Source organism: Macaca thibetana, chromosome Y (assembly GCF_024542745.1).
Source record: "Macaca thibetana thibetana isolate TM-01 chromosome Y, ASM2454274v1, whole genome shotgun sequence".
Classification (NCBI taxonomy): Eukaryota; Metazoa; Chordata; class Mammalia; order Primates; family Cercopithecidae; genus Macaca; species Macaca thibetana.
In genome coordinates this window covers 2,105,878-2,250,056 of record NC_065599.1, presented here as the reverse complement: position 1 = coordinate 2,250,056, position 144,179 = coordinate 2,105,878, and the positions used below count along the sequence as shown (strand labels likewise).

At 36.7% G+C, this 144,179-nt stretch overlaps 1 protein-coding gene and 2 pseudogenes across 1 annotated transcript; 2 read left to right on the top strand and 1 right to left on the bottom strand.

The window, feature by feature from the left end:
• Nucleotides 1-10,569: 10,569 nt before the first annotated feature.
• LOC126947205 (uncharacterized) lies at nt 10,570-11,630 on the top strand (annotated as a pseudogene).
• Nucleotide 11,631: 1 nt separating this feature from the next.
• LOC126947192 (protein quaking-like) lies at nt 11,632-12,561 on the top strand (annotated as a pseudogene).
• A 43,968-nt stretch (nt 12,562-56,529) lies between these two features.
• On the bottom strand, nt 56,530-115,548 carry LOC126947194 (deleted in azoospermia protein 1-like). Its single transcript, XM_050777921.1, has 27 exons — nt 115,165-115,548; nt 108,385-108,531; nt 108,018-108,109; nt 106,952-107,003; nt 106,445-106,508; nt 106,218-106,357; nt 98,823-98,969; nt 98,460-98,551; nt 97,854-97,905; nt 97,351-97,414; nt 97,124-97,263; nt 86,748-86,894; nt 86,385-86,476; nt 85,774-85,825; nt 85,272-85,335; nt 85,045-85,184; nt 83,599-83,670; nt 81,109-81,180; nt 80,004-80,075; nt 77,580-77,651; nt 75,180-75,251; nt 72,754-72,825; nt 66,030-66,101; nt 63,666-63,722; nt 62,886-62,920; nt 58,188-58,286; nt 56,530-56,636 (listed from the first exon to the last, which is right to left on the bottom strand). The coding sequence occupies exons 1-26, from the start codon at nt 115,165-115,167 to the stop codon at nt 58,223-58,225; spliced, it is 2,148 nt and encodes a 715-aa protein (XP_050633878.1). The 5' UTR covers nt 115,168-115,548; the 3' UTR covers nt 56,530-56,636; nt 58,188-58,222.
• Nucleotides 115,549-144,179: the final 28,631 nt, after the last annotated feature.

Here is a 144,179-nt window from a genome sequence, read left to right as displayed (position 1 = left end):
CCGTACATAGACCAGACAGCAGGGCTGTCAACTCCTCAAGTTTTAGCTGAGCAGAGACTGTTCAGCTTTCAGAGTAACCAGAGCAGGATTGTCATCATTTCCAATGGCAGCTTGGTCCTGTCATAGGATGAGCCAGCTCAGATGGTCTGGTTCTTGGTGGCTGGTCCACTTGTCTTGGGCTGCCAGTTTTAGCTGACTGTGGTAGATCCATTGCAGAATTTCTGTAACTTTAACAATATTGGGAGTGGACAAGGTTACAGTATGGGGCCCATCCCAACTGGGTCCTAGAGTGGGTGGATTTTATTTCTGACCTACACAGCGTCCCTGGGTCTAAAGTGGTGTGCTGGGTTTGTTTGACTTATGGACAATCTTTCTAATACCCAGCCATGGACCATTTGTATAGCTTTCTTTATTGCCTACATTTGCCTTCTTAAAGTTTATTCCCCTAGTTTGCAAAGGTCTCCCCTAATTTGACCTATGATTGTGGGGAGCCAGTGCAAGATTTCATTGGACAAATATCCAGTTTGTTTGTTGGGATGGGGGATGTACCTGACTCAGAGGAGGACCAGAAGCATGACTTGGTTCCATCTCAGACGGGTTTCTTGACAATATTATTATTATTATTATTATTATTATTATTATACTTTAAGTTCTAGGGTACATGTGCATAACGTGCAGGTTTGTTACATATGTATACTTGTGCCATGTTGCTGTGCTGCACCCATCAACTCGTCAGCACCCATCAACTCGTCATTTACATCAGGTATAACTCCCAATGCAATCCATGCCCCCTGCCCCCTCCCCATGATAGGCCCCAGTGTGTGGTGTTCTCCTTCCCGAGTCCAAGTGATCTCATTGTTCAGTTCCCACCTATGAGTGAGAACATGCGGTGTTTGGTTTTCTGTTCTTGTGATAGTTTGCTAAGAATGATGGTTTCCAGCTGCATCCATGTCCCTACAAAGGACACAAACTCATCCTATTTGATGGCTGCATAGTATTCCATGGTGTATATGTGCCACATTTTCTTAATCCACTTTGTCACTGATGGACATTTGGGTTGATTCCAAGTCTTTGCTATTGTGAATAGTGCCGCAATAAACATACGTGTGCATGTGTCTTTATAGCAGTATGATTTATAATCCTTTGGGTATATCCCCAGTAATGGGATGGCTGGGTCATATGGTACATCTAGTTCAAGATCCTTGAGGAATCGCCATACTGTTTTCCATAATGGTTGAACTAGTTTACAATCCCACCAACAGTGTAAAAGTGATCCTATTTCTCCACATCCTCTCCAGCACCTGTTGTTTCCTGACTTTTGAATGATCGCCATTCTAACTGGTGTGAGATGGTATCTCATTGTGGTTTTGATTTGCATTTCTCTGATGGTCAGTGATGATGAGCATTTTTTCATGTGTCTGTTGGCTGTATGAATGTCTTCTTTTGAGAAATGTCTGTTCATATCCTTTGCCCACTTTTTGATGGGGTTGTTTGTTTTTTTCTTGTAAATTTGTTTGAGTTCTTTGTAGGTTCTGGATATTAGCCCTTTGTCAGATGAGTAGATTGCAAAAATTTTCTCCCATTCTGTAGGTTGCCTGTTCACTCTGATGGTGATTGCTTTTGCTGTGTAGAAACTCTTTAGTTTAATTAGATCCCATTTGTCAATTCTGGCTTTTGCTGCCGTTGCTTTTGGTGTTTTAGACATGAAGTCTTTGCCCATGCCTATGTCCTGAATGGTACTACCTAGGTTTTCCTCTAGGGTTTTTATGGTATTAGGTGTAACATTTAAGTCTCTAATGCATCTTGAATTAATTTTCATACAAGGAGTAAGGAAAGGATCCAGTTTCAGCTTTCTACTTATGGCTAGCCAATTTTCCCAGCACCATTTATTAAATAGGGAATCCTTTCCCCATTTCTTGTTTCTCTCAGGTTTGTCAAAGATCAGATGGCTGTAGATGTGTGGTATTATTTCTGAGGACTCTGTTCTGTCCCATTGGTCTATATCTCTGTTTTGGTACCAGTACCATGCTATTTTGGTTACGGTAGCCTTGTAGTATAGTTTGAAGTCAGGTAGTGTGATGCCTCCAGCTTTGTTCTTTTGACTTAGGATTGTCTTGGAGATGCGGGCTCTTTTTTGGTTCCATATGAACTTTAAAGCAGTTTTTTCCAATTATGTGAAGAAACTCATTGGTAGCTTGATGGGGATGGCATTGAATCTATAAATTATCTTGGGCAGTAGGGCCATTTTCACGATATTGATTCTTCCTATCCATGAGCATGGTATGTTCTTCCATTTGTTTGTGTCCTCTTTTAATTCACTGAGCAGTGGTTTGTAGTTCTCCAACCCAAATGTCCATCAGTGACAGATTGGATTAAGAAAATGTGGCACATATACACCATGGAATACTATGCAGCCATCAAAAAGGATGAGTTTGTGTCCTTTGTAGGGACATGGATGCAGCTGGAAACCATCATTCTTAGCAAACTATCACAAGAATAGAAAACCAAACACCGTATGTTCTCACTCATAGGTGGGAACTGAACAATGAGATCACTTGGACTCAGGAAGGGGAACATCACACACCGGGGCCTATCATGGGGAGGGGGGAGGGGGGGAGGGATTGCATTGGGAGTTATACCTGATGTAAATGACGAGTTGATGGGTGCAACACACCAACATGGCACAAGTATACATATGTAACACACCTGCACGTTATGCACATGTACCCTACAACTTACAGTATAATAATAATAAATAAATTTAAAAAAAAAAAAAAAAAAAGAAAGCTGACACAAGACAGGCATGCCCTGTCTCACCACTCCTATTCAACATAGTGTTGGAAGTTCTGGTTAATGCAACCAGACAAGAGAAAGAAATAAAGGGTATTCAATTAGGAAAAGAAGAAGTCAAATTTTCCCTATTTGCAGATGACATGTTTGTATATTTAGAAAACCCCATCGTCTCACCTCAAAATCTCCTTAAGCTGATAAGCAACTTCAGCAAAGTCTCAGGATAGAAAATCAATGTGCAAAAATCACAAGCATTCTTATAAACCAACAACAGACAGAGAGCAAAATCATGAATGAACTCCCATTCACAATTGCTTCAAAGAGAGTAAAATACCTAGGAATCCAACTTAGAAGAGATGTGAAGGACCTCTTCAAGGAGAATCACAAACCACTGCTCAGTGAAATAAAAGAGGACACAAACAAATAGAAGAACATACCATGCTCATGGATAGGAAGAATCAATATTGTAAAAATGGCCATACTGCTCACGGTAATTTATAGATTCAATGCCATCCCCATTAAGTTATCAACGACTTTCTTCACAGAATTGGAAAAAAAAAAAAAAACTGCTTTAAAGTTCATATGGAACCAAAAAAGAGACCAGATTGCCAAGAGAATCCTAAGCCAAAAGAACAAAGCTGAAGGCATCACGCTTTCGACTTCAAACTATACTACAAGGCTACAGTAACCAAAACATCATGGTACTGGTACCAAAACAGAGATATAGACCAATGAAATGGAACAGAGCCTTCAAGAATAACATCACATATCTACAGCCATCTGATCTTTGACAAACCTGACAAAAACAAGAAATTGAAAAAGGATTCCCTAATTAATTGTTGGTGCTGGGAAAACTGTCCAGCCATAAGTAGAAAACTAAAACTGGATCCTTTCCTTACTCCTTATATGAAAATTAATTCAAGATGGATTAGAGACATAAATGTTAGACCTAATACCATAAAAACCCTAGAAGAAAGCCTAGGGAATACCATTCAGGACATAGGCATGAGCAAGGACTTCATGTCTAAAACACCAAAAACAATGGCAACAAAAGCCAAAATTGACAAATGGGATCTCATTAAACTAAAGAGCTTCTGCACAGCAAAAGAAACTACCATCAGAGTGAACAGGCAACCTAAAGAAGGGGAGAAAATTTTTGCAATCTACTCATCTGACAAAGGGCTAATATCCATCATCTACAAAGAACTCTAACAAATTTACAAGAAAAAACAAACATTCCCATCAAGAAGTGGAAAAAGGATATGAACAGACACTTCTCAAAAGAAGACATTCATACAGCCAACAGACACATGAAAAAATGCTCATCATCACTCGTCATCAGAGAAATGCAAATCAAAACCACAATGAGATACCATCTCACATCAATTAGAATGGCAATTATTAAAAAGTCATGAAACAACAGGTTCCGGGGAGGATGTGGAGAAATAGGAACACTTTTACACTGTTGGTGGGATTGTAAACTAGTTCAACTATTGTGGAAAACAGTGTGGCGATTCCTCAAGGATATAGAACTAGAAATAGCATTTGACCCGGCCTCCTATTACTGGGTATATACCCAAAGGATTATAAATCATGCTGTTATAAAGACACATGCACTCATATGTTTATTGCGGCACTATTCACAATAGCAAAGACTTGGAATCAACCCAAATGTCCATCAGTGACAGAGTGGATTAAGAAAATGTGGCACATATACACCATGGAATACTATGCAGCCATAAAAAAGGATGAGTTTGTGTCTTTTGTAGGGATATGGATGCAGCTGGAAACCATCATTCTCAGCAAACTATCACAAGAACAGAAAACCAAACACTGCATGTTCTCACTCATAGGTGGGAATTGAACAATGAGGTCACTTGGACACAGGAAGGGAATATCACACATCGGGGACTATTGTGGGGAAGGGGGACGGGGCAGGGATAGCATTAGGAGATATACCTAATGTAAATGACAAGTTAAGGGGTGCAGCACACCAATGTGGCACACTTATACATATGTAACAAATCTGCTTGTTGTGCACACGTACCCTAGAATAATAATAATAATAATAATAATAAAAGAAAACACTTTTAAGCACTTCACCTGGGAAGCCTAAATGAGAAGTCCTTCATGTAATGTGTCCTTTCCTCAGCAGGGTCTTTACATGTTATCACAGAAATTACTTCAGAAATGTCATTAACAACAAAATGACACTGTAACTCCCAAACCAATGCTTTGACTAATTTATACCTACAAAAAGACCTTCAGTGATACATGAAATAATTCACAGAGTACACAAACTGCTATTCAGTAGGTGAACCTGCTGCAGTCAAAATACAGAACTCACTTGAGTGCTGATACGAGATGGGCACAGCACCTACAGCAGCACCCACATGAGGCATATCTCCAGAAGAGAACTAATTCATTTAAAGATGCCTGGGCACATTTCCTGCATCTGCATGAAGCATAAATGGTTTTCCCATGAGTCTTTCCTTAACAATAATAGCAAGACCAAAAAGAGTGGTGCCGTGTGGGGGCAATGGGCTGGAGCATGGGAACTTCAGTCAAAATAACTAGGTGCACTTTTTCTCAAGAGAATGTTGTGAAATTCCAAACATAACCACTTGCCAATGTATTTGCCTGTCAGAGTGTTCTTATATTTAAAATAATTAACTTTGCTTACAAAATTGTATTTCCCAGCAGGAAAATTAACTCAGTGACAGTGAAGAATTCAAATGGCTTGTTGATAATCATTTGAATTCTATTAAATTTCAATGATTTAACACAAATATCTTAACAAATATTCACAAAATTTACTAAGCCCTTCATTTAACTTTTCAAAATACTATACTTCCTGATTTGAAGATGACTTTCATAAGACTAACCAATTGGTTACATACAAATATAAAGATTTCTTAAGCTGGAAAGAATTTTAGAGATGATAGGCTCTACATGCTTATTTTACACTTACAAAGTGACTACAAAGTGAGACAGTCTAAGTCAGGGCCATAGTCAGGGCACCAGTTTCTGGACTCTTAATATTCTTTTATCTCCACCCTTTCACTAAAAGTGAGGTTTTCTAAATTTGAGGAAATCAACAGAATCAGCAAATTTAAAGAAAAATAACATCCTTGTATGCCATATAAAGGAAGAAATACATTTTTAAATCACTTATTTTAAATCTGACAAGTTAATAATGTATTTATGAGCTTAGCTCAAACTCTGAAATTATTAGTCATGATGAAAATTTTAAAAAGTAAAAACACCCAATTATATAAAGCTTCATGATATGAAAATTAGGTGACATAGCTGTACCTGTAGTTTTGTCAAAGAATAAAAATGTTCCAATATGTAACTACTGTTTTTTTGCCTCTTTGGTTTGTTTATTTTTTATACCAATAGATATGTTTCACCAAAACTAAGCTTTCTAGATCCTTAACTTATAAAAACTGGTATTCACATTGGAACTTACATTTAAAAGATTACTTATTATCCTTAAAAGTTAGCTTGTCCACATCTGAAAATTCACTTTTGTCTTGAAGTTCAGTCTGTCTCTGGGAAAGACTACATTGGAAGAATAAAATTCATGAATATGAAGTTTTAATAATGGAAAACCCAAGAGCATCAGCTGACAAAAAGCCTTGTTACTCAATAAAATGTTCTGAAAAATTCCTTTTCTCTTTGTGTTGTAAAGAATAGCTCCGCCTCACCATAACCACGAGGAATTGTTCTCAGCAAGTAGTACCTGCTTACTCAGTTACTCCTTGTAACTATGTTCTGCTGTGAAGTACGTACTGCAGTTGTTAAAAAAAATAATGTTGGAGTCCGAATGCTATTCCTAGGAGTTTAGTTTTTCAATAATGATAAAACATTTCCAAAAATAATTCCACATATTATCAGCATGAACCAGCTCAGGGGGCAATAGTACAAACTTGAGTGAGCAAAGTGCCCTACTCAGCATGTTTATGTGTTATCCTTCCTTTTGGCTTATCACAACTACCAAAAAAAAAAAAAAAAAAAAAAAAGCTGGCCACGTGTGGTGGATCATGCCTGTAATCCTAGCACTTTAGGATGCTGACACTGGCAGATAATGAGGTCAGGAGCTTGAGACCATCCTCGCCAACACGGCGAAAACCTGTCTCTACTACAAATACAAAAATTAGCCTAGCATGGTGGTGCATGTGGTGCATATCTGTAGTTCCAGCTATTCAGGAGTCTAAGGCAGGAGAATTGCTTGAACCCAGGAGGCAGAGGCTGCAGTACGGTGAGACTACTCTCCAGCCTGGGCGACAGAGTGAGACTCTGTCTCAAAGAAAGGAAAAGCTTTGGGAACATAACTGGTGTTGTGGGAAATAGGGGACCATAGAGGCTGACATGGGGAAACAGGAGAATTTATTTAGATGCACCAGATCAGCAAACTTATATCCAGAAAGGCTGAGTATTGAAGAATGACTGAGCAGGGTTTTTGTAAGCAAACTTACAGAAGCAGAACTAAAGCAGCTAATTATACAATGAAAGCTTATGCAACTTACAACATAATTGTTGACTTAGCATAACTTCTTGACTTGCATAGCTGGGTTTTGCAGCTGTGTTGAAAGAAAAACTGGAACCTACAAATTTTAATAAATACAATCATTGGTAAACATAGTCAAAATGAATGCTTCAGAGAAGGAGAGACAGTAAAGCAATTTGCTTTTCTTTCAACTTTCCTCCAGTCAGGGGTATCTGCAACCTCCTCCTTTGGCCTCAACTTTTTAGACAGTGTTGTTTTATAACTGTCCTTGGAGTGAACTAGCTAAGCAGATAAAAGCTTGTTTTTCTTTCCTTTTTAACCCTTGTCTTGCCACATTTTTTCTCTTTTTTGATACCTTTAAAGGAGAAATTTAATAGAAGTCATTAGGATTATTTTATGCTTTATGGGAAAGCATGTTTCTTCTTTGGGCGAAGGTTGATATTTAGTTAGAGCTATTAACTGAGTAGCAGTGTGGCTGGTTATATTGTTTCAGACTATGTATTATGTGTAGAGGGTGGGCACCATTTTATGGGTGCTTTATTTTTATCATGGTTTAGTGGGGAAATAACAGTAAAGCAATGAATAGCATATTTATATTTAGCATGGTTATAAGAGATTCATACCAAGGGAAGGAGGTTGAGCATAGCGACAGAATAGCAATAAAATTATTAGTATTACAGTGCAAGTTATTAGACTTAAGATTTTTAACTATATTTACTTGCTTGGTGAATTTTAAAGTTTTTGCTGTGCATAGACTAGCTATTTTCTGGAGTGTGACTATAGTAGGGCTTGTCGTCTTCTTATTAATCTTTAGTCTTGCATAGACTGGTCAGTTTTTGGAGTGACAACAGCAGGGCCGTTGTTCCCAGTGACAACTCAGTCTTGTTCCATGATTAGCTGGGTTCATGGTTTGGGTCCTGCTGGCTCATTTACTTGTCTTGTACTGCCAGTTTCAACCCACCATAAAGAATCTAAAGCATGACTCCTGCAATTTTAACAGCAGTGGGTGTGGATAACATTACAGTATGGGGTCCACCGCACATGGGTTCTAGAGAAGTTGGGTTTCATTTTTTAACTCAAATAGAGTCTTTAGGTTTAAAGAAGCATGTCTATTCTCTCAGGCATAAAGGCATTTTTTTATGTACATTAAAAAATGTACATACTTTTTAATGTATATTCATACTCATACCTAAGTATGAATATTTTGTATGGCTATTTTTAAAGACTGCATTTGCTTTTTGATGGATAATTTCTTTAGTTTACAGAAATTACTTTTAATTTGACTTTTGATTGAGTGTGGCTGATCGAACAAAATTTTATAGGGTGAATACCTAGTTTATTTAGTGGGGGTGCACCTGACCTGGATGAGCACCATGGGCAGGATTTGATTCTATCATAATTGAGTTTTTTGATAATTTTTCAATTAACTGCTTGAGTGTTTGGTTTATGTGTTTTATTTTCTTTTTTTAAAATTTGTGGTTTGTAGGCTGTGTGTAACTTTTATTTTGTTTTACACAACTTTGCTAGATTTTAAATTATTTCAACTATAATTGCTGAACTATTGTTTGACTTAAAGTTAGAGGCAGTTTAAACCTGAGGAGAATGTTTTTTAAACAGTATTTTAATCACTTGTGTTTGCTTTTTCTGTCCTGGTGGGAAAGCCTTAACTTGTTTTAAAGGTGTAAATAAGTGCTAGTATATAACAATAAACCCTGTCATGAGACAGTTTGGTGAAGTTTACAAGTAAGTTTTTACAAGGCATAGCTTTTATTTTTTGGATTCCTGGGGGCCGGATAGGACTTGCCTTGGGTTGTTTTAAGCATAAGTTACGCATTGTTCACAAACTATTTGAGTGACAGCAGTGAGTCCTGGTACTTAGAAGTAGCATTTCAGGAATTTTTAGTGCCGTTTTTCTTATATGAGTTTTTTTATAAATTAGCTTTACAAATTTAGGGGCTATGATTTCTGGAATGGCTAATTTTCTATTATAGAATTTTTACCATTTTTTCATAATGTATTTTCTAGTTTTGGGGTAAGCCAGGCCCTCTTATTTGGAGTGTAACTTAGGATCTTCTGGAATGGAGGTTCTAGGATGAGAAGCATATTCAAGGTTTTTTAAAAACAAAATGCAGCAAAATTATTTTTTCCTGTTTTGCCTTCTTATTAGCTTTCCTGTTTCTTTTGGCTTTTGATGTCCCTGCCTTTTGGTACAACCAATAACGCATTATTGCTGCTTTTTCTGGAGTCTATAGAGCTGTTAAGGGCTATAGATTTTTTTCTTTGTACTTTATTTATTTGCCTCCAGCTGTTAAGAGATTTTCTTTTTATATACAGTTCTATGAACATGTAGTGTGGTAAAAGTGTATTTAGAGTCTGTATAAATATTGACCTTTTTGTCTTTTGGTAGCAAAAGGGCTCTTGTTAGGGCTATTAATTTTGCCTTTTGTGCTCACACTCCAGTAGGCAGAGATTGAGCTTCTACTAGAGATTTTAATGTTACCACTGCATTTCTGGCTTGTTGGATTCTTTCTAGCACAAAATACTTCCATTTACGAAGTATTTGATATCTGAGTTTTTGAGAGGTTGATTGGTAAGATCTCCCTGTTCAGAAAAATACCTCTCCCACTGTTTAGATACAGCTGTGGAGGGGAGCTTTAGGTTTGACTGGAAGCAGGGTGGTCGGATTTAAGGTGTTTACTGTTTTCTAAGTAATGTAATGGTTTTTGTATCCAAGCCCTTGGTACTGCATTATTCTCAAATTTGAGAAACAGTGGTTCTTTCTTTGGCTCATCAGAGTTTTGACTGAGTGTGGCACCTGGACACTTAACTGTCGTCTCAAAGTCAGTTAGCCTCTTCCATTAGCAAGGCAGTAGTGGCTAATGCCTTAAGGCAAGGAGGCCATCCTAGTGCCACAGAGTCTGTTTAGATACATATGCCACTGGACAATGCTGTAATTTTATAATTTAAGGACCCTATAGCCATTTCTTTTCATTTATGGATATATAGAAAGAAAGGCTTAGTTACATTTGGCAGTTCGAACCCTAGGACTTGAGTGAAGGCTTTATTGATTTGTTTAAATGCTTTTTGCTGTTTAGGTTTCCAGAGGAGGGTTTAATTCTTACCCATTTTGTAATTTTATATAATGGCTTAGGCATCAGTTAAAAATTTGGATTTAGATATGGTGGAATTTTGTTGTTTCTAAGAATATTTCTTGTTTGACAACTAGTGGTTGTGGTTGGCAGTGTACAAACGGCTTGCTTCTGCTTATGGCCAAGCTGGCACTCTACATGACTTACTATGAAACCTACATATTTGAGCAGTTTATGAAAAAAAGGGTCATTTGTAACCTGCTTTTCACAGGAGATGAGGAGGTCTGGGTTTTTGATCAAACAGTCATCCTGGGTTGGGGCTGCTAAAGGAAGGTCATCCACGTACTGCATCAAGGCATATTTATGGTTTGGCAAGTTGTAGGGTTTTTTTTTTTTTTTTTTTTTTTTTTTTTTTTTTGAGACGGAGTCTGGCTCTGTCGCCCAGGCTGGAGTGCAATGTCGGGATCTCGGCTCACTGCAAGCTCCGCCTTCCGGGTTCACGCCATTCTCCTGCCTCCGCCACCCGAGTGGCTGGGACTACAGGCGCCCGCCAACTCGCCTGGCTCGTTTTTTTGTTTTTTGTTTTTTTTTTTTTAGTAGAGACGGGGTTTCACCGTGTTAGCCAGATGGTCTCGTTGTAGGTTTTAAGGTTAGTTAGTGCTTACCTAAAGATTGTGGGACAGGAGGCCAACTCCACCTCCAAGTAAGGGAGGGGGGCGGGGGCAGGGGGAGGCAGTCAGAGCGCGGCTGCAGCAGCAGCTACAGAGGCGCCCTGGCAGCTACCAGCCCAGAGAGACCGTCCAGCCTGCGGCACAGGCGACGGCGGCGCTGAGCGGGCGCTACCAGCCGAGCGAGCCGGGGCCGCGGCTCCTCCTCGTCCGGCGCCAGCGGCCAGCGGCCGGCGCCCCGCGCACGCAGTGGGCCAGCCGAGATCCGCCTTCCGCTCGCTAGCCTGCCTCTTGAGGGAAGCGCCGAGCCAGGCGGCCGAGTGCGGCCGCGGCTGGGAGTGCGTTGGCCCGGACGGAAAGCGCCTGCAGGGGGCGCGCGAGCGCGCGAGAGCGCGGTGCCAGCTGCCCGGGGGCCAGGTGCGGGAGTCAGAGCGTGAGCCGGCGCGGAGGCGGCCTGCGGCCCGGGCTGGTCCCCGCCCCTCTCTCTTCTTCGGCGGGCGGAGTGAGCTGCGGAGAGGGGAATATGGTCGGGGAAGTGGAAACCAAGGAGAAGCGGAAGCCCTAGAAGGTCATAAGCAGCCTGCCTAACTTCGGGGACATATTCAACTACCTCGAGCGGTTGCTGGAGGAAGAAATTAGCAGAGTACGGAAAGACATGTACAATGGCAAATTAAATGCCAGTACAGAGATAAGGAGTGCAGAATTGCCTGATGCTGTGGGACCTGTTGTTCATTTACAAGACAAACTTTATGTGCCTGTAAAAGAATACCCAGATTTTTATTTTGTTGGGAGAATCCTTGGACCTAGAGGACTTATGGCCAAACAACTTGAAGCACAAACCGGATGTAAAATCATGGTCGGAGGCAAACGCTCAATGAGGGATTAAAAAAAGGAGGAGCAAAATAGAGGCAAGCCCAATTGGGAGTATCTAAATGAAGATTTACATGTACTAATCACTGTGGAAGATGCTCAGAACAGAACAGAAATCAAATTGAAGACAGAGTTGAAGAAGTGAAGAAATTATTGGTACCTGCAGCAGAAGGAGAAGACAGCCTGAAGATGATGCAGCTGTGATGGACCTTGTGATTTTGAATGGCACCTACAGAGATGCCAACATTAAATCACGAGCCATTGCGTTTTCTCTTGCAGCAATAGCCCAGGCTGCTCCAAGGATCATTACTGAGCCTGAGTCGGTTCTCCCTCCAGCTGCCCTGCCTACTCCTACTCCAGCTAGCCCTACCATAATCAGACAAATACAGACCGCTGTCATGCCAAACGGAACTCCTCACCCAACTGCTGCGATAGTTCCTCCAGGGCCTGAAGCTGGTTTAATCTATACACCCTATGAGTACCCCTACACATTGGCACCAGCTACATCAATCCTTGAGTGTCCTGTTGAACCTAGTGGTGTATTAGGTGCGGTGGCTATCCAACGCGCAATATGCGTGTCCATCCTTACCACAGGATTGTGACCACAGACCGAGCTGCCACCGGCAACTAACTTATGACCTTCTAACCTCTGAACTTTTAGCCTAATGATGACCTGACCATGCCTGCCTGGGATCAGTTAACTGGTAATTGCCTTTGCTTGCCTGTCATCAGTGCAGCGAGCTGAGGCACTTGTTCATTCGTCTTACCATCTAACCAAACAAAAGACAAAGAAATTGTCCTCCAACTCAGCTTTTTTTTTTTTTTTTTTTCCTGGTTGGATGAAAGTGATTCTAGAACCTGCACTGAATAGTAGTAAAGCAATAAGGCCCAATTTATCCCACAGCACTGATCATCTTTTAATATCCCATCCTAAGAGAACGGTAAGAAGGCCTCTCTTAAGAAGGGGAGACAGGTGGCCCTTAACTACTCAATGACAGAGGTAGTTACTGTAAGAGACTTCTAGGAATCTTTTTCTTCTCATAGTGAAGTCAAAGCTCTCTGAATGTACTGTGTGATGCTGCATCATGCATGAACCTTCGGTCAGGGATATCATTGGTGAAGTGATTTCAAAAGTATTCAAAATTTGATGTGCTGTTTAGTCACTACAGTGCCCTCAGCAGAAGTTGCAGCCTTTTTTATATTGCCTGCCAAAATTTGAAATATTAGAAGAAAGTGTGCCATGAGAGAAAAACGTAAGGAGTTTTGAAAAGTAATGCAAATAACAGAACTGCAACACTGTTTTGAAAAAGATAAACACCTGAGTTAAAATTACTGAATCTTCATTTTACACCTTCTAAAAAAGTGTGAGAACAAGGTACATGCATTATGTGTCACGTTGCTGGGCAAACTGTTCAAGTATTTTTTTTTAAACCTCCCTGTATGGAAAACAATCATTAAGGATGTAGAAACCATGCTTGCCTATTTGCTGTATATATGTAATGAAATTGTAGATACAGTGTAGTGCATTGAAACAAACGTACAAAAAGTAGATACGTTTACTATGCAAGGGTGCTGGTGCAGAAAAAAAATATATATTTTTGGAAATGTAGCATTTTATACTTTCAAGTATTATTAAAAAAAGAACAAGGAAACCCTTTATTTCATTAAATGATTTTTTTCTGGTGGCTGTCAAGAAACAAAAGACCAGAAGAGCCTTTTTGTCTTTTTTTTATTATTATTTTTTAAGTATTGGAATAAGTCTAAAGAAAAGAAAGTGCCTTATTTTCCTTCATGGTCATTTAGTCAAGTGTCTCATAAAGATCAACTCCTCCCTCAGAATACAAGTTAATGCATGTTACTCAATCATCTAGTATGTGAAAAAAGATATGAGGGAGACAAATGAGTTGATGGTTTGAATTATGTGATTTTTGCCACATTACCTTGATGCAAATTTGCCAAATCTAATACTGTGAAAAGATTTGATAACTTTTCTAATGCCTGACTAGTAAGTTTTAAAACATCATTCTTTAAAAAATAATTTAATACTTTTGGTTATTCCAATATTCAATGTTAAGCCAAAGGATTCTGAGATAAAAATGATGTGTCATCCGAACTTCAGTTTACAGACAAAATTAGAGCTTTGTTTTATTTGGATAAGGGGGATGCATTCATTTGGTTTTGATTTTTATTTTATTTTTAAATAATTTGAGATAATAGGATACCTAGCAAATGTTTTCAGAAAAGTGAATCTTTGTGATTTTCATTCTGGAAAACAATGTTTTAAATCACCCAGATTTAATCACATGTCTTTATATCATACCAGATAACTGGTGTAGTGTATCCTTTTACTGTTTTAGTAACTTCTGCCTCCCTCACCCGTTAACTTTAAAAGAATGTTGAAAACTAACATCATAGTGTATATAAATACTCAACCCCATTTCAGCTTAAACTTCTAATTTCTCAAGAAGCTGAAACAGCTAGTTATATAGTTGAAGCAATTTGTATACAAAGCCTACATCTAAACACTTGAGTGAATAATCATTAACTGCTCAGTACCAGATGTGGCAAATCTCAAGTGACAGTGGACTCCCCCCCAGCTTAGCAACTCATCCCCTCTTCCACACCTTCCCAGCATCACAGTCAGAGGTCAGCAGGAAGTTGAGTCATTACCTTCTTGGTGACCTCCCGTACCATCTTGTCTCACTTGGAAACCGTTGTCAGTTTATTTATACTTTGCAATAGACATTCATTGTTTTGTATCCAGCTAGCTTTGGTTTAATATGCCATTGCTTTGTCTTTCTGTTGCAGACACAGTTTTGATTTATTTACAATATATGCTGTGCCATTTTGATTTTTATATTGTTTGATTGCTTTAATAAGTTTGCAACACTCAAACACTTGAGGTGATAATTTTTAAAAACAATACCAGTATTTGATCCAGTTTCATCTCAACTATGTTATACCTGGACATTTTAGATGTTTATAAAAGGTCTTTTATGCGGAAGAAAGTAAATATATGAAATAATAAATGTGTGACGTTTATGGATAATGTTGGCTCTGAACAACCTTTTGAAAACTTGGTTGACAAAATTTTGGATCAACTGAAAAAAGCATGACTTTTGAAATCTCTGAATGCCTTGGTTCTCAGTATTATCATTCTTTCTTGAATTTATTTCTTATTAAAATATGTAGTTTTTAAGGCTTTTTTTCTGACAGTACTATGTAATTTTTTAGCCTGGGTAGATGGGAGTGTCGCTTGTATGTTATCGTACAGCTGACATGTATTTTTGTCTATTCTTTATTATCTTAGTTTCATGCTATGTATGTACCATAACCAACCTATTGCCTGTGAGAAACATGTAAGATAATGTATTTACAGCCATTGTTACAAGTTTATAATATATTTTTCTATCTTGTTTTATATGTATGTTATATAACATTCAAAAAATTTTTTTCTTGATTTCGAAAAGGATACAAAATGCAAAATCCACAATTTCGATAACTGAAAATTGCCAGTTGTTTTGCATACTTTATTATATTGTACTATATATAGTACAGACTATATATAGTCTTTTGAGGGGCTTTTAGTTAGCTAATGAATGAATACATTAGACACTTTTGAGTTTTAGTTGGGGTTTTACATAGCTTGCATTTTAATTATTTGGTTCTTTGCTGTTTCTATTAACCCACAGCATTATTTTACTAAATGTTATAATACCAATCTAAAAAAAAAAAAAAAGATTGTGGGAGAGTCTTTGAACTTGTGGGAGCCTCGTGTAGGTGAGTTGCATAGCTTTTTTGTTTTGTTGAAATGCAAATATAAGTTGACTAACTTGGGCTAAGCAGATATAAAAGAAGACACTGTTTAAGTTACAACTGTAAATCAGGTAGCACTTGCTGGAATGAGATTTATTAAAGTATAAGCATTTTGTACCACTTGTATCGCTGGTGCCTCCCAGTACTTCGCAGGTGCTGATGCTGGCTTGCATTATCTGGGTCCCAGTTGGGTCCTGCTTCTGGGAACTGGCCCTGAGTATACACCTGAGGATTTTCTGTGTTTCCTGGTGAATTGGCTTCTCGACAGTGAAGAGCTCCCTGTGTTATCCTGTGGCACTCCTCTGTGTTAAACAACATTAGGAGAAGTTGCCTGTAATTTTGCCGGTTTGGACTGTGTGTTATAAAGATGGACTGCATTCGACCTATGAAAGCTTGGGGCTTTTCTGTGTAGGAGGGAGTGTGGTAGTTTAAATTTAGTAGCTTAGTGGTTTAAAAGAGCTGATAGATGAAGGTGTGTTGCCCCCTTCCCCACTTGGATGTGGCACTGGTCATTTTAATAGATGAGTCCTCACATTTCCCTGAAAGGCATTTGCATAGCTTGCGCATGACCAGATTTGAGATGGCCTGGTTGACTATCCTGACTCCCTGGCCTCTCAAGGCTCTGATTCTTCCCTCTGGGGTGAAACTTGGGGTGTGCTAGCAATGGAACCTGACTCTTGGGGGACTGTTGGCCTCAGCAAAGTGGGGTAGGCTATGACATATGGAGGAGAATTTTTTTTCCTTTTGCAGTTTTTGTAAAACTAGTTTTACTTGCCATCCTTGGGACTTTCTCTTAACTCAGTGTTTGCTGGTGAAGTTGCTTTTATTTTCACTTTTGTCTCAGCCTGTGCTACAAGTGTTTTGCAGTAAGCTGCTAAACAGGGCTGGATTCATGCTGTTCTTGTTTGTATTATATTTAATTATGAGTTAATTTAAGAAAATTGGTCTGTGTGCCCTGACTCTCCTCAGACCCCTGTCATTACCTCAAACACATGACCAATTGTTTCCCTGTGTATAGTGTTTTTGGTCACCTATTTAACACCAAAAGAGGTCCAGTTTACTTTACAGAGAGGTTTTCACCTTTTAGGGGTTAGCTTAATTTTATAGTCCCCTGCAAAGTTTTTCTTAAAGTTTTGTTTAGCATATATTTGAATGGTGTATGCTTTGATGACTCTTTCCATTTCCTTCCAGTTATGATGCAGTCTTGCTGACATTTTACTTTTGTTTGGGACCAGCTATACCTTCTCCTATTGTGGGGGCTTTTAGATATTACTTAGCTTTGGAGAGTCTCTTAATCCCACCACAACTGCTGCAGTTGTGGGGTAGTTTCTATTAGCCATGTGCAGATTGCCACTTGTCTTGTTTGGCTGCACACTTGGCTTGGAGCACAGTCTTTGCTAAGAGACTTGTGGTTCCTCACTTTGTTGCTGATTAACCTAGTTAGGCCTCTCCATTCACACACTTTCACACACCACCCCACTCCTAGTTCCCATGTTCCCAGTTGGGGAGGTGAGCCACTTTCACTACCTTCAGTTTTCTTCTGAGCTGACTTAGCCAGCCACTCTCACATGCTGTGTTGGTTGGGGTGTAAATTTCTTCTGAATTAGTGAGCCACTCTCACTGCCTGTACCCCCTCTGGGTTGGATTACCGGTTACACCCTAGGAGGTTATTTGGCTCCCCTTTGGTCCTTATGGAATCGGTCCTGCCTTCAATCCCAATATCTTACTGTGATTTCTGAAGCTGGCTGTTCTGGAGTCATCCTGTAACCCCTTATGTACCATTGCAACACTGGGTAGGGGCGCCAGGTCGCAAAAGGCCTGATCTCCCCTCCAGACTAAAGTTCTCTCAATGGTGCTTCTGGGCTCACAGGACTCCTGAGACCCAGGGCTTAAGACCCTAGAGGCAAAGGAGACAGTAAACTTGTCATCTCCACTCCTGGCTGTCTCACCAATAATGTTGCAGGAAGCAGAGGACCAGAGAGACTGATAGGGGGAAAGAGAAGGATTTATTTAGGTACCCTGGCTCAGCACACTTACATCCAAAAAGGTTGAGCATTGAACAAAGACTGAGTGGAGTATTTATAAGCAAAATTACAAAAGCAGAACTAAAGCTGCTAATTATACTATGACAGGTTACATAATTTATAGTGTAACTGTTGACTTAGCATAACTTGTAGCCTTGCATAACTTGTGACCTTGCTGCTGAATTGAAAGAAAAACAGAAACCTTCAAGTCTTACTAAATACAGGCATTGGGAAACATTGTCATAATTAATGGTTCAGAGAAGGAGAGAGTATAGGTATTCATTTTTCTTTTCAACTTTGCTCCAGTGTTGGATGTTTGGAAACCTATCCTTTGGCCTCGACTTTTCAGGCAGTGTTATCTTGTAACCGTCCTTGGAATGAGCTGGTTAAGCAGAGGAAAACATGTTTTTCTTTCCTGTTTAACCCTTGTCTTGCCACACTGGCACTTGTGGAAGAGAACTATATTAAACATGCAGACACTGAAGCTCCAGCCCAGAAATATGGAGTCAGTTTGGTCTGCTTTGGGGACCAGGTATTGGTAGAAGTCTGCTAGTGACTCAAATCACAGCCTGTGTAACCCACTGGTGTGGTTACTTACAACACCCACTCATCACTGTTACAACAATCATGCTCCAGAGCCCACTGCCACATTTGAATTTGCTGCAATCATATGGACGTGAGACCCTTATCCACACAAATCACTGTGGCTTACAGCTGTAATCTCAGCATTTTGAGAGGCAGAGGTGGGCAGATTAACTGAGGTCTGGAGTTTGAGACTGCCTGGCCAACATAGTGAAGTCCATTTCTACTAAATATACAAAAAATTTGCCAGGTGTGGTGACCCATGGCTGTAGTCCAGGCTACTTGGGAGGCTGAGGGAGGAGAAACACTTGAACTTGGGAGGCAGAGGTTGCAGTGAGTGGAGATCATGCCACTACACTCCAGTCTGGGAGACAGAGTAAGACTGCCCTCACTCACCCAAACAAAACAAAACAAAACAAAAAAAACCTGTTTGTATTTCAATACCAAAATATTTTAAAAGATGTGTATGATTTTTCCACCTTTATAAATCATCTCCATTTTTTTGCTTTAACAGATTTTTGTACATTTATTGTTTATCTTAGTAAACGGAATCTATTCACAGAACTATAAAGATGCTTATTAATACCATATTGCGTGGTCTATATGTCAAGTTTAGCAAATATGAATTATCCATTTATTTGCTAAAAGCCATCCTTTTTTCTCCTCATAATTTAGATGATTCTCAAAGATGACACATTATTTTGCAATCTGATTCTAACTTCTATACTCCCACATGGTCTGCAAAATTTATCTTAAAAAGTTTCTAGAGTAAGCCTTTGCAAAGTTGAAACTGCAAAGACTGGCAGAGTAAGTAATATGATTCAGCTGAAGCCAGTCAGTCAGAAAGTTGTACTTACCACAGCTTCTGCTGTGGAGGAATGGAGAGTCTGTGCTTTGTCTCAGTGGGTAACTGATGGGGCATTCTGTCAGAACAAGGACTGGGAGAAGCACCATGTGATCTGCCAAGGCCTAAGGTTCAGAAGGAACCAAGGCAAGAATATTACCAATTGCATGAAGATGCCAAGAGGTTTCTAAAGAGCTCTGTTAGTTTGAAAATAAATTGTTATCATTGAAAATAGCAAATTGTGATGCATAAGATCCACAAAACTAATGATTCAACCACTTAATTGTAGTGGCAATAATAAAATGCTTGAAAGCAACAGGCAGCAAAGGAAAGGGAACTGTTAGTATCTAAACATATCTGTGTGTTGAGGAAACATTAGGCCTTGCCAGTCTTTCCTGCTGACGCTCCCAGGAACCCTGTATCATTGGTAGGGGCAGGAGAGGGTAGCTACCAAACTGCAGAGCAGCACACAATGCTTTTTCCAGATAGCTAACCTTCCAGATACATTTCACTTTTAAGGCTTCTTTTTTTGCTTTTGGAAAGGGTGTGGAGAAGTGTTGTCTGGAGGAACTGTCCCTGTGTAGCTTCAAGGCTGCACTGCCTGTGAGTGCTTCCAAGACGTCATTTCTTTGTTTTTCAAATGTTTTCACCTGAGGCTTCTCAGAGACAACTGTGTCTTCTGCAAATATATATCTTCCTGGAGAACTGGAAGTAATGTTTTTGAAAGCTTTCAGCAAGTGCAGAGATGGTGAACTCTTTGCTGGTAGTGAGCTTTTGGCAGTGATGTTAATGACTATCAGATGGCAATTTCTGAAAGCCTTATCCAGGTGTCTGGCATCTTGCTTAAGCTCTTTGACCGTTGCTTAGTATTAACTACAAACTCAAGGTCAGAAATGGAAGGACTACCCTCCACACCTCCATTTGATAATTTGGGATCCTTGGTGTAACCATATGTGCTAGAATTCTTTTGTGCTTAAAAGGATTATTTAAGAAATCCTGATGTATAGGACCATTGCAGAGCACCATATTGCCACTTATTAATCCACAGACAGAAGATTGATCAAAGACTGTTTGGATTGCAGTACACTTTATTCTCTAGGGCTGCAGAGTATAAAAAGCCAATTTCAGAAGTGAGTGAACAAGGAAAAGAAGAAAATTCATACACTTGAGAGTATTATTTTTTGAAAATTGAAGAGAACAATAATAAGGACAAACTTGCACCTTAAACAGTTTCTGAAGCCATGGTAGTAACAATAAAAAACATTCATTGAAAGTTTATTGTACCAGCAACAGCTTCATATGTATTTTGTAACATGGTATAATTTCAGAATCCATCATGAACAATTTTCATACCCCAAAAGCTCTGAAAACCAAAAATGTATTCATAATTTATTTAGTTTCAAAGCCTAGCCAGACTTGAACTCATTTGGTTAAAAAGTTTGACCTGAAAAGTTGTGAACCCATTTATTATCTGTATTTATACCAGGATGACTATTCATACAGTTGACTGCAAAATAGTTAATGCATTTCACTGCAGCAGGTGCCTCAGAACTCGCATGCTGTGGATTGTGTGTGCTATGAAATCCACAATATACGGCCTGAGTTTCAGGCAAGGAAGTAAGAACCTGCATTCACAACATATCTGTGGTCAAGGAACTCTCACAGCTCCCATTTTATAGATGGGGAACTAAAGCTTACTGAGCCTGGGTCACACAATTAGCAGGTCCAAGAGCTACTGTTCTTTCTTAAGGCAAAGCCAGGGCATGTGTCCCACTCTCCTGCAATGCCTTCCTATGATGTGATGAGAAAGAAGCTTGCCCTCAGCAATGCATGCATGTGCAAAAAGTTCTGTCCCGTTCAACTATTTGTATTAACATGAGACTATGGTTTCAGCCATGAGAAGTTTCACAAACATAACTGAAAAAAAAAGAAGAACAGAAATAAGTAGAAATGAGTAAAGAGATAAAAATAAATCATTGCTGGTAGAAGAGAGCAACAAACTGATGAAGAAAGAGTGCAAATGGGAACAAGCAAGGCTCAGAACAAGTGTGAAAAAGCAGTTGAACTGGTAACACATACACACTTTCTTTGAGCTTGAAAAAAACTGAAAAATACACATCTCAGCTTCAATATCCTTCTTATGAAGTAGGAAGGGGCAAAGATGTATCCACAGTGAAGACACTGTAATAAAATCATACCAATCACCATTTACTGAGTGTTTTTTATGTCCCAGGCACTGGACTGAAACCCACCTCATTTCATCTTTTTCATCATGGCTCAATAGGTGTTATTTTCCCCATTACAAATGAGGAAACTGAGGTCCACGGAAATTAAGGTAACTTGTCCAAGATCAAACAACTAACTTCAAATCTGGGGTCAAAAAGAAGAACAGTTCTCTGATTCTGAGGGCAACGTTCTCTTTACTAAATCACCCTGCTCCTCCTGTGCATGCATAAGGAATCTGTGAAACTACTGAACTGGTGTTAACATTGGGGTAACAAATAGAAAAGAAAATCCCAAGATCAACATGGAAACTTCTATGTCACCATCACATTTAGTCCATTTACATTTAAGGTTAATATTGTTATGTGTGAACTTGATCCTGCCATTATGATATTAACTGGTTATTTTCTCATTAGTTGATGCAGTTTCTTCCTAGCCTCGATGGTCTTTACATTTTGGCATGTTTTTGCAATGGCTGGTACCGGTTGTTCCTTTCCATGTTTAGTGCTTCCTTCAGGGTCTCTTGTAAGGCAGGCCTAGTGGTGACAAAATCTCTAAGCATTTGCTTGTCTGTAAAGGATTTTATTTCTCCTTCACTTATGAAACTTAGTTTGGCTGGATATGAAATTCTAGGTTTAAAATTCTTTGAAGAATGTTGAATATTGCCCCCCACTTTCTTCTGGTTTGTAGAGTTTCTGCTGAGAGATCTACTGTTAGTCTGATGGGCTTCCCTTTGTGTGAAACCCTACCTTTCTCTCTGGCTGCCCTTAACAGTTTTTCCTTCATTTGAACTTTGGTAAACCTGACAATTAAGTGTCTTGGAGTTGCTCTTCTCAAGGAGTATCTTTGTGGCGTTCTCTGTATTTCCTGGATTTGAATGTTGGCCTGCCCTACTAGGTTGGGGAAGTTCTCCTGGATGATATCCTGAAGAGTGTTTTCCAACTTGGTTCCATTTCCCCCCTCACTTTCAGGCACCCCAATCATACGTAGATTTGGTCTTTTCACATAATCCCATACTTCTTAAAGGCTTTGTTCATTTCTCTTTCCTCTTTTTTCTTTAGACTCCTCTTCTTGCTTCATTTCATTCATTTGATCCTCAATCACTGATACTCTTTCTTCCAGTTGATCGAGTTGGTTACTGACGCTTGTGCATTTGTCACGTATTTCTCCTGTCATAGTTTTTATCTCTGTCAGTTCGTTTATGGCCTTCTCTGCATTGATTATTCTAGTTATTCATTCTTCCATTCTTTTTTCAAGACTTTTAGTTTCTTTGTGCTGGGTATGTAATTCCTCCTTTAGCTCTGAGAAGTTTGAGGGACTGAAGCCTTCTCTCAACTCGTCAAAGTCATTCTCCGTCCAGCTTTGATCCATTGCTGGTGATGAGCTGTGTTCCTTTGGAGGGGGAGAGGTGCTCTTATTTTTTAAATTTCCAGCTTTTCTGCCCTGCTTTCCCCCCATCTTTGTGGTTTGATCTGCCTTTGCTCTTTGATGATGGTGACATACTGATGGGGTTTTGGTGTGGGTGTCCTTCCTGTTTGTTAGTTTTCCTTCTAAAAGTCAGGACCCTCAGCTGCAGGTCTGTTGAAGATTGCTTGAGGTCCACTCCAGACGCTCTTTGCCTGGGTATCAGCAGCAGAGGCTGCAGAAGATAGAATATTGCTGAACAGCGAGTGTACCTGTCTGATTCTTGCTTTGGAATCTTCGTCTCAGAGGTGTACCCCGTGATGTGAGGTGTGGGGTGTTGGCCTGCATCTAGTGGGGGATGTCTCCTAGTTAGGCTACTCAGGGGTCAGGGACCCCCTTGAGCAGGCAGTCTGTCCATTCTCAGATCTCAACCTCCATGTTGGGAGTTCCACTGCTCTGTTCAAAGCTGTCAGACAAGGTCGTTTGCGTCTGCAGAGGTTTCTGCTGCCTTTTTTTTTTTTTTTTTTTTTTTCAGTTTTTGCCCTATCCCCAGAGGTAGAGTCTACAGAGTTAGGCAGGCCTCCTTGAGCTGCTGTGAGCTGCACCCAGTTCAAGCTTCCCAGCGGCTTTGTTTACCTACTTAAGCCTCAGTAATGGCGGGTGCCCCTTCCCCAGCCTGGCTGCTGCCTTGCAGTTAGATCACAGACTGCTGTGCTAGCAATGAGGGAGGCTCCGTGGGTGTGGGGCCCTCCTGGCCAGGTGTGGGATATAATTTCCTCACGTGCCATTTGCTAACACCCTTGGTAAAGCACAATATTGGGGTGGGAGTTACTCGATTTTCCAGCTGTTGTGTGCCTCAATTTCCTTCAGCTAAGAAAAGGAATTCCCTTCCCCCTTGCAGTTCCCAGGTGAGGCAATGCCTCGCCCTGCTTCAGCTCTCACTGGTTGGGCTGCAGCAGCTGACCAGCACAGATTATCCGGCACTCCCTAGTGAGATGAACATGGTACCTCTGTTGAAAATGCAGAAATCAACCCTCTTCTGTATCGCTGGCACTGGGAGTTGGAGACTGGAGCTGATCCTATTTGGCCATCTTGCTCTGCCCCCTCTGAGTAGTTAACTTTTTTATGGAACCTGCATAATCTAGTATCTGGGCCTTCAGCCATGCGGAATGCTCAATCTGAAATGATTCAAAATAGGAAAAGAAATTATTGTAAAACAAATCACAGCCTGCCTCTAAAGGAAAAGTTTTTTGTTTTTGTTTTTTTAATCCTGTTTGTACTCTTTTAGTTGAGAAGATTTATGCCAGTAAATGACAGGGTCCTTAGTTTAAAAATTACAAACAGAAGACAAACAAGTTATATTTCACAGATTTCACCATCTTTTTCATTCATATCAAAAAATTCTGGGGCATGTGGGCAGAAGACACAGTGATTGATTGTAATCCTCAAGATAAGAATCAAAAGGTAAGAGTGGATAAAACCGGATACTCCAAAACTTTTACATTTAGGTGTGTTTGTTTTCTTCTCCATGTTATTACTATTATGAATATAATATCATATTATTACTAGAGAATTTTTTCAAATTACAAAGAATACCTTTATTGTATTTGGGGGTATAATGTTGGATGTTGAAATCAATCTGATTTACACAGATGTGACTTGGGTCAAGTTTACATATTAACGAAGTGTACTGGTATGGAAGTGTAACTGGCAAGAAGCAATACTCACTTCATCTTGCAGTTGTTTTGCAGAGCTGGCCTGTGATTTTCGAACTCCTCACACTCAGCTACCATAGCATTTCCTGCTTTCTGCAGTTCTTTCTGAAATACCACAATTTCACAAGCCAGCTAAACTAGACCTAAGAAGATCAAAAGAAATCCTAGTTATTATCAAGCTTAAGTTTTCTTATTCTTTTAACAAAAACATTTAAAGTGGTTTTACATTGTTTCTTTTCTTGGTACTTATGCAATAAATATAATGTTAAATCTAACAAGCTCAGAGTAATTCTGACACTCAAATTTCAGGACATAGTAATTTAGTGCATTTTAGTGCAAACGTTATTACTCTTGGAGTCATATGTCAAGTAAAAGAACTCTTTCAAATCCTCAAATTAACCTAAAAGGCGGTTTCCCTCCTCTACCACTCAAGAATCCCCAAGATCCAAAATAATCTGTACATCTGTCAACAGCAATTGGGATCCAGGTAGAAAGCAGATGGCTCCCACAGCCAAAGTCATCTAGGAGTTCTTTAATAAAGGGTGACTTATGCAGCATGCCCACAAATGATTGTGAAATTCCATGAGGTAGTAACAGGGCCACTCTATTAGCTCTCCTTGTGCCTGGAGAATCAGAGAAGGGAGAAATTCTCAGCAACGGAAAGAGAGAGGGGCATCACAGAGCACTGGCAAGAGGTCATCAAAGGTACTATGACCTCTCTTGGCTGTGAAGTACAATGGTCAGTCTTGGGCCAGTATATGTGGTGACTGGTATTGTCACTAGTCAAACCCAATCAGCAAGCAGAGGTTAAGGGATGCCTTGATACCACCTAGAGGTATCAACCATCAATTTTTATAAATCTTTGAAATACAAAGCATAGTTATATATTACTGCCTTGATATAAATTACTAAAACATGCAAATCAGGAAAAAAGATATATGGTTTAGGAGATGCAAGTTTTCATTTCTACTCTCTTCCAGTTGTCATGTAAGTAATTTATTTTGTGTCAGAATCTCCAGTTTCTCTTCTTTAAGTAGTGAATAATCACTCATCTCTTTACTCTTTTCATTCAACATAAAGTTTCATTTTGTTATTGGCAAGACTGGGCTTTGACACACTCTAACTCAAACTGAAATTTAAAAAGACATATTTACAATTGAATAATGACCTTACAGTGCTGCCAAACTAAAATCTGGTACCCTCCTTTAGGCATAGTGTCACAATTTAATTAAGGTCACTAAAGAGATGTCTGAATCTCTGCAATAGGTCCCTAGCTAGACTAACAAAAATTATCTTCTGCCCTGGACTTGAGGCAGAGAAAGCTTATAAGCCATATCCCATGAAGCAAGTCTTTCTATGATTATCACCACATTTTCCAGAGACAACCAAGAACCCAATAAGAATCACACATTATAGCAATATTTATTTTAAATATGAAAAGGTAAGGTAAAAATAGCCAGGCATGGTAGCCAACACCTGTAATCCCAGTGATTTCAGGGTCTGACATGGGAGAATTGGCTGAGCTCAGGAGTTCGAGATAAGCCTGGACAACATGGCACAGTCCCATCTCTACTAAAAAGGTAGCTGTGCATGGTCTCTCATACCTGTAATTCCTGCTTTTAGGGAGGCTGAGGCAGGCGGATCACTTGAGGTCAGAAATTCAAGAGCATCCTGAACAACATGATGAAATACTATCTGTACTAAAAATACAAAAATTGGTTAGGCATGGTCCTTGGCATCTGTGATCTCAGCTACTTGGGAGGCTGAATCAGGAGAATCACTTAAAACCAAAAGGCAGAGTTTGCAGTGAGCTGAGAGCATATCATTACACTCCAGCCTGGGTGACAAAATGAGACTTCATCTCCGAGGGGTGGGACAGGGGGATACAAAAATTACCCGGTGTGGTGACACAGGATGGTAATCCAAGCTACTTGAGAGAATGAGACACAAGAATTGCTTGAACCCAGGATATGGAGATTGCATTGAGCTGAGATCACACCAACCTGGGTGAAAGAATAACACTCTACCTTGTAAGAGAGAAAAAAAATAAAATCTGAACACCGGAGGTGCCTCCATTTTTCCAATATACTGTATCTCATATTTGAGTTTGAAAGCCTACAAAGTTTTCACACAAGTCAAAGTTCCCAAAATAAGTTTTATATACAATATATGTTGTAAGTACCTAAAGTTCTAGCTTGCAATGAATGAAGAGCACACAACTGAAAAGTAAAGAAGCAATGGCATGTGAAAAAATGTCCCTCATTGTTTTAATCTGTAAGACAAAAATGTGACAACAGAATTTTTACCTGCTGCTGATGGAAAGAGTGAACAGTCTGATGTAGCAAATAATAGTGTTGGCCACCTGCTATGAACTAGGCATGTCAGTTACCTCACTGAATTCCCTCAACAACCCTATAACGTGGAAAATCTCCTAGAATTTTCAGCCCAGGAATATGCAGTTACAGAATCTGCCCAAGGTGCACAAGCAATTAGACACACAGATAGGTTTGAAGCAGGACTTCAGGACCCAGAGCACTGTCTTCATTTTTCTATGTGACATTGATTGAAAATAAATATTACTAAATTAACTTCAGCCGTCATCATCTTAGTCATACAAGCAGAAATCCAAACGTCTCTAGGGGATGACTTAGGATAAATTATTTATCACTAAAATTTCATATATTGCGTAAAATCTATTTTGAAAAACAATAATTATTCTTTCACTTTCAATTAGTCGATTAGTACTAATGATGTAGTCATCCTTCAGTTCAAGTTGTCACCTAAGAATCAGGATGAGTTTCTCAGTTATCTTTCTAGAAAGCCCAGTATCAATGCAGGAGCTTATGTATGGCACAGGTGTACCTGAGGGCACTTAACCCAACATTGTGTAAACTTCAAAGTCCCTCAGTATTACAGCCATGGATAAAAAGTCCAGTAAAAACCTCCCACAATCCTATAAAGCTGAATTACACAAAATGAAGGTTCGTGTTGTCACAAGGTTACTGAACTAATCCAACATTCATTTTTATAGCTGGAGCAAGTCCAATTCCCAAGAATGCTACAAAAAATTGTAGAGGGTGTGCCCTTAGCATTAAACAACTAAATCTCACTGAGAAGCCCGAAGCTAGACATGATGCTAGGGCGAAGCCTTGCCACTTTTAACGTCTGGCAGCAGCAGTTCTTGATGGAGGCCAAAAATACTGCTGTAAATCCAGTGTGATCTAAGACATATCCTTAGAAACAGTATGGTATCTTAAAAAAATAGATTCAATCCTACCTGCCAACATAGACCCCCTGCCACCTTCATCCTGACTTTCTCTTGTCCAGTTACTTCCTGGATGACCAGATCAAATGGCCTCATGAATGACCTTTGCAGCCTTGGTGACTCCTTTACCCCAGAGACTTTGAACTTTGCTCATTTCCATGGCTCCATGTAAAGGCAGCACAGGGCATTTGGTTTCCTATTTCCATCTGAAACTGAATCCTGCAATTCTATACTCTGTGACAATTGTTATAATTCCATCTGCCAGTCTCTCCAAATCTAGTGCCTGATCCCTGAGACTACTACTCAACCTTCTCTTTCACCCTGGGTTAGCAGTCACTTGCCTCTCTTCTGCTTCCCTTCACTATGCAAGATAAGCCCAGAATCTTCAGTTAAATAGGCTACCATTCTCACATCAAATAAGTTAGGCTCCACAAAGCTCCAGTCCTTAAACATCTCCATCTTTCCACCCTCACTGAAAGGTGCAGAAGTGATGGACACTTACAATTCCTCCCCAGTGCTACCAAAAAAATAAAAATAAACTCACCTACAAGTGTGTCGTTTGGTCTCTCTTAATTTCAGACTTCCCCAACTACAACTGGGCCCTTAATACAGGTAATCAGTCATTTATGTCTTAAAGACCAGTTCTTCCATTACTCACTTGAGCTACTCTCCACCTCTGAGATGCTCCTAAAACCCATGAGTTGATCTACCTGAGAAAATGGAGCTTAATTAAGGTGTGTTTCTCATAATCCCAAGTTGATTGCTCATCTCTGACATTCTTCCTTTTCCACTTGTCCCAAAGGAAACAAATCTGTGTACACATTTCAAGGCCCACCCTTCTTTTCCTTTGTACAGTTGACCCCAGTTTCTATTGTTCTTCTGGGGCCTTGTTACCTCACTTGTATCATCTCAGTCCTGGATCTTGAGCCAACCTACTAATAGCTGCAGGAAATAGTTACACAGTAAAATATTTGTACATACCACCTCTTGGTGCTTTGTTCTTTTGAATTCTCTCAAGGATACTCTGTTTTTCAAAAGATTATGGCTTCAGACTCTGAATGACAAGCCTTCTCAAAAATTGTTCCAGAACACAGCTGATTTCTTCTCATATTTTATTTTTGCATTCTTTTCATTTTTTTTTCTATCTCAGCATCTTTACAAAACTTCAACTGCAAATTGATCACAAAAGTTTAAAAATGTTAAGTATTATTCTATAAGAAGAGCAACTAATACTCTCTCCACATCTAGGTTCAACATTAATGTTCTGTTCAAATATATTATTTTATTTCATCTTTAGTTTTATCTCACTCACTATATTTGTAGGACTCACTCAAAAGGCATAAGCAAATGTCAACAGAAATAAAAATAATGTGCACAATGGTACAGTATTCCATTCTTTATGAAAAGTTCTAGATTTTTTTGATATACCTAAGATTAAGACTATAGAAGACAAACAAAAATGTTACTCTTGTTAACAGTAACAAGGTAAAGCTTACCTTTTGATACATTTCTGCCTGAACTTGCTCTTTTATTTCTCTCTCATATTCATTTAGCTTTATTTCTAAAGACTCCTCAGCTATTAAAAAACATAGCATGTCAAATCAGGACACAGAAGCATGGTCAGCTGTGTTAGAGTCCAGGCCTCTTTTTAAAAAGTAAAGAGTATACGTAAGGGAAAGTACGGGTGTCTGCACTTTCCTTTGAAACACACTCAAAAAAGTAAGATGGATGTGTGGATAAACATATAAAAGCAATGAAGCATATATAATGCAACTGCAATAGTGGAATCTAGGTGGAAGGTTTATAAGTGTTAGAATTGATTCAACTTTTCTATATGTTTCAAAAGGTTCATCATAAAATATTGAGGGAATAGAAATCCAAGAGTACAGTTTAAGTCAGAAAATACTGGTGTCTCTTACTACTCTCTAAGTGCTAAGGAAGAGAGCTCTTTATAGGACTTTCGTTAAAGCTGACTTCAGATTCAAAATAATAACTTTAAAAGAATAAAAGATCATGTACTTCAATATCCCCACTTTGCAGATAAAGAACAAATGCCAATATAGCTGAATAAGTGACTATATAACAGCATACCTAGGACTAAAATGAGCCCTACTGCCTCTTTCTTCCATTAGTCAAGTGGGCCTCACACCAACTATGGATCAAAAGGGACCACACAGCAGAGTGCAAATCTGATCCCAGGGTACAATCTCGACCACATGTAATAGCCACCAAAAAAGTACGCCCAAAGGGAAAAAGGATGGTAGAAGTAGACCATAACATTGATAGTGTTTGTCCCTGGTAGGCATGACTTTAGACACGTTCTTCCATCTACTTTTCTGTATTTTTCAAATGCTATCCAATACAGGACTCTCCAGCCCATGGGGGTATTGACACTGGAAAGGTGACCACTGTGAACTGAGATGTGCCTTAAATGTAAAAAACACATGATATTTCAAAACTTAGTGCAAAAGAAGTGAAATATCTCATTCATATTTTTTATATTGAACACGTGTGGAAATAATATTTTGGATATATTGGATTAAATATATTATTAAAGCTAATTTTACCTATTTCTTTATACTGTTTCCAATGTGGCTACTAGAAAACTGAATGTTAATTATGTGGCTCCTCTATTGGACAGCATGTCTTGATAATTATCAAGTAATGTTTCTAATGGAATTAAACCCACACTTAATGAAAGATATATAATACAAATTATGAATTTATCTAACATGTTACTGTTACAACTTAAGAATAAGGGAGGCCAAGACATCCATTAAGCACATCATTTTAAACAGTTGACTCCCATCTCTACTCAGCACAAAACTGAACGGCAGGATGGTATTGCCTACCAGCTGTATAGCACAAAAATCTCTAGATCATGGATGGGAGAATTTGGACTTCACTAACTGCTCTGAGGCAAACTGAATGTTTTCACTTTGCTGTCCTGAAGATCTCGATTTCTTCAACTATAAAATGAGGTGACAGTCAATGACTTCTCTAGTTCTTTGCAAAACAAATAGTCTATAATCTTCTACTTTGGTGGCTGTAAAGTTAAGGCAAGACACAAAGAAGGACCTCCTATTAAGAGAGGTAAAACTCAACAAAGAGGGAAGATTATGGGCTTTTGAATCCCTGCATGCTTTGGCCATTGTAGCCTTGGCATGCAGAGGTCAGAAAATGACACTGAAGAGCACTAACTGGGTAGAATAACTACCTAGAAAATCTCTGATAAATGTCAAAATTCTCTGCGTTTTCATGTTAAAGCTCTTTTTAACTTGATGATATTCTGTCATATCTTTTAATAAATGTATACGAAAACCTAAAAATTACAATGAATACAGTTTTTTTTTTTCAGAGCTTTCAGCCACTGCTCACTGCTTACACAATCTTAGTTTTATGACAATATCATTTTATACATCATGTATTTTTCTTTTTTGTGGAGACAGAGACTTCTTCAGTCACAGATGCTGGAATGCAGCAGTGTTATTATGGCTCACTAATGCCTTGACCTCCTGGGCTTACACAATCCTCTCACTTCAGCCTCCCAAGTAGCTGGGATTAGAGGTACCTACCACCACCCACAACGTGAAGATAATTTTAATTTTTGTAGAGACAGGGTCTTCCTATGTTGTAAGGCTGGTCCCAAACTCATGACGTCAAGTGATCCTACTTCCAGGGCCTAACAAACTGCTGAGATCACAAACATAAGCCATTATGCCCAGTCACAACTTCTAAGAATAAATCTGAGGAAAGGCCTTCCCAAGCATGCTAAAAACTTGACAAGAATAAAGATACTTGTTTATCAAATTAGCTACATAAAAATAGAAAATTTACATATGATATAAAATAAAAAATAATACACTGCAATAATATGGAGTCATAAGTGTTATGGGAGTTATTAAGAAATTACTTTGGGGCAGAGCCAAGATGGCCGAATAGAAAAAATTCCAGCCTCCAGCTCTAAGCATGAGTGACACAGAAAATGAGTGATTTCTGCATTTTAAACTAAGGTACTGGGTTCATCTCACTGGAGCATGTCAGACAGTTGCCACTGGTCTGCACGTGCAGCTCGACCAGAGAGAGCTGAAGCAGGATGAGGCATCACCTCACCTGGGAACTGCAAAGGTGAAGGGAATTCCTTTTCTTAGCTGAAGGAAATTGAGGCACACAACAGCTGGAAAATCGAGTAACTCCCACCCCAATATTGTGCTTTACTAAGGGTGTTAGCAAATGGCACATGAGGAAATTATATCCCACACCTGGCTGGGAGGGTCCCACACCCACGGAGCCTCCCTCATTGCTAGCACAGCAGTCTGCAATCTAACTGCAAGGCAGCAGCTAGGCTGGGGAAGGGGCACCCGCCATTGCTGAGACTTAAGTAGGTAAACAAAGCCGCTGGGAAGCTTGAACTAGATGGAGCTCACAGCAGCTCAAGGAGGCCTGCCTGCCTCTGTAGACTCCATCTCTGGGGACAGGGCATAGCTAAACAAAAAGCAGCAGAAACCTCAGTAGAGGTAAATGTCCCTGTCTGACAGCTTTGAAGAGGGCAGTGGATCTTCCAGCATGGAGGTTGAGCTCTGAGAATGGACAGACTGCCTGTTCAAGTGGGTCCCTGAACCCTGAGTAGCCTAACTGGGACACATACCCCACTAGGTGCAGAACAACACCTCACGTCTCACAAGGCTGGGTACTCCACTGAGACGAAGCTTCCAAAGCAAGAATCAGACAGCCACACTCGCTGTTCAGCAACATTCTATCTTCTGCAGTCTCCACTGCTGATAACCAGGCAAACAGGGTCTGGAGTGGAACTCAAGGAAACTCCAACAGACCTGCAGCTGAGGGTCCTGACTGTTAGAAGGAAAACTGACAAACAGAAAGGACAACCACACCAAGACCTCATCAGTACGTCACCATCATCAAAGACCAAAGGCAGATGTAACCTCAAAGATGGGGAAAAAGTAGTGCAAAAAAATTGGAAATTCAAAAAATCAGAGCACATCTCCCACTTCAAAGGAACACAGCTCATCACCAGCAATGGAACAAAGCTGGATGGAGAATGACTTTAATGAGTTGAGAGAAGACCACTTCAGTCGATCAAACTTCTCAGAGATAAAGGAGGAACTACATAACCAGCGCAAGAAACTGAAAACCTTGAAAAATATTTGATGAATGGCTAACTAGAATAACCAACATAGAGAAGTCCTTAAAAGGACTGATAGAGATGAAAACCATAACATGAGAACTACGTGAAAAATGAACAAACTTCAGTAACTGACTGGATCAACTAGAAGAAAGAGTATCAGTGATCGAAGATTAACGAATGAAATGACGTGAGAGTGTAGAGAAAAAAGAGCAAAAAGACATGAACAAAGCCTCCAAGAAATATGGGATTATGTGAAAAGACCAAATCTACATCTGATTGGTGTGCCTGAAAGTAACGGGGAGAATAGAACCAAGTTGGAAAACACTCTGCAGGATATCATCCAGGAGAACATCCCCAAACTAGTAAGGCAGGCCAACATTCAAGTTCAGGAAATACAGAGAACACCACAAAGATACTCCTCGAGAAGAAGAACTCCAAGACACATAATTGTCAGATTCACCAAAGTTCAAATTGAGGAAAATATGTTAAAGGCAGCCAGACAGAAAGGTCGAGTTATCCACAAAGGGACGTCCATCAGACTAACAGCAGATCTCTCCGCAGAAACTCTGGAAGCCAGAAGAGAGTGGGGCCAATATTCAACACTCTTGAAGAAAAGAATTTTCAACCTGGAATTTCATATCCAGCCAAACTAAGTTTCATAAGTGAAGGAGAAATAAAATCCTTTAAAGACAAGCAAATCCTTAGAGATTTTGTAACCACCAGGCCTGCTCTACAAGACATCCTGAAGGAAGCACTGAACATGAAAAGGAACAACCGGTACCAGCCATTGCATAAACATGCCAAAATGTAAAGTCCATTGATGCTAGGAAGAAACTGCATCAACTAACGAGCAAACTAACCAGCTAATATCATAATGATAGGATCAAGTTCACACATAACAATATTAACCTTAAATGTAAATTGACTAAATGGTCCAATTAAAAGACACAGACTGGCAAATTGGATAGGCTCAAGACCCAACAGTTTCCTGTATTCAGGAGACCACTCTCACATGCAAAGACACACATAGGCTCAAAATTAAAGAATGCAGAATGATCTACCAAGCAAATGGGGAAAAAAAAAAAAAAAAAAAAAGCAGCAGTTGCAATCCTAGTCTCTGATAAAACAGACTTTAAACCGTCAAAGATCAAAAGAGACAAAGAAGGCCAATACATAATAGTAAGGGGATCATTCATCAGGAAGAGCTAACGATCCTAACTATATAGGCACCCAATACAAGAGCACCCAGATTCATAAAACATGTCCTTAGAGACTTACAAAGAGACTTAAACTCCAACACAATAATAGTGGGAGACTTTAACACCCACTGTCAACATTAGACAGATCAATCAGATAGAAAGTTAACAAAGATATCCAGGAATTGAAGTCAACTCGCACCAAGTGGACCTAATACACATCTACTGAACTCTCCACCCCAAATCAACAGAATTTACACACTTCTCAGCAACACATGGCACTTATTCCAAAATCGACCATATGGTTGGAAGTCAAGCACTCCTCAGCAAATGTATAAGAACAGAAATTATAACAAACTATCTCTCAGACCACAGTGCAATCAAACTAGAACTCAGGACTAAGAAACTCAATCAAAACTGATCAACTACATGGAAACTGAACAACCTGCTCCTGAATGACTACTGGGTACATAATGAAATGAAGGCAGAAATAAACATGTTCTTTGAAACCAATGACAACAAAGATACAACATACCAGAATCTCTGGGACACATATAAAGCAGTATGTAGAGGGAAATTTATAGCACTAAATGCCCACAAGAGAGAGCTGGAAAGATCTAAAATTGACACTCTAACATCACAATTAAAAGAACTAGACAAGCAAGAGCAAACACATTCAAAAGCTGGCAGAAGGCAAGAAATAGCTAAGATCAGAGCAGAACTGAAGGAGATAGAGACACAAAAAACCCTCCAAAAAGTCAATGAGTCCAGGAGCTGGGTTTTTGAAAAGATCAACAATATTGATAGACCGCTAGCAAAATCAGTAAAGAAAAAAAGAAAGAAGAATCAAATAGATGCAATAAAAAATGATAAAGGGGATATCACCACCAACCCCACAGAAATACAAACTACCATCAGAGAATACTATAAATGCCTCTATACAAACAAACTAGAAAACCTAGAAGAAATGGATAATTTCCTGGACACTTACACTCTCCTAAGACTAAACCAGGAAGAAGTTGAATCCCTGAATAGACCAATAGCAGGCTCTGAAACTGAGGCAATAATTAATAACCTACCAACCAAAAAAGTCCAGGAACAGATATATTCACAGCCGAATTCTACCAGAAGTACAAGGAGGAGTTGGTACCATTCCTTCTGAAACTATTCCTATCAATAGAAAAAGAGGAATCCTCCTTAACTCATTTTACAAGGCCAACGTCATCCTAATAACAAAGTCTGACAGAGACACACACACACACAAAAGAGAATTTTACACCAATATCCCTGATGACCATTGATGCAAATATCCTCAATAAAATACTGGCAAACCAAATCTAGCAGCACATCAAAAACCTTATCCACATTGATCAAGTTGGCTTCATCCCTGGGATGCAAGTCTGGTTCAACATATGAAAATCAATAAACGCAATCTCGCATATAAACAGAATCAAAGACAAAAACCACATGATTATCTCAATAGATGCAGAAAAGGCCTTGGACAAAATTCAAAAGCTCTTCATGAGAAAAACTCTCAATAAATTCAGTATTGATAGAACATATCTCAAAATAATAAGAGCTATTTATGACAAACCTACAGCCAATATCACACTGAATGGGCAAAAACTGGAAGCATTCCCTCTGAAAATGGACACAAGACAAGGATAGCCTCTCTCACCACTCCTATTCAACATAGTGTTGGAAATTTTGGCTACAGCAATCAGGCTAGGGAAAGAAATCAAGCATATTCAGTTATGAAAAGAAGAAGTCAAACTGTCCCTGTTTGCAGATGATATGATTTTATATTTAGAAAACCCCATCGTCTCACTCCAAAATCTCCTTAAGCTGATAAGCAACTTCAGCAAATTCTCAGGATACAAAATAAATGTGCAAAAATCACAAGCATTCTTGTACACCAGTAACAGATAAACAGAGAGCAAAATCATGAATGAACTCCCATTCACAATTGCTTCAAAGAGAATAAAATACGTAAGAATCCAACTTACAAGGTATGTAAAGGAGCTCTTCAAGGAGAACTACAAACCACTGCTCAGTGAAATAAAAGAGGACACAAACAAATGGAAGAACATACCATGCTCATGGATAGGAAGAATCAATATTGTGAAAATGACCTACTGCTCAAGGTAATTTATAGATTCAATGCCATCCCCATCAAGCTACCAATGACTTTCTTCATAGAATTGGGAAAAATTGCTTTACAGTTCATATGGAACCAAAAAACAGTCTGCATTGCCAAGAGAATTCTAAGCCAAAAGAACAAAGTTGGAGGCATCACGCTACCTGACTTGAATCGATACTACGGCTACAGTAACCAAAACAGCACAGTACTGGTACCAAAACAGAGATATAGGCCAATAGAACAGAACAGAGCCCTCAGAAATAAGACCACACATCTACAGCCATCTGATCTTTGACAAACCTCAGAAAAACAAGAAATGGGGAAAGGATTCCCTATTTAATAATTGGTGCTGGAAAAATTGGCTAGCCATAAGTAGAAAGCTGAAACTGGATCCTTTCTTTACTCCTTATATGAAAATTAATTCAAGATGGATTAAAGACCTAAATGTTAGACCTAAATGTTAGACCAAAGTAACCCTAGAAGAAAACCTAGGTAATACCATTCAGGACATAGGCATGGGCAAGGACTTCATGTCTAAAACACCAAAAACAATGGCAACGAAAGCTAAAATTGATAAATGGGCTCTAATTAAACTAAAGAGCTTCTGCACAGCAAAAGAAACTACCATCAGAGAAAACAGGCAACCTATAGAATGGGAGAAAATTTTTGCAATCTACTCATCTGACAAAGTGCTAATATCCAGAACCTATAAAGAACTCAAACAAATTTACAAGAAAAAAAAAAAACAAAACTACCGCATCAAAAAGTAGGTAAAGGATGTGAACAGACACTTCTCAGAAGAAGACATTCATACAGCCAACAGACACATGAAAAAATGCTCATCATCACTGGCCATCAGAGAAATGCAAATCAAAACCACAATGAGATACTACCTCACACCAGTTAGAGTGGCAATCATTAAAAAATCAGGAAACAACAGGTGCTGGAGAGGATGTGGAGAAATAGGAACACTTTTACACTGTTGGTGGGACTGTAAACTAGTTCAACCACTGTGGAAAACAATGTAGCGATTCCTCAAGGATCTAGAACTAGAAGTACCATTTGACCCAGCCATCCCATTACTGGGGATATACCCAAAGGATTATAAGTCATGCTGCTATAAAGACACATACACACGTATGTTTATTGCTGCACTATTTACAATAGCAAAGACTTAGAATCAACCCAAATGTCCATCAGTGGCAGACTGGATTAAGAAAATGTGGCACATATACACCATGGAATACTATGCAGCCATAAAAAGACGAGTTCTTGTCCTTTGTAGGGACATGGATGCAGCTGGAAACCATCATTCTCAGCAAACTATCGCAAGAACAGAAAACCAAATACAGCATGTTCTCACTCATAGGTGGGAACTGAACATTGAGATCACTTGGACACAAGAAGGGGAACAGCACACACTAGGTCTTATTGTGGGGACAGGGTACAGGGGAGGGATAGCATTAGGAGATATACCTAATATAAATGACGAGTTAATGGGTGCAGCACACCAACATGGCATATGTATACAAACTGTAACAAACCTGCACGTTGTGCATATGTGCCCTAGAACTTAAAGTATAATAATAATAAAGAAAAGAAATGATTTTAAGCAGATAGAGAAAAACCGGGGTCCTTGGAACCTTTTTTGTGTCATTTAAAGCAGTTCCAAAAATGTTTCTTGTGTAGCAAGAAAGCCCTGGCTCTTAAAGTCTGGGAGGCAAACCTTGATATGAAAATTCCTGCCATTAGAAACTGGGTTCACCCAAACATGGCTTCCTGTCCTCTTCTCCTTGACCTTGCCCCTACATGTGCCTGGCCCCATGACCACCCCGACATATCCCCACATGTGCAGAACATCATGGCACCCTGCATCTGCATTAAAAGTCTAGGGTAGTAGGGACAGTTATTTAGGGGCTACATGAGTGACATGCCTTGTCAAACCAATCCCCTGAGCCTAAGTGAATCTGGCACCATCTCCTCCAGCCTCCTCATGTAACTGGCTGATTTCCACCTCAGGGGTTTCCTCTTTTGGTTTTGGAACTTTGCCCCACCCCACCCCCCACCCCTGGCCCCATATTTCCCTCTCTTTTTGTAGAGAAAAGCTTCTTCCTTCTTCTTTCTTTCTTGCCTGTTAAACTCTCTGCTCCTTAAAACCACTCCACATGTGTCTGTGTTATTCCACCCAATTAGCAGGATACAGAAGACCTAGTGTTTTTCCACTCATCAGAGCTGAATATTTTGGTCCATTGACCAGGAATCCAAGGTACAGTCTTCATCAGAGTGGTTAGCATGCTAGCAAGCTTAAAACGTGTTCTATCATTCCGAGTTTCTCTTTGCCTCTATATTAAAATAAATCCAATAAATCACTGGGAATCCATCAGTTTAGTACAGACAATTAGCATTGGCTGCTGTACTAAAAACCTGGGTGTGAGGCTTGCTGGGGAGAACATGGAGAATGCCACATTACACAAGGGTTTGAGGTTTTGGCCAGGGCACACCCTGGCATCATTCAGAGGCCTATGGTCTGCCTCCAGCAGCCCATTCAGGGTGTTTGCAGAAAATCCTGGACTTTCTTCTGCAAAACTCTTCTTCTCCATGTCCAGCATCTTACTCTTTCTCTGCATGAAATGTGCAGGGATTGTAACAGTCTAGGAACAGAGTTTTCCCCTTTCCCTCTGTGGTGAGTTTACTTCTACCATGTCTCTGGTGAGCACATAGCATTTCTAAGCTAAGACCGCCACTACTGGAAATAGAAATCCTCTATGAGGCACACTTTGTTGCTCTTCAGTAAACTCCAAATGTTTCTTTTACACTGTAAGAAATCAGGCTGTAGGCCTCGTCTGTGATGGACAGTTTCTGCCTTTAGCAATTTGGAGTAAGATGTTTTCTGTAAGAAAAATTTTAGTCTCTATACTGTCCTACTGGCAGGAAACTAATCTGCCATTTGGTTCCTACGTTCCTTTAAAGCTTCTATTCTCTCTCCTATTAAGACAGTTCATAATTAATAAGAGGATTTTAAGTCTAGAAGTTAATGGGAACCATTTCACTATGGGTAAATGCTTTAGCAATCTAGCAGACACTTCCCTTAACGGGGTCTTGCCTAATTGCATGATTTTTCCTGAAATCCATTTTGTAAGAAAGGCATACAGGAAACACAAGTCTAATAAATAAAAAGGAAACAAAAGACAGAGGAATAAGACTGCTTGTTGAAGGCATAACTAAGTCTCAAAAGTTTAGTTTCTCTGGTCCCGTGGCTTAAAGTGTCATGATTGTAGTGATGGGTTTCACAATTAATTGGGTGCAGAAATTCAGGAGCAAAGAAAAAAATACAGTTACAGAACAACTCCTTCTGTGCTAGTCTCCATTCGCAGAATGGAGATCACATACTGAAAGAAAGGAGGCTCAAAAGATGCTTTTGCTTTTATTTTTACCTTTTTTTTCTATACATATATTTAGTGTGTGTGAGAGAGAGATGGAGTCTTACTCTGTCGCCCAGGCTGGAGTACATTGGTAAGATCTCGGCTCACTGGAAACTCCACCTCTTGCGGTCAAGTGATTCTTGTGCCTCAGCCTCATGAGAAGATAGAACTACTGGAACATGCCATCACACCTGGCTAGCTTTAGTATTTTTAGTAGCGATGGGGTTTCACCATATTGGTCAGTCTAGACTCAAACTCCTGACCTCAATCTGCGTGCCACAGCCTCCCAAAGTGCTGGGATTATAGAAGTGAACCTCAGCACCCGGCTGAGCGTATTTTAAAGCACTTGGACTCCTTCAACCCTGAAACTTTGATGAAAAAGTTTCTTTTTTACTTTTGCACAATGGCATGGCCTTCTTACTACACCTTTGTAAGTGTTGCAAAATAACCCAGCCCATTTAGCAATCATAAATGGCAGACTGGAAGAAAAAAATTCCCCCAAAATTAGAGAAGCAAGTTTCAGGGAACCATCTGAAGATGACCTTGTTTGGGATCTCTTCAAGTTCTCATCTCACTGGAGAAACTTTGAAAAGTAAAGGGAGGCTTATATCAAGTTTCCGATTATCCTGATAGGCATATAGAAGCTTTCCAAAATTTAACTTAGGTATTTTAGCTCTTACAAAGGAATGCTTTTCTGCTCCTAAGCCAAACCCTAACTTCAGCTGAAACAGGCAGCTCTGCAAGCAAAAGAAAATTGTAGAGATGAGCAATATGTCTTCTATAGTACGCTAAAAGGGAAAAGAGAAAATAGGGTAGTCAAAGAAATAGGGGAAATACCATTCCCAGTAGGAAAGGGGGCAATACCTATTGAAAGCCCTAACTGGAACTCCTTTCATAGTGTTTTTCCTTTTTTCATGATTTAAAATGACTTCTATCATTTTTATAACATTCGTCAAACCTGGGAAACGTCAATTTTCCAAAACTTAAAATGGTTGGCTTAGAGTTGAGCTAGAAGAAAGGAAATTTAGAAGCCTGATATGCTGGAAAAAGGGTAAAAATTTCTTATCAGTTGGGCTCTTGGCTTCTGTCTCCTTGTGCAAACCGGTAGAAAAGAAAATAAGGTATTGTTTATATTCAATGTACATTTATAAATAAGGAAAAAAGAATTTTGAGGTCGGTCTTAAGTTGTAATGTGTGTGCTTTGCATGCCCTTCTGTATGGTTCTGTCAACAAAAGGGTATCTTAAGTCAGGGTGAAGGCCCAGGACCCCATAAGCCTGCTGTTCAAGCCAAACCAACTAAATGGTCAGTAACAAACTGGGCTACAGTCCTACATCTTGTTCCAAGTCCTCAGGTACATATTCTGTAACCACGTGTCAATACTTTTGTTTTAGTCTCTGCCATTTTATAAATATGGCTGTCTTCTTCTGCTAAGTCGGTTCATGGGTGAGGGCCACAAAATCTGATAAACCAGTTTTTCAATCTGCGTGGTCCCAGCTGATCCATCAAAAGCAGGGTTTACAAAATATCTTAAGCACTGACTTTGAGAGCAGTTTAGGGAAGGTCAAAATCTTGTAGCCTCCAGCTACCTGACACCTAATTCGTGGTCCCTAACCTTGTGCCTAGCTTCTTGTTCTGGTTTCCAGGCAAGAGGAAAGTATATTGTGTGAAGCAGCTGTTATCTTCATTTTAGACTGTAAACTGTAAATCAGGCTCCTCCTAAAGTTGGTTCAGCCTAAGCCCAGCAATGGGCAAAGGGGTGGGAAATGAAATAGATTTGTTTAGGTCAATTCTCTTTCACTTTCTCTATCACATTTTTGCAATGAAATATTCAAAACCGGACTATCATTGCTCTGAAAATACCTTGGACACTCAAGGTTAAGTCATAAACTAGGTTGGTTTTATCTGTGAGGTTACATTTTGTAAAGTTCAAAAGCCAAAAGTCTTAACTGCTTGGCATAGCTAAAGTCAAGTAATATGAAATTCTAAAATAATTTTCTTAAAATGTGTTCAGCCTAATTAAAAGTATATATTCAAGTTACTGATATATTTTTAAATGTCGCTCAGGAAAAAAAGGCTCTCTTCTTCTCAGTCGACTGAATTATTTTTGTCCATTTTTTGTCTTACCAATCTTAATGCATACCTGGGAGGTCCTAAGATAACTTTGAATAGCATGGGACTCCTGGGGAAAAACAGAGTAGGTGCCAAAGTCCCTGTATGGGGAAGCATACACACATACACAAAACAAAACACCCGTGTTTTTCTTGTGAAAGCCCCCAACTTGAAAGCAAATAGTTCCCTTTCAAAGCTAAAGACTCTGTACTCTTATGTATTATATACCCTTGTGAGTCTTGGGGATATCAAGTTCCTTCACATTATAAGAGAGCTTTGATGTGTAATAACTAGGTAGAAAATTCACTGTATGAAATGGCTAATAGTAGATACAAATCAGAGAAGCATGCTGTTGTCTACCTAAAACATAGAGAAACATCCTCACCACTCCTGCCACTAGAAACAAGACTCCCCAGGGGGCTAATTGCTTTCAACTGTGTCTGCTTATTAGACCCTAAAAATGAATACTAATAACCTGTTCCTCCAAGGGCTACAACCTGAAGCCAGTAATCCAATGAAAAAGCTGGCAAATAAAAAAACTCTGAATCTTCTGTTTGAGTTGCTATATATGTGATGTGTGTAATATCTATAAAAACAAGCTCTAACTAATTGTCTTAAAGAAAAGAAAGCATTTAAACATTTTTTAGTCCATGTGAGTTTAAGAAATGTAGACTTAAGGATTATTGGTAAAATGTAAGTGTCGTCAAAATGAAAATAGGTCGTCTACATCATACAACTTAAACACTAGGTTTACTAAATGATCCAAGGTTGTTTCCTGCCTTCTTTTCAGGTTGGTAAAACCTGGGATATATGACTATAGATGTTGAAAACTCACACTTTATCTGCACTTCTGTCTGGGCTCTAGAATCCACACCTTGTATATAAGTAAAATCATGTATTAACTAGGGATTTCACCAAAAATGAAAGTTGCTAAACGTCAACAGTGAACATTAACTAAACTCAATGTTATTGTATGGTCTTTTTATAACTTAAGAATTGAAATAAAAGCACTCCAATGAATTCTTAAGAAACTAATCTGCCCTGTAGTAAAAGAGTGTTAAAAGGTTTGTAAATATTTCACTCCATGGTCAAATTGGTTGAGATTAAGTGAAATGACCTATAAGGTTTCATTTAAACAAATTGGGGTTAACATTAACAAACTAATACAAGGGTTAAATTTGGCTTTGAAGAGACTGGCGTAGCCAAATGACATGTCATGTCATGTCATGTCATGTCATAATAAAAACTAATGAATGGTTTTTGCCTTTTGAGCCATCATTTTGGCAAAACAAGTAATTTATGGCAATCTGGATTTCTATTTCATAAAATCCAGCGTTCTAAACCTCTAACATTTAACAGCCATCCTAAAAGCATAACTCAAGTTTCAAAATTGTCCTTCCTAATGCCTGGCTTTCTGGGTGGTTTAGAGGGCTTCTGAAACATTCAGAAAAAAACACATATACAGGACATATTTAGTAATAAGAGATAGGTAAAATGATGTCCAATTTTCCTTAAGTTATATTTTGGTGAATAATACTTATAGATGTTCCAAAATCGTAGAGGATTTCTAAAACTCTAATGTCTAAGTATATGCTATCAATCATAATTAAGGGTAAAGTTATTGTAAACCACAGAGAAAAATAAACTTACTTGTCAGTCATGTTTTTAGCTGTAACTATCCTGGAAATTTTGTCATTTGCAGACAATTGTCTTGCTTTTTTTCTTCTGAAAAGATGGTTTGTAATCATGCTATATTAAGGACTTTAATGGGTGTTCTCAAATGCAGGTTTTTTAAAGCTTTGACGATTGTAACGTTGGGATAAAGGACGTACTGAACTGATAAAGAACTGACATGTTCACAGATTTCAAGCAAAAGAATGTCTTGTGTTAATATTTGAATTTGTATACTCAAAACTATAACTCAAATTCTAAAATAATGTTGGAGTCCGAATGCTATTCCTAGGAGTTTAGTTTTTCAATAATGATAAAACATTTCCAAAAATAATTCCACATATCAGCAGCATGAACCAGCTCAGGGGGCAATAGTACAACTTTTCCCTCAGACCTTTTGCAATGGCCGTCCCCACTATCTGCAATGCTCTTCCCCAAGATATCAGTACGATTTCCTACTTGACCTCTTTCAAGTCTTTGCTTATTTATAACTTTCTGAGTAAGGCCTGCTGTGACCATTCTATTTAAAATGGAAATCCCACTCTGCTGAAGCCATCTGGATCTCCCTTGCCACCTTGCTCTGGTACTACTTCCTAACCTTCCATATGTGTCACTCCTTATTCTCCTTATCGTCTTTTTCCTTGACTAGAACACAAGCACTACAAGGGCAAACATTTTTGTATGCTTTGTTTCCTGATGCTTCTGTCTTAAACAATGTCTAGTGTAGTAGATGCCAAACAAATGCTTGTTGAATTAATTGGACAGAGTTGAACAGAGAATGGAAGGTGGGAAGACTCCCTCGTCACACAACTCTGGTGGCACCCTTCACATAGTAGTTCATGTGATGGCATCTCCTGGAATTGTGTAACTGCACAGGCTTCACAGCTGTGTGGCAACCCCAACAGCAACTATGGAAGTACTTTGTCAAAGAGTATGAATTATTAAATAAAAATATTTTTTCTAGTAATGAAAAATATATAAAAAAAGGAAAACAATCATCTCAAATTCTCCAACCTAGTAATAATACCTTCATTAATATTTGCTGAACATCCTTTTAGACACTTCTGTACTGATATGTACACATACCAATTTTCATTTTTCATGTGACATCATACCATAAATACCATATTAATATCTGCTTTTGTTTTTACCCAATAGTATATTACAATTGGCTCTCTGTGTCAGTAAATACAAATCTGTATCATCTCTGTATAACAGGGGTCTGCAAATTAAGGCTCATATGCTAAATTCACCTGGGTTTGTATTTTTTTGTAAATAAAAAATTTTGTAAACAATAAGATTTTTTTGTAAATAAAATTTTATTGGAAGACTACCATGCTGATTCCTTTATGTACTATGTATGGCCATTTCTGTGCTACAATAGCAGAATTGATTATTTCTTACAGAAACCATATGGCCCACAAATCTACAATACTTACTATTCTTTTCCAGAAAAGTCTGCCAGCCCTGCTTCATAGCTGAGTATTAAATGGTATCAAAATACTCTATTTGAATTATTCCTCTATTAGAAAATATTTAGCTTGTTCCAATTTTTGTAGATGAATGCGTGGTATGCACATCTTTCTACTCATGTCCAGTATATCACCTTAAGATAACTTCCTAGGAGTGGATTGGCAGGGCCAGACATGAACTCTATAAAGATTATTGATACACGTGATTAAAACGCCCACAACATGGAACCTTCATCTATCTCTGTGCTTTTGTGTTTTCTTTGTGTATTTCAGTTTTGTTTAGTTGGCTCGAGTAAAATTACTTCCTTTTGGAAAAGTTCAGCTTGTATGAACTCAACTAAGGGTATCAGGAATTTCCACCCACAATCCAGCTAGGAGTTTGCTAGAGGCCAGGAGAGCTCCTCTCCGGGCAGCTCCAAAGAGGCCAGGGGTCTGGTGAGGAATGGAGAAGAGCAAGGTTGAAAACTTACAAGAGAGCAGCCAGGGACTGATGCAGGATCCTTTGACCCTGCCAAAATAACTGAACTCTGGCCCACTTCTGTCCTTTTGACCCCCATCAAGTTACTGAGAGTTTAGCCATCCATGCTCCACACAACTGTAGTTTTTCTTCTTCTGTGCACCTGCAGCTCTGTCTCATTAGATTGCTCTGAATTTTGTTATTTATTATCTAGGAAAGAAACACAACCAACTTTTTGCCTATTTCCCAATTGTTATGGCTGGTAGAAATAATCAGCATAAAATAAAACTGACAACAGATGCATACCACATATGGCAACATTGCTATTAATTAAAAATGGAAAGAAGGCTTGCATCCTTTTAATAAAATTTGTTCAAATTTTATTTTTTGTTTTTATTTTTTATTTTATTATTTGTATTTTATTTTTTATTTCAATAGCTTTAGGGGTATACATGGTTTTCTGTTATATGGATGAATTGTATAGTGGTGAAGTCTGAAGTTTTAGTGCACCCATCACCTGAGTGGTGTATATTGTGCACAATATGTAGATTTTTAGCTCTCATGCCTCATGCACCTTCTCCTCGTCTTGATTCTCTGATGTCCATTGTATAACTCTGAATGCCTTTGTGTTCCTATAGGTTAGCTCTCACTTATAACTGAGAACACATGGTTTTTGGATCTCCATTCTTAAGTTACTTCATTTAGAATAATGGCATCCAGTTCTATCCAAGTTGCTGCAAAAGACATTTTCTTGGCAACATTTAGACTTGCAAAATTTGATGTCACGGAGTTTTGGATTTGGAAAACAAAAGTAAAAATTGCAGTGGCTGAAACTAAATAGAGAAAATTTAATGTGACAAAAAAAACTGATCTATGAATATAATTTGTGTAAAAATAATGAAAATAAGGACAGAATGGCAGTGAAAAGAAATTTCAACGAAATAAAAATAATAATAGTAAACATGGAAACTGGCTTTGCTGCATGGCACAGAATACAATTAAGGGGATTAAATCCGCTTGATACTGTGCTGTGACCTTACCAATTCTTAGGATATTAAAAAAATTCTGCACAGAAATTAAGTATTATGTACTTATTTCTAACAATTCCAAGGAGGTAAACATTATTGTACAATTTCAAAGTCTTTTTATAGTGTATGTTTAATAGCAAATAAGAGAATATTTTACAATTTGATTACATAATTTTACATACGAGTTTTGTTGGATTTGTAGGCAATATTATTTTTTACTCATCTACTATACTTCTTTAATAGGCTTCTGGTGAGGATTTTATAATGTTACACTGGTTTGTCTTATTTTTATTAGAATATGCTTTTTATTGAAGATTTCCTATATCAAAGAAACAAAGGAGAAAAATAAAATACAAAAATTAGAAATCAGCCTCAGCCTCTATCGAGTGCAGTCACCAATGTGCCAATTCCAGAGGCAAAGTTTTTTTATTTTTATTTTTATGACTTATGTGGTGACTTCATTTAAAGACACTGTTCCCAAAGCTGAATTACATATGAAAGCAAATACAGGAGACAGGAAGCAGGGAAGGAAAAGAGTAAAATCAAGCAAGCAACATCTCAAATACCATGAATGATCCTGTTATTTTTTCCCCCTCATCAGGACTGACTCAAGGCCAGGGCTGCAAAATACAGAGAAAGACCAATTAAAAACTAAACTATCTGAAATGACTGTGGTCACACAGGAGAAACTTTGTTTTCTTAAGAGCAAAAAGAAACTTGTCAGCTTCTTGAGGGCAGAAATATTGTTATAGCATCTCTATATTGCCAACACTTATTCCCACTCATATATGGGAGCCAAAATAGTTGACCTCATGGAGGTAAAGTGTAGAACAGTAGTTAACAGAGGCTATAGAGAGTAAATGTTGGGGTTGGGGAATGGGAATTAAGGGAGGTTGTTTACTGGATACAAAAATATAGTTAGAAGGCATAAGTTCTAGTGTTTGACAGCACAGAAGGGTGACTATAGTTAACAATAATTTATTGTGTCATTCCAAATAGGTAGAAAATTAGGAATGCTCCTGCCACAAACAAATGGTAAGTGTTTGAGGTAATGGATGTCCCAATTACCCTGTTTTGATCACTACACATTGTATGGAAGTATCAAATTGTCACACATATCCCATAAATATGTATAATTATTATGTATTAGTAAAAATAATTCTGTATTTTGATTTGGAAAGTCTGCTATCTATGAGATAATATAAAAAGCAATAGCCCAGATGTAAAGTCTCAGTTTCTTATTTATCTGAATCCCAGGGTGTGTAAATTTAACAAAACCACACCTAAAACCTAGACATGTCTAGCACTTCAAAGGAGTTGATGAAGACCAAATGAAATTATCTATGTGAAGTAGCTCTGAAAACCCTAAAATCCTATACAAATATTAGGGAGTATGCATGTGATGAGAAGAATGGGATGTGAAATCCTGCCTTGCCACTTCCAGCATTTTAAGAACGAAAAACAGATATTGTGCTTAGGGAATGCTGGCCTATGTACAATTATTTCACTCATTTATTGTTCTACTCATTCAAAGTTCAAAAAAACGCAACTATTCTAGAAAATATCCCAAAGAGCCTAGCATAATGGGCTGCTTCCTACTACCAAAGAAGGCATGTAAAAGACTGCATTTCAGGATGCAGTCATTCACCAAACCATGGCTGCTCTGTAAACAGACAACATATGAAGTTCTATTTACTGAAATGTAAAGGCTAGAGAAAACTTTGGTGGGTTTGAGTGGGAGGCAGGTGGGTAGATTGGTGGATGGGAAGCTAACTGTATTGACGTGATGCCCAATTTAATGTCATACTAACATTGTAAAGTAGATATTAGTATCATTGTTTTACAAAGGAGGAAACTGAGGCTCAGTGAGAAGCTCATCTAGGCTTACTCAGGAAGAATTTGGGGCTGGAATTTAAGGTTCACTCTTTTTTATGACATTCTAGTACCAAAGTGTTCGGAGGCATTTAAGAATGTTCATAGTAGCATAGTTTGTAACAGCAATTAACCAACCAACACAATTTAAACAATTAAAATTTAAAAAAAAAATCCAGTTGTCCCCCAGCAAGGGAAATAATAAACCACAAAATATTCAACTGATACAACTAAATAGTAGTGAAAATAAACGCAATCTCCCAGTCAACACAGATGAGTCTAGCAATGTGCCAAAAAAAAAAAAAAAAAAGTTTCAGTGTCATGTTCTCTTAAAGTTCAAAATCATGTGAAAAGAAATCTTTTAAACAGCAGATAATTAAACCAAAATTCAATTTAGTGGTTTCTTCTTGGGGAGGAAGAGGTTGTGATCAGGGAGCGAACATTTTTTAATTAGTGAAACGTCCTATTTCTCAAGCTAACGGGTATTTATTATTCTTTAAATAATTATTTTTATACTTTTGAGTGAATTAAATGTGAAATTTTAAAACGCAAACACACATACAAAAAAGAATATGGATATCAAACGCCTAAGGCTGTCTCTGTAACTTGATCTCAACATGTTTTTTGATATTGATTTGTTATTATCATTCTTGCTTAACGATGTAAGAGGTATTAGTTAATTCCACAGCAGGGAAAGGAACAATGACAGACCAAACTTTTCTAAAAACCATGGATAATACTATTTGTAAAGTTTGTCAAGTGGGTCAAAGACAGTTCTTCACTACAGGAGGCAAGCACAACGTCTCTGTCTCCACCATATCCACTCTGCCCCTTCCCGCTCGAGCCTAGTCCCTCACCCTTGCCTTCCCTGCTCTTGGCCCTGGAATCCAGCTTTGCCTCTGTAGTCACTCCCTCCTGTCACTGATTTCTGGCCACAAGTCTTGGTTTTCAAACCTTTTATGCAACCTTTTTCAGCCCATTCATGAGTCACCCTTGCCCGTGGAAAGCTGACATTCCCAGGCACAGGCTTGACAGGGAAAGATGAATTTGGTGAATTAAGCCAATGAAATCCTTTATGAAAGTCGTAATGGACCTGACAGGGCTGTTTCTACCCTAAATCCAGGGGTATCTTGAGATGATATAATGAGAGCTCCCCAACTGAGGCCATATTTCTCAGAGTATGTGTTACAATCATCAGAATCACCTGGGGCACATGTTAAAAATACAGATTACTGGATCCATCCAGGGCATTAGAATAGGAGCATCTGCGAATGGGGCCTAGGATTTGGTCTCTCTGTAACACACTCCTGATGATAGTTCTGATGCTCTTTGATTTCCCTGTAAAATTGGTATCAGTGAAGTAACCTGCCCTATCAAGTATTGGGTTGATCTAATCATGGACACAACATTGGATGGTGAGCATATGGGTTTGTCAATGGAAGACGTATCACCAACAAGAATGATGAGCAGCAACCCAGTCATGTTGGTGGGGGGGTGGGAAGTGCAGGTCATGCTTTTCTCGTATAGCAGGTTTACTGCTTAAACACTGTTGAGATTTTACTCACACAGTGATGCTGTTCCAACAGTAGGTAGGGTATCAGCATAGAGAGGCCAAAACAAAGAGAAAATGTCCTCTGCCTTTTAAATTACCTCTCTCCATTCTTATTGGCCCAGTCAGATTTATGGAGTGTGTGGAGGAGGTGGGAAGACTCATAACAAAATTTTTAAACAAATGTAGAAGGGCAGAGGGGACATGTCCACTTCAACACCGGGCCTGGCTGTATCAGTATCAACTACCTTTCTTCTATAGTAAAGTTTCATTTAAGATTGAGCCAGAATGGAGTGTCTCTATCCATTTTATTTTGGGCAAAGATAATAGATGTGATTAGAACCTTATTTTTGCTAGCTCTCTGTATAGAAAGCTAATTAAGGATTATAAAACCTCCAACTTTCCAAAGTGCTTAAAATGTTACTATTGCTTCAAATTTATAAAGAGCATTCATGACCTCAATATCCCAGTCATGCAAGCATTTGTTCTATTGTTAAAGACCCAGTGAACTGGTATCTGGAAATTTTATGTGGATAAATGCACATTCCTGGCGTGCAGCATTAACAAAGGTGCACATAAGAAAAAAAGCCTTGTCTTGGGAAAATGAACTGCAGACTTAACTAGAAAAAGTTTCAGACCAGTTAAAAATGTAAAATATAGCTACCGTAGAGTTTAATTGTACAGCGGTAGTTTCAATTTCTGTATCGAGACATTTTTTTTTTTTTTTTTGCATTTTCTTGGGATTGGACCACAGCTACAGCCATATTGGACAGATGTTTTTAACTATAAATGCAATGTTGAATTACCTATTATTTCTTTGCTATGCAGATTGGATATTTTGCATGAGCATTTAAACACACCTGTTTATAGTTTCAACTACTTATGTCTATAGTTTTCCACTACAAAATGTACTGCCTACAGATGAAAAATTCTGTCTTTGATGACTGGTAAGGAACTGCTCACAACAATCAGTTACATACAGAGACATACTACACATATTGGGAAGGAACAGATTAGTTATCAAAACAAGTACAGGAACAATCCTCATCTAGTGATTCCAAATGATCATACTCAACAGCTGGCCCATTCGCAAGACTTGGTCAATGGAAAATACTGCTCCTTTTCTCTCCCGTATGTTTCCCCACATTCTGTATTGCCATCTTTGTGAAAGCAGAATGGTATGCTGCCTTATCGTTGCTGCTCCTTTATAACCTCAACTGACAGCAATGAAAGCAGGCAAGGCGATTAAGCAATGTGGCAGCCCATTTTTATCAGTTTACTTTTAAAGCCAAGAACATTTTAGTGAAGGATTAGAGGTGCTTTATAACGAGAGGGAAGTGCTGTGGAGTACTTAAGAGTCAATTACTTCCTTACAAGACAGGTACTATCAATTTTGAAGTTGTTTCCAATTAAAGGTAATCTGATTTTAGAAAAACATAAAAACAATATGCAGAATACACTTACGGAGGTGACCAACATTTTTAGAGTTCTTTGATTTTGCCATAACTTGAGCTTTTTATAAAAAAGTGCAGAACTGTATATTTCAATTCCAAAGATTTGATTTTGTGTTGATAATACAAAACTACAAACATGCTTGAAGTAACAAGCTGGTATACAAAGCAACTATCTATATGTAGTTTAGTTTTGGGATCTGAAAATGCTATATGCAGCTTGATCAGCTAGAACCAAATATTCTGGATAATGGTTAGTATACATGTACCCACAGATATATGCATATGCAGACACACATATGTATACACATATTCACATAAAAGAATTACTAATTTTTAGCCTACTATTGGACACTAAACATCACAATTTAATCTTTGGTGACGCAGAAAGCACTGTTTGGTATCCTGTAGATCCTTGGAGTCAACTTTATAGTTATGAATCAGTAAGCTTACTAACTAATGAAATACAAGAATGTCAGGAATTTCCTCTCCACTGGACTCAAGCTTATACAACTGAGTACTAGAGCTAGTACTAGAGCTGAGTACTAGAGCTAGAAGAGGTGGTATTGATTTTTTTGATTGTGTCCACAGGAAGTACATGCAATATAAAAAATTTAAGCTCTATTAGGCAACTACAATACCCCAAAATAAATGATCTAGAGACTAGGCCCAAAGTGTACAATAGACAAAATGTTTCATAGCGTCCAAAATGTGAGGGACCTTAGCCGTGAGATAGCAGAGTCAGATGTGTTCACCAGCATTGACTCCACACTGCTGTTGATGCTCCTCTTAAATTTCTTTGTACCTACATTTTCTTGTATGGGTTAACTCTTGCCACATTAGTAAAATGAACTTTATACTTCTGCATTTTAAGAATCTAAACCTTGTTACACGAATCTAAACCCTGTTACACAGTTCCCACCCAACTCCCAACCATTTTAGATTACATCAGAAAGCCAAACACACTTTTGAAGAAAAAAAGTTTTTATTCATTTATGTAAAGATAATATCAGCAAAAGGTAGTAGAAACAGATTTCTAAGTTTAGAATTAATTTTCCATTTTGAAAGGTTCAGGACTGTATCTCTTTTACGTTACTATTTTAAATACTTCAACAAAGACAAAAATTTATTCTCTTACTTCTTAAGGACATATCGGAATAATTAGAATTAGTTCTTTATAATACAGGTATCATTTATAGAAATCTGGAGATTTAATCACAGAATGATGTGTCAGAATCTTAAAGCACTAAAATAACTACAGATAATTTTTTAACAGACAAATTCCTGGTGCTTTCAGTTTCTGAGGTGTAATAAAGCCCTCTTGGGAATTCTAAAGTTAAAAGACTTTTTCCTTCAGATTCAGAACAAAAATTCTGAGAAATCATAGACCCCAGTGGGCATTAGTAATGTCGCCCATAGTAATTACATTAAGTTAAGAGTCTCCACATTTTAGGGAAGAAGCCACTGAAAGAAGGGCCAGAAAGCCACTTTAAATTCATGTTCATGGCAGATCAAATTATACTGATTCAAATGTTTTCCTTAGAAAGGCATTATATATAACATTGCTACCATTCCAGGGCTTGGCCCTTGAACTGCTCTTATACCTACTTCCATTCTTTACATCATCAATTCTAAGAGCAAACCTCCTGAAAGACTAGTAAAAGAGGCTAGGAAAGACTGTGCATATAGCAAAAGAACTCTGGTGCTCTAGTTGTGTGTCACAATGTACAATGAGGACACCAGCTAATCTAGAAACAACGTTAACTTTAACTCTAGCAGATTCTTAAGATAAACTTACTAAACAACTTTAGTGGATTAGAAATATCAGAACTACCTATTTTGACTCTTCTGGACGTGTTTTATTTTACAAAAGGAAATATAACCGGCTAAAAAACAAAAATAAAGATCTACTTATAGTAAGTTAACTAATACTTCAATGTTTTTATATAAACAATTCCTTTCAGACACTCTGATTAACCTTTGAGTGACATAAAAAACGCTGCAGCATTAATACCAGTATTTTGCACAATTTGACACACAGCCATTAAGTTTGGCATTTTAAGAAAAATGAATAGTATTACAAAAAAGAATGGTAACTCATTGAGAAGGTTATATACCTAGTAAATAGTAAAGTTTAGTCTGTCTTCTATTCTTTAAAAAATTAGGCCCAGAATTTTAGTTACCCTAATTACCATCCCAATCAAATTTGATATGTATGTGTGGACTCTAGATAAAAGATAAAATATTTTGAATAAACATATGACTCACTGGATTGGACTGTTTGCTTAAAATCTGCTTTACTGGGTTTAGATAAGAAGACTGTAATAAAGCTAACTATATATTGAGTTCCACTGATTAAAAATGTAGTTTTATAATTCTGCTTTTGTGGTAAATTTCTAGATAAATTATAAATGCAAAGCTCAATATTGTAAACACTGTACTGTTCACAGGTACTTTTGGAGAAGTGAAATGCTTGTGTTCAGACTACCAAAATTCTTACCCTTCAAATTAGGTTTTAAAAACTTTTTTTGAAAATCAGTACTTGCTTTTAAAAACTCTTAAAATGCAAGTTTCAATTTTTAAAAAATACTTGCAGATACATCTTAATGTTCTTTCAATCTCAATTATTTTTTACTTTCAATCATATTAAACACAGAACCAGGTTCTGAATAAACATCTAATGAAGAATAGTTTCAATGTAAAATAAAACTAGAGAGTCTACAACTTATGCAGAAAGTTTCAGTGTGATTTACCAAAATTCCGAATTTCGGTAACTGTGGAAAACTTTTAGCTTAATATTCAAAACCAGCAACTTCGCATGAAACTAGATAGCTGGGAGGATCAAAAAGATTTAAATACTGCCCAACTTCTTCTGAAGTGATGCACTCTTTTATCCTGGAAAAGACGGAAATAGTCCTTTTATTTTACCGAAAATTTCTGATGACTACTATGGATCTGAAAGTTGTCAAAATTTAAACTACTTGTTTAAGATTTGTTTAGGATTTAAACGTTATAAATAATCAGAAAAAAAGATGATTCTTTTCAAGGAGCATATTTGAACACTAGGATAACAAATGTACCAAGATGGCTAGTTTTATTACATAGTTTAGTTGAAAAAGAAATCGATAATAAAAAAATAATCCCAGTAAACTCATAAATAACAGGACTTAAACTCAGTATCATTTCATGTACTTCTTAGTTAATAATTTTGCAGGAATGTCCCAAAGACAGCTGGTAGAAAATGTAATTGTAAAAAATACTGTTTACACTAACTGAACTGCACTTAATAGGAACCACAGCTTGTGAACAGCTCTCCAAACTGAAATGTCATGCTTTTAGGTTAAAATATGTAAGGTTTGGCATTTAAAGACATACCATTAACCTGTGAAGATATATCATTCTTGAGAAAGGAAGGTAAAAATGTAAAATACATGCAAAACTTTCTTTTCACTCTTATCTTGCCTACAGATGTGCAGAGAGAAGTGAGAGGCCTTAGAAGGAGGAATGGGAAAGAGTGAATGAGTAATAACATAATAGTATTTCCTTTTCTACAAAGCTAACTATGCCCTTTTTTAAGAACTTCAGTTTCATTTTCATATAAATAAAAGTGGCTTCTGAAAGTTAACTCATCTGTCAAAAGAGTGATATCCTATTTAGGTTAAAATCTAGAAAACTGGTCACTGACATGTATCTTCACAGGTCATGTAGGAAACAAGACTGTGAAGGGGCTAGAGAATTAAGACAATGAAGAATGAAATTAGCTATGGAAATTGTAAATACATTCAAAAATACCTCAGGCATTCTAATTCAATGTAACAACATACAGTCAACCAGAATAGGTCTAGATGTCAGATAACTGCAGGATGCCAACTTTTGATTCCTCTCCCAAATGAGCAGAAAACTCTCTAAGTTTTAAAGGGAGTCTTTTGTCTAACACCAGGTTAGAACTCAAGTTTAAAAAAATATTTTCTGGGCTGCACACGGTGGCTCACGCCTGTAATCCTAGCACTTAGGGAGGTTGAGGCAGGGAGATCACTTGAGTCCAGGAGTTCAAGACAAGCCAGAATAATATAGTAAGATTCTTAAAAAAAACAAAAATTCTTTTGACTGGGCACAGTGGCTCATGCCTGTAATCCCAGCACTTTGGGAGGCCAAGGAGGGCAGATCACAAGGTCAGAAGATCGAGACCATCTGGCTAACACAATGAAATCCTGTCTTTACTAAAAATACAAAAAGTTAACCAAAAAGCATGGTGGCGGGTGCCTGTAGTCCCAGCTACTTGGGAGGATGAGGCAGAGGAATGGCATGAACCTGAGAAGTGGAGCTGGCACTAAGCGGAGATCACCTCACCACACTCCAGCCTGGGTGACAGAGCAAGACTGTGTCTCAAAAAAAAAAAAAAAAAAAAAAAAAAAAAATCTTTTTAACTAGTCAAGTGTGGTAGTGCATGTCTATAGTCCTAACTATTTGGGAGGCTGATGTAGAAGGATCCCTTGAATGCAGGAGTTTTAGGTTGTAGTAAGCTGTGATTGTGACACTGCACTTCAGGCTAGATGACCAAATGAGGTCACCTCAAAAAAAAAACAAAAAACAAACACACACACACACACGACTATCTTCTGCTTTGAAAATCATTTAAGTACTACTGCAGACACCAATGTAATCATCAGGACTTTGGGTAAGATAAGCTGATGTACAATTCCAGTTCTTTCTTTTCTAAATTACACTATGTAGAACGAATCGACAAGAGAACAAATGTCAATTTTAAATATGTTTACTCTCTGTTGCAAAGATGTTAAGAACTTAATTCTGCTATTTGGCTCTACTCTTCTATATTATACAGGAGATCCATAATATAACCCTGTAAAAAGGCTTAGGCTTCATCTTATATACATTCACAGATGAAAAAACAAAGCTAGTTCTAAGACACAAAGTGATGGTTAAACATTTCCTTTTGAAAGTAAAGTGTGTAGCCAGTTTTTACAAATCTGGCAGTTCCACTAAAAGTTAAATATGACTTAGCAATTCCATTCCCAAGTATATACACTAGAGAAATAAGAACATGTCCACACAATAACTTGTACATGAACGTTCACAGCATTATTTAAACAGCTAAAAAAAGGAAATAATCCAAATGTCTTTAGCAGATGAATGGATAAACAGAATGAGGTAATATCTATAAATAAAAAGAAATGAAGTTCTGATACATGCTAGAAAATTGATGAACCTTAAAAGCATTATGCTGAGTGAAAAAATCCAGTCACTAAAGGCCACATTATATGATTCCATATACATGAAATGTCCAGGACAGGAAAATCCTTAGAAAAAGAAAGTAAATTACTGGTTGCCTAGGGATACACAAGTTCCAAGAAAACAGCAGGTGACTGCTAAGGTAGGGGAGTGATTTAAATATTCTAAAATTGTGGACATGGTTGCAAAACTGAATATATGAAAAGTTGCAAAACTGAATATATGAAAAACCGGTGAAGTGCACACTTTAAATACATAAATTGTATTACTAGTATTATTTCAATAAAACTATCATTTAAATAACGCCTTCCCTTTATTAACCATACTATTTCTCTCCCATTGGACTGTTAGTTCTTTTTCATATTTATAGACAAGTTCTTTTTCATATTTATAGACTTAGAACCACAGGGACCCAGAAACCTTTAGTCCTGTACCTCCTCATTTTACACTTGTAAAAACCGAAGCCTTAAGATTTATCTATCCAACATGGATAGAAAGTGGGATAAGAAATCAGATCTTTCTGGAATTCAACTAGTCACATTCTCTTCCACTTCACCAACTCTGAATCAACCTTTCTTTCTACTCAACTTTTTACTGCTTCACTTTACCCCTTTTCTCCCTTCACACTGTTCAGGTGTATCATCTGAATAAACCATTTCTTTTCTTCTCTTTAGTCCAATATGCATGTATTAGGTTCTGCTTTTTTTTCTCTTTTTTTTCAGACAAGGTCTCCCACTGTTGCCCAGGCTGGCGTACAATAGCACGATCGTGGCTCAGTGCAGTCTAACTTCCTAGGCTCAAGTGATCCTCCTACTTTAGCCTCCTCTGGAGTAGCTGGGACTACAAACAGAAATGATCACAACTGGCTGATTTTTGTAGAGAGATGGTTTTGCCACGTTACCCAGGGTGGTCTTGAACTCCTGAGCTGAAGCAATCCACCCACCTCAGCCCCCAAGTGTTGGAATTACAGGCATGAGCCACAGCACCTGGCCAAGATCTGCTTTCTATATCTAAAATTTTCTTTTACTATTTGGTCAAGGTAGTCAACTAACTCTCTTCTCTGGTAAACCCTTTCACAAATTTCTGCTGCAGGATCCTTCCCTAAATGTAACTACATTTATATATCAAGGTTCGGCAGCAGAAAATATACTGCCAGGTAAAACCTATTCTGGTTTACTGGGTTACAATCATATGCCAACCATTCAATTAAATGCTCTAGACTGGGCGCAGTGGCTCATGCCTGTAATCTCAGCACTTTGGGAGGCAGAGGCGGGTGGATCACGAGGTCACGAGATCGAGACCATCCTGGCTAACACAGTGAAACCCCATCTCTACTAAAAATACAAAAAAATTAGCTGGGCATGGTGTCAGGCACCTGTAGTCCCAGCTACTCAGGTGGCTGAGGTAGGAGAATGGCATTAAGTAAACATAGGAGGTGGAGCTTGCAGTAAGCCTAGATGGCACCACTGCACTCCAGCCTGGGCAACAGAGTGAGACTCTGTGTCTCAAAAAAATAAAAAATGCTCTAAGAAATCTCAAAATACATATACCACAAGGAAAACACCTAACTTGAAAACTAAGAAGTGTGCTTTTTAATTATGATAGTGTTCCTTTCATACCTTGAAGTAGTCATGTTGAGTAACAACAGAACTTCTCAGTCTGTTTTCTGGGTTAAACAGACAAGATACCACTGTTTGCATGCTTCGGTCCACAGATTTCTGAAACATAGAAGTGTTCAGTAATGTAAAGAGAATTCTTTCACTCACGTTTAATATGGGGTTTTTTTTTTTTTTTTTTTTTTTTTTGTTTAGTGAACATATTAGTTTACTTCTAAAGAAATGCAAAAGAGCCTGGGAGCGGTGGCTCACACCTGTAATCCCAGCACTTTGGGAGGCCGAGGTGGGCGGATCACCTGAGATCAGCAGTTCAAGCCCATCCTGGCCAACATGATGAAATTCCTTCTCTACTAAAAAATACAAAAATTAGCTGGGTGTGGTGGCGGGAGCCTGTAATCCCAGGAGCCTACTCAGGAGGCTGAGGCAGGGAGAACTGCCTGAACCTAGGAGACGGAAGCTGTAGTGAGCCGAGATCACACCACTGCACTTCCAACCTAGGTGACACCGTTAAGACCCCGACTCAAAAAAAAAAAAAAAAATCATAAAAATGCGATTCGTAATTCTTACCATGTATCACTAAGTTTTCTGACAAATCAAATTATTTTAGAACCTTAGTGACAGAATACTGGTTTAAAAAGCTGAATTTGTTAAATCCCTAAGTGAACTCCAATATTTCAAGAAAAAATACTCAGACAAAACCTGACAGTTATATTGTAAGATTATGTTTTAATATCTGCATTTTAAAATCGGGTATCAAATCAAGGAATTTACACTCCAATGGGACCTCTTTGGTATTATACATATTACCAGCACATCAACTACTTCCACACACCCACCTATTTAACAGAACATATGTGACATAAAAATGACAATATTATTATAGAAATTTGCATTAACGATAAAAAGAAACAACCCTATCTGTTTCAGTATCTGAATAATTACTACTGACTTCACCACTGTTGGGAACTTCTGCCACATACAATGTTATGGAGAAGGCCATAAACAATATTTTTCACTGCTTAAGACTGAAGCTGTTGTAAAAGAAAAGAGACATATAATTCATACTAATTCTTCTTTTGAGGAGGATTCTAGAGGAAACCCTCCCATAGCATTCTGCCAAATCATATTAATACAGTATTTATTAAAGAATGTTTTTTTAAAATTAGTGGAACAGAAATATAGAAAAGGATGGCTGAATTAGAAACTTTATGTATATATTGAAAATTGGGGGTATCTGAAATTTCAACAACGGTTACATTGAGTATCAGTTCATTATTTAAGCTCTGTGATTTATGGCTAACATTTAAATTTGGGCAAAAATATTTGCTTCTCAAAAAATCATTATTAAAACTAGAAAAAAATATGAAATACATATTAAGAAAAAAGGAAAAAAAACTAGACGTTTGCCTTTTGTGGGCAATTTCCAGAGGGTGGGGCAACTCCATGAACTGAGCATTCATTTGGCACATCACCTCCTGTATCAACTTCACTACAGTGGTAGTTAAGAGCTGAATAAGCCTATGTTTAAAATAATGAAAGTGTAATTAAACAGATACATATGTTTAAAAGCCACTTATTTATTCCTCAAAAAAGGTGGTATTGAAAGTTTCAACATAGGTTGTACTGAAATTCAATTGTATTACTTCAGAAAGTTTGTTTTAAACGAAAAGTTGAAATACATTAAGGCAGTCTTTTGTTTTAAAATGTCTTCCAGGCATCAATATAACCAGAAGTAGAAGGACTTTAAGAAACGAACGTAGTAAGGGAGTGTTTGAGAATTTTAACACTTACATCTTTCAAAAATCCAGTGTGATGCAAGACAGCAGCTCTGGTGTATCAGACGCAATACTCTTGTTTTATTCCTATTCTTATTTAAGAGTAACAGTAAAACATTTCTGTTTCTCTTCAATAAATGTTTTTATGGCTGGTAAAGCCAGAGGTATTCTAGGAAGATACATTCTAATTCTAAAATCACGTTAATACTACCCCATTCCTGGATTAGATCATTTATCAACAAGTAACTGAACACTTATCATTATGTGGACCAGCCACTGTTTCAGCACACAAAAACCTGAGAGACAAAAAGGCACTGCGGCTTCCATGGGAGTTTGTAACTGAGTTAAAAATAAAGTAACAAAATGTAAAACATTAATATAAAGACCATTTAAAAATATCTACAGACATATATGGCATAGAAAAAAGTCAAGAAAAATGAAAGTATATGTAAAGCTAATTCACTTTATCCCATAACCCCTTTTGCTCCCCAACAGGCCACTGTGGTGGCATCTTAAAAAAAAAAAAAAAAAAAAAGAAAACCAAAACTATTAAAATATTCCCACACATTTTCAAAAACACATGAGATATACAATATTGAAGCACTTATCATGCTGGCTCCTTTGTTATTAAAATGAAAGCAGAAGAGTAGAAAAAAGAAGCACTTTATGTTTCTAACCCCTGACGTTCTTGTTACTTCTATATATAAAAACCTCATCGTTTCCCCAATTTTCTGGAGTTGGAATTGCGGAAATCTCAAAGATACTAGTGACGTTTTTGTTACTTCTATATATAAAACCTCACCATTTTCCCAATTTTCTAGAGTTGGCATTGTGGAAATCTCAAAGATAATAGTAATTATAATTTATTATTTATTATCAAAGATATGATTATGGGTTATAGATACACTCATATTTATGAAAAGAGGCTGAGAAAACTACTATCATGAAGCAGCAAACTAAAATAAAAATATAATTGGAATTCTGTGTTCGAAGAATGGGATACTTTTATTTCACTCTATCTCCCTTAAAAAAAGATGAAAGTCAGTCTGGATGTTTCAGCTATTTGACAGCACAGATGAAAAAAATACATGCTGAAATATAAAAGGGGACAACAAACCTCAGAAAATGGTTCTACAGAAAAGTTATTGCTAAGTATATTCCTGTCAAAATGTTAATCCATTACTTCTAAATAATACAGAGGGCTTCATTCTAGACCAACTGTGTTTTCTTTAATTTCAGGTACATTTCATTAGTTTAAAATGACTATTCAGGCTATTTGTATAAACAAGTTAAAGGCCTCAATAATATCTGAAAATAAATCATTTTACTCCCCCTTCAATTACCTGGTAATTATATACAGGCAACTGATACCCAGTGGTGACCTGACCTGGTGAATTTGGATAAGTAGGATATGTCTGAAAGTAAGTTTACAGAAAGAATGAATGAATACGGTAAAACATTTTCTTAAATTAGAAAGAAACATTATTCCCAATATAAAAATATGAAAATCTTTAAAATATTTATTACTTTTCTATATACAATAAATGCAGAGTTCTAAATGAATGAAGGAAGGAAGAAAGAAATATTATCTGCCAAGTGCTAAGCCCCTTTGGGGAGGGTGGGGAAATAGACGAATGACAAAGTAGTGACTATTTCACCAAAGTTTCCCTTACTTAAACTGTGTACTTATTCCCACCCAGAAGTTATTTCTTACACTGCTGATAAGGCTCCATTAAGACTGATTTCAATGTAAGTTAATACATTTTCTATTTCTTTGTTGATATTATTTCCAGACAGTTTTGTGTTTGAAAATAATAGGGCAATATGTAGTTCTTCTACAGATGTTAAGATTTTTTCTGTATTTTATTTCAATAAACTAAGGGCAGTATATAATCCAATACTGGAGGACAGTACATGTCTTGTATGTTTCAATAAATCCTTCTGTTTGAAACATATAGGAAGCAGCATACATGAATACACCCAGATTCAGTAACAGCTTACAGCAAATGTTAGAAACACGTAGGACTTTTTTTCTAGCCATTGTCCAGAGGAGGAAAAATAAGAAGAGGTATACTCTACACATTTCAAGTACATGGAAAATGTCAATAAATGAGAGACACTGAAAAACGATTTCACTACTATTTTGTTACTTTATTTTCCATCGAATAAAATGTCTTTTAAACTAAGACATTAAATAAAATGGACTATCACCAGTAAGTGACACAGTATGTCAAATCCTGCTTTAAATACCAAAGTAACCAAGATCAGAGAAATTAGATGCCAGAAATTCATAGGATTTTTAGGTATAGTAAAACACATCAGAAATCTACCCATTCCAGAAACAGAATATATCCAGAAGTCAGCAGTTTATATGAGGAGTCATCTGGAAATCATTGCAAGTAAAGAAGAGCAAGATTAATTGCTAACCTTAGAGAAGAAAAAACTAGGCAGAAACATAAGAACAGTTGTTTTCAAATATTTTCAGAACTAGTTGTAAGGGAGGGAAAGAAGCTCAGGTGTTTTAGAGGTAATACACCTTTTTATTCTTATTTTTATTTAAGAGTTATTAACAGCAATACATTTCTGTTTCTCTTCAAAAAAAATTTTGTGGCTGGTAAAGCCAGAGGCAGACTCTAGGCAGATACATGCTAATTCTAAATTAACATTAATACTACCTTCCTTAGATTACACAGTCTATCAACAAGGAACTGAACACTTATTATGTGGACCAGCCACTAAGAGAGAAAAAGGCACTGTTGTGCCCATGGGAGATTATAATTGGGTTAAAAATAAAGTAACAAAATGTAACACATTAATATAAAAAACCATTTAAAAATATTTACAGGCATATATGATATGGAAAATAACCCAGAAAGAACAGAGAGGACATGGTAGGTTAATTCACTTTACCCGAGGTACAACCTACCTCCTTTGCTCCCCAACAGGCCACTGCAGTGGCATCTTAAAAAAAAAAAAACAAAAAGGAAACCAAAATTATTCAAATATTTCTAAACATTTTTAAAAATACATAAGATATATAATATTGAAGTACTTATGCTGACTCCTTTGTTATAATAATAAAACAATGGATAAAACTACTTCATAGTTCCAATCCCTGACATTCTTATGGTTACTTCCACAGATAAAACCTCACGTTTTCCCCAATTTTTTGGATTTGACATTGTGGAAATCTCAAAGATGTTACTTCTTTGAATTTATTATGATAGATATGATTATTGGTCATAGATACAGTCATATCTATGAAGAGAGAACCAGAGAACAACTCTTGTGAAGCAGCTTGCTATAATGAAAATTTAAATTCTGTGCTCTAAGAATTGGGTAATTATTTTACTCACACTATATCCCTAAACAATTCATGAAAGTCACTCTGGATGTTTCATTTAGCTATTTGACAGCAAAGATGAAAACTACATCCTGAAATATAGAAGGGCCAAATCTCAGAAAACTGTTCTACAGAAAAGTTATTGCCAAGTATATTCCTATCAAATTATTATTCCATTACTTCTAAGTAATACAGACGTCTTCATTCTAGACTAATCCTAAGTGTTTTCTTAAATTGTAGGTAGAATTCACTAGTTTAAAATGACCAACTGTTCACACAATTTGTATACAAAAGTTAAAGGCCTCGATAATATGTGAAAGCAAATCATTTTACTCCTTTTTACGTTACCAGATAATTACATACAGGCAACTGATAGCCAGTAGTGACCTGAACTGGTGAATTTGGATAAACAGGAAATGCCTGAAAATAAAGGATACAGAAAAAAAGAAAATGGTAAACCATTTTTTAAAATTAGAAAGAAGTATCATTCCCAACTAACAAAAATATACAAAACTTTTAAATACTGTTTTTCTATATAAAACAATGCAGAATTCTAAATGAATGACTGACTATGAAGAAAGAAATATTCTCTGTCAAGTGCTACATTTTGGGTGTGGGGGGGGAACAAATGACAAAATAATTGACTATTTCACCAAAGTTTACCTTCCTTATACTGTGTACTTATTCACACTCAGAAGTTATTTCTTACATAACTTTCTTACATAAGGTTCCATTAACACAGATTTCACTGTAAGTTAAATTAATACATTTGCTATCTCTCTGTGAAAATACTTCTAGACTGTTTTTTATTAGACAATATTATAGGGTAATATGTAGTTGTACAGATGTTATGGCTTCTTCTGTGATGTTATGGCTTTTTCTGTACTTCATTCTGAAAAACTAAGTGCAGTATATAATCCAATATTGGAGAAGAGAAAGTATAATGTCTTATATGTTTCAATAAATACCTACCGTCTGAAAACATACAGGTAGCAGCATACACGAATACCTCCAGATTCAGTAATGGCTCACATTACTGAATCAGTAAATGACTCACAGTAATGTCAGAAACAAGTGGGCTTTTTTTCCTAGCCATTGTACAGAGAAGGAAAAAGAAGAGGTATACCCTTCATGTTTCAAGTACATAGAAAACGTCAACAAATGAGACACACTGAAGAACTATATCATTACTATTTTGTTACTTTATTTTCCATCAAAGAAAATGTCTTTTAAACTGAGACATAAATAAAATGAACTAAGAAGAATATAGACGTTTTTTATCACCAATAAGTGATAGAGTATGTCAAATCCTAATTTAAATATCAATGTAACCGGGATCAGAGATGTTAGATGCAAGTTAAATGAGGAGGCATCTGGAAATCACTGCAAATAAAGAATAGCTAGATGAACTGCTAAACTTAGAGAATAATAAAGTAGACAGATACATAGAGCTGCTTTCATTCTCTTTAGCAAGTTGCTATATGGTGAGGGGGGCGGAAAGCAGCTTGGGTGTTTTAGAGGCAATACCCTTTCTTCTTCCTGTTCTTATTTAAGAGTAATTAACAGCAAAACATTTCTGTTTCTCTTCAACAAATTTTCTATTGCTGGTAAAGCCAGATGCAGATTCTAGGCAGATACATGCTAATTCTAAAGCCACACTAACTACCTTTCTTTAATTATATAGTCTATCATTATGTGGACCGGCCATTGCTTAAGCACACAAATACCTGAGAAAAAAAGGCACTGTTGCTCCCATTGGAGTTTATTATTGGGTTAACAAGAAAGTAAAAAAAAAAAAAAAAAAAAAAAAAAAACTATAAAGAACCATTTAAAAAACATTTATAGGCATAATAACTTGGGGGAAAAAAAAAACGAACAGGAAGTATATGTTAGGCTAATTTACTTAACCTCAAGTACGGCATAACCCCTTTGTTCCCCAATGGTCCACTATGGTGGCATCTTCAAAAAAAAAAAAAAACAAAAACAAAAAGAAAAAACGAAACCAAAACTATTAAAATATTCCTCCACATTTTCAAAAACACACGAGAAACACAATATTGAGGTACTTATCCTGCTGTGTCCTTTTTTACTATATTAAAAGTAACAGAATCGAAAACGTAACTACTTTATGTTTCTAGTCTCAGATGTTATCGTAAATTTTATATATAAAACTTCACCTTTTTCCACATTTTCTGGATTTGGCATTGTGCAAATCTCAAAGTTACTATCTCTTTCAGTTTATTACCATAGATATAATTATGGGTCACAGATGTCATATATATGAAAAGGGATCCAGAGAACTACTATCATGAAACAGCCAGCTAAAATAAAAATATAATTGGAATTCTGTGCTCTAAAAAGTGGGTAATAATTTGATTTCACTCTACCTCCCTAAAAAAATTATGAAAATCAGTGTGGATGTTTCTTTCAGCTATTTGACAGCAAAGATAAAAACTACATCCTGAAATACAGAAGGGAACACTAAATCTCAGAAAACTGTTCTACAGAAATGTTATTGCCAAGTATATTGCTGTCAAAATATTACTCCATTACTTCTAAATAATACAGAGGTCTTCATTCTAGACTAATTCTAAATGTTTTCCTAAATTTTAGGTACACTTCACTAGTTTAAAATGATCAACTATTCGGGCAATTTGTATAAACACGTTAAAGGTCTCGATAATATGTGAAAGCAAAAGTAAATCATTTTACTCCTTCTTACATTACCTGATAATTACATACAGGCAACTGATATCCAGTAGAAACCTGAACTGGTGAATTTGGATAAACAGGAAATGCCTGAAAATAAAGCGTAGAGAGAAAAAGAAAATGGTAAACCATTTTTTTTAAATTAGAAAGAAATATCATTCTCAATATAACAAAAATGTAAAAACCTTTTAAATATTGTTTTTCTATATAAAACAATGCAGAATTCTAAATGAATGACTTTAAGAAGAAAGAAATATTCTCTGTCAAGTGCTACATTTTGGGTGTGAATGGGGAACAAATGACAAAAGAATTGACTATTTCACCAGGAAAAGCTTACCTTACTTTCACTGTGTACTTACTCACACCCAAAAGTTATTTCCTACACTGCTGATAAGGCTCCATTAACACAGATTTCACTGTAAGTTAAATTAACACATTTGCTATTTCTTCGTAAAAATCCTTCTAGACCATTTTGTATTAGACAATATTATAGGGTAATATGTAGTTGCACAGATGTTATGGCTTCTTCTGTACTTCATTCTGAAAATCTAAGTGCAGTATATAATCCAATACTGGCGAAGAGAAAATACAATGTCTTATATGTTCCAATAACTACTTATTGTTTGAAAACATATAGGTAGCCGCATTCATGCATACACCCAGATTCAGTAATGGCTCACAGTAATTGTTAGAACCAAGTAGGACTTTTTTCTAGCCATTGTTCAGAAAGGAAAAAGAAGAGGTATACCTACACGTTTCAAGTACATGGAAAAATGTCAACAAAGGAGAGCCACTGAAGAAATATTTCATCACTATTTTGTTACTTTATTTTCCATCAAAGAAAATATCTTTTAAACTAAGACATAAATTGAACTAAGAAGAATATAGACGTTATTTATCACCAATAAGTGATAGTGTGTGTCAAATCCTACTTTAAATATCAAAGTAACCGGGATGAGACATTAGATGTCAGAAACTCACAGGATTTATATATATATAGTGAAACACACCAGAAATCTACCCATTCCAGAACCAGAATACATCCAGAAGTCAGCAAGTTATATGAGGAGGCATCTGGAAATCATTGCAAATAAAGAACAGCTAGATGAATTGCTAAACTTAGAGAAGAATAAAGTAGACAGACACATAAGGAGAGCTGCTTTCATTCTCTTTAGCAACTGGTTATATGGGGAAGGGGGTAGAAAGCAGCTTGGGTTTTTTACAGGCAATACTCTTTCTTCTTCCTATTCTTATTTAAGAGTAATTAACAGCAAAACATTTCTGTTTCTCTTCAACAAATTTTCTATTGCTGGTAAAGCCAGATGCAGATTGTAGGCAGATACATGCTAATTCTAAAGCCACACTAACACTATCTTTCTTTGATTATATAGTCTATCATTAGGTGGACCAGCCATTGCTTAACTACACAAAAAACTGAGAGAAAAAAAGGTACTATTGCTCCCATTGGAGTTTATAATTGGGTTAACAAGAAAGTAAAAAAAAAAAATTAAATAAAATATTAATATTAAGAACCATTTAAAAATATTTATAGGGATATATGACTTGGAAAAATATCAAGAATGAACAGGAAGTATATGTATGGCTATTTCACTTAACCTGAAGGACAACATAATCCTTTTGTTCCCCAACAGGCCACTATGGTGGCATCTTCGGGGGAAAAAAAAAAAAAAAAAAAAAAAAAAAAAACTCATGAATATTCCTACATATTTTCAAAAACACATGAGAAACACAAAATTAAAGTACTTACTCTGCTGTGTCCTTTTTTATTATAATAAAAGTAACAGAATCAAAAATGTAACTACTTTATGTTTCTAGTCTCAGATGTTGTCGTAACTTTTATATACAAAACTTCATCTTTTACCTAATTTTCTGGAGTTGGCATTGTGCAAATCTCAAAGTTACTATCTCTTTCAGTTTATTACCATAGATATAATTATGGGTCACAGATATAGTCATATATATGAAAAGGGATCCAGAGAACTACTATCGTGAAACAGCCAGCTAAAATAAAAATATAATTGGAATTCTGTGCTCTAAAAAGTGGGTAATAATTTGATTTCACTCTACCTCCCTAAATAAATTTATGAAAATCAGTGTGGATGTTTCTTTCAGCTATTTGACAGCAAAGATGAAAAGTACATTCTGAAATACAGAAGGTGACACCAAATCTCAGAAAACTGTTCTACAGAAATGTTATTGCCAAGTATATTGCTGTCAAAATATTACTCCATTACTTCTAATATAGAGGTCTTCATTCTAGACTGATTCTAAGTGTTTTCTTAAATTTTAGGTACACTTCACCAGTTTAAAATGACCAACTATTCGGGCAATTTGTATAAACAAGTTAAAGGTCTCCATAATATGTGAAAGCAAAGGCAAATTATTTCATTCCTTCTTACTAGGGATGTAAAGGACCTCTTCAAGGAGAACTACAAACCACTGCTCAGTGAATTAAAAGAGGACACAAACAAATGGAAGAACACACCATGCTCATGGATAGGAAGAATCAATATCGTGAAAATGGCCATACTGCCCAAGGTAATTTGTAGATTCAATGCCATCCCCATCAACCTACCAATGAGTTTCTTCACAGAATTTGAAAAAACTGCTTTAAAGTTCTTATGGAACCAAAAAAGAGCCCGCATTGCCAAGACAATACTAAGTCAAAAGACAAAGCTGGAGGCATCGCACTACCTGACTTTAAACTATACTACAAGGCTACAGAAACCAAAACAGCATGGTACAGGTACCAAAACAGAGATATAGACCAACGGAACAGAACAGAGTCCTCAGAAATAATACCACACATCTACAGCCATCTGATTTTTGACAAATCTCAGAAAAACAAGAAATGGGGAAAGGATTCCCTATTTAATAAATGGTGCTGGGAAAATTGGCTAGCCATAAGTAGAAAGCTGAAACTGGATCCTTTCTTTACTCCTTATATGAAAATTAATTCAAGATGGATCAGAGACTTAAATGTTAGACCTAATACCATAAAAACCCTAGAAGAATATCTAGGTAATACCATTCAGAACATAGGCATGGGCAAGGACTTCATGTCTAAATCACCAAAAGCAACAGCAACAAAAGCCAAAATTGACAAATGGGATCTAATTAAACTAAAGAGCTTCTGCACAGCAAAAGAAACTACCATCAGAGTGAACAGGCAACCTACTGAATGGGAGAAAATTTTTGCAGTCTACTCATCTGACAAAGGGCTAATATCCAGAACCTACAAAGAACTCAAACAAATTTACAAGGAAAAAACAAACAACCCCATCGAAAAGTGGGCAAATTGTATAAACAAGTTAAAGGTCTCTATAATATGTGAAAGCAAAGGCAAATTATTTCATTCCTTCTTACTAGGGATGTAAAGGACCTCTTCAAGGAGAACTACAAACCACTGCTCAGTGAATTAAAAGAGGACACAAACAAATGGAAGAACACGCCATGCTCATGAGAACACAGACAGTTCTCAAAAGAAGACATTCATACAGCCAACAGACACATGAAAAAATGCTCATCATCACTGGCCATCAGAGAAATGCAAATCAAAACCACAATGAGATACTATCTCACACCAATTAGAATGGCAATCATTAAAAACTCAGGAAACAACAGGTGCTGGAGAGGATGTGGAGAAATAGGAACACTTTTACACTGTTGGTGGGATTGTAAACAAGTTCAGCCATTATAGAAAACAGTATGGCGATTCCTCAAGGATCTAGAACTAGAAGTACCATTTGACCCAGCCATCCCATTACTGGGGATATACCCAAAGGATTATAAATCATGCTGCTATAAAGACACATGCACACATATGTTTATTGCGGCACTATTCACAATAGCAAAGACGTGGAATCAACCCAAATGTCCATCAGTGACACACTGGATTAAGAAAATGTGGCACATATATACCACGGAATACTATGCAGCCATCAAAAAGGATGAGTTTGTGTCCTTGGTAGGGACATGGATGCAGCTGGAAACCATCATTCTCAGCAAACTATCGCAAGAACAGAAAACCAAACACTGCATGCTCTCACTCATAGGTGGGAACTGAAAAATGAGATCACTTGGACTCGGGAAGGGGAACATCATACACTGGGGCCTATTATGGGGAGCGGGGAGGGGGGAAGAATTGTATTGGGAGTTATAACTGATGTAAATGATGAGATGATGGGTGCAGCACGCCAACACGGCACAAGTATACATATGTAACAAACCTGCACGTTATCCACACGTATCCTAGAATTTAAAGTATAATAAATAAATAAATAAAATAAATAAATAAATGAATACATTACCTGATAATTACATATCGGCAACTGATATCCAGTAGTTACCTGAACTGGTAAATTTGGATAAACAGGAAATGTCTGAAAATAAAGGGTACAGAAAAAAAGAAAATGTTAAACTATTTTTTAAAATTAGAAAGAAATATCATTCCCAATATAACAAAAAAGTAAAAACCTTTTAGTTATTGTTTTTCTATATAAAACAATGCAGAATTCTAAATGAATGACTGACTTTATGAAGAAAGAAATATTGTGTCAAGTGCTACATTTTGGGTGTGAAGGGGGAACAAATGACAAAAGAATTGACTATTTCACCAGGCAAAGCTTACCTTTCTTACACCGTGTGCTTATTCACACTCGGAAGTTATTTCCTAAGCTGCTGATTTCACTGTCAGTTAAATTAACACATTTGCTATTTCCTCGTAAAAATACTTCTAGACTGTTTTGTATTAGACAGTATTATAGTGTAATATGTAGTTGTACAGATGTTATGGCTTCTTCTATGACGTAATGGCTTTTTCTGTACTTCATTCTGAAAATCTAAGTGCAGTATATAATCCAATACTGGAGAAGAGAAAATACAATGTCTTGTATGTTTCAATAACTACTTACTGTTTGAAAACATATAGGTAGCAGCATACATGAATACACCCAGATTCAGTAATGGCTCACAGTAAATGTTAGAACCAAGTAGGGCTTTTTTTCTAGCATTGTTCAGAGAAGGAAAAACAAGAAGAGGTATACCCTACACGACGTTTCAAGTACACGGAAATATGTCAACAAAGGAGAGCCACTGAAGAAATATTTCATTGCTATTTTGTTACTTTATTTTCCATCAAAGAAAGTATCTTTTAAACTAAGACCTCAATAAAATGAACTAAGAAGAATATAGACGTTATTCATCACCAATAAGTGATACAGTATGCAAATCCTACTTTAAATTTCAATGTAAACGGGATGAGAGACATTAGATGTCAGAAACTCGTGGGATTTATATACATATAGTAAAACACATCAGGTATCCACCCATTCCAGAACCAGAATACTTCCAGAAGTCAGCAAGTTATATGGGGAGGAATCTGGAAATCATTGCAAATAAAGAATAGCTAGACGAAATGATAAACTTAGAAAAAAATAAAGTAGACAGACACATAAGGAGAGCTGCTTTCATTCTCTTTAGCAACTTGTTATATGAGGATGGGGGCGGAAAGCAGCTCGGGTGTTTCAGAGGCAATACTCTTTCTTCTTCCTGTTCTTATTTAAGAGAAATTAACAGCAAAACATTTCTGTATCTCTTCAACAAATTTTCTATTGCTGGTAAATCCAGAAGCAGATTCTAGAAAGATATATGCTAATTCTAAGCCACACTAACATTACCTTTCTTTGACTATATAGTCTATCATTATGTGGACCAGCCATTACTTAAGAACACAAAAAAATGAGAGAGAAAAAGGCACTGTTGTTCTCATTGGAGTTTACAATTGGGTTAACGAGAAAGTAAAAAAAAATAAATAAAATATTAATATAAAGAACCACTTAAAAATATTTATGGGCATATATGACTTGGAAAAAAAATCAAGAATGAACAGCAAGTATATGTGTGGCTATTTCACTTAACCTGAAGGACAACATAACCCCTTTGTTCCTCAACAGGACACTATGGTGGCATCTTAAAAAAAAGAAACAAGAAACCAAAACTATTCAAATATTCCTACACACTTTCAAAAACACATGAGAAACAAAATATTAAAGTACTTATCCTGCTATGTTCTTTTGTATTATAATAAAAGTAACAGAATGGAAAACGTAAGTACTTTATGTTTCTAGTCTCAGATGTTGTCATAATTTTTATGTATAAACCTTCGCCTTTTTCCAAATTTTCTGGAGCTGGCATTGTGCAAATCTCAAAGATACTATCTCTTTCAGTTTATTACCATAGATATAACTATGGGTCACAGATATAGTCATATATATGAAAAGGGATCCAGAGAACTACTATCGTGAAACAGCCAGCTAAAATAAAAATATAATTGGAATTCTGTGCTCTAAAAAGTGGATAATAATTTGATTTCACTCTACCTCCCTAAATAAATTTATGAAAATCAGTGTGGATGTTTCTTTCAGCTATTTGACAGCAAAGATGAAAACTACATTCTGAAATACAGAAGGGGACACCAAATCTCAGAAAACCGTTCTACAGAAATATTATTGCCAAGTATATTGCCGTCAAAATATTACTCCATTACTTCTAAATAATACAGAGGTCTTCCTTCTAGACTAATTCTAAGTGTTTTCTTAAATTTTAGGTACACTTCACTAGTTTAAAATGATCAACTATTCGGGCAATTTGTATAAACAAGTTAAAGGTCTCGATAATATGTGAAAGCAAAGGCAAAGCATTTCATTCCTTCTTACATTACCTGATAATTACATACAGGCAACTGATATCCAGTAGTGACCTGAACTGGTGAATTTGGATAAACAGGAAATGCCTGAAAATAAAGGGTACAGAAAAAAAGAAAATGGTAAACCATTTTTTAAAATTAGAAACAAACATCATTCTCAATATAACAAAAATATAAAAACATTTTAAATCTTATTTTTCTATTTAAAACAATGCAGAATTCTAAATGAATGACTGACTTTATGAAGAGAGAAATATTCTCTGTCAAATGCTACATTTTGGGTGTGAATGGGGAACAAATGACAAAAGAATTGACTATTTCACCAGGCAAAGCTTACCTTACTTACACTGTGTGCTTATTCACACCCGGAAGTTATTTCCTACACTGCTAATAAGGCTCCATTAAGACAGATTTCACTGTAAGTTAAATTAACACATTTGCTATTTCACTGTAAAAATACTTCTAGACTGTTTTGTATTAGACAATATTATAGGGTAATATGTAGCTGTACAGACGTATGGCTTCTTCTGTGATGTTATGGCTTTTCCTTTACTTCCTTGTGAAAAACTAAGTGCAGTATATAATCCAATAGTGGAAAAGAGAAAATACAATGTCTTACATGTTTCAATAACTACTTATTGTTTGAAAACATATAGGTAGCAGCATTCATGAATACACCCAGATTCAGAAACGGCTCACAATAAATGTTAGAACCAAGTAGGGCTTTTTTTTAAGCCATTGTTCAGAGAAAGTAAAAGAAGTAAAGGTATATCTACATGTTTCAAGTACATGGAAAAATGTAAACAAAGCAGAGCCACTGAAGAAACATTTCATGACTATTTTGTTACTTTATTTTCCATCAAAGAAAATATCTTTTAAACTAATATATAAATAAAATGAACTAAGAAGAATGCAGATGTTATTTATCACCAGTAAGTGACAGAGTGTGTCCAATCCTACTTTAAATATCAATGTAACCGAGATGAGAGACATTAGACGTCAGAAATTCACAGGATTTATATACATATAGTAAAATACATCAGAAATCTACCCATTCCAGAACCAGAATACATCCAGAAGTCACCATGTTATATGAGGAGGCATCTGGAAATCAATGCAAATAAAGAATAGCTATATGAACTGCTAAACTTAGAGAAGAATAAAGTAGATAGACACATAAGGAAAGCTGCTTTCATTCTCTTTAGCAACTGGTTATATGGGGAGGGGGGCGGAAAGTAGCTTGGGTGTTTTACAGGCAATACTCTTTCTTCTTCCTATTCTTATTTAAGAGTAATTAACAGCAAAACATGTCTGTTACTCTTCAACAAATTTTCTATTGCTGGTAAATCCAGATGCAGATTGTAGTCAGATACATGCTAATTCTAAAGCCACACTAACATTACCTTTCTTTGATTATATAGTCTATCCTTATGTGAATCAGCCATTAATAAGAACACAAAAAACTGAGAGAGAAAAAGGCACTGTTGCTACCATTAGAGTTTACAACTGGTTTAACAACAAAGTAAAAAAAAAAGAAAAGAAAATACTAATATAAAGAACCATTTGAAAATATTTATGTGCATATATGACTGTGAAAAAAATTCAAGAATGAACAGCAAGTATATGTGTGGCTATTTCACTTAACCTGAAAGACAACATAACCCCTTTGTTCCCCAACAGGCCACTATGGTGGCATCTTAAAAAAAAAAACAGGAAACCAAAACTAATAAAATATTCCCACACATTTTCAAAAACACATGAGAAACACAATATTAAAGTACTTATCCTGCTATGTCCTTCTGTATTATAATAAAGGTAACAGAATAGAAAATGTAAGTACTTTATGTTTCTAGTCTCAGACGTTGTCGTAACTTTTATGTATAAACCTTCACCTTTTTCCAAATTTTCTGGAGTTAGCATCATGGAAATCTCAAAGATACTATCTCTTTCAGTTTATTACCATAGATATAACTATGGGTCACAGATATAGTCATATATATGAAAAGGGATCCAGAGAACTACTATCGTGAAACAGCCAGCTAAAATAAAAACATAATTGGAATTGTGTGCTCTAAAAAGTAGGTAATAATTTGATTTCACTCTACCTCCCTAAATAAATTTATGAAAATCAGTGTGGATGTTTCTTTCAGCTATTTGACAACAAAGATAAAAACTACATTCTGAAATACAGAAGGGGACACCAAATCTCAGAAAACCATTCTACAGAAATGTTATTGCCAAGTATATTGCTGTCAAAATATTACTCCATTACTTCTAAATAATACAGAGGTCTTCATTCTAGACTGACTCTAAGTGTTTTCTTAAATTTTAGGTACACTTCACTAGTTTAAAATGACCAACTATTCGGGCAATTAATGTAAACAAGTTTAAAGGTCTCGATAATATGTGAAAGCAAATCATTTTACTCCTTCTTACATTACCTGATAATTATATACAGGCAACTGATATCCAGTAGTGACCTGAACTGGTGAATTTGGATAAACAGGAAATGCCTGAAAATAAAGAGCGCAGAAAAAAAGAAAATGGTAAACCATTTTTTAAAATTAGAAAGAAATATCATTCCCAATATAACAAAAATATAAAAACATTTTAAATATTTTTTCTATATAAAGGAATGCATAATTTTAAATGAATGGCTGACTTTATGAAAAAAGAAATATTCTCTGTCAAATGCTACATTTGGGGTGTGAAGGGGGAACAAAAGACAAAAGAATTGACTATTTCACCAGGCAAAGTTTACTTTACTTATATTGTGCACTTATTCACACCCGGAAGTTATTTCCTACACTGCTGATAAGGCTCCACTAACACAGATTTCACTCTAAGTTAAATGAATACATTTGCTATTTCCTCGTAAAAATCCTTCTAGCCTGTTTTGTTTTAGACAATATTATAGGGTAATATGTAGTTGTACAGATGTTATGGCTTCTTCTGTGATGTTATGGCTTTTCCTGTACTTCCTTCTGAAAAACTAAGTGCAGTATATAATCAAATACTGGAGAAGAGAAAATACAATGTCTTATATGTTTCAATAACTACTTATTGTTTGAAAACATATAGATAGCAGCATTCATGAATACACCCAGATTCAGAAATGGCTCACAGTAAATGTCACCAAGTAGGGCTTTTTTTACAGCCATTGTTCAGAGAAGGAAAAAGAAGAAGAGGTATACCCTACACATTTCAAGTACAGGGAAATATGTCAACAAAGGAGAGCCACTGAAGAAATATTTCATCGCTATTTTGTTACTTTATTTTCCATCAAAGAAAGTATCTTTTAAACTAAGACATCAATAAAATGAACTAAGAAGAATATAGACGTTATTCATCACCAATAAGTGATACAGTATTCAAATCTTACTTTAAATTTCAATGTAACCATGATCAGAGAGGATAGATGTCAGAAACTCTTGGGATTTATGTACATACAGTAAAACACCTCAGAAATCTACCTATTCCAGAACCAGAATACATCCAGAAGTCAGCATGTTATAAGAGAAGGCATGTGGAAATCACTGCAAATAAAGAATAGCTAGATAAACTGCTAAACTGAAAGCATCAAGTAGACACATAAAGAGAGCTGCTTTCTTTCTCTTTAGCAATTGGTTATATGGGGAGGAGGGTGGAAAGCAGCTTGGGTGTGTTAGAGGCAACACTCTTTCTTCTTCCTATTCCTATTTAAGAGTAATTAACAGCAAAACATTTCTGTTTCTCTTCAACAAATTTTCTATTGCTGGTAAAGCCAGATGCAGATTGTAGTCAGATACACGCTAATTCTAAAGCCACACTAACATTACCTTTCTTTGATTATACAGTCTATCATTATGTGGACCAGCCATTATTTAAGAACACAAAAAAAATGAGAGAGAAAAAGGCATTATTGCTCCCATTGCAGTTTATAATTGGGTTAACAAGAAAGTAAAAAAAAGTAAATAAAATATTAATATAAAGAACCATTTAAAAATATTTAAAGGCATATATGACTTGGAAAAATATCAAGAATGAACAGGAAGTATATGTGTGGCTATTTCACTTAACCTGAAGGACAACATACCCCTTTGTTCCCCAACAGGACACTATAGTGGCATCTTAAAAAAAAAACAGGAAACCAAAACTAATATTCCTACACATTTTCAAAAACACATGAGAAACACAATATTAAAGTATATATCCTGCTGTGTCCTTTTGTATTATAATAAAACAGAATGGAAAACGTAAGTACTTTATGTTTCTAGTCTCAGATGTTGTCGTAATTTTATGTATAAACCTTCACCTTTTTCCAAATTTTCTGGAGTTGGCATCGTGGAAATCTCAAAGATACTATCTCTTTCAGTTTATTACCATAGATGTAACTATAGGTCACAGATATAGTCATATATATGAAAAGGGATCCAGAGAACTACTATCGTGAAACAGCCAGCTAAAATAGAAATATAATTGGAATTCTGTGCTCTAAAATGTGGGTAATAATTTGATTTCACTCTACCTCCCTAAATAAATTTATGAAAATCAATGTGGTGTTTCTTTCAGCTATTTGACAGCAAAGATGAAAACTACATCCTGAAATACAGAAGGTGACACCAAATCTCAGAAAACTGTTCTACAGAAATGTTATTGCCAAGTATATTGCTGTAAAAATATTACTCCATTACTCCTAAATAATACAGAGGTCTTCATTCTAGATTGATTCTAAGTGTTTTCTTAAATTTTAGGTACACTTCACTAGTTTAAAATGACCAACTATTCGGGCAATTAATGTAAACAAGTTAAAGGCCTCGATAATATGTGAAAGCAAATCATTTTACGCCTTCTTACATTACCTGATAATTATATACAGGCAACTGATATCCAGTAGTGACCTGAACTGGTGAATTTGGATAAACAGGAAATGCCTGAGAAGAAAGGGTACAGAAAAAAAGAAAATGGTAAACCATTTTTTAAAATTAGAAAGAAATATCATTCCCAATATAACAAAAATATAAAAACATTTTAAATATTGTTTTTCTATATAAAACAATGCAGAATTCTAAATGAATGACTGACTTTATGAAGAGAGAAATATTCTCTGTCAAATGCTACATTTGAGGTGTGAAGGGGGAACAAATGACAAAAGAATTGACTATTTCACCAGGCAAAGTTTACCTTACTTATACTGTGCACTTATTCACACCCGGAAGTTATTTCCTACACTGCTGATAAGGCTCCACTAACACAGATTTCACTGTAAGTTAAATGAATACATTTGCTATTTCCTCGTAAAAATCCTTTAGACCGTTTTGTATTAGACAATATTATAGGGTAATATATAGTTGTACAGATGTTATGGCTTCTTCTTTGATGTTATGGCTTTTTCTGTACTTCATTCTAAAAACTAAGTGCAGTATATAATCCAACACTAGAGAAGAGAAAGTATAATGTCTTATATGTTTCAATAAGTAGCTATTGTTTGAAAATGTATAGGTAGCAGCATACACAAATATACCCAGATTCAGTAATGGCCCACAGTAAATATTAGAACCAAGTAGGGCATTTTTTTCTAGCCATTGTTCAGAAAGGAAAAACAAGAAGAAGTATACCCTACACATTTCAAGTACATGGAAATATGTCAATAAAGGAGAAATACTGAAGAACTATTTCACTACTATTTTGTTACTTTATTTTCCATCAAAGAAAGTATCTTTTAAACTAAGACATAAATAAAATGAACTAAGAAGAATATAGATTTTTTATCACCAATAAGTTATAGAGTATGTCAAATCCTACTTTTAGTATCAATGTAACCCTTATCAGAGACGTTAGATGCCAGAAACTCAGGGGATAGTAAAACACATCAGAAATCTACTTATTCCAGAACCAGAATACATCCAGAAGTCAGCAAGTTACATAAGGATGCATCTGGAAATCATTGCAAATAAAGAATAGCTAGACGAACTGCTAAACTTAGAGAAGAATAAATAGACAGATACATAAGGAGAGCTTTCATTCTCTTTAGCAACTGGTAATAGGGGGGCGGGGTGAAGAAGCTTGGGTGTTTTAGAGGCAATACTCTTTCTTCTTCCTATTCTTATTTAAGGGTAATTAACAGCATAACATTTGTTTCTCTTCAACAAATTTTCTATTGCTGGTAAAGCCAGATGCAGATTGTAGTCAGATACACGCTAATACTAAAGCCACACTAACACTACCTTTCTTTGATTATATAGTCTATCATTATGTGGACCAGCCATTGCTTAAGCACACAAATACCTGAGAAAAAACAGGCACTGTTGCTCCCACTGGAGTTTATAATTGGGTTAACAAGAAAGTAAAAAAAAAAAAAGTAACGAAACATTAATATAAGAACTATTTAAAAATATTTAAAGGCATATATGAGTTGGAAAAAAATCAAGAATGAACAGGAAGCATATGTTTGGCTATTTCACTTAACCTGAATGACAACATAACACCATTGTTCCCCTACAGGTCACTATGGTGGCATCTCAAAAAAAAAAAAAAAAAAAAAAAAAAAAAAAAAAAAAAAGAAACCAAAACTATTAAAATATTCCTAGACATTTTCAAAAATACACGAGAAATACAATATTGAAGTACTTATCCTGTTGTGTCCTTTTTTATTATCATAAAAATAACAGAATGGAAAACGTTAGTACTTGATGTTTCCAGTCTCCGATGTTATCATTATTTTATATATAAAACTTCACCTTTTCCAAATTTTCTAGAGTTGGCACTATGGAAATCTCAAAGATACTAGCTCTTAGAATTTATTACCATACATATAATTATAGGTCATTGATACAGTCCTGTCTCTGAAAAGATATCCAGAGAACTACTATCATGAAACAGTCAGCTAAAATAAAAATATAATTGGAATTCTGTACTCTAAAAACTGGGTAATAATTTGATTTCATTCTATCTCCCTAAAAAATTTATGAAAGTCAGTTTGGATGTTTCTTTCAGCTATTTGACAACAAAGATGAAAACTACATCCTGAAATACAGAAGGGGACACCAAACCTCAGAAAGCTGTTCTACAGAAACGTTATTGCCAAGTATATTGCTGTCAAAATATTACTCCATTACTCCTAAATAATACAGAGGTCTTCATTCTAGACTGATTCTAAGTGTTTTCTTAAATTTTAGGTACACTTCACTAGTTTAAAATGACCAACTATTCGGGCAATTAGTGTAAACACGTTAAAGGCCTTGATAATATGTGAAAGTAAATCATTTTACACCTTCTTACATTACCTGATAATTATATACAGGCAACTGATATCCAGTAGTGACCTGAACTGGTGAATTTGGATAAACAGGAAATGCCTGAAAATAAAGAGCACAGAAAAAAAGAAAATGGTAAACCATTTTTTAAAATTAGAAAGAAATATCATTCCCAATATAACAAAAATATAAAAACATTTTAAATATTGTTTTTCTATATAAAACAATGCAGAATTCTAAATGAATGACTGACTTTATGAAGAGAGAAATATTCTCTGTCAAATGCTACATTTGAGGTGTGAAGGGGGAACAAATGACAAAAGAATTGACTATTTCACCAGGCAAAGTTTACCTTACTTATACTGTGCACTTATTCACACCCAGAAGTTATTTCCTACACTGCTGATAAGGCTCCATTAACACAGATTTCACTGTAAGTTAAATGAATACATTTGCTATTTCCTCGTAAAAATCCTTCTAGCCTGTTTTGTATTAGACAATATTATAGAGTAATATGTAGTTGTACAGACGTTATGGCTTCTTCTGTGATGTTATGGCTTTTCCTGTACTTCCTTCTGAAAAGCTAAGTGCAGTATATAATCCAATACTAGAGAAGAGAAAGTATAATGTCTTATATGTTTCAGTAAGTAGCTATTGTTTGAAAACATATAGGTAGCAGCATACATGAATATACCCAGATTCAGAAATGGCCCACAGTAAATGTTAGAATCAAGTAGGATATTTTCTTCTAGCCATTGTTCAGAAAGGAAAAAGAAGAAGAGGTATACCCTACACATTTCAAGTACATGGGAATATGTCAATAAAGGAGAAATACTGAAGAACTATTTCACTACTATTTTGTTACTTTATTTTCCATCAAAGAAAATATCTTTTAAACTAAGACATAAATAAAAGGAACTAAGAAGAATATAGACATTTTTTATCACCAATAAAAGTACACCATTACTTCTAAATAATACAGAGGTCTTCATTCTAGACTAATTCTAAGTTTTTTCTTAAATTTTAGGTACACTTCACTAGCTTGAAATGACCAACTATTCAGGCAATTTGTATAAACAGGTTAAAGGCCTCGATAATACGTGAAAGCAAATCATTTTAGTCATTCTTACATTACCTGATAATTATGTACAGGCAACTGATACCCAGTAGTGACCTGAACTGTTGAATTTGGATAAATAGGAAATGCCTGAAAATAAAGGGTACAGAAAAAAGGAAAATGATAATCCAATTTTTAAAATTAGAAAGAAATATCATTCCCAATATAAAAAAAATAAAAACTTTTAAATATTGCTTTTCTATATAAAACTGCAGATTTCTAAATGAATGACTGACGTTATGAAGAAAGAATTATTCTCTGTCAAGTGCTACATTTTGGGTGTGAAGGGGGAACAAACGACAAAAGAATTGACTATTTCACCAGGCAAATTTTACCTTACTTATATTGTGTACTTAGGCCCACCCAGATGTTATGTCTTACACTGGTGATAAGGCTGCATTAAGACAGATTTCAATGTAAGTTAAAATAATACATTTTCTATTTCCCTGTAGAAACACTTCCAGACTGATTTGTATTTGACAATAAGGTAATATGGTAGTTTTACAGATGTTATGGATTTTTCTGTACTTCACATTGGAATAACTAATACAGTATATAATCCACAACTGGAAAAGCGACAGTATAATGACTGTTATGTTTCAATAAATACTTATTCTTTGAAAACATATAGATAGCAGCATACATGAACACACCCATATTGAAGTCATGGCTCACAGTAAATGCTAGTTAACAAGTCAGGATTTTTTCCAGCTATTCCCCAGAGAAGGAAAAAAAGAAGACAGGTATACCTTACATGTTTCAAGTACATGGAAAATGGCAACAAATGAGAGGCACTGAAGAACTATTTCACTATTTTGTTACTTTATTTTCCATTCAAGAAAAATGTGTCTTTTAAACACATAAATAGAACGAATGAAGAAGAAAATAAACATTATTTATCACCAATAAGTGAAGAGTATGTCAAATCCGACTTTAAATATCAAAGCAACCAGCATCAGAGAAATTACATGCCAGAAACTCACAAGATTTATAGGTAGAGTAAAACAGATCAGAAATCTACCCATTTCAGAACCAGAATATATCCAGAAGTTAGCAATTTATACGAGGAGGCAACTGGAAATCATTTCAAATAAAGAATAGTTAGATAAATTGCTAAACTCACAGAAGAAAAAAGTAGGCAGACACATAAGGAGAGCTCTTTTCACATATTTTAGAAACTAGTTAAATGGGGGAAAGCAGCTCAGGGGTTATAGCGGTAATACTCTTTTTAATCCTATCCTTATTTAAGAGCAATTAAGAGCAAAACATTTCTGTTTCTCTTTGTCAAATATTTTATGGCTGGTAAATCCAGATGCAGAGTCCAATCAGATACATGTTATTCTAAAGCAAAATTAATACTACCTTTCTTAGATAAAGCCACATTAGGATGATCTTTCTCAGATTAAATAGTCTATTAACAAGTAACTGAACACTTATCATTATGTGGATAAGCAATTGCTTAAGCATACAAAAACCTGAGAGACAATAAGGCACTGTTGCTCCCATGGGAGATTATAATTGGCTTAAAAAGAAAGTAACAAAATGTAACATAGTAATATAAAGAACCTTCTAAATTTTTTATAGGCATATATGACATGTAAAAATCAAGAAAGAAGAGGAAGTATATGTTTCCCTAATTTGCTTTACCAGCGGTACAACATAACTCCTTTGCTCCCCAAAAGGCCAGTGTAGTGGAATCTTTAAAAAAAAAAAAAAAAAAAAAAAAAAAAAAAAAAAAAAAAAAGTAACCAAAATTACTCAAATATTCCAACGCATTTTCAAAAACAAGAGATGCGTAATACTGAAGTATTTATCATGATGGTTCCTTTGTTATAATAAAATAAACAGAATAAACAGAATAAAATAAAATAAACAGAATAAAATAAACAGAATAAATAAAATAAACAGAATAGAAAAAAGACGTACTTTAGACGTACTTCCCTGAAGTTCTTGTTGTTACCTCTATACATATAACCTCATTTTTTTCCGAATTTTCTGGAGATGGCATTGTGGAACTCTCAGTGTTCCTTGAATTTATTACCAAAGATATGATTATGAGTCACAGATACAGTCATATAGTTGAAAAAAGACCCAGAGAACTACTACCGTGAAGTAGGCAAACTAAAATAAAATTATAATTGGAATTCTGTGCTACAAGAATTAGCTAATAATTTTATTTTACTCTATCTCCCTTAAAAACTGGAGAAAGTCACGATGAATATTTCAGCTCTTTAACAGCAAAGATAAAAAATACATGCTGAAACAAAGAAGGGAACACCAAATCTCAAAAAACTATTCAACAGGAAAGTTATTCCTAATTATATTGCTGTAAAAATATTATTTCATCACTTCTAAGTAATACAGAGGTCTTCATTACACTAAGTGTTTTCTTAAATTTTAGGTCCATTTTACTAGTTTAAAAAGAAAATTATTCAGGCAATTTGTATAAACAAGTTGAAGGCCTCAACAGTATCTGAAAGTAAATCATTTGACTTCCTAGTCAATTACCTGATAATTATATACAGCCAACTGATTCCCAGTGATGACTGCACCTGGTGGATTTGGACAAGTAGGATATGCCTGAAAATAAAGTTTACAAAAATAATGGATTAATATGGTAAAACATTTTTTTAAATTAGAATTATCATTCCCAATATAACAAAAATATGAAAAACTTTAAAATATTATTTTTCTATACACAGCAATACAGAATTCTAAATGAAGAACTGACTTTATTAAGAAAGAAATATTCTCTGTCAAGTGCCACCATTTAGGTGGCAAGGGGGAACAGACAAATGACAAAAGAAGTGATTATTTCACCAGGCAAAGTTTACCTTATTTATACTGTGTACATATGCCCACCCAGAAATTATTTCTTATACTGCTGCTAAGGCTCTATTAAGATAGATTTCAACCTATGTTAAATTAATACATTTACTATTTATTTGGCAAAATACTTCGACTGATTTGTAATTGCATAATATTATAGGGTAATATTGTAGTTCTTCTATAGATGTTATGGCTATCTCTGTACTTCATTTCCAAAAACTAAGGGCAGTATATAATCCACAACTGGAAAAGAGACAGTATAAAGTCTTCAATGTTTCAATAAATACTTACCAATTGAAAACATACAAGCAGCAGCATGCATGAATACACCCAGATTCAGTAATGGCTCACAATAAATGTCAGAAACAAGTAGACCTTTTTTTCCAGCCATTGTTCAGCGAAGGAAAAAGAAGAGGTATAACTCACACGTTTAAAATACATGGAAAATAAGAAACTGAAGAACTATTTCACTATTATTTGGTTACCTTATTTTCCATCAAAGAAAATGTCTTTTAACTAAGACATGAAAAAAATGGACTAAGAAGAAAATAAACATTATTGATCACCAAAAAGTGACATAGTATGTCAAATCCTACGGTAAATATCAAAGCAACCAGCATCAGAGATATTACATGCCAGAAATTCACAAGATTTACAGATAGACTAAAACAGATCAGAAATCTACCCCATTTCAGAACCAGAATATATCCAGAAGTCACCAATTTATATGAGGAGGCATCTGGAAATCACTGCAACTAAACAGTAGCTAGATTAACTGCTAAGCTTAGAGAAAAACAAACTAGGCAGACAAGTAAAGAGAGCTGTCTCCAAATACTTTAGGAAAAAGCTATATGGGGTGAAAACGGAAGACACAGGAAGAGATTTGTTCCTATATCTACAGAGGTCATTTCTAAGAGAAAGACTTACAAAGTATATTAAAGATTTTTAGCTCATATAACGAACGCTAAGAATAAGAAATTTCTAACAAGAGTAGTAAATTTCCCATCACCCAGAGTACTCAAACAGGGATTCTATTGCCACTTACTAGGGAAAGTGTAGATACAATTCCACAGAGGGTACAATGACTACGATAAACAAGAGAACAGGAACGTAAGCAGTTCTCACCTGAACATACTGAGTTACAGCATTCAGTGTTATTGGGGGCTGCAGGTAATTTTCAGCGTTTGGATTACTCCAGACATTCCGCAACTGTGGTGGAGGAGGAGGATTAAATACCAAAGGACGTGGCTGCACATGACGAGCACCTTATAAAAAGCAAGAATAAAAAGCATAGTTTTAGTTATTTGAAAAGCTACATGTGTCAAAAAACAACAATTTCTTTTCCTACTCACATAATTTTTGTTTCCTGATTGCAGGGCCCAGCTTCAGCTTTTTACCATGGAAATGTATCTGTGACTGAAAATAAAACAATAACAAAATGAGAATCAATTTTCAAGTCTTATTTCCAAGACCTGGGTAAATACCTAAAGACTTCTAAAGTTCCTATTAACAGAGAAGATCAGTGACAACTACACACCAAATTAAAGTTGGTCACCCTGAAGCTACTTTATTTACCCTTACTACTCTAATCAGTATCAAGAAGCATTAAGTGAAAGTCAATCAGAAACTTTTCATCACCCTATCTCCAACCCTTCCTGTCTGTAGTTCATGAACCTAGGTGACCAGTCAAAAATAAACAGGATCTAACAAGTTATGTGAGGTTACTCTAAGTTTCGGTTTTGAATAGAAAGTGTATCATATCATTCTCCAAATTTTACACAACACTGAGTATATCACTAAGTCTAAATGTCGTATCAATAAAATAAACAAGAGATTTTTTATTAGATTACTCACTTCTATTATCTTCTGGATATCCACGTCATTAAAAAAGGAAACAAATCCATAGCTATAAAGGCAGAGAAAAGGTGAAGTATAAAATAACTAGCATACAGTACATGGTCCAGAACTTCTACTATTCTATATACAGAAGGGATTATGACAAAAGATGAGTAATACACCATGGTAAGTATTTCTTAAGATGTACATGACAGATCCTCTACAAATACTACCTTTTCTTAAGCGGAACTATGTTAAAGTGTGCTAAGATTAGGGCAGTGTGAAAACTCTACTGATTAACAAAAAATTCATTATCTGTGAACCTGAATTTCACTTACTATCTAAGATAAGGTGGTTAAAATTTAAGATACTGTGCAGCGTATGATGAAAGCAATTATTTGAGAAAAATGATTAATTCATTTGTACAAAATAAAAATTGGGGATATTTAAAAACAAACAATAGAAAAATGATGAAATAAAAGAGCTGGCAATAACATGTTATCTCCTACATGAAAGAAATCAACAACGTAAAAAATTTCATTTACACCAGTGTCAGAATATCAGTTTTGAAGTCGTCTCTGATACCTGTAGGTGACTAGACTTCAGATATTTTTGATAAAATTACTCACCCTTTGGACACACCAGTTCGATCTGTGATTATCTTCACTTCTTTCACTGAACCGTATCTACCAAAGTAGCTTCTAATCTCAGTTTCATCCATCTATGGAAAAGAATTGAACTTTAAGAGTAAAAATAGAGCATTCAAAAATTTCACTTTCACCATAACTTCAATACCATAAGGCAAAAATTTCTCCGCACATTTATCCCCAAATGAGTGGCTCTTTTACAAAGATATTTTTAGTACCTATGGATCAAACATAAAACCAATTCTAAACCTCCATGAAATACAAAAAACATTAAATCAATAACAGGGCTCAAATCCCATTGTTCATAATGTATTTTAAGATAAAAATGAAGTATGAATACAATACCCTATCATCAATTCCACCAACAAAAACAGTGTTTGGCATGATTTTGCCTTCTGGTAAAACATGGCCGTGGCTAGCTGCAGCTGATGCAGACTGGGTGCTGGTCTCTCTGGAGATGGTTGAGTTTGGAGTCTCAGGATTTGCAGCAGACTGTAATTTGGAAAGTAGACATCATAATTACATACATAGGCAAAACCCAAACATGATGTGAAATACAATTTTTGTATTTTAAGTATAAAATATTTTATATAAATTACTTTCACTGTAAATTAGTCACCAGTGCCGTTTAGTTCAGGCTCCGGATTTAAACTAATCAGAGTACATCAGCATGGAATTTTAACCAAAGCATATAGCACTTTCTTAAACCCAGTGCCGCTCATCACCGAGTTTTGTACAATGCTGTGGAAGAATACTCATTTGGTATTTGTGAAAATACTATGTGAATTAGTTAAAATAACTAGAAAGTTCAGATTTTTAAAACTTAGTTACTAAAATCATCCTGTTCTGTAAACATAAACTACTTTCTACTTTACTGACTAGACTAAGGATAAATCTGAAAACAAAAAAGCCACACCGAAAAGAAAGTAAGCCTCAAAGTTTTAAACCAATTTGTCTTGCTTTGCCTTTTTCACCAAAATTAACATGAGTTCAAAATTAACATGAGTTTTTATAATGTTAACACTCCGTGTATTCGTATGCCTGCTTTACTTTGGAAATGGATCACAGAAACATTACTTGCTCAGATGTCACAGCTCCTTCTAAAAAAAGGATTATAATCCTCCTCCCTAACGCTAGGGTGTTCAAAAGCACCTTTGAAATCACATTTTTATTCCTAAGTAACACCAAATTGTCCAATGATAATTCTAATTTTCACAATGGACTGACAGATATAAATGATACCATCTTTATTTTCAGATAAAAAAACCACATACATATCACTCATTAATTTTCTAGGTTCTGATCACAGCTGTCTTTATACTTTCCACAGCAGACTCTAAGGTCAATGAAAAATTTTCTGAAGTAGTATTCATAAGTACTATACATGTTGGAGAAACAATATGGCATAGTGAAACAAAAATTAACTTAGCCAGGAGATCTAAGTTTATGTCCCTTACAGGTAAGTGGTTATAAGCCGCTGACTTGCCAGCTGTGTATCTCTGGGAAAACTGCTTTGAGAATGAAACGAGGTAACTTCTGTAAATTCATTTTGTACATATAAAGTGGTAAAAGTGGTATGTCAGTGTAGGTTAGTGTCCTGTTATTTGAATTTATTTTCAGTAGATTATTTTTCAAGTTTCTTTTTAGGCTTTACTATTTTAGCTGACTTATTTTGAAGAAATTTTAATTAAGAACTAATGGAAACATCAGGAAATTGTGACACATCATTAATTTAAAATCATTGGTGAAGTGCCTGTTGACTATAAAAAGTACAAAAGGCTGTAAAGAGTAAGTTATTACACATATACCTGTTTGAAAGAAAACAAAAGAAACTGTGTATCCTTTTAAAAAGCACAGTGATGTTACAGAAGTTAATAAGAAAGTAAGAGTTCCTGCTTTGTTAATTAGATGCTAGAAGTTACTGATTCTACGCAGCTTTACTACTGATGAAATCTAAGTTGTCAAATCAACGAAAGCCGAGTTTACTGCTTTTCTCTATTCTTTTGTGCTTGTACTTGCTATTTAGGGTTTGTAACTAATTCCTTATTCTTTCCTTTAATAGGGCCATTTCATGACAATGATGTGGAAGAAAAATTTAAAAAACGATTTCTAAAAATCTTCCTTTTCTAAAAACGTCTTACCTTACTGTTTTTCTAAATGGTATTAAGCTGCATTATTTTGGACTGCTGGGAACCTGATTAGATTTCCCTTCCCTACAATTCACCAATCTCTTTTCAGTTCATTCAGAAATCCCAAACAGAATAAAAAAAAAAAAAAAGAAATTCTGAAGTTCTTGTAGTTTCTTTTTCTCCTTTTCAATTCCCCCTTGATTTGTGGATGAACTTTGGATATGTTTGCCTTTGATAAACAAGCTAGGCCGGGCGCGGTGGCTCAAGCCTGTAATCCCAGCACTTTGGGAGGCCGAGATGGGCGGATCACGAGGTCAGGAGATCGAGACCATCCTGGTTAACACGGTGAAACCCCGTCTCTACTAAGAAATACAAAAAATAGCCGGGCGAGGTGGCAGCGCCTGTAGTCCCAGCTACTCGGGAGGCTGAGGCCGGAGAATGGCGTGAACCCGGGAGGCGGAGCTTGCAGTGAGCTGAGATCCGGCCACTGCACTCCAGACTGGGCTACAGAGCGAGACTCCATCTCAAAAAAAAAAAAAAAAACCAAGCTATATTACAGTATTGTCTCTGCACCATAGTGTCTGGATGTATTTTAATTGAGAAGTGTAACATCTGGCACAAAACTGTGTCAGATTATGAGAGGATATGGAAATGTACTGATTCTCAACTGCGGAAGATTTTTGAGTCCCAGGGGCAATTAGCGATGTTTAGAGATTGGCTGTCACAACTGAGATGTATTCCTGGAATCTGCTGGGCTGAAGGGCCAGGGATACTACTGCACATCCTATAACGTAAGGACAGCCTCCTACAATAAGGAATTATTTGGTCCAAAATTTGAAAAGGGTGTGGTTAAGAGACCTTGTGACAGTGCCACAGGAATTGAAGAGGAAAATTGTTGTTTGGGAAGGACCTGATTTCCACTGTTCAGTAAAGTAAATCTTTTCATGACCTAAGTTTCAGCTTCCTTGCTTGAAAATGAACGGTTGGGAAAAGATCTGGGGTCTCTTCTGATTCTCATACTCTACACAATTGTAAAATGGATACTGGAAACAACAGTGGTTTGGTAAAGAGGAAAAAGGGCATTTGATACTGTAAGAAATTTGACTTTAGCTTGGATCTTGCAAACTGGCTGCCTGCTTAACTGGAATGCTACACACAAAATTCACCGAATCACTTTAAAAGCACCATAACATTTTAAATTAAGGAAGTTACCATCATGTCCTAGTACTCAGCCAGCAGGCTGCACTCAAAGCTAGCAAAGTAAGCAATGTACTTCAATTTTTGCAATGTACTTCATTTTTACCATGGCTTGATTAGCATGAACTGTTCAATTCCTACTGTGCATGTATTAATACATACTTACATAATACACAATAAAAAATCTACAATCAATAGACTAGCTTTGGTTAGTTTTAAACTATGATCAAAAATATAAATGAATGCTTAGGAAAAGCAAAAGTTTCATTTTAAAGACAGTATTATCACAACCGTCAATAGCATCCTGAAAACAAACTGCATTAAAGAAATAATTCTCTTAATCATATCTTCAAGTAAGTTGGCAAATTTTGAAATGAGAAATGTTGGATTAGTAAACGGCGTGAGCTTCAAGACTATCACATACAGAACTCTCATTGCTCTTACAGCAAATATATTCCTTGTTATATGTGGACAACAAAGTGACAAAACGGCTAAAAGCTGGAAAAAAATTATCATTATTTAAACTCCTAGGATGTCAGCTCCTTTGCCAGTATTACCTAATTCAATTACTATGTGAACATGGAAGCGAACTGATATTTAGACAAACTGACCAGGAAAAAGTCTGTCATTAGTAGTCATCAAAGTTACACTCACAGCAACAGGAAGAGGAGCAAATAAAGAGAATGCTAAAGTTAAGAAAACATGATGTGAAAATCAGAATCAAAACTTTCTGTAAATCCAAAAGCAGATTCTCAGGGAGCGGGGGTGTGGAGGATGAAATTCAAGCAATAAACAATCCTGGCAAAACTAAGCAAGAAAAAGTAAGAAAGCAAAAGTATATACGAGACCTGCAAAATGGGTTGTGGCCACAGATAACAAAAGAATACTATGCATGAACTCTATATTCAAAGAGGAAGAAAGTATTTCTCAACACATTTTACAAAGCTAAAAGCATATAAGTAACAAAGCCTCATCCAGATGATCCATCCCTGCCCTCAACACAAATGCAAATTTCCAGCAGCACATAAAGAGTTTAAGTTTATATTGGGAATGCAAGAATACTCCATTCACAGGATACGTTACTTTATCACTGAGTATCATCTGATAAAATACAGCATTCATTTTTAAATTTTTTAAAAACCCAAGTGAAACAGAAATAGAGGAATCTTATTTTCTAGCAATCTAATTCTACCGTATCACGAAACTTGCAAGTGAAATAGTTGAGTCAACTCAACTGAAATTAGGAATAAGATAAGGGTACCAGGGTACCTCCTTATTACTATTACATATTTGTTCCACTATGTATGACAAAAGTCAATACTAATACAAAGTTTTATCAATAAAAACAAAATTAAAAAGGTGATTTAAAAAGCTAACAATCAATGGTCAACTTCACTGATAATTTTAAAAAGTGCACATCAACATAATGTAATATTTTCCAGCCATTAGGCTGACAATTTAATAAATCCTAATAACTTTCACTGGAATGGGTGTGGAAAAGACAGCACTCTAAACACCATCAGTGAGAAAATATTACTACATGATTTACCAAGAGTTCCATGGAAAAGGTATATTATAATTTGATAGGCAGGGATACTCACCAGTATAATAACGAGCAGAATTTGTTATAAAGTTGTCATAAAAGGGCAAAGTGCTTTCACCTAGCAATTCCACTCATAGCAATTAATCTCAAGTAATTCATAGGACAAGGGTGCCAACATATTTACACAAAGATATTCATAGCATTTGTTATTTTTTTTGAGACTGAGTCTCCCTTTGTTGCCTAGGCTGGAGTGCAGTGGCAGGATCTCAGCTCATGGCAATCTGCTTCCCAGGATCAAGTGATTCTGCTGCCTCAGCCCCCTGAGTAGCTGAATTACAAGTGTGCGCCACCACGCACCACCCCACTTGGCTAAGTACTGTAGCTTTCAGTAGACACAGAAAACAAAAATCATTCAACTATTGCTTCACGTTTGAAAAAACACATGAGACACACAGTATTTCTGAAGTACATACGCTGGCTCCTTTCATTTGTTATTACAATAAAAGAAACAGAACAGGAAAAAGAAGTACTTTAGGTTTCCAATCCCTAACGTTCTTGTTACTTCTATATGCAAAACCTCACCTCTTACCCAATTTTCTGGGGTTGGTATCGTGGAATCTCCAAGATATTTGTTATTTGAATTTATTACCATAGATACGATTATGGGTCATATATACAGTCATACCTATAAAAACAGACCCAGAGAACTACTACCATGAAGCAGCCAGCTAAAATAAAAATGTAATTCAAATTCTGTGCTCTAAAAATCAGGTAGTAATTTTATTTCACTCCGTCTCTCTAAAAAATTGATAAAAGTCAGTCTGGATGTTTTAGCTATTTGACAGCAAAGATGAAAATATACCATGCTACAATATAGAAGGGGACACCAAGTCTCAAAAAAACTATTCTATAGTAAAGTTATTGCTAAGAGCATTCCTGTCAAAATATTAGTCAATTACTTCTAAGTAATACAGAGGTCTTCATTCTAGACTAATTCTAAGTGTTTTCTTAAATTTTAGGTACCTTTCACTAGTTTAAAATAGCAAACTATTCAAGCAATTTGTATAAACAAAGGCCTCAATAATACCTGAAAGTAAATCATTTTACTCCCTCTTAAACTACCTGATAATTATATACAGGTAAATGGTATCTACTGATGACCTGAACTGCTGAATGTGGATAAGGAGGATATGCCTAAAAATAAAAGTTTTCCAGTAAGAACAAATGAATACAGTAAAATATTTTGTTAATTAGAAATACCATTCCCAAAATAAAAAAATATGAAAAACTTTAAAACATTGTTTTCTATATACAGCATTGCAGAATTCTAAAAATGAGTGACTGATTTTATGAAGAAAGAAATATTCTGTGAATTGCTACCCTTTGGGTGGGGAGGGGGAACAGACAAATGACAAAAGAGACTATTTCACCAGACAAGTTGTCCTTATTTATCCTGTGTACTTTTATGCCCATCCAGAAGTTATTTCTTATGCTGGTGATGAGCCTCTATTTAAGACAAATTTCAATGTAAGTCAAATTAACACATTTGCTATCTCTTGGTTAAAATATTTGTAAGGAGTTTTGTATTTGACAATACTATAGGGTAATATGAAGTTCTCTTACAAATATTATTATTTTTTCTGTACTTCACTTCAAAAAACTAAGGGGAGAATATACCTCAAAACTGGAAAAGAGACAGTATAATGTCTTCTATCTTTCAATAAATACTTACTGATTGAAAACGTATAGGCAGCAGCACACATGAACACATCCAGATTAAGTAATGGCTCACAGTAAATGTTAGAAACAAGGAAGGCTTTTTTTCTAGCCATCGTTCAGAGAAAAAAAAGAAGCAGAGATATACCCTACATGTTTAAAGTACACGGAAAATGTCAACAAATGGGAGACAGTGAAGAACTATTTCATTACTATTTTGTGACTTCATTTTCCATTGAAGAAAGTGTCTTTTAAACTAACACATAAATAAAACAAGCTAAAAAGAAAATAAACATTACTTATCACCAATAAGTGACATAAGTATGTCAAATCCTACTTTACATATCAAAGTGACCAGGATCAGAGAAATTAGAGGCCAGGAACTCACAGGATTTATAAATACAGTAAAACACATCAGAAATCTACCCATTCCACAACCAGAATATATCCAGAAGTCAGCAATCTATATGAGGAAGCATCTGGAAATCACTGCAAGAACAGAACAGCTGGATGTACTGCTAACCTTAGAGAAGAATAAACTAGACAGACACATGAAGACAGCTGCTTTCAAATATTTTCAGAACTAGTTCCTATGGGGGGAAAGCAGCTCAGGTGTTTTTAGAAGTAATACATTTTTCTTCCTGTCCTTATTTAAGAGTAATTAACAGCAAAACATTTCTGTTTCTCTTCAACAATTTTTTTTTTTTTTTTTTTTTTTTTTTACGGATGGTAAACCCAGAGACAGATTCCAGGAAGATACATGCTCATTTTAAGGTCATATTAATACCACCTTTCATGGCTTATATAGTCTATCAAGTAACTGAACTCTTATCATTATGTGGAACAGCCATTGCTTAAGCATGCAAAATCCTAAGAGAGAAAAAGGCACTGTTGCTCCCATAGGAGTTTATCATTGGGTGAAAACGAAAGTAACAGAACATACCACACTAATATAAAGAATGATTCAAAAATATTTATAGGCATATGTGACACAGAAAAAAATCCAGAAAAAACAGGGAGTGTATGTTTGGCACATTCACTTTACTGGAGGCATAGCATAACTCCTTTGCTCCCCAACAGGCCACTGTGGAAGCATCTTGAAAAAACAAAAAGGAAACCAAAATTATTCAGGTATTAGTTTTTCAATATCTACACATTTTCAAAAACACATGAGATAGACAATATTGAAGTACTTCTCATGATGGCTCTTTGGTTAATAAAAAAAAAAATATGTAAGAAAAAAGAAGTACTTTAGGTTTCTCATCCCTGAAATTCTTGTTGTTATTTCTACATATAAAACCTCCTCTCTTCCCTGAGTTTCTGCAGATGGCATTGTGGAACTCGCAAAGATATTAATTCTTTAATTTGTTACCAGAGATATGATTGTGGGCCATAGATACAGTCGTATCATTGGAAAGAGACCCAGAGAACTACTATCATGAAGCAGCAAGCTAAAATAAAAATACGATCAGAATTGTGTGCTCCAAGAATTGGGTAATGGTTTTAGTTCACTCCCTGTCTCTACAAAATTCATGAAAGTCAGTCTGGATGTTTTAGCTCTTTGACAGCAAAGATAAAAAAAAAAAAAAAAATACATGCTGAAAGAAAGAGGGGAACACCAAATCTCAGAAAACTGTTCTACAGAAAAGCTAATGCTAAGTATATTGTTGTAAAAATATTTATTTCATCACTTCTAAATAATACAGTGGACTTCATTACACTAATTCTAAGTGTTTTCTTAAATTTTAGGTACATTTCACTAGCTTAAAATGACGAATCATTCAAGCAATTTGTATAAGCAAGTTGAAGGCCTCAATAGTATCTGACAGTAAATCATTTTCCTCCTCCCTCTTCAATTGCCCGATAATTTTACACAGGCAACTGATATCCAGTGATGACCGCACCTGGTGAATTTGGATAAGTAGGCTATGCCTGAAAATAAAGTTGACAGAAAGAATGGGTTAATATGGTAAAACTTTTTAAAATTAGAAATAAATATCATTCCCAACATAACAAAAATATGAAAAGCTTTATCATTTTTCTAGGTAGAGCAATGCAGAATTCTAAATCAAGGACTGACTTTACGCAGGAAAAAATATTCTCGGTCAAATGCTACCCTTTGGGTCGGGAGGGAGAACAAATGACAAAAGAAGTGACTATTTCACCAGGCAAAGTTTACCTTATTTATACTGTGTACTTATGCCCACACAGAGGTTATTTCTTACACTGGTGATTAGGCTCCATTAGGATAGATTTCAACTTAAGCTGAATTAATACATTTGCTATTTCTTTGGCAAAATACTTCTAGATCTTGTGTATTTGACAATAGTATAGGGTAATATTGCAGTTCTTCTACAGATATTATGGCTTTCTCTGTACTTTATTACCAAAAACTAATGGCAGTAGATAATCCACAACTGGAAAAGACACAGTATAATGTCTTCTATTTTTCAATAAACACCTACTAATTGAAAACATACAGATAACAGCACACATGAATACACCCAGATTCAATAATGGCTCACAGTACATGTTAGAAACAAGTAGAGCTTTTTTTCTAGTCATTGTTCAGAGAAGGAAAAAGAAGAAGTGGTATACCCTACACGTTTCAAGTACATGGAAAATTTTCAACAAATGAGAGACTCCGAAAAACTATTTCACTACTATTTTGTTACCTTATTTTCCATCAATGAAAATATCTTTTAAACTAACGCATAAACAGAACGAAAGAAGAAGAAAATAAACGTTACTGATCACCAATGAGTGATAAAGTATGTCAAATCCTACTTTACATATCAAAGCAACCAGCATCAGAAAAATTACATGCCAGAAACTCATGAGATTTACCGAGAGAGTAAAATAGGTCAGAAATCTAACCATTTCAAAACCAGAATATATCCAGAGTCACCAATTTATATGAGAAGGCATCTGGAAATCACTGTAAGTACAGACTAGCTAGCTTAATTGCTAAACTTAGAAAACAATAAACTATGTAGACATATAAGGAGAGCTGCTTCCAAATTCTACTTTAGGTTTAGTTATATGGGGTGAAAAAGGAAGACATAAAAAGAGATTTGTTCATGTGTCTACAGAGGTCATTTCTAAGAGAACGACTTACAAAGCATATTGAAGGTTTTTAGCTCATATAACACACACTAAGAATAAGAAATTTTTGACCGGGCGCGGTGGCTCAAGCCTGTAATCCCAGCACTTCGGGAGGCCGAGACGGGCGGATCACGAGGTCAGGAGATCGAGACCATCCTGGCTAACACGGTGAAACCCCGTCTCTACTAAAAATACAAAAAAAAAAACTAGCCGGGGCGCGGTGGCGGGCGCCTGTAGTCCCAGCTACTCGGGAGGCTGAGGCAGGAGAATGGCGTAAACCCGGGAGGCGGAGCTTGCAGTGAGCTGAGATCCGGCCACTGCACTCCAGCCTGGGTGACAGAGCAAGACTCCGTCTCAAAAAAAAAAAAAAAAAAAAAAAAAAAAAAAAAAAAAAAAAAAAAAAAAAAAAAAGAAAATGTATTTTAAACTAACGCATAAATAGAATGAAGAAGAAAATAAACGTTACTGATCACCAATGAGTGAGAGTATGTCAAATCCTACTTTACATATCAAAGCAACCAGCATCAGAAAAATTACATGCCAGAAACTCATGAGATTTACCGAGAGAGTAAAATAGGTCAGAAATCTAACCATTTCAAAACCAGAATATATCCAGAAGTCACTAATGTATATGAGGAGGCATCTAGAAATCACTGTAAGTACAGACTAGCTAGATTAATTGCTAAACTTAGAGAACAATAAACTATGTAGACATATAAGGAGAGCTGCTTCCAAATTCTACTTTAGGTTTAGTTATATGGGGTGAAAAAGGAAGACATAAAAAGAGATTTATTCATGTGTCTACAGAGGTCATTTCTAAGAGAACGACTTACAAAGCATATTGAAGGTTTTTAGCTCATATAACACACACTAAGAATAAGAAATTTCTAACAACAGTAGTAAATTTACCATCACCCAGAGTACTCAAACAGGGATTCTACTGCCACTTACTAGGGAAAGTGTAGATACAATTCCACAGAGGGTACAATGACTACGATAAACAAGAGAACAGGAACGTAAGCAGTTCTCACCTGAACATACTGAGTTACAGGATTCAGCGTTATTGGGGGCTGCAGGTAATTTTCAGCGTTTGGATTACTCCAGACATTCTGAAACTGTGGTGGAGGAGGAGGATTAAATACCAAAGGACGTCGCTGCACATGACGAGCACCTTATAAAAAGCAAGAATAAAAAGCCTACTTTCAGTTATTTGAAAAGCTACACGTGTCAAAAAATAACAATTTCTTTTCCTACTCACATAATTTTTGTTTCCTGATTGCAGGGCCCAGCTTCAGCTTTTTACCATGGAAATGTATCTGTGACTGAAAATAAAACAGTAACAAAATGAGAATCAATTTTCAAGTCTTGACTTCCGAGACTTGGGTAAATACCTAAAGCCTTCCAAAGTTCCTATTATCAAAGAAGATCGGTGACAATTACACACCAAATTAAAGTTGGTCACCCTGAAGCTACCTTATTTACCCTTACTACTCTAATCAGTATCAACACGCATCAAGTGAAAGTCAATCAGAAACTTTTCATCACCCTATCTCCAACCCTTCTTGTCTGTAGTTCATGAACCTAGGTGACCAGTCAAAAATAAACAGGATCTAACAAGTTATGTGAGGTTACTCTAAGTTTCGGTTTTGAACAGAGAGTGTATCATATCGTTCTCCAATTTTACACAACACTGAGTATATCATTAAAACTAAATATCATATCAGTAAAATAAAAAAGAGATTTTCCTATTAGATTACTTACTTCTACTATCTTTTGGACATCCACGTCATTAAAAAAGGAAACAAATCCATAGCTATAAAGGCAGAGAAAAGGTGAAGTATAAATACACCATCATACAGTACACGATCCAGAACTTCTACTATTCCATATACATAAGGGATCATAACAAAAGATGAGTAATATACCACGATAAGTATTTGTTAAGATGTACATGACAGATCCTCTATAAATATTACTTTTTCTTAATTGGAACTACGTCAAAGTGTGCTAAGATTAGGGCAGTGTGAAAACTTCATTGATTAACAAAAAATTTATTATCTTTGAACATGAATTTCACTATCTAAGACAACGTGGTTAAAATTTAAGATACTGTGCAGCGTATGATGAAAGCAATTATTTGAAAAAACTGATTATACACTTGTATGAAATAAAAATTGGAGACATTTAAAAACAAACAATAGAAAAATGACAAAATAAAAGAGCTGGTAATAACATTTTATCCCCTACATGAAAGAAATTAACGAGGCAAAAAATTTCATTTACACAAGTTTCAGAGTATCAGTTTTGAAGTCCTCTCTGATACCTCTAGGTGACTAGACTTCAGATATTTTTGATAAAATTACTCACCCTTTGGACACACCAGTTCGATCTGTGATTATCTTCACTTTTTTCACTGAACCGTATCTACCAAAGTAGCTTCTAATCTCAGTTTCATCCATCTATGGAAAAGAATTGAACTTTAAGAGTAAAAATAGAGCATTCAAAAATTTCACTTTCACCATAACTTCAATACCATAAGGCAAAAATTTCTCCGCACATTTATCCCCAAATGAGTGGCTCTTTTACAAAGATATTTTTAGTACCTATGGATCAAACATAAAACCAATTCTAAACCTCCATGAAATACAAAAAACATTAAATCAATAACAGGGCTCAAATCCCATTGTTCATAATGTATTTTAAGATAAAAATGAAGTATGAATACAATACCCTATCATCAATTCCACCAACAAAAACAGTGTTTGGCATGATTTTGCCTTCTGGTAAAACATGGCCGTGGCTAGCTGCAGCTGATGCAGACTGGGTGCTGGTCTCTCTGGAGATGGTTGAGTTTGGAGTCTCAGGATTTGCAGCAGACTGTAATTTGGAAAGTAGACATCATAATTACATACATAGGCAAAACCCAAACATGATGTGAAATACAATTTTTGTATTTTAAGTATAAAATATTTTATATAAATTACTTTCACTGTAAATTAGTCACCAGTGCCGTTTAGTTCAGGCTCCGGATTTAAACTAATCAGAGTACATCAGCATGGAATTTTAACCAAAGCATATAGCACTTTCTTAAACCCAGTGCCGCTCATCACCGAGTTTTGTACAATGCTGTGGAAGAATACTCATTTGGTATTTGTGAAAATACTATGTGAATTAGTTAAAATAACTAGAAAGTTCAGATTTTTAAAACTTAGTTACTAAAATCATCCTGTTCTGTAAACATAAACTACTTTCTACTTTACTGACTAGACTAAGGATAAATCTGAAAACAAAAAAGCCACACCGAAAAGAAAGTAAGCCTCAAAGTTTTAAACCAATTTGTCTTGCTTTGCCTTTTTCACCAAAATTAACATGAGTTCAAAATTAACATGAGTTTTTATAATGTTAACACTCCGTGTATTCGTATGCCTGCTTTACTTTGGAAATGGATCACAGAAACATTACTTGCTCAGATGTCACAGCTCCTTCTAAAAAAAGGATTATAATCCTCCTCCCTAACGCTAGGGTGTTCAAAAGCACCTTTGAAATCACATTTTTATTCCTAAGTAACACCAAATTGTCCAATGATAATTCTAATTTTCACAATGGACTGACAGATATAAATGATACCATCTTTATTTTCAGATAAAAAAACCACATACATATCACTCATTAATTTTCTAGGTTCTGATCACAGCTGTCTTTATACTTTCCACAGCAGACTCTAAGGTCAATGAAAAATTTTCTGAAGTAGTATTCATAAGTACTATACATGTTGGAGAAACAATATGGCATAGTGAAACAAAAATTAACTTAGCCAGGAGATCTAAGTTTATGTCCCTTACAGGTAAGTGGTTATAAGCCGCTGACTTGCCAGCTGTGTATCTCTGGGAAAACTGCTTTGAGAATGAAACGAGGTAACTTCTGTAAATTCATTTTGTACATATAAAGTGGTAAAAGTGGTATGTCAGTGTAGGTTAGTGTCCTGTTATTTGAATTTATTTTCAGTAGATTATTTTTCAAGTTTCTTTTTAGGCTTTACTATTTTAGCTGACTTATTTTGAAGAAATTTTAATTAAGAACTAATGGAAACATCAGGAAATTGTGACACATCATTAATTTAAAATCATTGGTGAAGTGCCTGTTGACTATAAAAAGTACAAAAGGCTGTAAAGAGTAAGTTATTACACATATACCTGTTTGAAAGAAAACAAAAGAAACTGTGTATCCTTTTAAAAAGCACAGTGATGTTACAGAAGTTAATAAGAAAGTAAGAGTTCCTGCTTTGTTAATTAGATGCTAGAAGTTACTGATTCTACGCAGCTTTACTACTGATGAAATCTAAGTTGTCAAATCAACGAAAGCCGAGTTTACTGCTTTTCTCTATTCTTTTGTGCTTGTACTTGCTATTTAGGGTTTGTAACTAATTCCTTATTCTTTCCTTTAATAGGGCCATTTCATGACAATGATGTGGAAGAAAAATTTAAAAAACGATTTCTAAAAATCTTCCTTTTCTAAAAACGTCTTACCTTACTGTTTTTCTAAATGGTATTAAGCTGCATTATTTTGGACTGCTGGGAACCTGATTAGATTTCCCTTCCCTACAATTCACCAATCTCTTTTCAGTTCATTCAGAAATCCCAAACAGAATAAAAAAAAAAAAAAAGAAATTCTGAAGTTCTTGTAGTTTCTTTTTCTCCTTTTCAATTCCCCCTTGATTTGTGGATGAACTTTGGATATGTTTGCCTTTGATAAACAAGCTAGGCCGGGCGCGGTGGCTCAAGCCTGTAATCCCAGCACTTTGGGAGGCCGAGATGGGCGGATCACGAGGTCAGGAGATCGAGACCATCCTGGTTAACACGGTGAAACCCCGTCTCTACTAAGAAATACAAAAAAATAGCCGGGCGAGGTGGCAGCGCCTGTAGTCCCAGCTACTCGGGAGGCTGAGGCCGGAGAATGGCGTGAACCCGGGAGGCGGAGCTTGCAGTGAGCTGAGATCCGGCCACTGCACTCCAGACTGGGCTACAGAGCGAGACTCCATCTCAAAAAAAAAAAAAAAAACCAAGCTATATTACAGTATTGTCTCTGCACCATAGTGTCTGGATGTATTTTAATTGAGAAGTGTAACATCTGGCACAAAACTGTGTCAGATTATGAGAGGATATGGAAATGTACTGATTCTCAACTGCGGAAGATTTTTGAGTCCCAGGGGCAATTAGCGATGTTTAGAGATTGGCTGTCACAACTGAGATGTATTCCTGGAATCTGCTGGGCTGAAGGGCCAGGGATACTACTGCACATCCTATAACGTAAGGACAGCCTCCTACAATAAGGAATTATTTGGTCCAAAATTTGAAAAGGGTGTGGTTAAGAGACCTTGTGACAGTGCCACAGGAATTGAAGAGGAAAATTGTTGTTTGGGAAGGACCTGATTTCCACTGTTCAGTAAAGTAAATCTTTTCATGACCTAAGTTTCAGCTTCCTTGCTTGAAAATGAACGGTTGGGAAAAGATCTGGGGTCTCTTCTGATTCTCATACTCTACACAATTGTAAAATGGATACTGGAAACAACAGTGGTTTGGTAAAGAGGAAAAAGGGCATTTGATACTGTAAGAAATTTGACTTTAGCTTGGATCTTGCAAACTGGCTGCCTGCTTAACTGGAATGCTACACACAAAATTCACCGAATCACTTTAAAAGCACCATAACATTTTAAATTAAGGAAGTTACCATCATGTCCTAGTACTCAGCCAGCAGGCTGCACTCAAAGCTAGCAAAGTAAGCAATGTACTTCAATTTTTGCAATGTACTTCATTTTTACCATGGCTTGATTAGCATGAACTGTTCAATTCCTACTGTGCATGTATTAATACATACTTACATAATACACAATAAAAAATCTACAATCAATAGACTAGCTTTGGTTAGTTTTTAAACTATGATCAAAAATATAAATGAATGCTTAGGAAAAGCAAAAGTTTCATTTTAAAGACAGTATTATCACAACCGTCAATAGCATCCTGAAAACAAACTGCATTAAAGAAATAATTCTCTTAATCATATCTTCAAGTAAGTTGGCAAATTTTGAAATGAGAAATGTTGGATTAGTAAACGGCGTGAGCTTCAAGACTATCACATACAGAACTCTCATTGCTCTTACAGCAAATATATTCCTTGTTATATGTGGACAACAAAGTGACAAAACGGCTAAAAGCTGGAAAAAAATTATCATTATTTAAACTCCTAGGATGTCAGCTCCTTTGCCAGTATTACCTAATTCAATTACTATGTGAACATGGAAGCGAACTGATATTTAGACAAACTGACCAGGAAAAAGTCTGTCATTAGTAGTCATCAAAGTTACACTCACAGCAACAGGAAGAGGAGCAAATAAAGAGAATGCTAAAGTTAAGAAAACATGACGTGAAAATCAGAATCAAAACTTTCTGTAAATCCAAAAGCAGATTCTCAGGGAGCGGGGGTGTGGAGGATGAAATTCAAGCAATAAACAATCCTGGCAAAACTAAGCAAGAAAAAGTAAGAAAGCAAAAGTATATACGAGACCTGCAAAATGGGTTGTGGCCACAGATAACAAAAGAATACTATGCATGAACTCTATATTCAAAGAGGAAGAAAGTATTTCTCAACACATTTTACAAAGCTAAAAGCATATAAGTAACAAAGCCTCATCCAGATGATCCATCCCTGCCCTCAACACAAATGCAAATTTCCAGCAGCACATAAAGAGTTTAAGTTTATATTGGGAATGCAAGAATACTCCATTCACAGGATACGTTATTTTATCACTGAGTATCATCTGATAAAATACAGCATTCATTTTTAAATTTTTTAAAAACCCAAGTGAAACAGAAATAGAGGAATCTTATTTTCTAGCAATCTAATTCTACCGTATCATGAAACTTGCAAGTGAAATAGTTGAGTCAACTCAACTGAAATTAGGAATAAGATAAGGGTACCAGGGTACCTCCTTATTACTACTATATATTTGTTCCACCATATAGGACAAAAGTGAATACTAATACAAAGCTTTTATCAATCAATAAAAAAAATAAAATTAAAAAGGTAATTAAAAAAGCTAACAATCAATGGTCAACTTCACTGATGATTTTAAAAAGTGCACATCAACATAATGTAGTATTTTACAGCCATTAGGCTGAGAATTTAATAAATCCTAATAACTTTCACTGGAATGGGTGTGGAAAAGACAGCACTCTAAACACCATCAGTGAGAAAATACTACTACGTGATTTACCAGGAGTTCCATGGAAAAGGTGCATAATAATTCGACAGGCGGGGATACTCACCAGTAAAATAACGAGCAGAATTCGTTATAAAATTGTTATAAAAGGGGCAAAGTGTTTTCACCTAGCAATTCCACTCATAGCAATTAGTCTCAAGTAATTCATAGGACAAGGGTGCCAACATATTTACATAAAGATATTCACAGCATTTGTTATTTTTTTTTTGAGACTGAGTCTCCCTTTGTTGCCTAGGCTGGAGTGCAGTGGCAGGATCTCAGCTCATGGCAATCTGCTTCCGAGGATCAAGTGACTCTGCTGCCTCAGCCCCCCGAGTAGTTGGGATTACAAGTGTGCGCCACCCCACCTGGCTAAGTATTATAGTTTTTAGTAGACACAGAAAACAAAAATCATTCAAATACTCCTTCACGTTTTAAAAAACACATGAGATACACAATATTTCTGAAGTACATATTCTGGTTCCTTTCATTTGTTATTATAACAAAAGAAACAGAACAGGAAAAAAAACTACTTTAGGTGTCCAATTCCTGACGTTCTTGTTGTTACTTTGATATGAAAAACCACACCTCTTCTCCAGTTTTCTGGGGTTGGCATTGGGAAAATCTCAAAGATATTTGTTATTTGAATTTATTACCATAGATACGATTATGGGTCATATATACAGTCATACTTATGAAAACAGACCCAGAGAACTACTATCATGAAGCAGCAAGCTAAAATAAAAATACATTTGGAACTGTGTGCTCCAAGAATTGGGTTAACGGTTTTATTTCACTCTCTGTCTCTACAAAATTCCTGAAAGTCAGTCTGGATGTTTCAGCTCTTTGACAGCAAAGATAAAAAAAAAAAAAATACATGCTGAAACAAAGAAGGGAACACCAAATCTCAGAAAACTGTTCTAGAGAAAAGTTAATGCTAGGTATATTGTTGTAAAAATGTAATTTCATCACTTCTAAACAATACGGAGGTCTTCATTACACTAATTCTAAGTGTTTTCTTAAATTTTAGGTACATTTCACTAGCTTAAAATGACGAATCATTCAAGCAATTTGTATAATCAAGTGGAAGGCCTCAATAGTATCTGACAATAAATCATTTTCCTCCCTTTTCAACTGCCCGATAATTATACACAGGCAACTGATATCCAGTGATGACCGTGCCTGGTGAAATTAGATAAGTAGGACATGCCTGAAAATAAAGTTGACAGAAAGAATGGGTTAATGTGGTAAAACATTTTTTTAAATTAGAAAGAAACCTCATTCTCAACAGAACAAAAATATGAAAAACTTTAAACTATTATTTTTCTATATACAGCAATGCAGAATTCTAAATGGACTGACGTATGAAGAAAGAAATATTCTCGGTCAAATGCTACCCTTTGAGTCATGAGGTAGAACAGACAAATGACAAAAGAAGTGACTATTTCACCAGGCAAAGTCTACCTTATTTATACCGTGTGCATATGCCCACCCAGAAGTTATTTCTTACACTGTTAATAAGGCTCCCTTAGGATAGATTTCAACTTAAGCTAAATTAATACATTTGCTATTTCTTTGGCAAAATACTTCTAGATGTTGTGTATTTGATAATAGTATAGGGTAACACTGCAGTTCTTCTACAGATATTATGGCTTTCTCTGTACTTCATTACCAAAAACTAATGGCAGTAGATAATCCACAACTGGAAAAGAGACAGTAAAATGTCTTCTATTTTTCAATAAATATTTACTAATTGAAAACATACAGGTAGCAGCAATAGTGAATACACCCAGATTCAGTGATGGCTCACAGTACATGTTAGAAACAAGTAGAGCTTTTTTTCTAGCCATTGTTCAGAGAAGGAAAAAGAAGTGGTATGCCCTACACATTTCAAGTACATGGAAAATTTTCAACAAATGAGAGACTCCGAAAAACTATTTCACTACTATTTTGTTACCATATTTTCCATCAATGAAAATGTAATCCCAGCACTTTGGGAGGCCGAGACGGGCGGATCACGAGGTCAGGAGATCGAGACCATGCTGGCTAACATTGTGAAACCCCATCTCTACTAAAAAACACAAAAAAAATAAAAAAATTAGCCAGGCGAGGTGGCGGGCGCCTGTAGTCCCAGCTACTCGGAGGCTGAGGCAGGAGAATGGCGTGAACCCAGGAAGCGGAGCTTGAAGCTCCAGCCTGGGCGACAGAGTGAGACTCCATCTCAAAAAAAAAAAAAAAAAAAAAAAAAAAGAAAATGTATTTTAAACTAACGCATAAATAGAATGAAGAAGAAAATAAACGTTACTGATCACCAATGAGTGAGAGTATGTCAAATCCTACTTTACATATCAAAGCAACCAGCATCAGAAAAATTACATGCCAGAAACTCATGAGATTTACCGAGAGAGTAAAATAGGTCAGAAATCTAACCATTTCAAAACCAGAATATATCCAGAAGTCACTAATGTATATGAGGAGGCATCTAGAAATCACTGTAAGTACAGACTAGCTAGATTAATTGCTAAACTTAGAGAACAATAAACTATGTAGACATATAAGGAGAGCTGCTTCCAAATTCTACTTTAGGTTTAGTTATATGGGGTGAAAAAGGAAGACATAAAAAGAGATTTATTCATGTGTCTACAGAGGTCATTTCTAAGAGAACGACTTACAAAGCATATTGAAGGTTTTTAGCTCATATAACACACACTAAGAATAAGAAATTTCTAACAACAGTAGTAAATTTACCATCACCCAGAGTACTCAAACAGGGATTCTACTGCCACTTACTAGGGAAAGTGTAGATACAATTCCACAGAGGGTACAATGACTACGATAAACAAGAGAACAGGAACGTAAGCAGTTCTCACCTGAACATACTGAGTTACAGGATTCAGCGTTATTGGGGGCTGCAGGTAATTTTCAGCGTTTGGATTACTCCAGACATTCTGAAACTGTGGTGGAGGAGGAGGATTAAATACCAAAGGACGTCGCTGCACATGACGAGCACCTTATAAAAAGCAAGAATAAAAAGCCTACTTTCAGTTATTTGAAAAGCTACACGTGTCAAAAAATAACAATTTCTTTTCCTACTCACATAATTTTTGTTTCCTGATTGCAGGGCCCAGCTTCAGCTTTTTACCATGGAAATGTATCTGTGACTGAAAATAAAACAGTAACAAAATGAGAATCAATTTTCAAGTCTTGACTTCCGAGACTTGGGTAAATACCTAAAGCCTTCCAAAGTTCCTATTATCAAAGAAGATCGGTGACAATTACACACCAAATTAAAGTTGGTCACCCTGAAGCTACGTTACTTACCCTTACTTACTACTCTAATCAGTATCAACACGCATCAACTGAAAGTCGATCAGAAACTTTTCATCACTCTATCTCCAACCCTTCCTGTCTGTAGTTCATGAACCTAGGTGACCAGTCAAAAATAAACAGGATCTAACAAGTTATGTGAGGTTACTCTAAGTTTCGGTTTTGAACACAGAGTGTATCATATCGTTCTCCAATTTTACACAACACTGAGTATATCACTAAGACTAAATGTCGTATCAGTAAAATAAAAAAGAGATTTTCCTATTAGATTACTTACTTCCACTATCTTCTGGACATCCACGTCATTAAAAAAGGAAACAAATCCATAGCTATAAAGGCAGAAGACAGATGAAGTATAAAATCACCATCATACAGCACATAGTCCAGAACTTCTACTATTCTATATACAGAAGGGATCATGACAAAAGATGAGTAATATACCATGATAGTGTTTGTTAAGATGTACATGACAAATCCTCCACAAATATTACTTTTCCTTAAGCGGAACTATGTCAAAGTGTGCTAAGATTAGGGCAGTGTGAAAACTTGATTGATTAACAAAAAATTCATTATCTGTGAACCTGAATTTCACTTACTATCTAAGACAAGGTTGCTAAAATTTGAGATACTGTGCAGCGTATGAAGAAAACAATTATTTGGAAAACTGATTAACTCATTTACATGAAATAAAAATTGGAGACATTTAAAAACAAACATTAGAAAAATGATGAAATAAAAAGAGCTGGCAATAACATTTCATCCTCTATATGAATGAAATCAACAATGCAAAAAATTTCATTTACACAAGTGTCAGAATATCAGTTAAAAGACATTTAAAAGCAAACATTGGAAAAATGATGAAATAGGCTGGGCACAGTGGCTCACACGTGTAATTCCAGCACTCTGGGAACTGCAGGCAGGCGGATCATGATGTCAGGAGATTGAGACAATTGTGGCTAACACGGTGAAACCCCATGCCTACTAAAAATACAAAAATTTAGCAAAAGCGTGGTGGCTGGTGTTTCTAGTCCCAGCTACTTGGGAGGCTAAGGCAGAAGAATGGGGTGAACCCATGAGGGGGAGCTTGAAGTAAGCCGAAATGGCGTCACTGCAGTCCAGCCTGGGCAACAGAGGGGGATTCTGTCTCAAAAAAAAAAAAAAAAAAAAAAAAGAAAAAGAAAAATGATGAAAGAAAAGAGTTGGCAATATCCTTTTATCCCCTACATGAAAGAAATCAACAATGCAAAAAATTTCATTTATACGAATGTAGAATATCAGTTTTCAAGTCGTCTCTGATACCTATAGGTGACTAGAGTTCAGATATTTGTGATAAAATTACTCACCCTTTGGACACACCAGTTCTATCCATGATTATCTTCACTTCTTTCACTGAACCATATCTACCAAAGCAGCTTCGAACCTCAGTTTCATCCATCTATGGAAAAGAAATGAACTCCAAAAGTAAAAATACAGCATTCAAAAATTTCATATTTACCACAACTTTACTACCATAAGGTGAAATTTCTCCCCCCACTCATCCCCAAATGACCAGTAGCTCTTCATCAAAGATATTTTTAGTACCTATGGGTCAAACATAAAACCAACTGTAAACCTCTGTGAAATACAAAAAAAATATTAAGTTTGTAACAGGGTCCAAATCCCTTTGTTTTTAATGTATTTTAAGGTAAAAATGAGGTATCAATACAATACCCTATCATTAATTCCACCAACAAAAACAGTGTTTGGCATGATTTTGCCTTCTGGTAAAACACAGCCTTGGCTAGCTGCAGCTGATGCAGACTCGGTGCTGGCCTCTCTGGAGATGGTTGAGTTTGGAGTCTCAGGATTTGCAGCAGACTGTAATTTGGAAAGCAGACATCATAATTACATATACAGGCAAAACCCATACATCAGGTGTAACACAATTTTTGCATTTTAAGTATAAAATATTTTATATAAATTACTTTCATTGTCAATTAGTCAACAGTGAGGCTAAGTTCAGGTTCAGGATTTAAACTAATCAGAGTACATCAGCATGGAATTTTAACCAAAGCATATAGTACTTTCTTAAACCCAGTGCCGCTCATCACCAAGCCTTGTACAAAGATGTGGAAGAATACTCATTTGGTATTTGTGAAAATACCATGTGAATTAGTTAAAAAAAAAAAAAAAAAAACTAGGAAGTTCAGATTTTTAAAAATAAAATTTATTAAAATCATCCTGTTTTGTACTCATAAACAACTTTTAACTTTACAGAGTAGACTAAGGATAAATTTTTAAAAAAGAAAAAAAAAAAAAGCTGCACCAAAAAGAAAATAAACCTCAAAGTTTTAAAGCAATGTCTTGCTTTGCCTTTTTCACCAAAATTAACATGAGTTTTTTACAACGTTAACACTCCCTGTATTCGTATGCCTGTTTTACTTTGGAAATGGATCATGGATATCCTACTTGCTCACACGTCACAGCTCCTTCTAAAAAAAGGGTTATAATCCTTTTCCCTAACGCTAGTGTGTTCAAAGCATCTTTGAAATCACGTTTTTCTTCCTAATACCAAATCAGTCCAACTGATAATTCTAATTTTCACAATGGGCTGATAGATATAAATGATACCATCTTTATATTCAAATAAAAAAAACACATATACATAACTCATTAATTTTCTAGATTCTGATCAGAACTGTCTTTATACTTTCCACAGTAGATTCTAGGGTTAACATAAAATTTTCTGAAGTAGTATTCACAAGTAATATATATATTGGAGAAACACAGCATAGTGAAACAAAAATTAATTTAGTCAGGAGATCTATGTTTATGTCCCTTACAGGTAAGTGGTTATAACCCACTGACTTGCCAGCTGTGTATCTCTGGGGAAACTGCTTTGAGGATGAAATTAGATAACATCTGTGTTGTCATTCATTTTGTACATACGAAGTGGTAAAAGTGATATGCCAATGTAAGTTAGTGTTGTGTTATTTGAGTTTATTTTCAGTAGACTTTTTCAAGTTTCTTTTTAGGCTTTACTATTTTAGCTGACTTATTTTAAAGAAATTTTAATTAAGAACTAATTGAAACATCAGGAAACTATGACACATCGTTAATTTAAAAATCATTGGTGAAATTCCTGTTGATTATAAAAGGTAAGTACAAAAGGCTGAAAAAGAGAAAGCTATTACACATATACCTGTTTGAAAGAAAACAAAAGACAAAAGAAATTGTGTATCTTTTTGAAAAACACAGTGATGTTACAGAAGTTAATAAGTAGAGTTCCTGTTTTATTAATTAGATGCTAGAAGTTACTGATTCTACACAGCTTTTCTAGAGATGAAATTTAAATTGTCAAATCAATCAAAGCCAAGTTTACTGCTTTTCTCTATTCTTTTGTGCTTGTACTTGTTATTTTGGGGTTGTAACTAATTCCTAATTCTTTCCTTTAATAGGAAAGAATGACAATGATGTGGAAGAAACATTTTAAAAAACTATTTCTGAAGTTCTTCCTTTCTAAAAATGTCTTACCTTATTTTTTTCTAAATGACGTTAAGCTGCATTATGTTGAACTGTTGGGAACCTGAGTGGATTTCCCTTCCCTACAGACAATTTACCAATCTCTTTTCAGTTCATTCAGAAATCCCAAACAGAATAATATTGGAAAATAAGCTGAAATTCTAAGGTTCTTGTAGTTTCTTTTTCTCCTTTTCAATTCCCCCTTGATTGGGGGATGAACTTTAGAAATGTTTGTCTTTGATAAACAAGCTATATTACAGTATTGTATTTGCACCATAGTGTTTGGTTGTATGTTAATTTAGAAGTGTAACATCTGGCAGAAAACTGTCAGATTATGAGAGGTTACGGAAATGCACTGATTCCTTATTTTAGGGATTTAGGGTTGTTTAGATGACTGTCACAACTGAGATGTATTCCTGGAACCTGATGGGCTGAAGACCAGGGATACTACTGCACATCCTACAATGTCAAGACAGGCTCCTACAATAAGGAATCACTTGGTCCAAAATTTGAAAAGCGTGTGGTTAAGAAACCTTGTAACCGTGCCACAAGAATTGAAGAGGAAAATTATTGTTTTGGAAGAACCTGATTTCCATTGCTCAGTAAAGTAAATCTTTTCATGACCTCACTTTCAGTTTCCTTGCTTGAATATGAATGATTGGAAAAGATCTCTGGGTCTCTTCCGATTCTCACACTCTATACAATTGTAAAATGGATACTGGAAACAACAGTAGTTTGGTAAAGAAGAAAAAGGGCATTTGATATTGTCAGAAGTTTGACTTTAGCTTGAATCTTGCCAATTGGCTGCCTGCTTAACTGGAATCCTACATACAAAATTCACCGAATCACTTTAATAGCGCCATAACATTTTAAATTAAGGAAGTCATCGTCATGTCCTAGTACTCAGCCAGCAGGTGGCGCTCAAAGCCAACAAAGCAGGCAATGTACTTCACTTTTTGCAATGTACTTCATTCTTACCATGGTTTGATTAGCTGGAATTGTTCAATTTCTACTGTGTGTGTATTTATATATACTTATGTAATGTACATATAAAAATCCACAATTAATAGACAACCTTGGGTTATTTTCAAACTATGACCAAAAATATAAATGAGTGCTCAGGATAAGCAAAAGTTTAATTTTAAAGAAAGTACCGGCCGGGCGCGGTGGCTCAAGCCTGTAATCCCAGCACTTTGGGAGGCCGAGACCGGCGGATCACGAGGTCAGGAGATCGAGACCATCCTGGCTGACACAGTGAAACCCCGTCTCTACTAAAAAATACAAAAAACTAGCCGGGTGAGGTGGCGGGTGCCTGTAGTCCCAGCTACTTGGGAGGCTGAGGCAGGAGAACGGCGTGAACCCGGGAGGCGGAGCTTGCAGTGAGCTGAGATCCGGCCACTGCACTCCAGCCTGGGTGGCAGAGCGAGACTCCGTCTAAAAAAAAAAAAAAAAAAAAAAAAAAGAAAGTACCATCATAACCATCAATAGCATTCTGCAAACAAACTGCATTAAAGAAGTAACTTTCTCAATCACACCTTCAAGTGAGTTGGTGAATTTTGAAATGAGAAATGAAGACCTTCATATACAAAACTCTCATTGCTACTTATAGCAAATATATTCTTTGTTATATGCAGACAACCAAGTGACAAATACAGCTAAAAGCTCGAAAAAGTATTATTTAAACTCCTGGTATGTCAGCTCCTTTTCTAGTACTGTCTAATTCCATTACTATGTGAACATGTAAGCAAACTGATATTCAGAAAAACCGACCAGGAAAAAGCCAGTCATCTGCAGTCATCAAAGTTACATTCACAGTAGCAGGAAGAGGAACAGAAAAAGATAATGCTAAAATTAAGAAAACATGACGTGAAAATCAGAATCAAAACTTTAAGTAAATCCAAGAGCAGATTATCGGGGAGTGGTGGGTGTGGAGGATGAAATTCAAGTAATACATCATCCTGGCAAAACTAAGCAAGAAAAAGCGAAGAAAGAAAAAGTATTTATAAGACCTGAAAAATGGGTTGTGGCCAGAGGTCATAAAAAAATGTCATGCACAAACTCTACAGGAATAAATTTGGAAATCCAGTACATGGTAAACTTGTAGAGAAATTTTTATTTTTACTAAACAATCTTGAAAAAGAACACCGAACGATATCTGACTCAGTTTCCCTGGGATTTGTTTCAACTTGAAAAGAAACAGGTGACTTGAGTGTATGTGTTGTGTTACACAGAAGTGCACACACATACCAGAAACCTGAAATAAAGTTAGAATACGCAAGGGATTAAGATATTTAAACACTTTTCTTCAATTTTCAAAGAGGAAAAAAGTACTTTTCAATGCATTTTACAAAGTTAAAAAGCACATAAGCAACAAAGCCTCAAGATCCCCTCAACACAAATGCAAAATTCCAGCAGTAAAGAATCTAGTTTATACTGGCAATGAAAGGATACTCCATTCGCAGGATATGCTACTTTAATTCACCATTGAAGAAGTGTTTAATAAAATACAGCATTCATTTTTAAATTTTTTAAAAACCTAAGTAAAATAGAAATAGAGGAACCTTATTTTCTATCCATCTAATGCTACCCTATCATTAAGCTTAAAGTGAAATACTAGAGTCATCTCCATTGAAAATAGGAATAAGGTAATGGCACTAGGGCACCTCATCATTACTACTATATATATCTTTCCACTATTAATGTTCACAAATGTGAACATTAATACAGAGTTTTTACAAGCGAATAAGAAAAATAAAATTAAAAAGGAAATTTAAAAAGTTAATGATCAATGATCAACTTCACTGATGATTTTAAAAAGTGCACATCAACATAGTGTAACATTGTCCAGCTATTAATTTGACAATTTAAAAAATCCTACTACCTTTCATTAGAAAGGGTATGAAACAGATTACTCTACACACCATCAGTGGGAAAATACTGATACATGCTTTACCAAGAGTACCTTGGAAAAGGAGTATCATAATTTGATAGGTGAGGATACTCACTACCACACTAATGAGGAGAATTAGTTATAAAATTGCTGTAAAAAGGCAAAGCGCTTTTACCCAGCAATGCCACTTACGGCAATTTATCTCAAGGAATAGTACAAGCATGCTAAGATATTTACATAAGGATATTCACAGCACTTTTTCTTTTGAGACTGAGTCTCCCTTTGCTGCCTAGGCTGGAGTCCAGTGGCACCATCTCAGCTCACTGCAATCTGCTTCCCAGGTTCATGTGTTTCTCCTGCCTCAGCCTCCCAAGTAACTGGGATTACAAGTGCACACCACCATGCCTGGCTAATTTTTTGTATTTTTAGTAGAGATGAGGTTTCACCATGTTAACCATGCTGTTCTCAAACTCCTGACCTCAAGTAATCCGCCTGCCTCAGTCTCCCAAAGTGTTGGGATTTCAAGCATGAGCCACTGAGCCCAGCCGTGATAGTTTTAATACTGAAAAAGTATTCATAATAAAGGAATTTAGTAAAATAATAGTATAATTTTTAACATGATATACTGAAAACTAAAGTTATGTTCAGAATAATGCCCACATTAATTGAAAGCTGCAAGCTGTAAAACAGTATTAAGTAGTACAATGTAACTTTTGTAAAAGTTGGCCTATCTATACGCAATTGCAACTGCATAAAAATAAGCTGGAAGGGCATTCATGTATCAAAATTTAACTGTGGTTATGTGTGTTGGTATTAAGATGGATCGCTATTTTTTTACTGTGATTGTTTTCAAATGAGTAAATATACTACTTTTTTAATCAGAGAAAAACCTAATGAAACTATTAGCATTACTTCCCTTTACCTCTAAAAATGAAAAGTTTTATTGTAAATATTACTTACAACTCAAAGTGATTTTTATATTAGCATGGATAACTACATGTTATACACTTTATACATAATAGTTGCTCAATTATATATATTTTAATATTTGTACATGGTCATATAAACTGTGTATAAATCTCCTTTTACTTCTAAAAATTTAAAGACTGAGAATTATCAATGCAGAAACACACACATCATGTAACACGCATGTTTGTGACTCAGTGTTTGGTTGCGTATTCAGAGCCACATGTGTTGTTGCTCTCAATCAACGATGGGCATTTAGCAAACTCACAGAAACGCACACCCAACATTATCTACCAAAGAGACAGTTTGTCAAAGATTCCTGGTTTATCTAGAGGGGAAAAACCGTGCCTGGCGTTCAAAAATTCTAAAATTCTCCATGGCAACTACTGAAGCCGACCTCATGCCACAAAAATGGCGTCAGGCGAGCTTTTGGGCCTGTCGCCGCAGCATGAGGGAGCTGCCATCAGCTAGTTCCCAGCAGCTGGCAGGCGCGAAAAGGCCAGAGGCACTTCCTGCCCAGCCCCCTCAGCTAGCAGGCCATGCCTTCAGGGCTCCCCCACACACCACATTCAGGCCCCCACAAACCCCACCCGGTACATGGACCAGAAGGGAACCACTTCCGGAAGAAGTTCCGGCCCTCCCAGTCCAAGGAGACAAGTCCCTCAGCCGGCCTGCCGCCATCTTGCGGAGCCACCTGGAGAGCCTCAGAAGTGAAGTTGGCGGGGGTGGGGATGCTTAGGCATGGGGAAGGGGGAAACGAAAAAGGGTGCCTCGGAGTAGGGGGGAGTGTAGCGGGGAGTGGTGGAACCCGCACCCCAAACCGCTACCAGGAGAGAACCCAGGGCAGGAAATGGGTGCCGCACCAAGGCTGTGGCCCTTGCAAGTGGCCTATGAGGCAGTGCTTCTCCGGGGCCCACCATCACGCCACGCTCGGTGTCCCGCCACTTCCGTGCCGGCCTCTCTGTAGGCCGCACCACTGCGAGGCTGCCTCTTCCCACCCTGCCGGCCACGACTCATAGTGCGTCTAGGCGGGTGTCCCCAAAATGGGAAATCTGAGAGTGAGGCGGGGCCTGGTTTCGCCCACCGGTGAAGACCCCACAGGCGTTGGCCCTCAGGCCTCTCCCTCAACTCACCATGATGGCGGCAGGCAGCAGTTCCTGACAGGCTCAAGGAGGAACAGACGCTTGCTTCACCACCACTTCTGGGTCTGCTGGTGAAGTCCGCGGGAACTGGCTGCGGGGCTTCGAGCAGTCAAAGGAGCCAAAGGGGAAGGTGTAAGTTAAATCAAGGGCAGGAGACAAAGCTAAAGAGCCTCTAAAAGCGGACCCGCCAGGCTGAGGCGCGCAGGCGGACTGAGGCGTGGGCCGCGGGATTCTGGGAGGTGCCTCCAGTGCCGGGTATCGGGGCGCGTGGTATCTGCCTCAGCCAATGGGTGGCAGCGCCCCCGCCCCCTGCTGGCGTTAGGTGGGGGCCTGCGGGGGACGACGGCGTCCCACACGCTGTGGTTGTGTACGATACGCAGGGTACGCCGTGCATGGGTGCAGGGCCAGTGCCTGGGGTCCCAGGGAGGCACCGCCCTCACATGGACCGAGAGACACACACATCACCTCCAAAACTTCCTTGAAATAAGTATGCATACTGAAATATGTGGTATAGTTTTGATAATCTAATGGGACTAGGCAGTAGTTTCAAAACGACTTCTGGAATGCACAGGGTTAGCACAATCACTGTTAGCTTCACACCCACCCCAAAATCTTTTTAAATGCCTACGGAAATAAATAGAAGCAAGTCTGGAAAACGGAAGGAGACAGACGGGCCAGAAGCTTGGACTACTTTCTGTCAAGTTTGAGATAGAAGGGGTTGGATGGAAGAATATGCCAGTTTTGACGTTCAGGATGTTTATTCTTTTTTTTTTTTTTTTTTTTTTTTTGAGACGGAGTCTCGCTCTGTCGCCCAGGCTGGAGTGCAGTGGCCGGATCTCAGCTCACTGCAAGCTCCACCTCCCGGGTTCCCGCCATTCTCCTGCCTCAGCCTCCCGAGTAGCTGGGACTACAGGCGCCGCCACCTCGCCCGGCTAGTTTTTTGTATTTTTTAGTAGAGACGGGGTTTCACCGGGTTAGCCAGGATGGTCTCGATTTCCTGAGCTCGTGATCCGCCCGTCTCGGCCTCCCAAAGTGCTGGGATTACAGGCTTGAGCCACCGTGCCCGGCCAGGATGTTTATTCTTTCAAGAAACAGTTACTGAGTGCCTATGATTACAAGGTACTGAAGATGCAGGCGTGAACAGAATAAAAGAATCTCTCTTTGCTCAGGGATTTTACATTTTAAAATCTAGGCCTTACAGGAAGATGCTAGGCCTTCCTAGAGAATTCTGAAACATTCTCAAGGTTGGCGCGAGGGCCTAGAGCAGCATCAAGCTGTGGGGCAGTTGGTGGAGCCAATCACATAACTTTGGGGACCACTGCAGCACCTTGTTATACACACAGGGTAAGTGGCTGTCACCTTTATCCTCAGACTTCACTTCTGTACTGACTGAAAGCGTTAAAATGTTACTTTTTGAACTGGCAAAATGGTGGAGTTCTATAACGTGAGAAGTGTCTCATACTATCACCTACTAATGCGGGATAAAAAAAAGTTTTTATTCAATAGGCAGCTAAACCCATAAAAAAAAGAAGGGAAATTCCAAGTACCAAAAATAAACTGAAAACAAGAGCAATGACTTGTTCAACTGATTTTTCTTCCACCCTGGATATCGGGGCTGGGTTGTAGGGCAACCAGTCATGCTAGTTTGCCCAGAACTTACAGGTTTTAGCACTGAGAAATTACAACGTCCCTAAGGAAACCAGGAAGATTGGTCCCCCCAGATGTGGGCAAAATGTAGTTACTCTCTAACTTGAGGTGTGGATGTTTAGGAGCAGGAGGTAAGGGCTCGAGGTGGCAACTGGAAATGAGTACTCTGCAAAAAGCCATTGTCCCTAAAATCCTTAGGAAAAGGATGGAGTAGGAAAAATGCTACTCCATCACCCATGAACGAGCATATGAGGAAGCTTGTCCCATCTCTGGATGAAGAAAATACGTATTTAACTCTGATTAAATTTTGAAACCCTAGACCTGCATGTCATCAAAGTTCATGGTTTAAATCTATAACAAATTATTGGAATCCGCAAGCCAAGAAATTGATCCTCCTACACCATCACCCTGTCTCCTGCCTGAAGAGATCCTAGACATGGGGCATCAAGAATTCCTGGCAGAAGCAAACATAAAACCAACTTGGATGAATGCTTCTACAACCTAGGCTGAAAGCGATTCTCATGAGAAAATGATTCTTTAAGGATACGCTCACAATAAGAAATTATACACACTACTTACCTTGAATAAGAATGGCATACAAAAAATAAAGTTAAAACTTACAGAAGAAGCTTCTCAGTAGCAATAGAAACTAGAAGATAGTGGTAATATGCTCAGAATAAGACTTAGAGAAGAAGCTTCTTTTGGATTGTGTGTGTGTATGTTTTTTTGTGTGTGTGTTATTTTTCCCACTATTTGGAGTAATGCACTCTAAGCGCATTTAAGTGTTTAATATTTTAAAATGTAAACTTAAAATATAAAGCTCATAATACAAAGGCCTTTAGGATGTTTTAGCTCTACATACCCTCCCTTCTCTCAGTTTATAAGTTATTCACTACTTTAGCTCTATCCTGTTTTCATCATATAAAGTAGACATCGTTTTTTAAACCCACCCACAAATGTAATAATATTTTGCTTACCATTTCTCTGCATATCTCAGATCTTCTTTCTGAATCATTTTCCTTGTTCCTGTAGCAAATTACTTATGATTTGTGTGACAGTGTGATGTGGTACTCTTGGGTTTTTTCCCACCTGAAATATTTTGATTTTGCCCTTTTGTTTCATGATAATTCTACTGAATATACAATTCTAGGTTTACAAGTATTTTCCCTGTCAGAATATTGAGCATTTTACTCTGTTATCTTCTAGTTCTCTATTGCTACTGAGAGTCAAAAGGACTGCTGTCAGTCTTTTTGCTGTTTAAGATCAATTTTTCTTTGGTGTTCTGAACTTTCCCAATTATGTCAATAGGTGTGGAGTTTTAAAAAATTTATCCTGCTTCGGAGTTTTAACACTTTCTGGATTTGTGCATTAGTTCTTAACAATTATGAACAGTTTCACCCATTTTCTTGTTAAAGATTAGCTGGTTAAGGGATCAAACATTTTTTGTATTTATATTTCGTAAGTGATTCTTAGAATTTACTTTTCTTTAGATCATGAATTTTTCAAAGGTTGGTGCTATTGTCTCGAAATCTTGTGAAATTTCTTAATAAAAAAATATTGTGATCAAAACTAATTGTATCCATGTCAATGTGTTGAGTAAGATTAGTGGCATAATTCATATGAGCTCAGAAATAAATCTTTATATTGCTACCTATATGTTGGGGGAGAAGAAAAAACGCTGTTGTCTTTGAACACCTCTGCCAGTTCTTCTGTGCTTCTAAAGCCTATGGCTTTGGAAAGAAGGCTATGCTTTTATAGGCACCCTTGAATTTCAATCACTTGCAAATCATTTCAAGATTTTTGTTGTATCTGCCCTGAGCCTCTATTATTATTTACCTGTTTTTAAAATTAACTTCTTATCCTAAACAATAATATTTGCAAGATCAGATGTACCGTTTTAGCTACACTTTGAACAATGACATTAAAATAAATACAGAATGATTTAGAATTTAAAACAATATTTGTTTATGCATCACTCCATACCACATTCTGCCAGGGCAACAGGTAACATAGTTTTGGGAAACACTGGATCTGCAGAACTGTATGGAGCTTTAGATACCCAAAGTTTGGCCCATGGGACTAAAAAGTAGAGTTTCAAATTGTTCTGCCTAATAAATGAGAATAATCAAATTACAAGGGGAGAAACCAAACAAGGCAGGGAAAATAGAAGTTCTGGAAGCTGGAGGAAGGCAGTAACCTTGCAGGTTGGCTTGCTTGCTCACACTTGTAATTCTAACACTTTAGGAGGCTGAGGCCGATGGATGACCTGAATTCAGGAGTTTGAGACCAGTATGGGCAACATGGCAAAACCCTGTCTCTACCAAAAATACCAAAAATTAGCTGGGTGTGGTGATGTGCACCTGTGATCCCTGATCCTCAGGAGGCTGAGGTGATAGGATCATTTGGGCCTGGGAAGTGGCGGTTGCAGTGAGCCAAGATTGCCCCTACTGCATTCCAGCCTTAGTAACACAGTGAGACTGTGTCTCAGAAAAATGAAATTAAAATAACCTTGAAAAAAGACAAGAAGTTGGAGCATGCAGTAAAAGGTATCTGAGTACATTAGAATCATCTAGGGAACTGTGAAAAATTTTTATGTCCATGCCTCACCCCAAACCAATTAAATCGGCTGAGTGCAGGGTTCAAAAGTCAGTAAATTTTTTAAGGAAATGTTTCTCTAGTTACTCCAATATGCAGCCAAATTTGAAAATTGGTGCTATGGAGACTTGCTACTCAAAGTATGATCCTCAGATCAGCAGCTTCACATCACCTGGGTACTGGCAAATCTCAGGTTCCATGCCAAACCTACTGAATCAGAATCTGCATTTTAACAAGATCTCCAAATGGCTCATGTGCAAAATGAAGGTCAAGCAGCATTGCCATAGAGGGGCACTTGTCATAAACAATTTGCCCCCCTACATTTGAGAATCCTTCACCTTAGAAATAAAGAGTCTACTTTCTCAACCTTTCTTGCAGCTACAGCTTGGGCAGGTAACATACACAACATCAATGAAGGAAGTAGAGCTACACAGAGGTTGTATAACTTCCCTGAGATCATAGTTGGTAGGTATCAGAGCTGTGATTTAAACACAGTCAGACTTTAAAGTCTGAGTTCTCAACCATTATGCTATATTAGCAAACTACGTGGAGGAAGAAAGGGGTAATATAGTGAAACAAAATTAAGTATTAAATCTCTTCTTCTCAAGAAAGTAACTAAACAAGCCAAACCACAAGTCTAAGCCCCAAACAACACTGTAGTCTGAATGTTTTGCCTTCTCAACCCCTCACCTATTCATATGTTGAAACTCTAGTCCCTGAGATGATGATATTAGGAAGTGGAAATTTTGGGATATGATTAGTTCATGAGGGCAGAGCTTTGGTGAATGGGATTGATGCCCTTAGAAAACAGGACTGAGAGAGGTTAGTTACTCCTTCTACCATGTAAGAATACAGCAAGAAGTTGGCAGTCTGCACCCCAGAAAAGTTCCTCACCAGAACCTCACCATGCTAACACCCTGATCTTGGACTTGCCAGTCTCCAGAACTGTGAGATACAAATGTATACTGTTTATAAGCCACTCGGGTTCAGATATTTTTATTATAAGAGCCTGAACAGGTTAAGAAAAGTGGTACTGGACCTTTCATGTCTTCTTTCCCCCAATCCAGGCACTCTCTCCACCAGATCGATAGGGGCACAGAAGACAAGAAAATAAAGGTGTTGTCTTTGAGTCTTTAACTGGTATATGTCAAAAATTACAGAAGTAGTTAAAGGCAGAACTCATGAGATGAAAAAGTGTATATGGGAAAGAACTGGGAGGAACCATTTGAAACGGGTGCAGCATACAAACGGGAGACTGTACGCTCCCGCTGAATCAGCACAATGTGGTACCAGTCCCCAAAGGCTTACAAAAGTTAAGTATGGGCCTTCTGTGCTTCTAGTATCAGTCCAGAGAGGGCTTCCAATAGACTCTTGTCAGCACAATTGTCATCAGTTATCCAGCACAAGTGACGAGTATCTCAACCATGAGTGAGGATGCTCAGCAGCCCCCCTGAAATGCAGAGTAGGGCATGCATACTTGGTGGTGGTGATTATGGCTTGAAGGGAAAGCTCCTGCCTGGACCAAATTGGATGAAAACAAAGCCATCTGGAAATCTCCCAGTTCTCCCTGTTCCCCAGGAAGTCAAACCACCCCTGATACAGAGGCAAGATGTTTAATCTGCACTTTGTTACACGGACAGCATTTATCCAACTCTATGCTAAGTGTTTTGCATTAAAACTTATTTTTTTGTCTTAAAATTTTACTTCAATTCCCCCAAGCTGAAAACATATTTTCACACAAATACTTGTATATATTTATAAATTCTCATAGCAGCATATTTCCTAACAGCCAAAAACGGAAACAACCCATATGACCATCAGCTAATGAATGGATAAAGAAAATATAGTATATCCTCCATACAATGGGATATTATTCAGCAATAAAAAGGAGTGAAGTACTGATTCATGCTATAGCTTGGAAGAAACTTGAAAACACCAAGTGAAGTGAAATAAACCGGGACTAAAGGACTCATCGTGTATAATTTCATTTATAAGAACTGTCCAGAAAAGGCAAATTCATAGAGACAGAAAAATTAGTGGTTGCCAAAAGTTGGAGAGAGAGGTAAATGGGGAGTGACTACTAATGGGAATGGGATTTCTTTTGGGGGTGATACAAATATTCTGAAACTAGTACTGATAGTTGCGTGACTTGTGATTATACTGAAAACCACACTAAAAGGTTGTGGTATATTATATTTCAGTAAATATCAACTAGTAATATTTAGTTTTCATTGAATGTAAAAATATTTGTAGTACCTGAACTTGACCCTTGTGGATCTCATACTGAAAATTTTAATTAAAAAGCAAAATCTTGATAGTGCACAAACTGTGTCTGCCTTAAACAAGAAAAAGTAATGAATGCTTCAAAATGAAAACAAAAAATCACAGATGTGTTTGCTTAAAAAAAAGAAAGTGAGCTATTTAGGATGAAACAATTGAATTTTGGAGAAGCCTGCTTCACTAGTCCCCAAAGTACATTGATCATATTGTTTTATAACTTGGGAGAAATATTCTTTTTTTCAGATTATAACACAGTAAAGATGAACTTTAGGAATAGACTAAATGCTGTCTTTGATAAACAGAATTATTTCTAATATTAGGCTCATAATTTCTAAAAAGTCACAAAACACTATTCTCATGAAAAATTTTGGTGAAGCATAATTTATTTTAAAAAGTAAAAATAATGTTCTTGACATAGTTTATTCTTAAGGTAAAACGACTTTTTTGCTTTGTGCTGTAAAAAATGAGACATGCAAATTGAATGTTGATCACTGGCTCAACAAACTGATCATTGTGACTATTTTTTCTGTCTTCATTAGTCTAATCTAAGTATGCATTATACCTCATGGGCTCTCATTAATGTCCTGTTAATAAATTCCACTTTCAAAGTATTTTATGGTCAAGCAAGTTTGGGAAATGCTGCTGTGGCATAGTTCTTTGCACATATTTACATCAGAAAGCTTTACCTGGCAGTGTGTTACTGTGGCTAAAGGAATTTACAATCCACAATTTCAATTGCTTATTTTTAAAAAGGAGCTCAGTTTGCATATCTCAGGTGGGTCAGCACCTCAGCATGCTGTCAGCATGACAGCAGTTCTGTCTCCACATTCACTTCAGCCATTTCCTTGGAGGGCATTACAGTGTTGTGTGTGGGTAACTGCAAACTACATACACTGCCCAGAAGCAGCATGCCTCTTCCACTTACATGTCATTAGCCAAAGCAAACTATGTGACCACACCTTATTTCAAAGTGGACAGGGACATGCAATCCTATGTGTCTGAAAGGAAGATAACCCCACTAGTGAATGGCCCTAATGTCTATCCTCTAGTCTAGCCATTGTCCAACAGAACTGTAAAAAGAGTCACAAAGTAACTTCCAACTTACTAGTATCACTATTAAAACTGTGAAAAAGAAGCAGGCCAGATTAATTTTAACAGTGCATTTTATTTAAGTGAATTGTGGAAAATATTTTAACATATAGTCATACCAAAATTATTTATATATTTTATTCTTTTTCTCTACTAAGTCTTTGAAATCTGGTGTGTATTTTATGCTTATAGCATACACACACACACACACACACACACACACACACCCCCATGGCATCCCACCCAAAAAATCCTGAGACATGTACTTAGCATTGCACAGCCACTCAGGAGAGCTGGATGTTCTGGGCCCCACCACTCACATGCAGTAGCGTCTTGTGTAAGTCACTTAGCCTCACTGGGCCATTATGGTACTCATTTTATAAACTATTTATTACAGACAATACTTGTTATAATATTAGGGCCTGAAGAAACCCTTGGAGTTCATGGGCAACAGAAGATTCCCTAATGGGAATCACATCATGCATGTGAAGGAAGATTTAACAGCACATCTCAGAACCATGCATAGGAGCACATAATCATCCAAGACGTGAGAGGAGAAGGAATCATCAGCTCTGAGAAGGGAAAATTCCAGAAGCCTTCTAGAGATGACCTTTGAGCCATGTTAAAGATGGAGAAGGATCATACCTTTGGCAGAAGTAGCAGAGAGGAAGACATCAGCACTTGGAGACCTGGAGAGTGCAAAGACAAGAAGAGAATGCTGAGGTGCTATGCTGATGAGTGGTAAGAATCTTCTCCCACGGGTGGACAGGTTGAAGGGGGCCTTGATGATCCGGCAGAAGTGGATAGGCTTGATAAATCAACAATGATGAAACAAAAAGTACCCAGGCAAGAGAAACACTGTAAATGTGGTGTTTAAGGTAGCTATTTAGAGAATATTTGTTTTTGGTCTTTGAACAAGTAACTAGGAAAAATATTTAACTTTTTATTTTGAAGTAAACTTAGAGGAAATTTGCAAACATAGTACAGAGATTTGCCATTTACCTTTCATGCAGCTTCCCCAATAATATATCACATACCATAATACTATTATCAAACCCAGCAAATCAGCATTGGTAAAATGTAATTAAATAATTTGCAGACATTTTTCAAATTCCTCCAGTTTCCCACTACTCTCTGTTGTTTTACTGGTCCCGGATCCAATTGAGGATTCCACTTTGCATGTAGTGATTATGTCTCCTAAGTGTTCGCCACAGGGAGACATTTCCTCAGTTTTTCTTTGTCTTTCGTGACCTTGACACTTTTGGAGAGTCTAGGCTAGTTATTTTGTAGAATGTTCCTCAATTTGGGTTTGCCTGGTGTTTTCTTAGGATCAGATGGAGATTATGGACTTTTGGCAAGAATACCACTGAAGTGGTGAAGTCTTCTTGGCACATCTCATCAATGGATACATGGTGTCAACATGTCTTATTATTGGTAATACTAATTTTGATCACATGGCCAAAATAGGCCTACCAAGTTTCTGCAATGTGAAGTTACGATTAGGAAAAAAAAATGGTTTGAAATCACATTTCATGGGATCTTATTAGGTTCTTACAGATTGATCTGATTATTCATGTGTCTTTAAAATGAATTGCTCATTCAGTCATTCAGTTATTATCTTAATGAGGACTTACTCTGTGTCAGGCATTGTGCTGGAAATGGTCATGAACATGATAGATGGGGTCCCCACCCTTGTGGAATCTAGTGAGAGAAAACATTAAATTGAACATCACTAGGTTGGAGTAGAAAGAAGTAAAAATGGGCTTTAAGTAGTTTGAGAGGAGGGAAATGTGTGGTGGCTGAGTGAAGGGAAGATGGTAAAGCTGAGATCTGAGGGGCAATGAGAATTATTCAGGGGAAGGGGGATTGACACTTAGGAGGGACCTCCTTTCTGACTATTTCTTAGCTTCCATTTTTAAATGGAGAAATTTATATTCATTATTAGAAATCAATGAAATTAAGACCAGTATTTTTTTAGTATCTAAGGTGATAATAAATTGAGATAATTTATTTGACAAGTTTTGTCTTGTAAACCCATTTGTTAAATAAAGGTATCCTGAATGGAGACAATAAAACAATACATGTGAAAAATGTTTGGGCAGAAAGACTTACATATTTGGATTAAAATATTAGACTTGAGACTGTCTTCCACTTAACAGAATTGACTGTGAATTTACCAGGTACCTCAGCACCAACAGAAAGAATACTTTCTCAATTAAGAATAGTGTAGTATACAGAAAAAAGTCACTGAGGGGGTCAACAATTTTTAAATTATTGACCATAACATAAACCTATGAAGAAGATTACAGGTTATTTTATGTAAAGGATAAGACCACATTAAAATGCATTGAGAAATATCACTGATGGTGTTAGAGACAGATACAGTTAAGAAACAGATTTAAATGCATGAACATGTATCCAAAATAATTATTTTACTTGGGTTATATTTTAATACTCAGATAATCAAAATAAAGCAGTTTTAAATATTGCTTTAATGTATGCAGAATATGTTACTTTTATTTTTTGAAATTAATTTATTTTTGAAAATAGTTTTTGAACTATTTTAAAGTTCTATATTTATGTTAGATATATAGTTTATATTAGATATATAGTATATATAGATTATATTATATGTATTATATATAGTATATATAGATTATATTAGATATATAGTACTACATTACTATCAATTTAATAAAATGGTCACTTAAAAATGTTTCACACAGTTATCTAATTTGAATTTTTCCCACTTTTACCCTCAAAAGGTATCAATTATATGTTCTCTCCACCTATGTTCTCACTAGCAAATCCAGGCCCCAACACTGGTGGTAAGCTAAAGGAAACAGGCTTTTCCCTTTTTAGAAGGCAGGAAAAAGGTGTGAATCCTCACTGTTGTCTTGTCACCTATTTTTTCCTTGCAACTGTCCTTTGCCTCATAATGCCACATAAATTGAGCACTGTGTGCTCAAAAGCTGTCCAAAGCACGTTGTATGAATCAACTCATTTAATCATTAAGGTAACCCTATGATAGATATTGTTATTATTCTCATATACAGATAAGGAAACAGAGGCTTTGTTCAAGTTAACTTACCAAAAAGTACATGATTTATAAATGTCAAATCTGAGATTAGGATCACAAACCTCTGTCATTAGCTATACTCTACATTTCCCTTTTAAAACATTCTGCTTCACCTGCCAAATTTCCAGATGTCTTGGAATGACTGTAGTCATTCAAGGATCTTCTTTCAGTATCTTTATTATTCTAAGTGCCCACACTTCTTACTGGTGCCAGAAAATTATCACTACCACCTGAGCAAGTGAACTCTGAATGGAGGGACATGCTGTAGTACTTCTACCTATGGGCAATAGCTCTTGAGAAAACGTCTTAGGTTCATGTAGGGCTGTGTCATCAACTGAGCCTTCATTGCAGACATTTGTCAGTGTCTTGTTGAAGTCGACCAGAACTCCTTTTAAGAGCAGAGTGGAAATACTGCTGATTTGGAGTCAGAAGACCTAGTTTACAAATCGTGGCTTTCAGTTCCTCACTAACAAGATAAACACACCGTTTTGTATACTTAGCACAACTGTTTAGGTCTTCATATTAAATTGCTGAGAAGTATATTATAAACTGTAAGTGCTATTAAATATTAATTATTGTTCTACAAGTCGTCCTGGAACAAGACTTTACATTTGTTCTATTCTTTGCAGTACTATATTATATTGTTTCACTGAATTTCTCAGCACCCCTATAGCTTAGGTATCATTATAATTATCATTTTACAAACAGGGAACTGAAGCACAGAGAAGATTAATGCTTTCCTATTTCAGTGAGCTTAGACTGCCATACAAAATACGATAGACTGTGTGGTTTACACAAGATAAATTTATTTTTTCAGGGTTCTGAAGGCTGGAAGTCTGTGAGCAGGATGTCAGCATGATAGAGTTCTGATGAAGGCTGTCTTTCAGGTTGCAGATGGCTGCTTTCTTACTGTGTTCCTATATGTCAGAGAGAGAGAGAGAGAGAGTGCACAAGTTCTCTGATGTCTCTTCTTGCAAGTATACTAATCCTATCATGAGGGTATCATCCTCATGACCTTGTGTGTATCTGAATATCTCTCAACGACCCACTTTCAAATACCATTACATTAGGCATTGAGGCTTCAACATAAGAATTTTGGGAACTCATAATTCTGTACATAGCACTCCTCCTTTGATATGGTTTGGCTGTGACCCCATCCATATCTCATCTTGAATCATAATCCCCCTAATCCCTATGTGTTCAGGTAGGATATGATTGGGGTTCATGGAGGCAGTTTCCCCCATGCTGTTCTCATGATGATGAGTGAGTTCTTATGAAATCTGATCATTTTATAAGGGTCTCTTGACCCTTCTCTACTCCCTCTTCTCTCTCTTGCGTGCTGCTGTGTAACACAGGCCTCTTCCTCTTCTACCATGATTGTAAGTTTCCAGAGGCCTACTTAGCCATGCAGAACTGTGGGTCAATTAAACTTCTTTTATTTATAAATTACCCAGTCTAAGGTATGTCTTTGTAGTGATGTAAAAATGGACTAATACATCCTTGCAGCAAAGCCAAATATTAAATTAAAGTTTTCCAACTCCAGATCTTGAACTCTTTCCCTAAAACCAGAGGCATCTCACATTATTTTGAAACTGACTTAATAGTCAAGGCTTTTCCCTCTTACACCTGGTACTTCTTATGACAGATGCCATCTTAATAGAGATTGCAGTGTTTTTCTATGCACATCTCTAAATCAGATTTGAAAACATTCCTCCTTGGTAGTAATTTCTTTGTAAAAGGTACTAGCTGATAGGTCCTGAAATAAGCCCATCTAGAACCTCAGGAATGCCAAATGACCTTCTGGTTTCATGGTGCACAATAATTTCAGAAATTATTAATATTATAGAAACGTAAAGTTTTTAGAAATGGAAGTTTTGATCCTTTAACCCATGTAATATATATAATATGATTTTTTTCTTTAAACTCCTTTAGATAATGTTTTTTTCTTGGTGACCAATGTAGTTCTGAACAGTTTTAGTTTTTTCATTTATAAAAAGCAGGGAAGCGAGACATCTGAGGTCAGGAGTTCAAAACTCCGTCTTAAAACAGAAACAAACAAAAATTAAAAAGCAGGGAAGCAATGATTTTTGTTTTCCTGGGAATGTTCATCTCTATAAGCTTCTCTTGCTCTAGTTGAACACAGTGATCTGTTGTGATTAGATTAAAAACAGGGGTTGTCTGCTGCTCTTTTTTTTTTTCCTCCTGTCAATTCTTATTTCAAATTTTAGAATTTACTCTTTTGCTGCTTAATCAGATGTTTTGAACGGGAAAAATCATTTTGAAGTGTCTGTTACACTTGAAGTACTTGCTCTTAATGTTTTTATTTCTGCTTTACTCTTATTTTTACCAAGAGAAAGACCAATTTGTTTTTTTACTTTAACAAAGCATTCTAGCTGGAATATCCCAGGGGAGGTCTTTGAAATTGCTGGTATTAGCAAACTAGAAAAACAGGCTTCTCAGAAGCCTGAAAAACATAAATTCTAAAACAAATATTTTTTTGTGTGGACCGAATTCATCTGAAATGAATTATTATTTACAGTTTAGCTTGGGGTTTTTCCATGTTAAAAGCCCGTGCTCATTTAGCTTGTATTAATTGGGTACTACTATGTGCCAAGCCCTTAGCTAGGAGCCAAAGATATAAAACTGAATAAAAGTGGGTCTGATAATAGTTGGATGAGGTGAAAGACAGTGTAAAAAAGTCAATAAATAGTATAACAGAGCACACTCAAGATTCTACAGAAGGTCTGAAGAGAGCGACCATTATTCCAGCTTCTTAAGGTTGCTGAAATACAGCCTAAGAAATGCTTTAAGCAACCTGTTATGGTTAATTTTATGTGTCAATTTGATCGTGCCCTAGTATCCCCAGATATTTGATGAAACATTTTTCTGGCATGTCTGTAAGGAAATCTCTGGGTGAGATTAACATTTGAGTAGGAAGATTGAATAAAGCAGGTTGCTCTCCCTAATGTGGATGTGTCTCATCCAATAGAACAAAAAGGCTGATTAAGAGAGAATTTCTTCTGCCTGCCGTCAAGCTGGGACACTGGTCTCTTCCTGCCTTCATCTCATGGAAACATTGAATCTTTTTGGGTCTTGAACCTGATGACTTTGGAATAAGCTTTAACAATTGCCTATGCTGGTTCTCAGACCTTCAGACTTGGAGAGAAACTACACCATCGGCTTTTCTGGGTTTCTAGCTTGCTGATTGCAGATCTTGGGACTTGATAGCCTTCATAATCATGTGAGGCAATTTCCTATAATACACCTCTCTCTGTGTCTCTCTCTTTCTCTCCAAACACACACACACACACACACACACACACACACACACACCCCTACACACACACACACACCTTATATTGCTTCTGTTTCTCTGGAGAGCTTCGACTAATAGAGAGTAACTCCTCTATGCATAACCTGTGGGTACCTTTATGAAGTATCAACTTAGCAAGGCTAAACTTCATTTTCCACAAATTTCTTCCCTGTATGTTTAAGGTGAGCCACAAGAGATATTGGGCTTAGGATCTGGAAGCAGTGGCTTTTATGTGCAAGGGGCAGAGTTGGGGGTTGCAGAGGTGGTTGGCGGAGAGGCACAAGATGCTGGTTGTGGCTCACACATCTTGTCGCTATCTGTTGGCTCACCTTGGTGTGGAGCAGCAGCTGAGCTGGCAGCTTTTCCACCTGCCACTGGATCTTTCTTTGGCTTTTCTGGCTCCAGTGAAGTGCACAATTAGCTCTTTGACAAAAGGCACCCCCATCTGCTGCAGAACACCTGTGTTGTTAAAGTTGGAAGCATTAGGAAGCATTGGTTCTAGTCCATCTTCTTGGGCACCAGCTTAAACTCATAGGTTCCAGTTTGTTCCTCACTTTACGTGAGAGTTTCTCAACCTCAGCATTATTGACATTTGGGTTGGATAATTCTTTACTGTAGGGGACTGGCCTATTCATTGTAGGATATTTAGCAGTTTCCCTGGCTTGTACTCAGTACATGTCATAGCCTACACCCAAATTGTGACAAGCCAGAATGTCTCCAAGCAGTACCAAATATATTCTGGGGGTCAAAATAGGCTCTGGTTAAAAACCCCGGCTTTATCACCATATTCCCTTCCCAACTACTTGCTGAAAACTTCAGGCTCTAACACTAGAGACAGATCCCTACAAAGCCTTTATAACCAAATCTCATAATTATGAGAGATCAAATCCCTGAATAAATCCTTTATTATATATCTCTCTCCTAATGGTTAAATCCAGACTGATAGCTGCCTTAGAGATGGCTGAATCTTCCTGAGTCTCCTGGACAGCTTTATTCATTTTCATGATCCCTTTGTATCAACAGTCTCCAGCGCCATCCCTACTTTAGCCGGGCCCCGATCCTCAATACCCTAGTGAGGTAACTGCCTTTGGAAGAGTGACAATCAGATCCACAAAAAGCATGCTTGAACTAAAATCTCAGTGTAAACCTGCCATGTAGAAATGTAGAATGTGTCCTGCCAGTGCTTCCAGGAGCTATCAACTGAGGACAGTGCTGTAGAGACTCAGTGGGACTTAGAATCACAGTGGATTTTTTTTGTTGTTGTTTTGCTTTTTTAAGGATCTAAGCCTTAGAGGAACAGTTACAGGCTTTGTTTTCAAAAACTTGCAACATACTTTTATTCTATTTTTTCAAAGTGATTTCTATAGAAATAAATGGTAAACTGATGAAAATCGTTTGCTGTTTAACTACTCTCTAGTTCCAGAGAACCTAAAAGTACATTATGTTTCATTTAGCCAAGTAAAAATCTATCATTAGCTTGGATCAAATGCTTCATTTTTTCATAAAGAGATAAGAATGTCCTTTCGAAAAATTAGCGAAAGTAAGAAGTATGGTAAAATCAGATATATTCAGTTGTAAATACGTGCTATGAGCTGGGCAATGTGTCTGGTGTGGGATATCTGGTGACCAACCAGACAGATAAGATTTTTGACCTTGTGGAACTTACAGTGAGTGGAGTAGGAGAAACATTCATTACACAAATAATCACATAAGGAGAATATGAAGTTATACATGAAGTTCTATGGAGGAACAGTATAGACTCTTTACAGAGAGAGATCAAATATAGATGGCAGCAGTAGTGAAGAGGGACATTCCTAAAGAAGTGACTAGGGCTCTGCAACCTAGAAGATTAGTTGGAGCTAGTGAGTGAGAAGTAGATGGAAAAGAGTTCAGGGACAGCAGGGACAGCAAAGAACTTGGTACCTTCAAAAAGTTATTAAGAGTGCTGCAGTGGCTGGGTCTAGTAAACAGGGAGAAGATAGGAGGGAGATGAGCCTTCAGAGAAGAGGAGCAGTTAGATTGCTCCAGGACTTGCAGGCCAAGTTTGGGTTTTACTTTAGGGAAGAGCCATGGAAAGGCTTAAAGCCAATATTTCTTTGAGAAAATGATATTAATAAGGGAGCAAATCATAGAGCTATACATGATGAAGGGGTAGTCCAGAGAGGACCATCTCTATCCACTATCATATGGACATAATGATGATGGAGTAGTCCAGAGAGAGGGAATACCAAATTCAGAACTCTGAGTGGCATTCCTAGTGGGTTCAGAAAACTCCACAGAGGCCAGTGTAGCTAGAGTGGAGCAAGCAAGGGGAGAATATGGGAATAAGTAGGGCCAGAAACTCCAGGTTCTGGTGTGCCATTTGAGGACTCTGGCTTTTATCTGGAGGAAAATGGAGAACCACTGTGTACACAAGGGACATGATTTGACTTACATTTTACAAGGATCACTCTGACTGCTGTATTGTAAAAGATGGTGGGGTTGGGGCCAAGAGGGAAAGAGGGAAGTCTAACTAGAAGGTTATTGTAATAACTGAGGTCAGATAATGGTGTCTTGGAGCAGAATGACAGCCATAGAGCAGGTGAGAAGCTTCTAGATCTCACTGTGTTTTGGGATATTCACTTTTCTGCAATAAATTTGCATACCTTTCTCCTGTTTACTTGTCTACTGTCAGTTTATTTCATAGACTCAATTATCTAACTCTCAGAGAGAAGAGGGAAAGTTTTTCCTTCCCTAAAGTTCTGGCAGTGAAGGTGGTGCCAAATATTGCTAACTGTGAAGCTGCAGCTGAGAAACCCTGGCATCTGATAAAGGTAAGACTCCTTACCATATCAGTCTTTTGGATATCTGCCTGTAGAGTCCAGTCGAGTCACGTGAGGGTGGTATATTAGTTAGGGCTCTCCAGAGGGGCAGAACTAATAGGATATATGTATACATGAAAGGGAGTTTGTTAAGGAGAGTAGACTCACACAATCACAAGGTGAAGTCCCATGACAGGCCACCTGCAAGCTGAGGAGCAAGAAAGCCAGTAGTGGCTCAGACTGAGTCCCCAAACCTCAAAAGTTGGGAACCTGACAGTGCAACCTTCGGTCTGTGGCTGAAGGCCTGAGAGCCCCTGGCAAACACTGGTGTAAGTTACCAAGAGTCCAAAAGCTGAAGAAGTTGGAGTTCTATGTTTGAGGAAAGGAAGCATCAGCACAAGAGAAAGAAGAACGTGAGAAGACTCAGCAAGTCAGCTCCTTCCACCTTCTTCTGCCTATTCACTCTGAAGATAGTTTCTTTTACTGTGCAGAAGCTCTTTAGTTTAATAAATCCCATTTGTCAATTTTTACTTCTCTTGCAATTGCTTTTGTTTTTGGCAATTTCATCATAAAATCTTTGACCACATCTGTGTCCTGAATGCTATTGCCTAGATTTTTTTCTAGGGTTTTCATAATTTGGGGCTTTACATTTAAGCCTTTAATCCATCTTGGGTTAATTTTTTTTATAAGGTGTAAAAAATGGGTCCAGTTTCAATTTCTGTATGTGGCTATCCAGTTATCACAGGACCATTTGTTAAATAGAAAACCCTTTCCCCGTTGCTTGTTTTTGTCATGTTTGTTGAAGATCAGATGGTTGTAGAGGTGTGCTTTTATTTCTAAGTTCTCTGTTCTGTTCCGTTAGTCTATGCACCTGTCCAAAGCAAATTCTAAATTATGCTTTTTGACTTTGAATTAATGTCAAGATTTTCTAGCTGGCCCCCTGAAAATCTTTGAAGGATACATATTTCACTCTATAAAAGAGAGAAATTGAAATAGACTTATTTGACATGTTAAATTATAAGGGAAACATTGCCAAATAGTAAATAATGCTAAACTTCTTTAAGTTATATTTATGTGTATGTTATTAACATAAGTATTCTAAAAATTGTATGAAATTCCTTGAAATCCAATATATTATCAGTCACAATTTTGGTTATGTTAAAACGTTGCATACTACAGAAATAACCAAATTTTCCTGTCAGTTATGCCATTATTACAATGAACTCTCATTATATACTGAACTATGGCCATTTAAAATATTTTGTAAACTATAAGGAGTTATGCTTTTACTTTGATTATTCTTAAAAGCATTTGCAGTCAAGCACAGTCCAAAATTACTTCCTCTTGAAGAAGATTTAAGGAAAGGACTCTGACAAGTGCTATCGAATACAGATTGCTGATGATTTTATTCGTATCAGGTAAGAATTTCTAAAATTCTAATGAAGAAACAGATAGCTTTATTAAGCAGAACAATAATTAATTCCATGGGGCTGGATGAACTGATGAGGATTTTTTTTGTTTGTTTCTTTTCTTCGAGATGGAGTCTCGCTCTGTCGCCAGGCTGGAGTTCAGTGGGTGTGTGTACGATCTCGGCTCACTGCAAGCTCCATCGCCCGGGTTCAGGCAATTCTGCTGCCTCAGCCTGCTGAGTAGCTGGGACTACAGGTGCCTGCTACCATGCCCAGCTATTTTTTTTTTTTTTTGAATTTTTAGTAGAGACAGGGTTTCACTGCATTAGCCAGGATGGTCTCCATCTCCTGACTTTGTGATCCACCCGCCTCAGCCTTCCAAAGTGCTGGGATTACAGGCATGAGCCACTGCACCTGGACAATAATGATTTTTATGATTTCAAATTTGTTGGTTTAAAAAAGATTTTATTTTCCAGATTTAAGAAAACTTTTTTGAAACTCCTAATTTATCTATAGCTTACAACAATTTGGTAAATTATACTTTTGTAAACAGGATTGAAACATTTATATTTTCTCCCTACCTGATCTTTCCAGAATTTGGAAATTTGGAAATAAAATGAGTATTCTCATTTTATGGCATAAGGTTATTTGCCTAAGTTCGTAAGAATCTGTTCTCTTTGTAAGAGGATACAATTGAGATCACTGCTTATAGTACCAAGGCCTTTAATAGTATGCCATATTTTTATACACGACCAGACAGTTTTAAGGAACTAAGGTTAACTTTATGAAGTCAATAAGGCCTCCCCCACTGTAAAAACTGTATTGGTCGCTTGCATACATGGTTGTTTTACAGGGTTCCTAGCCTTATGATGAGTAAAGAATGTCAACTCCTGGTAGGTTTAGGAACTTAAAAATATTTGGGGAAGTTAAAGAAGAGAAAAATTAATCCAAGTCTAAAGGTATTATAGACCAAATCTTATAGTGAGTCATTGACTTGGCTTCCTAGCCTAGAGAAGCTTTTTAAAAGTCTAATACAAGATTTCCTTTAAGCAAAACAGATTTTAAAAGAGCCTGTAGGCCAATCATTATTCTTGTTGCATGTATATAAATAATCAGGCCAAATTCAGTGATACTAAACTTATTTGCAATCTTTCTGTGATTATCTTTGGTAAAAACAGGAGGGTCCTATGGAGAGAAAGAATTATGTTAGAGAAGAAAACGATAGTACATCTGTTATTAGATTCTAGCTTATTGTTTTTCAGGGTTTGTTATTTACATACAGACTGGACTGGATCCTGAATTCCTCTAGTTTCCTCCAATATCTGGCTTCAACTTTCCAAACTAATGTTTGCAATTTTTCTTCCACCCGTCTGACATGGAAATTGTGAAATTAAAACTGCCCTTTCCCTGAAGCTCTGCAAACTAAAGTTGGATGACTTGATATAAACTTCAGAGAACTCACCACAACAACTTATATGTGGACAATATTTGTGCCTATTGAAGTATGGACTACTCCAAAGGTTCACTGGAACCGCTGATATAAACTGCAAACCAGGAAAAAGGTGCTTCAAGCCCAAAATCTAGAAATATTCACAACTGGACACCCTCCAGACTCTGAAACTAGTTTACAAAGTGCTCCAAACAACCAGCTTTGTTTTTCTTTTGTTTCCATAGAAATGCATCGCATTAAATCCATGTTTGTGTGCACCATAAAGAGGCCTAATTTTGACAGGAACCCATCTGCAACACCACTTCCTGAAATGAGACACAGCTCTTTAATTGGATTGACCGATTCCCGTGTCCCTTCCACTCGGCTACTAACCTGACTTTTCTTTCTATACCAACTCATGTTTTAGTCTTTGAAACTCCTAGAGAAGTTTTAGACAGGGGAAATAAAGGAGTTCAGAATATGCCAAAATATGCCACTTTGGTATGCTGATTACTTCAGGAACTTCAAATACAGACAGAAGCTTTCTCTGAGCCCTCCTTATCTGCCTAAAGATGAATCCTTCAAAAGGAACTTGGTTGTCATGAATCCCCTCCCCCGGAATCTTATTAACCAGGGAAGATTGAACTGGATCATAGGAAAGAATGCTCCATGCATAGACATTTCTTCTGATGACCCATTTAAAATCATTTACTATTCCTATATCCCCATTTTCATGTCTTCTATGAAGAGGGCATATAAGCTTCTAGATCTGACTCCATTTGGAAGGTATTCATTTTTCCTTCATATTATGTCTCCATGCATGTAATAATTTTGTATACCTTTTCTCCTGTTAATTTGTCTACTGTCATTTTATTTTATAGACTCAATTATTGAACTCTCAGAGTGTAACGGGAAAGTTTTTCCTCCATTACATGAACAGCTGGATATGAGTATTGGGTTAGGGGAACTGTTAGCTTTGCATAAAGACATGTGAGTATCATCAACATGTAAATGTACGTAAAGCCACAAAAGATTGAAGATCTCAGAAAGAACGGATGGTCTCACAAGCTCACAAGAACATAAGGACTGAGGATCAATATGGTTCTTCAGCCCAGGAGGAACCATCAAAGGCAGACTGAGAAGTCGCAAGTGAAGTAGGAACAGAAGCAAGAGGTCTTGAAAATCAAGTGAAGACAATATTTGAAGGATGAATGAGCAATCAATGTGTGAAGTAAGATTGGGACTAAACACTGATCATTGCACTTACCCACGTAGCAGTTATTGGTGACCCTATAAGAGCAATCTGGGTTGCATGGTGGGATCAGAAGCCTGACTTCAAAAGATTAAGAAAGAATTGAACGAGAGCAGTAGAAGACAGCAAATATAGGTAACTCTTTTGAGGAGTTTTTTTACTCTGAAGGCTAGGAGAATAATGGAGTGTTAGCTGGAAAGGTCAGTGGAGTCAACAGAAGGATTTGCTTGTTTTCTTTTAGAAAACGGGAGATAATGCATGTTTTAGTGCTAATGGGAATGATCCAGCAGAGAGGCTGGAATTCAGACAGAGAGGAGGAACTGGGCTTGGATAGAAATAGTTCATGGGGTATCAGAAGAAAAAGCAGTATACATGGGAACACACACTTATGAGTAGGTAAACGTGATGGAGATAATCTGTAGAAAGTTCTCTTCTGATTGCTTTTATTTTCTCAGTGAAATCAGTCATTGGCTGAAAGTGTGGATGGGTAGGTGGTGCTGGAAGTTTGAGGATAGAGAAGGTATGAAACTGTCAATGTAAGAGAATGGGAGAATGAATGAACTAGGGAAATGCCATGTACCAGGTGTGCAGCATTGCAGTCCTATGTAATGATAGGTTTGCTCTGGTAATTTTTCTAGCCACATGGATGCAGGTTTGGAGTAAGCAGAGTCAGCTGTTTTGCCAAGTAAAAACAATGAAGCAAGAGTAGGGGGATAAAAGAGTTAAGGGTTTATGAAAGACATTATTGTAATAATTGACCATGGAATTCAGGCTGGATAAGGAGGGAAATGAAGATATGAAGAGGATGAGGGAGAGTTCAAGTTGTGGGAACAATGAATTTTAGATCCTGAGGAAAGTATTACTGGAGTTGGGACATGTATGGAGAATAATGGCCCCTCAAAGATGTCCATGCACTAGTCCTCTGAATATGTAATTATGTTTGCTACCTTATACGGCAAAGGGGAATTAAGATTGCAGATGAAATTAAGAGACCTTAGAACAGGAAGATTATCAGAGTGGACTCAATGTAATCACAGGGTCTTTGAAAATGGAATGGTAGAAGAGAGTTGAAGGCAGAGGTGACTATAGATAAAGGTCAGAGGGACATGATGTAAGAAGGACCTAATGTGCCATTGCTGGTTTTGAAGCTGGAGGAAAAGAGCTATGAAGCAAAGAATACAAGTGGCCTTTTGAGGCTGGAAAAGACAGGGGAATGGATCATTCCCAGACCCTACAGAAAGAAACATGGCTCTACCAACATCTTGATTTTAGCCCTGTGAGTCCCACATCAAACTTCTGATCTACAGACTGTAAGAAAAATTTGTGTTGTTTAAGCCACGAAATTTCTGGTGATTCGCTATAACAGCAAGAAAACACTGTGGGTTGAGGATCCCTTTTCTGAAATGCTTGGGACCAGAAGTGTTTTGGATTTGGGCTTATTTTGGATTGTGGAATATTAACTTATATGTAATAAGATATCTTGGGATTAGGATTCAAGTCTAAACACAAAAATTCACTAATGTTTTGTATTCACCTTACACACATAGTCAGAAGGTAATTTTTTACAACATTTTACATACTTTTTGTACTTGAAATAAAGTTTTACACATGACATGAGATCACATGTGATATTTTCCACTTGTGGCATCATGTTGTTGCTCAAAAGTTTTGGATTTTGTAGCATTTTCGGAGTTTGGTTTTTAGATTGGTGATGCTCACCCTTTAATATAATATAAAATATTAGAGGAAATAAGCTAGACATTCATATACCAAACCTCAAGGCTCTTCAAGGTTGTTATGAGTTTTGGTGGTAACAAGGTCAAGGATATGGCCATAGATGTAAGTCTGAAGGAAGGTGGTTAGCTACATTGTTGGAAGAGTATACCTCATAGAACTACACAGTTTAGAACTAAAATTTTATCATGATTTCTATATATTGGTCAAAATTAAATGGTCAGTTATAAACATATTGGGTTTTTTTTGTTTGTTTTTGCACCAGTGGGCACATCCAGCAACAATGCCATCCCTTGCCTTCCTGCAGTTGATCTTTATTAGTGTTTACTGCTCACTGGTATAAACAGTATGATTCCGAATTGGACTGGGAGAGATCTGGTCTAAATTAAAGCTGTGATAAATGTACACTGTTTACATTCCTCACACCTTCCCTTCTCTCACACACACACACACACACACACACACACACACACACACACATCAAATTATTCTGGAAATAAAATGCAAAATAAAATGAGAAAGGGTTCTGTTCTTCATTAATGGGTAATTATAAAGTGCTGGGACTCCCCTGCTGGGTGGAAAAGTAAAGCCCATAGCAGGGGCAAGAATGCTTAAGGGTGGGACATTCTTCATTGCTATTAACTGTGGGTGAATTATTATATTCACATTTTTACCAAGAAATGAATAAAAATGAAGACTTGGGTAAGATCTGTACCCCCTCATGGAATCATAATGAAGGGAGAAAAGCAAGTGGGCACAACTGTTCACGTTGTAAAACCAGAGCCCAGTGGTCTACTCTTTTTTGATTTCCTTGCTCTTACTTTTTTAAAAAGTAAGCTAAATTATAAGTGCCTTGTAAGTCAGCTTTAATTCCTCATTTTAAACCGCCTACTCTTTTATAAAAATGCAGTAAAGGTGATAGAGATGCTCTCTATTTACTTTGATTTATTTTAAAGATAGTTAAAGTTAGATAGTTAAAGATAGAGTATCAGCCCTGGGAGGAGAGGGAGAGAAGTGACTCAGCACCCTACTTAGACCCTGGGATTGCATAAATTGTTAGTGTCTCAAGTCAGTTGTGTGGAGAAGCCATGCTCTCAGAACCTCAGTTTCTTCATCTGTATAATGCAGGTGAGAGTGGTTCAATGGGTCTCACAGTTATTGGAAGAATTTAATCAGACTATTGATAAAACATCCTAGCATAGTGCCTGGCACAGTGCTCAACGGAGTGATGTTATTATCATCTTTGTTCTTGGCAGTGAAGGAAGAAAGAAGAAGAAATCTGTGTCCTTTGTTGCCATTTCCCTTCTCCCAATACTGGCCACCTTGGGCTTAAAACTTTGTATTTGATCTAAAATTTGATTCTAAGTAATTTTTTTATACACTACTTTCCCAAATAAGTAAAGGGAATAACTAAGAGGGAGTATCAACTAGTTTTTTGTTAATCCATATAATGATTTGTGAAATGTTTGTAAGGACACGTTGGCAAAAAGTCATGATTTTCTTTAAAGAGCTTATAAATGTTATTTAAGGATGGATCTGTACTTTCTAATAATAAGCCAGTCACCAGCCCCATGTGCCTACTTAACTGTAAACCAACTAAAATTAAATAAAATTAAAAATTCGACTTCTCAGTTTCACTAGGCACATTTTGAGTGCTCAATAGTCACATGTGGCTGGTGGCTACAACACTGGATGGTGAAGATAAAGCACATGTTCATCACTGTTCTGTTGCATTCATGATAACTGGACTAAATTGGAGTTGGAGATGCACAGAATAGAAAATAAAAGAGAGGGGGGCACGGTGTTGAGAGACCAAATGGGAAGGTAAAGAAGAGGAATTTTATCAATTGCATATATTTGTGTAGAACTAGTCCTGCATTTTGCCATAATGAAGTCACAAACACTGTACAAAATTTCCCATTAGTTATCTGTGGATTGTGTTGGAAGGAATGCTCAATAAATATTTTCAGCTATCAAAAATTTTGCTTCATTTTGTAAACTTGTCTACTTCATTTTGCAGAATGATATTTCATTCATTTGTTATATTTGAGTGTTTCCTGTGTACCATGTGCTAGGTGAGGGAGTGAGATATCTGGTGGAAGAGTGTTCCAGGGCTATGGGAAAGAAGTAGATCAAGAGAGGAACAAACAGGAATGTAGAGTGAGAAACAGATGGAGGAGAGAGGGTAGGATTAAATAAACTGATCAGAGAAGGCAGCCCTTAGCAAAGGGTCTTTGAGCAGGGTCTGAAGGAAGGGAGAGAGGGAGTGATGTGGTTACCTAGAAGAAGATTGTCCACATGGGCACAGGACCATAAGCGAGAGTGTGCCTGGCATAAGTAAGGAACAGCAAAGGGCCCATGTGGCTGAGCTGAGTGGGTGAGAGAATGAGTGTGGAAATGAGATCTGGGAGGTAATGGAGAAGAAAGGCTCATTATATTTAGTTTTACAGGACTTTGGTTTTTAGTCAGTGTAATATAGGGAGTTATCAGAGATTTTTAAAGTAAGACAGGCTGGTTTAAATTACTGTATTAAAACAAGTCTTCTGTATCCAGAGTGGGCAGAGGATATCTTGGACCACGCTGGTAGCATGTGTAGAGGAAAATAAATAACTTTTTCTCATCCATCACTACATTCATGGCTAAGGTCCCTATAACAAAAGGCAGATTCACAAGATAAAAGCATACACATTTGTTTAATTAAAGTTCCACCTGACACAGGAAACTATATAAGAAAATGAATACCCCAAGAAACAGGTAAACTTCTGCATTTTTGTGCTTAGACTTGATGAAGCGTGGATAGTTGCTGTGAAATGTGACTGGAGGACAAGAATATGCCCTAAGTCACAATAAACTGGAGGGATTTTAGCAAAGCCTGTTTGTTCAGATTTGTCTCTGTATCTTTGTGTCTTCAGAGACACTATGGATTGGATGTTTGTGTCCCCTTCAAATTCATGTTGAAATTTAATCTCGAATGCTACCACATTAAGAGGTGGGACCTATGCGTGCAGTGGCTCCTGTCTGTAATTCCAGCACATTCAGATCCTGAGGCAGGAGAAGTGCTTGAACCCAGGAGTTTGCTACCAGCCATGGCAACACAAACACAGTGAGACCTCATCTCTATAAAAAAAATAGAAAAAATTACCCAGGCATGGTGGTGTATGCCTGTAGTCCCACCTATTTGAGAGGCTGAAATGGGAAGACTGCTGGAGTCTGGGAGGTTGAATATTTTGCTTACAACCATTTAACCAGTCTCTAAAATGTTCCAAACTTTCCCTCACCCTCTGTTTCTGAGCCCTACGAACTCTTCCAACCTCTGCTCATTAACCAGTTCCAAAGCGATTTCCACGTTTTCTGATATATATACAGCAATATCCCACTCTCCGTACCAGTTTTCTGTGTTAGGCCATTCTTGCATTGCTATAAAGAAATACTGGAGACCAGTTAATTTATGAAGAAAAGAGGTTTGGTCATGGTTCTGCAGGCTGTATAGGAAGCATGGTGCTGGGAGCTGGTCAGCTGGTAGGGAGGCCTTAGAAAGCATACAATCATGGCAGAATGTAAAAAGGGAACAGGAATGTCACATGGTGAAAGCAGGAGCAAGTGAGAGAGAGAGAGAGCTGGCCGAGAGGTGCCATATGCTTTGAAATGATTGGATCTCATGAGAACTCACTCACTATCACAAAGACAGTGCCAAGCCACGAGGGATCTGCCCCATGACTCAAACAGCTCTCACCAGGCTCTACCTTCAACACCGGAGGTTACAATTCAACCTGAGGTTTTGTGGGGACACACATCCAAGCCATACCAGCCAGAAAACAAATTGACCTTAGACAATGTGGCAGAAGGGTTCCAATTGTTCAAGATTGCTTTCAACTTTTTTTATTACATGACCTTTCTATGGTATGGGCACTAAAACTAAAGCAAACAGTAGAAGTATTGGTACTCTATGGAAACATTTTTAGAGAAATGAAAAAGCAAAAAAGTCAGACAGAAATTACAATAAGCTTCCGTGAAACTACACCGAGTGTGCCTGCTTCTCCTGCTTCCCCTTCCACCACCTCCATCTCTTCACTTCTGCGACCACTGAGGCAGCAAAACCAACCCTCCCTCTTCCTTCTCTCCTTTGCCTACTCATTGTGAAGATTACCAGAAAAAAGATGGTTGACTTCCACTTAATGAAAAGTATGTAAATATATTTTTCTTAGGATTTTTTAGTTAACATTTTTATTTTCTCTCATTTATTATTAATATAAGGATACATTATATGATACATATAACATTAAAATGTGTTAATTACTGTGTTTGTTACCAATAAGGCTTCTAGTCAACAGTAGGCTCTTAGTAAGGTCTTTGAGGGAGAACAATGTGATAAACAAATTTTCAAGTGGGTGGGAGTTGGGCTCTCCTAACCCCTGTGTTGTTCAAGGGTCCATTGGAAAATGCTAAAGTATTGCTTCTTCAGCTTAAAAATTTCAAAAACAAATGGCTTTTCTTAGGAAGAAAGTCATTTGTCACATTTCTCCCCAGTGTCTTTTCAATTGTTAAAGAGACGATCCAGAAATCATTACTGGCATAAGCTATATCCTCCAGGGGGCTTCTCTCCTGCAGCAGCCATCTCTGAAACCTGTCCTAATAAAGAAGCTACATTACAAGGCTTTTGATTGGTTGTTTCCCCCCCCCCCCCCCCCCCCCCCCTCCGGCTACTTGATTGAAGGCAGTAATTATGTCCACATTGTCTGACTAAATGCTGCTGGTATATGCTGTTAGAGCTGGTTTCAGACAACTGCTGTCCTCCTGGAATAGATCATGAAGGTTGGGGCTGAACCCCACAGCTCTCCCATGTGACTTGACACCTTTACTAGCAAGATAAGAGGAAAAAATGGTTCTGAGAACCTTGGAAAGTAGGAGGACCCCTGCTGTTCTCTAAAAGGCATTCTAAGAAAATACTTCACAGAAAATCAATTGTTATCACTTTAGACCTTTCCTTTAACTCGCTATATTCCATTGTACACTTATGTTTTTCTTCCAGTGGGACAAAGCAATATGTAAAAAATTGTGCAATGTCCCTGTGGTGTCTTGAAAGGAAGCTTATAAATTCTTAATATGCATTACTGTAAGTCAAGAGTCTCAAAGGGAATAGGGTATCAATAAAAATTATCCACAGGGCAGATGATGTTTTTGAAGCAGGGAGAAAGGATAGTGTTGGGACTGAATGATATGGGTTCAGGAAAGATGACATGAATTTGAAGAAAGGAAAGTGTGAGGTGAGACACAAAGCTTCCCACCCCTACCCTGTGAAGTTCTTGAATAAGGCTTCCTGGACATTTCATACTTTTGCTTCCCTGTGGCTTGAGAATTTCAGTTTCCAGAGGAATTAAGGGAAGATTTCAGATGCAAAAACTAGGTCCTATTGGATTTCCTGTTGGATCCATGGATTTGCTCCTTTTGCTCTCTCTGCCCCCAATACTCCTTATTTTTTAAATCAAAGATTTTACATATACAGCCACTTTAACTCCAACTGCTATGTGGTTAACAGCATGGATTCTAGAAGCAAACAAACCCTGTGATCTAACCCCAGGCCTGATACTTCCTAGGTCTATGAACTCAGGCAGATTGTGTAATCTCTCTGAGCCCTCTTTTTTCCCCCTATATATTGGAGCACCGGTCATCTCTGTCTTGTGGGATGACTGTGGTAGTGAATGTGGCCATACATATATGTTAGGTTGGGGGTCTGGCACATGAGAAGTGGTGAAAAATGTTAGCGACTATTATTATAGGATGAAAAGGTGTTATACCTTCGCTTACTGATCATAAGGGTTATGGCAGACATTCCTATAACAAAAGACAGGTTAACAAGAGAAAAGCATAACAGATGTATTTAATCAATGTTTTATGTGACATGAGAGTCTTCAGAAATGAAGACCCAAACACCGAGGAAAACTATTTTTATGGTTACATTTGATGAAGAATGGACAGCCATATAGAAATGTGATTGGACAAAGGCATAAACCAAAACAAAACCATACTAAGCTGCCCAGCTAACTGAGTAGACAGTTTGGCCAAAAACTGTCTAAAATGAACCTGAAAAACTAGTCCAGGCCATGATGGGAAAGGGGGCATGGACGTACCTCATTATACCCTCCTTCTTCCTCTAACTCCTTTTGAATTCAGGCACAGCTAACCAGCATTCATCATTAATACATGATTCCAACATGATTCTAGCACAGCATCACATGACAAAAAGCAGAGACTGAAATAAATCAAAGTATTTAACCCCAAAATATATTCCTTTGACATATTTTAAACAATGGCCCTGCAAAGCTGTCTCTTGTGGGGAAAAACTACATTCTGCAGAAAATCCCCCCTTCTCCAGGTCTT

Excerpts from the sequence above, each read along its gene's own strand:
- LOC126947194 (XM_050777921.1), bottom strand. Across the intron at positions 106,509-106,951 it reads ATGTCCAGAAGATAGTGGAA|TCACAGATACATTTCCATGG; the intron begins GTAAGTAATCTA and ends TTTTATTTTCAG. Across the intron at positions 77,652-80,003 it reads TGCCTGTATATAATTATCAG|GCATTTCCTGTTTATCCAAA; the intron begins GTAATGTAAGAA and ends CTTTCTTCTCAG.